This window comes from Sorex araneus, chromosome X, assembly GCF_027595985.1.
Source record: "Sorex araneus isolate mSorAra2 chromosome X, mSorAra2.pri, whole genome shotgun sequence".
Lineage (NCBI taxonomy): Eukaryota > Metazoa > Chordata > Mammalia > Eulipotyphla > Soricidae > Sorex > Sorex araneus.
In genome coordinates, this window is record NC_073313.1 from 58,612,551 (window position 1) to 58,749,028 (window position 136,478).

The following is a 136,478-nucleotide window of genomic DNA, read 5'->3' on the forward strand; positions in this document are numbered from 1 at the left end:
CATCATCCGAGTGGCCCCCAAATGATGTGAGTGCCACACTGTGCCATTTACATCTGCATTTCCTTGCACACTTGTCACTGTGAACCTCTCCAGGCTGCAGTGCCACCTCTTCATCCCCCACAGAAAGTCCGAAAACAGTGACACCCCCACCACACCGGGGCACCAGCTCACTGTTGCTCTCACTTGTCTGCTCAGGTGCTGCTGTTTCCAGAGCTTTCCCGCCCAGTGGCGCCCAGTGACTTTGACTGAGGAGGGTCACCCGCAGCACTCTCCCATCCCCAGGATGCAAAGCACCCATCCAGCTAGCCACCAGGCACTTGGAGGAGTTGTACAAAAGCAAGGGGTTTTAGAGGGCAAGAGAGATAGGACAGTGGGGAGGGCGAAGGCTTTGCATGCGATAGACCCAGATGTGACCCAGAGGGTCCCTGAGCCTGCCAAGAGTGATCCTTGAGTGCTTAGCATCACCAGATGTGGCCCCCAAACAAACAAAAAAACAAGCGGGCTTTAGAGACAGAAGTGTGTGTGTGTGGGGGGGGGTGTATTTCAGGCCTCAGAGGCAGGCAGGGGCGCTTGTCTTATAGACTACTTCGCTAGGGCTGACCAGGACACCCCAGAACCCCAGACTGTAATAGCAGTTAGGCCAACAGCCTGGGTGGGCCTTGGCGTTACCAGCCCACTGGGGTAGGGTTTTGCAGGGGAGGCATCCAAGCAGTCCTCAGGGGGCCGGGAGGCCCCTCCCAGGGATTCTCAGCCAGTGAACCATGATCCCTGAAGGATGCAGCCAACCAGCTGCCTTGAAAGCTGGTGCCTTCACCTCGCTCTAATCTTGCCAGCCCCGGACTCTTGCGAATTCCTTCTTGCCACCCTCTTCTTTCTTTTCTCAAGCTCCTTCATTTCTTGGCAGGGAGTAGCTTCAGGAAGCTTTGGGAGGGGCACGTTCTACGGCACTTCTGACTTCAACTCCTCCAGCATCCAAGGACCAACACAAGAATGTGTGTTCAAGGGCGGTGGCGGGGGGCGGAAAAAAGAATGTGTGTTCAGGAAGAGAGCTGGAGCAAAAATGCTGGGGTTCTTAACAGCTTTGTTCAAATATTCTCACAAACCATTAGGCTTACTTGTTTGAAGTGGTTCAGTGGGTTCACATGTATTTAGGGTTGGGCAACCATCATTAGAACCCATGTGTGTTTGTGTGTATGCGTGTGTATGTGTGTGTTGCTAGAGATGTAACACATGCTCTCAGGCCTGCCAGGCATGTGCTCGATCCCTGAGCCTTTTCCCTGGATCAACCAGAACCTTCTTTTTTCAGTTTTGGGGTCACGCAGCATTGCACAGTACTTGCTCCTTGCTCAGGGATCACTCCTGGTGGGGCTTGGGGGACCCTATGGGGTGCTGAGGATCGAACCCTGGTCAACTGTGAGCTAAGCAAGCTGTACTATCACTCCAGCCCCAGAAGCTTCTTTATAGTGTTTTCATTGCCAAAAGAAATGAGGAGGACTCAGGGGCTCAAATCACCAGGTAGGAGCGAAGCCACAGGTTCAATTCCTGGATTTGAGCCCCAGGACTGCCAAGCGTGACCCCCAAGCCCAGAGTGATGGTCGAAAGGACACAAGAGCATCTCCTGAGACTGGGCCGAGGCCTGTTCTCTAGGCTGGAGCAGGAGGGGTTGGGGCCTCACGGACCTGGGGGCTCGCTGCCTGTCATGCACTCCCAGCAGTGGCCAGTGGGTGGATCCCTGCACCTGGATTATCCTGCTCTGCAGAGATTCCCTCTATGACAGTCCTCTTTGTCCAGGGCTGTGGACTCGGATGTGTTTCTTTGGGGGGTTGGTGTCCTAAGAGACCCCTCTCGACTTGGGCTCCTCAGCATGTGTGCGTGCACACTGCTGCTGGCCACATCCTGTCCCCAGCTTTTTCTGGTCACGTTCTTTTCTTTGCAGTGCTAGGGTTTGAACCTGGGTCTCAGGCATGCACCTGAGCCCTAGCCGCATCCCGGGCGCCTGCCTTTGTTCTTAATAATTCCATTGTTGCTTCTAGAACTCCAGGTGACATTTTCTCTTTTTTCTGTCAATTCTGGAAAATTCCTAGCCCGTATCTATTCCTATTCTGCATCCATGCTTTCTCTTCTGGTGGGGATGAGCTCCAGAGGACTTTCATGGCCACTGCTCCCACTATCCTGACCTCCAGTCATGCCATTATACGGACTTGGCACCACCTTCCAATAGAGCCTCACAAATGTACATTGGGGGGCCAGGGAGAGACTTCCAGAGCCGGGGACCAGGTTCCCTTGAGCACCACCATGAGTGACCCCTGAGCAACATACCAGAAATAGCTCCTGAACAATTCCAGGTGTGCCCCCAAAATGAAAATTTTAAAGTGCATGGGGAGAGGGAGTACAGCCAGCGGGGAAGGCAGTTCATTTGCACACGACTATTTCAGCCCCGGCACCACATACGCCACCCCCCTGAGGCCCTGGCCCACCAGGAGTGCCCCCTGAATGCAGAGGCAGGGTTTGGGTCTGAGGCAGAAGCCAAGACCAGAGGTCAGGGACAAGAGTGTAGGGAGGAGGCCTTGCATTCCCCCAAAAAATACATTTTGATCAACTTGTGCAGCTGCTTCCATCGAGTTGGGCTGATAAAAAGCAGTCAAGGTCAGAGACTTTCAAGAGCTGTTTGTACTCTTTGCAGGCGGGCGGCACCCGCTGTGCGCACCGTGCTTGTCTTGTCTTCGGAAGGGCCCGTTTGTTCCTTGAGCTGCCGTCATCGCTGCCATCTCTGCGCCCACGCCCTGGCCCTTGGGCCTCTTCTCGGTGGGTGACTGCAGCCCTGGTCCCACAGGGGGGTGGTGTCGTGCCCTCCCTGCAGCTCCAGCACCGGAGCTCTGGGCTAAAGGGCAGAGAAGACCCAGGTGGTCTCAGGCCTGCCAGGATGACGTCACACATACACACACATGCCCCCGCTGTAGCCTGTGAGGAGTGGGGGGCAGCTGGGCAGTTGTTTGCTTCGGAGACTTCCCGGCTAGTCTCCGAGCCAGCATCAGGCTACAGGGTACTGAGTGAGCCCGCGGAGAGCTGGCACCGGGGCCCCCCACAACTGGAGGCTGCAGATGAGCAGAAAGGGAGGGGCCCGGGAGCAGCCTCGGGAGAAGCCTCGGGAGAAGGCAGACGTGGGGGGGTTCTCTTAGCACCCACCCAGCTCATTCTCCCCCCAGAGTCCGGCCGTGACCTGGAAACACTCCCTCCCTCTTCGTTCAGCTGAGAGAATGAAAGTCAGGAAGAACAGAGCAAACGGGGAGCGGCCTCCCCTCAGCTTTTGTGCTGAGTCACTGCTCATGGCTCCCGTTCCTAAGGCAACGAGGCGGCCCGGGCGCCCGGCCAGTGGGGCTCAGGCCGGAGGCCCATTCCCGCCCACCATGTGCCCCCACAATGCTCACACAGGCCGTTTCTGAAACAGCAACAACAACAACCAAGTTCTCCTTTCAAAACTACCGGCCCGTCACCAAGAAAACCAAACAGCCCACGCTGAGCAGGCAGGCGAGGCCACAGGTGACAATGGAGCCTCGGGCTCGGTCCCCCAGGGGTTGTTGGTGGCCTGCAGTGCCTGACCCTCCCGGCATTGCCTGGGGCTGCGCGCCCTCAGCCTCTGACACGCGCCTTCCTGTGGCTCCCTGCCTCTCGCCTGTGCTCCAGAGCGCCCCTCTGCCGCGACTGGGGAGGGAGCTTGGGCAAAACGTCAACGAAGGCACAGACAAGTGTGGCCCCAGCAGCAGGCTACACACAGGAACTTTCAGAAAATACTATCATTTTGCGAGCCACACACAAAATGTCAGTCCATTCCAAGGAGTGGGGCTCAAACTCTCACTGGCCGCAAGCGCAAAACTCTGGCGGAACCAGGAGTAGGCCCAGCCTCCTCCTTGCAAAAGCTCCAACTGGAAATTCAAATTCACCCACGAAATAAATCTTGGGATAAAGAGGAAATTCAGATAAAAACAATACTAAATATACCCATGCCCATCGTTGAAAATCGAGATCAAATGAATGACTCTTTGAAAATGGAAATCTCCAAAATGATTTCCAGAAACAGATCAGTGGGGCCTGGAGATAGCTCCAAGGGCTAGGGCTCAGGCTTTGTGTGAGGAAGACCTGGGATGGGTCTCCAGCACTGTCCGGGGTGACTCAAACCCGGCATCCAAAGTGAAACAAATAGAAGGGCAACCCCGTGCTGACCGGAGTAGCGGCTCTGGCGCTCTGGCTCACGGGTGCTGCTTCCCACATCTCCTGGAAGTATTCACTGACAAGGGCATCAAGCATAAGAACAGAGCTGTTTCCGCATTGTGGCAGCACGAGGGGTTCCATGATATTCAGGGCCTGTCCCCTGCCCCATGTGCCTGTTTGGGGTCACACCCAGCAGTGCTCAGGGGAGCAGGGTTTGAACTTGGGGTTCCTGCTTGTAAGGCATATGCTTGGCCCATTGGGCATCTTCTCAGCCCCCCAGTGTGACTGCTAGGCCTTGTACACTCGTTAACTAGGACCCTGATATGCCCTCTCCTCCATCCAGTTGAAGACACTCTGCTTAAGGGACTGGCCTTGCGCGTGACAGACTCAGGTGGGAGTCCCCAGCATCACACACACCCTCTGAGCACCGTCAGGTCACTTCTGAGCACCGTCAAGTCACTTCTAAGCAAGAGACGGGAATAGCCCTAGCACCCCTGGGTGTGGCCCCAAAACCAAAAGTAACTCAAGTTGGGGGGCTGAGCAATATAGCAGGTAGGGCCTTGCACATGGCCAGCCCCGGATTGATCCTCGGCACCTCAGAGGGTTCCCCAAGATCTGCCAGGGATGGCCCAAAAGCAAAAAACACAAAGCCAAGAAACTCAACATAACCTACCCTGAAGATGTGCATGGTCCCTTTCTTCAGAGCAGCCAAAGAGGGATTCCCGCCCCCATTTTCCCACCACTGTAGCCATTGACTGTGGACTCCCCCGATGTAGCCTCCAGAAAAATCAGGCACAGCCCAGCTTACTGGTGTCACGGTAGGACAACCACCTACAGAGCCACGGGTAGGCATGCACAGGCCCTCGGGGTAGGACTGATGGATTTGGTTTCATTTTATTTGGGATTTTTTGGTGGGGAAGGGGCGTTGAGCCACACAGGGGCTGCTCAGGGGTTACTCCTGGTTCTGTGCTCTGCTGTGACTACTGGCAGGGACTCTGTGGTGCCAGGGAAGGAGCTGGGGTCCAGTGCCCCTAAGGCAAGAGCGTTACTCCTGGCATGCTCTTCTCTCCAAACCCGTGTTGTGGGGCTGGAGTGATAGCACAGCGGGTAGGGCGTTTGCCTTGCACGCAGCCAACCCAGGTTTGATTCCCAGCATCCCATATAGTCCCCTGAGCACCGCCAGGGGTAATTCCTGAGTACAGAGCCAGGAGTGACCCCTGTGCATTGCCAGGTGTGACCCAAAAAGAAAAACAAAAACCGTGTTGTCCCTCAAACACATATCTCGCTTGCTTGTCTCAATGTATCTTTGCTGACTTATTTCCACTCTGAAGGAGCTCCTGTTTTCTCGTGATCATGCCCTCCTCCTTCTCTCCCCGCACATCTTTCTATATAAGTTTTAATAAAAACTAATTTGTTTCACCATTTAGCCTCCTCCCTTTCTGAGAAAGATAGGAAAGCCAGGGGCCTGGAATGCCTGTGTCAAGGTTAGCACAGACTTTGCCAGTCCTGACCCACGCCTAGTGTTTCCCAGCCACTGATGGATGGGATGGGTCGATCACAAAGGTGGGAGCACTTTTCCCGAGTGTGCATCCTTCAACCCCCTCTTTACCAAGACACCGGCAACAATATTATGTGCTCATTTGTATTCTGAGTTCCTCGTTTTTCTACATGGGTTATGAGTGGGTCAATATATATTTTATTTTTGCTTTTTAGGTCACACCCGGCGATGCACAGGGGTCACTCCTGGCTCTGCACTCAGGAATTACCCCTGGCAGTGCTCAGGGGACTATATGGGATGCTGGGAATCAAACCTGGGTTGGCTGCGTGGAAGGCAAACGCCCTATTCGCTGTGCTATCGCTTCAGCCCTGAGTGGGTCAATATTTTTGGTGGTGTTAGCCAACAGACAGAACCAGAAAGATCAGAAAAGAAGAAGCATTGGGGGGGGCAGGGGGAGTGTTAGTCCTTTTACTACTTCTCAGGATCTGATGGGTCGGATTGGTGGACACAGCCCGGGGTTGGGTCTTAGGCTGAGTCGATTGAATGGGATTGGAGGGTACATTGCATAGGTAGACAGAGGCAAGGATGATGGTTTGATTTTTTCCTAGTGTTTTATTTTTTCAGGGGGGAAGGGGATGAGTTTGGGTTAAAGCAGGATGCGCTCTGGGAGTATTCTGAGTTCTGTGCTTGGGCATACCTTCGGAGGTGGGGCCCGGTACTCTGTGGTACCAGGAGCCAGCAGTGGTGAGCAGCACAAGGCCAGAACCTTAATCCCTGGGCTGTCTCTCGGGCCAAGCACTGATTCGGATTGGCGGAGCCGGGCCAGCAGCAGAGTTTCGGCGGGCTGGCCTGGGGTTGGCAGGCATGGCAGAGGCGGCGAGGAGGCAGCAGTAATGGATTTGCATGGTGACCACAATCGGTCGGAAGCAGTGCTGATGGAGCAACTGCGACATTTTCTGTTCTTTCTTTGCGAGTAGAAGGATCTCTTGAGGAGTACTGGTTGAAGCAAGTCTGGCTACTGGCTTTTCAGGAAGCCCCTGAAGGGAACAGTAGAGCGATTTGCAGCTTCCCCTTTCCAGCCAGGAATTTCCTCCAATTGCACAGACCAGGAGGTGATTATCACTGGTTCCGGTGTTCACCTGAGCACCTTACATTTGGGGATCAAAAACAGTGAAACCCGTCTCTCCTCAACTGTGCCATTGAGTAGGACTTCACAACTCTAGCGTCCAGGTGGTGAGGTGTGCCAGTAGGCTAAGATTGAGAGGGGCATGTGAAGAACTTGCTCTCTGCAGAGCTCCGGGAGCCGTGCCCAGGCCAGTCCTGCACTGGGGGACTTGAACCATCCCCATGTAACCTGGAGTTGGTACAGTTCCAGCGGGCGCGAGGTACGCGCAGAGGGAGGGCCTGGCCTGGTGCAGGTTACTCAGGCAGGTGCGGGTGGGTTCTGAGCGGGCTGTCTTGCTGGCCCCTGGCCGTGAGCACTTTTACCGAGGGTCAGCAAGGACTGTGGGGAGGCGGGGCTGAGGGCCCAGGATGGCCGGACTCCTGAGCTGGGCAGCGCCTGGAGCAACACGGAGAACAAAGGCCAGTGGGTTTAGGAAGGAGCGTCAGCCCATCTGAAAACGGACTTGAAGTCAGTGCCTGAGGGGGTTGTTTTTCTGCTTTGTTTCTCACTCAGGCCACATCCTGGAAAAGGGGCTGGGAGTTTGCTTATGCGCTCTCAGTCTTTTAACCGTGTCCCTGGCTCTGGAAGTCTGTTTTGCGGGGCATTTGGTACCAGCTGATGGAGGGAGGGTAGGCGCTCTGCCATGCTGGGTCCCTCCACCTCCTGCTCCTCACGGCCTCTTGGGCATGTGTCCCCCTATCTGCTCTGCCTGATGGGCTCGGGCTGGGCCCAGTTGCCAAGGTAGCCACTGCAGGTGGTGCTCCTGCTGCGGGCTGGCAGCTTCCTCCCCCCACCCCCATTGAGGGAGCAGAGGGCCAGAGGCAGTGCTGGAGGGCCAGCGTGGGCAGTTTCCCTCGCCTTTGTGCTCCAATCACCTTGTTGCCCCTGGGCCTCAGCTCTTCATTCAAGGCTGACTGGTGAGATGACCTCAGGGCAAAGCCACCTGGGTCCGGTTTTCTCCCAGGAAGTGCGGGGTGGCCTGACCTGTTGCTCTGAAGGCTGCAAAGCAAATGGCTGAACCAGCTCCGGGATGCGGGATGGGTGGGCCGGCGAGCGCGCTTGCTTGGCTTCCCGAACTCTTCCGCTCCTCCAATAAGAGGGACGGGCACGGTGTGTGTGGAGTCTGGCCACAAGGACACTTATGATGTTGAGGGCAAGGCCCCCCACTTTGGAGCCTGGCCTCATGCAGTGAGGAGGCTTCCAGAGTCAGTGGGCTCCCACCTCCCTCCCGGCCGGGAGACCCGGCCCCAATCCCCATGTCATCAGAACACATGCTTGCTTTGCTCCCTTTGCCACTGCTGTATAAGCAACCGCAGCTCTGTCACTGTGATGCTTTTGTCTTTTGTCTGGGGGCCACACGCAGAGTGCTCAGGGGGCCATGTGGAACACACAACCTGCACACCATCTCCAAGCCCCCACAATACTTTCTTTTTTTGCTTTTTGGTTCATAACTGGCGATGCACAGAGGTTATTCCTGGCTCTGAACTCAGGAATTACTCCTGGCAGTGCTCAGGGGACCATATGGGATGCCGGGAATCGAACCCAGGTCAGCCATGTGCAAGGCAAATGCCCTACCCGCTGTGCTATCGCTCCAGCCCCCCACCCCAATGGTACTTTTGAAGAGCACCCTCAAGTGGCAATCAGGTACCATCTTCCCTCGGCAGCCATGTGCATTCGTTGGTCCTCTGACCCAGCTAACAGTGTGTGTGTACACCCTCACGCCCTGCTCTTTCCTACAGCCCACAGCCCTGAGGAACTTAATTTTCCACGGGCTTCCTGCATAAAACCTGCCAAGGTCTCCCCTGACATGCTGGCTTCGGGGCGCATTCCTGTTGCGATCCTGTCAGAAGCCACCCCTCCAATTGCTGCCGTGGAACCGCCCTTGCGCCCCTTGTGCTCGGCGTGACCAGTTGGAAGGGCAACGCTTCTCTCAGTGATCAGTTATGCGATCAGTTCCGGCCTCTGCTTCCCAGCCTTTCGGGCAAACCCCCCAGGAGCAATTGTTTCCAAGAACCTGGGTGGGAGGCACTCCAAGGGGGTTCAGGGGGCCACGTGGTACTGGGAACTGAGCCCAGCACCTCACACGTGTGAAGCCTGTGCTCTACCACGGGAGCCACCTCCATTTTGCCCGCTGAAACCTGATGCCAGATGCAATCTCTCTGATAGCATCAGAAATGCTTTAATCATTTGGAACCCAAGGGCAGGTCCTCATCTTGCCACTGCATTATCACCGTCACTTAATTCTTCCTCAAGTCCGCTGTGCTCTCGTGGCTTCATGGGATTACGGTGTGCTCATCTGTTCAGCTGTCCTTGGCCCCGCGGGCCAATCGCCTGCTTCGCTAGTTATGCCTGCAACTTATCGCGCCTTCCATCTGTACTTGCCGAGGCGCCTGTGTGGGCGCTGCTGATTTTGTTACGTCTTCCAGCAGGTTGCTGGCTTAGGTGTGCCCAACTGCCCACATGACATGTCAGAGAGGGAACTAGGACTCTACCCAGGACAGTGTCTGCCGGGGCGGGGTCTCCAGCAAGAAGCTTCTCCTATTTCCAGAAAACACCTCAACTCTCCCCGGTACACACAATCCCCTCTGAGTAAGCAAGGACAGTGGATTTGGAGGGCCTTGAGGTTTTTTCTACTCACTGGTGATTTCTTTGGGGATCAAATTCCCAACTTCCCTGGCTTCACCTGGCTTCACCCTCCCCCTCACATGGCAGTGAACATGTGCCTCAAAGACCCCAGAGAGCCACCTGTCTGGGGGGCTCCCAAGTCCAAAGCCAGGCACCCTCCTCTCAACGCCAGATGGCCCCTCACTTCCAGTGGCCCCAGAGTGAGAGGCCACACTCAAGAGATTCCCTGCTGATGACATTTTATTTTTTGTTGTTTATTTTTTCTTTTTGGGTCACACCCAGCGATGCTCAGGGGTTACTCCTGGCTTTGCACTCAGGAATTACTCCTGGCAGTGCTTGGAGGACCATATGGGATGCCGGGGATCGAACCCGGGTTGGCCGAGTGCAAGGCAAATGCCCTACCCGCTGTGCTATCGCTCCGCCCCTGATGATGACATTTTAAAATGGCTTCCCTACTTCTCTTTGCAGCGGCTCCCCTTTCTGACCCCTCCCTCTCCTCCTATGCACCTCCTCCGTGTCTTGCCCCCTGAACTCTGACTCCTGCTGTCCCCACGATGACAGAAATGCTGACGGCTCAGGAGCGAGGCTGCCAGGGCACTGTGGACAAACATGCAGGAGCTGCTTCCCCAGCCCAGCTGAGTGGGGCCTGTGTACAGCCTTTTCCGAGAGACCTGGTGAAAAGACCGCTGGCACACGCAGACATGTGGCCCATGTGCAACACAGGAACAAAGGAGACAGGCAGTGTGTGGTGGGAACTGAGAGCCTGACTGTGGAAGCTTGCCCCGAACGCTTCTAACGCTGCCATCCGCTTTCATCTCCCCCTCGTTTTAGTTCGAGGCCGTTTTTCTGAATATCAGTTTTCAGTTCTCACTAGGATTTCTCCGGGCCACTCCCAGCACAGCGTCAGTGTGTTTCAGGCCTCTGAGCCAATCTGGTGGTGCTCAGGGCTTACTCCAGCGTCAGCACTTAGGGATCACTCCTGGAGGGAATTTTGCGGACCCTATGTGGTGCCCAGGGTTGAATCCAGGTCACCTGCTTGCAAGGCGAGCATGCGTGCCCACCGTGCTAGCGTCTCCAGCCCTCATCACGATTGTTGATTTGATTTCTCTGTTTTGAGTTTGGGTTTGGGGGCCACACCCAGCGGGGCTGGGGGCTTACCCCTTCTTGGCTCTGCACGTAGGAGGCATGAAGGACCGTGTGGGGTGCTGGGGATGGGTAGAACCCAGCTTAGCCATGTTCCAGGCAAGTACCCTCCCCGCTGGGTGTCTCTTCAGCCCCTGATTTTGTTTTTCTCAGCCACCATGGGCTGCGCTCAGTGCTTCCTCCTGACTGTGCTCAGGGATTACTCCTGTCTGTCTGGTTTCTGGGCACCTTCATCGCTGCCAGGGCTGGAACCCAGGCAGGCTCCATACAAGGCAAGTGCCTTCCCCTGTCCTATCTCTCAGGCCCCTTCTTAAAAAAATTTGGGTCACACCCGGTGATGCACAGGGGTCACTCCTGGCTCTGCACTCAGGAATTACCTTTGGCAGTGCTCAGGGGACCGTATGGGATGCTGGGAATCGAACCTGGGTCGGCCGTGTGCAAGGCAAACACCCTACCCACTGTGCTATCGCTCCAGCCCCTCTCAGGCCATTTTAACTGCTTCTGGCAGTGCTCAGGAGTGAGTCCTGGTGGGGCTTCCATATGCAGAGACTGGGGTTCAAGCTGGGGTGGAGGTGGCGGTCATTTGCAAGACAGGGCAAGTACCTTCCTTCCCATAAGATGTCTCTGTCCCCCTTTAGCAACTGCTGCTATGGGGGCTGGGGACACCACATCTGGCGATGCTCGGGGTTTACTGCTGGCTCTGCCCTCAGGAATTACACCTGGCAGTGCCTGGGGCACCCTATGTGATGCCGCAGATTGAACCCCAGTGAGCTGCGTGCAAGCCAAGTGCCCTCCCTGCTGTCCTATCGCTCCTTTGCTATCCATTTGCTGTCCTATCCATCTTTGCTGCTTCTTGATGTGTGAAGAAGGTGCTGACTGTGTAGGAAGAGCACATGACGGTGCGGGTGTCGGGGATCCTCCGGCTGGGAGGGTGACTGGCTGGGAGTGGATGCCGACCCCCGGGCACCAGTGGGAACTAATCTGAACTGTTCTCCATTCCTTGCTGCCATGCTGCCCGCTGCTTCCTACGGCACTGCAGTGCGACAGAGCTCTGCCGTTCTCACATGGGTCACATGTGTCACGGGTGTGTATGCCTTAACCAAAGCCCCCATGTGAAGAATCATCTGGAAAAGAAAAGCCCATCTGTGTGGCAAAGAGGAAAAGATTTGAAGGGCCAAGATTTCCAAATGGCTCACCCGGACTGTGCCCCTCGGAGACTTGGAGACAGATGTGCAGTGTTCTTTGGCTGCCCTTCGATGCCCCTGGAGACACCAACTTGCCCCCCACCAGAGATCTCAGGGATCACTAGCGAAGACAGTGGGAAGGCAGAGGGAGCCCAACCCTCAGTGCCCAGGGGGTGTGAGGCCCTGGGAGGGCATGCACTGCATTTCTGCAAACACAGGCAGGAGCCAGGGGCGCAAACAGCCTCACACGTGGCCGACCCTGCTCCAGCTCTGTACCCCGGGGTTTCTTGAGCCCCACCGGGCACCACATCCTCGGACCCTGGTATGGAACCACCACCCAGGAGCCTCCAAAAGTTAGGAAAAAGGAGCTGAGGCCTGGAGAGACGGAACAGCAGGCAGGGAGCTGGCCTTGCCGACGGCTGGCCTGGGTTGGACCCTCAGGACGCCGTGTGTTTCCCCAAGCCGAGCCAGGAGTGATCCCTGAGCACAGAGCCAGGGGTAAGGCCTGAACCTGCCAGCGTGACCCTAAAAGCCAAACGAATCAATCCGGAAGCAAAAGGTGGAAAGAAACCCAGGCTCTAGGAGCCGAGCTCAGCACCGGGGAGCGTGCGGGGCTCAGGGATGCAGCACGGTGCAGCCTGAGAAGCTGCCGTGGGTGCCTCGGCCAAGACAGCCCAGCAGCAGGAGAGGGAAAGCAGATGGGTTGGGGTGGGCGAGCGCAGCCGCTCACTGTCAGGGTCTTTGGGGGGTGACGATACTTTCCTGGAGGGGTGGCAATTCCCATGTGTTAAAGGGCTGCAGCCAGGGAGATCTGGGCCACGCTGCCCCTCCCCCCAATCCCCCCCAATTCCCCCCCCCCCCCCCCCGGGCAACCACCACCACAAAGGCAGGGGGACAAAGATATGGAACTGATTGCCAATAACATTTGGATACAAAAGCGCAGCAGAAGCGAAGAGCAGCCCTAGGGCAGCTCTGACCTTGGCCACCTCCTCCTCACCGCCTGAGCCCCAAGGCCACTGAGCTGCTCTCCAGTTCCTCCTGGGCCTTGGCAGCTGCCTTCTGTCCTCAGACTCCTGCCCAGTTTGCAATCCTGGTCCCTCCTCCACGCTCACAGCCACCAGCTGCATCAAAGCTCCTCTGAGAGGGAGGAAACTGAGGCAGTGCACGCTCAGCAAACTCCAAGGCCACCAGCTAGTTAGTGACCTACAGAGTTCAATGTCAATTTGTTTGGTTTGCTTGGGGTTTGGAGGCCACACCTGGCAGTGACCAGGGTCTACTTCAAGCTCTATGTTCAGGGGGGGTCATTCTAGTGGTGCTTGGGGGACTCAGCAGAACTGGGGATCAACCCGGGGTCTACTGCATGCAAGGCTCAGGCCTTAGTCTCCCTCCACCCTCAGTACTGATTTTCCAAATATCCTTGGCGGTGTTTGGGCCTTCTTCCTATCTCTCTTTACTCCTGGCTCAGGGACCGGTATGTGGTCCTGGGGTGATGGAACCAGGATGGGCTCCACACGTGGCAAGTACCTTCACCCAGTACTCCCTGGCTAGCCCCACAAATAACTATTTGAAGCATCCCGAAGGGTACGGCTCTGGGAAAGTAAGAACATTCAGTTCCCGCTTGTCTGTTTGGGGTCACTTCTAGCAGTGCTCAGGATTGATCCCTGGTAGTGCCTGGGGGCCATATGTGGTGGTGAGGGTTTGAAACAGGGTCATCCGCACCAAGGCAAGCACTGACCTCCTGTTCTAGCTCTTCGGCCCCAAGAGGAGTCAAATGCTGTCATCCGGCCTCGCCATCTTTCTATGAGGACTGGACAAGTCTCAAGCGCCCTGACCACAAACACTGGATCCCAAACTGAGCCCTGTGCCCGCTCCTAACACTCGTTCCTCCTTCTGCTCCCGTGGCCCTTGGCCCCCTCTGCCGACCCCCTCAAGGAGGCATGGTGACAGCTGCCCTCACACATGTCATTGCCCTCACCATAGGCGGGTTGGTGGTGGAACTCCCTTCTTTTCTAGAAGGCGGATGTCAGTTGGGGGTTGGGGGGGCCAGGCACATGGTGTTTCTCCAGTTAGCTGCTAATCCCTCTTAGGCCCGTGAATTGTGCTGTGATGAACACAGGGTGCTAGTGTCCCTGAGACCCCACTTACATACAGCTGGCGTGGAACAGGAATTCAGTTTTTTTTTTCTTTTTGGGTCACACCCAGCGATGCTCAGGGGTTACTCCTGGCTCATGCACTCAGGAATCACTACTGGTGGTGCTCGGGGAACCCTATGGGATGCTGGGAATCGAACCCAGGTCGACTGCATGCAAGGCAAACCCCTTCCCGCTGTGCTGTCGCTCCAGCCCCAGGAATTCAGTTTTATTGTTTCAGGCAGCTCCCTTTTACAGAAGAAGCTGAAATTCCAGGCCACACCATCTTCTTCCTTCAGTCCCGGGTGCTGGGGACCAGGGAGCGACAGTGACAGTGGCACAGTAGAGCCAGTCATCTCGAGTGGAAGTGAAGCTGCATCGGAAGTCACCGCACTTGTCTGTGCCTACAGCCTGTGGGAGGGAGCAAGGGTGCACGGCTGCACCCAGACCCCATGCCTGTGCCACTGGCAGCGGGTATCCACTAGCTTCCCATTCTCCGTGAGGCTGCTCCAAGGTCCCAGGAGCAGGGTAGTGGCCGGAAGGGGCAGGAAGGCTCGACAACATTATTAAGTCTAGGGAGGAAGCCACTTGGCCCAGCGAGGCAGAGCTACCCCCATGCCCAGGTGCCCATGAGCCTGGTTTCTCTGCATGGACAACCTGCTTCAAGGGCCAACACAGAAACTCCACCCCAGTGCCCCGGGGGTGCTCCTGCCCCACACGTGGCCGCCTAGAAGGCCCTTCCGCCAGTCAGGCAGGCCTGTTCCCACCATACATCAGACCCTTCACACAAGATACAGTGCTTCAGGCTTCCCAGTTTGTCATCAAAAGGCTCTATGGTGGCCAAGAGGGTTGACAACAGCAGGGGATCAGCACGTGGCACTAGGCAACCAGTTCAGTGTGTTGTTAGTGAGTCGTTGACTTGGGGCATCATCTGTGGTCCTTGGAGGACCAAGTAATGCAGAGATTGAACCCCGACTTTCTGAATGCAAAGCCTGTGCTGCAGCCCCAGAAAGATGTTCTGTGAAACACCAACACCCCCAGCACTGCAAAGCAAAGACTATACCCACAGGCCAAGGCAAGACCCCAAGAAGCTGTGTGGCCACGGTGCTGGAGCAATAGCACAGCGGGGAGGGTGTTTGCCTGTCACGCGGCCGACCCAGGTTCGATTCCCAGCATCTTATATGGTCCCCCGAGCACCTCCAGGGGTGATTCCTGAGTGCAGAGCCAGGAGTAACCCCCCTGCATCGTTGGGTGTGACCCAAAAAGAAAAAAATAAAAAAAGAAGCTGTGGGGGCTGGAGTGATAGCACAGTGGGTAGGGCGTTTGCCTTGCACGTGGCCGACCCGGGTTCGATTCCCAGCATCCCATATGGTCCCCCGAGCACCGCCAGGAGTGATTCCTGAGTGCAGAGCCAGGAGTAACCCCTGAGCATCGCTGGGTGTAACCCAAAAAGCCAAAAAAAAAAAGCTGTGTGGCCACACATGGACCTCTCAGCTGATTGGGCAGGACCGGCGGGCGAAAGCCAAGCGAACAGGAGCAGGAGACGGCTCAGTAGGAGCCTGACTGGCAAGCGTGAGGCCATGAATTCAGTGTCTAGTGCCATGGCGCGTGCTGAGTATGGACCTCACGGCTCTGCAGCCCAGGATCCCTGGTGCTGCCGGCCAGCCCGCAGCCACGTTGCATGAGCCCTGCAGCACAGACAGGCAGTCCCAGTAAGGGAGCCCTGCACCCCCCGCCAGCAGCACACCCGCAGGGCATTTAAGCCCAGTGAGAGGAGGGCACCCCCAGTCAGTCTCCAGCCAGCCCCTTCATCACGCAGCTCTCAGTGCAAAATCAACTGAACAGAGAGGAGGGGGAAGAGTCGAGGGCAGAGGACAGACAAGCAACTGACAAATCAAATCATGTGTGCATGGTACACGAGGCATGAGTTAAACTCACAGGTTCACGGGCTGACCTTGGGGGGTGGAGAGGGCAACCCCAAGGCCGAACCTGCATCACCCCCTGCTGTTACCCGAGTCCGGGTGTTGACCCATGACACCGCATGGCTGCAACACTCCAAGCCTATCAGCGGGCTGGAGAGAGAGAGAGAGAGCGCGCGCAGCGGCAGCACCAGGCAACCCGAGTTCAATCCCGGGCACTGCAGACAGTCCCCCGAGCCTCACCAGGAGTGATCCCTGAGTGCAGAGCCAAGAACAAGTCCTGAGAATCCCAGTGTGTCGAGCAAATGAAACGAAAACAAATCCCATCAGGTCCACAGCAAGGGGAAACAGACAGGCAGGCAGCCCCCACCCCCAGCCCTGCCCACTGCCAGCAAGAATCTCTGGAAGCAGTAATGAAAGGAAGAAGTGACCTAGTGACCTAGAGAAGTTACTCGCACCGGTTCTTACACAAAACGGGGGCAGCAAAAAGTCAAAGCCTCTCCCCCATAGTGCCCTGGCCACAGATTCTTCTCTGCAAAGAAAGTCCCACATGGTTTGGGAAAAACCTATAAAACCAAAGTCACAAAGGCAAATGGGGTGCAGGCCCCCCTTGGGGTGTCAGCGTCTCAGCTGGGGGTATGTGATGGCACTTTTCCACCATGGGCAACCCTCGGCTCTCTCCCTGCAAAGAGAACAATTTCATGCCTGGAACTCTTTGGGTTATTTATTTATTTATTTTTGGCTCACACCCGGTGGCACTCAGGTCTTACTCCTGGCACTGAGCTTAGAGATCACTCCTGGGAGGGTCAGAATTAGGGGTGCTGGAGAAAGACCCTAGATCAGCCACGTGCAAGATAAATGTCCTGCCCGCTGGCCCCTCCACCTGAAATTGTTTTTGGCAGGAGTCCAAACTACCTGGGGACCCACAAGGGGTCAGAGCCATCTCAGTGCCACCCCGCACTCAGGCTGCTCACAGCTCTGTGAGCTCTGGGGTTGGGGAGAGACTCCCACCCATGCAGACCAAGTGGACCTGGGGGACAGCGGCACTTCTGGATCGAGGCGACCATCTTCCCGGCTGCCCCGCTTCTCCCAGCTTCATTTAGGGAAAGCACCCAGGAGACTGAAGATGATGGAACACACCCCCCGCCCCCACATCTGCACGAGGAACAGGCTCAGGGCTTGAATGGGACATTGGATCGGTCCATGTTCTCTTTTGGGGAGTAGGGGGATACTTGGCAATGCTGAAGGGTTACTCCTGGCTCTGCACTCAGGAATTATACCTGGCCGTGCTCTGGGGGAACATGGAATGCCAGAGATTGAACCTGGGTCAGCCACGTGCAAGGCTAACGCCCTACCCACTCTACTATTATTGCTCTGGCCCTAATATTTCCATTTTGTTTGGGGGCCAGTCCTAGAGGTGCCTAGGGCTCACCCTATGGGGTGACGCACTATACGGTCTCCGGCCCCTCAGCCCATGTTCTCATCCTTTTGGGTCACACCCAGCCCTCCAGCAACTCGCGTCCTGGACCGGAGGGTGCATTCCCTCGCAGCTTCTTGACCAGGGCAGCTGAGGGTGCGGGAGCTGTGAGGCCTGCCTGAGCCCAGCCACCTCTAGTCCAGGGTCAGTTCTGGGAAGAGCCACTGTCTGGCCTGAGGCTACTTTGCCCAGCAGCCCGCAGTCCACTCGGGTCCCTTGAAGAAACAGACAGCCATGAGCTGGGTGGAGGTCCCCATGTTTTATTAGGAAAATTTCCCGTTACAGAAAAGTCTCAAGGAGAACACACACAGGTTGTGCCTCCAAGCTGAGAGCAGAGGCTCTCAGTCCCTAATACTGAGAGGGGCGTGGGGGGGTGGTGAACACTGTGACGGCAGAATGGCTGGCCCACTTCAGCGAGCCTTCCCGTCTCGTGTTGGCTTCCGGAGAGGGCCCAGGTGGGTCAGGAACAAGAAAGCAAAGTGGAACTGCAGCACGTCGCAGACCTTGGACCAAAAGTGGCCTGTGAGCCGCTGGAAGAGGGGCCAGTGTGCGAGCTGATGGTCACACAGCTTGAGCCCGACGAAGCCCAGGCAGGAGAGCACAGCCAGAGCCAGATAGGTGGCGGAGGCGGCGCTGCCACGGCGCCCCTGAGAGCGCAGGGCCTGGCCCACGGCGGCTGCAATGTGCCCGGCCAGCGCCAGCTCGAAGCCTTGGGGGTGCAGCAGGGCCAGGCCATAGCTGCACAGGGACAGACACTCGAGGCCAAGAAAGCACCAAGGCTGCCAGCCCCTGTCCAGGTAAAGGCACCAGGCTACTGGCCACGCAAATATCGGCAAGGTGACCCACTGGTCGAGCAGGGCGGCCGTGCGTGCCTGGGTCCCAATGCGCAGCCACTGCACTGGGCCGTACAGCAGGGCCATGGACGCGAAGACGTGTTGCAGGTACCGTGTCCCGTGTGCCGCGGGGTACCCGGGGTCGCTGGACCCCCTCTGCAGCCAGTACCAGCCCAGCAGCATGTAGGCCACATTGATGAGGGAATTGAAGGGCATAGCCAGGAAGGCAGGCAGGCTGGCCACAGGTGGCTCGGCATAGTGCTCGAAGCCCACGTCGACAGAAACCCCCTCGAAGACGCCCGTGCAGATGATGGCTGCGCATAGGCTGGTGGTCAGGGCCACATGCGCTAGGGCTGGGCCCCACTCAGGCTTCATCGTGGCCCACGGAGCTCCAAGGGGCAGCTGCTCATTCAGAGAAACGCTGTTGGCCAAACCTCGCTGGTCTCCAGGCTGAGCCAGCAGGAAGAGGGCCCCGTGACTTCCGATGCGCACTGGCTCGACCTGCGGGAAGAAGGCAGGCACACAGCTGATTGGCTGGTGCGGCAGCCGGCTGCCCGTTTCCTGTGTGGTTAGAGAAAAACCCACCGGAAAAGAGCCTTGGGCTCCCGGGCCCTCCCCTCAGGGCCCGTCCGTCAGTTTCTAGCACAAGAAACAGAAATCCAGGCATGCCCTCTAGAAGCTTCTCTGGCCTGAGCATTTTGTGTCTGCCTCCCCTCATTCCCGTGGCTGGAGCCCACGAGAGCAGGTGCTGATGCACACGCGGCCCCTGACCACAGCAGTGCTCAGCCATGGCCGATTGTCCTTCCTGTTCGTTCTGGGGCCTCCACGCACCCAAGTTGTGCTGCACTGCTGAGCTACCTCCTTGGCCCCCAGCGCTGTGCCCAGGTGAAGCGGCCAGCTGTCAGACATGGAGGAAGGGGGGAGAGGAGAGCAGAGGAGGAAGGGCGGGAAGGCCTTATCAGGGACCAGCACCTGTCTGTGCCAGTGAGGGGAGCATGGGTGGGGGTTAAAGGGACCAGGTCCCCAAAGGCCTCAGAAGTAAGCAGGAGGGGCGGACCTTGCCTTCCAGCGGTGCCACTCTGGCCTCCTGCTTTGGGTTCTTGCACCCTCACTTCTCACTCCTAGGTCCCAGCAGCCAGCACCCCCCAAGGAGCCCTCTGCGTGTGGCCCCCGCACACCCCAACAGTCACTTCCTCTGGCCACTTCCCGGGCAGCAGCTCAGCAGAGGGTTCCAGAAGGAGAGCCTCCGCAGAGCCTTGGCCCTGGGGTACGGGTGCCTGACGCCCGAGCAACTCTGGTTGGGGACACTCTCAGTGCTCCCAGTGTCCCCAGTGCTTGGGCCTTCAGGGCCTCAGCACCAAGCCCTGCCACGAGCCTGAGGCACGTGTGAAGGGGGTACCACCTGCTGTCGAGGGCGCTGTGGTTTCCCTCTTCCTGCCTTTTTATAGATAAGGGCATCAGCGCCCAGGGGCCCAGCAGGTGAGCCCAGACACCTGGAACTCTAAGGCCTGGGGCAACAGCGGTGAGCACGAACCCTGGATAGAAATTTCCTGTGTGCCACCAGGCCCATGGCAAGGAGTCGAGGGACTGGGGCCAGCTCAGTGCGGTGCAACAGCAAGGTCATTCAGGACATTTTGATAGCCTGCCACAGTGGCCCCACCCCAGCCCGTTGGCATTGCTCACATGAACGCTTCCAAAGGTACCCCCTGAGACCCCCAGAGCTACAAGAGAAAGGGACCGAGTGGCAAGCGGTTGAGCAAGGCTTAAGCTTGTAGGGCGGGTGTGAAGGTTTGTTCCCTCTGTATCCGTGAACGGCCTTGCCAGTGTTCGCACGGTTCTGGCTAGCAGGAGGCCTGATTCGGTGAAGTTAATTGCGGGGCAGTGACAAGGAAGGCTGGATGCTCGGAGAGGCCGTTATTCGTTCGCGTGACGCAGGTGGCCAACTACCGCGGGTCGGGGCACACTGCTTCCCGCCGCTGCCACTGCTGGCCAGGCCGGACGGAGGGCGGAAAGATGAAAGAAACGTGAAACAAGACGAGAGACGGTGGATCAACTATCGGTCGTCGCTGCCAGATACCCGCCACAGCTCAGGAAAGCTCCACCACGGCGTGCCAGTGCCTGACGGCGCAGGGCCAGGCCAGGCCGCCCCGGCAAAGCGGCGGGTGCGGGGCCGAGGCCGGGGCCCACCTCCCCAGGTGGTGGCGAGAACTTACAGTATTGGCGCGAAAAGGCCAGCGATCACCATCCGGGGATTTGGCCTCTCGGGCAGGACTGGGGGAAATTCAAATCTCAAAAAAAGGGCGGACCCGAGAGACCGGTGTGCGCCTGCGCGCGGGGCGGGGCGCGGGGCGCTGGGAAGCGGGGTGACGCGGGGCTCTCCCGCGGCCGCCCGGCCCGCTCCGGCGCCGCTCGCCTCAGCTGCCCTCCCCGCCAGTGCAGCGCGGGGGCCGGCCGGGCGCGCGGCGGCCTGGGGCGCGTTGGGGGGCGCGGGGACCGGCCGGGGGCGGCGGGGCGGGGCCTGCGGCCTGGGAGCCTGGGAGCAGCGCCGGCTCCGCCCCCTGCGCGTGCGCCCGACCGCGTCACCGCCCGCCGTCGTCCCGCCTCCCGCCCGCCTCCCGCCGTCCTGTGGCGGGACCCCGCCGCCTCTCCCGTCGCGCCCGAGGTGCGGAGCCGGCCCGCGGCGGCCCTGGTAGCCCCTGCCCTGTGGCCCCTGTCCCGGTCCCCGCTGTCAGCCGAAGGGAGTCCACAGCTCGGCGGCGCGAGGCGCTTTCCCAGCCCAGGGGGGCGGGGCCCAGCTCGTGGGAGACATTTTCATCCGGGCATTCCCCAGATGCCCCAGCCGCCGCCGCCATCTTTGTTTTGTGCTGAAAGTTGCTATTGACGCCCGCGGACGGCCGGGCGTGGGGAAGTGGCAAGATGGCGGCTCCCAGGGCGGAGGCGTGGAAGCGCGCCGAGGGGGTCCTCGGGGCTGGGCGCGCGTGCGCCTGACCCGAGCACGGCCTGCGCTTCGGTCGAAAGCCCCGCGGCGCCGGCTCCTAGCCTAGACGGCTCGCCCAACCCCCACCCCTCAGGGACACTTCAGAGGCCCCGGCTCGGCGGGGGGGCGGAAGAGTGCGAGGGCGGGAGAGAGGGCGAGAACAGTGACGTCACCTGACACCGCCCCCTCGCCCGACCGTCGCCATGTTTAGTTGTTACTTCTTTGCACAAGATGGCGGCTCCCAGGGAGGAGGCATGAGCGCCCTGCCGTTACCGCTCCTCCTGCCGTACAGTTGCCACTTCGGGGCCTGACTCTGGCACTTGGGGGCAGCTCCTGTGGGACCGAGTTATCAGGAGGAAAGTAAGGACCGGACGCTGTCTCGCCTTGGGTCTGCAGTGGAAGAACTGATCCAGGAGGAAGAGAATAGGGGGGACGGAGGTGCTAGTCTCAAGATGGCGGCTCCCTGAGCGGCAGAGGCGGACTGAGGGGAGCGGTTGGACAACTCAGAGGCCGTACGGCGTGAGCCCCACAGCCGACCCTCACCCTCGAACACCGGAGCTCGTTCCGCGGGTGACCGGCGCGCCCCTCTACCTCCCGCATGTCGAGCCTGTTTTGGGAGCGGCACGGTCTCAAGATGGCGGCTCCCACAATTGTGGTCTGAGCGCCGGCGGGGCTGAGCCGAGCGCGGCGCTGGTGGCTCCTCTCCACCCTCCCCGGAAGCCGGCCAGAGCCGGAGACTCACGGCGGGGGGGGGAGTGTGTGTGTGTGGGAACCGGGCCGGGGCTCCGCCATTTCCGGCGGGGGAGGGCTACGACTGAGGAAGGGAGGAGAGAGAGGCGGCTCAAGATGGCGGCTCCCAGGGCCGCCCGCCTCGGCGTGTGAGCGGGAGCGTCCGAGCGGGAAGTCAGAGCGCCGGCGTGCGGCCGCCCGTGCCCACCTGCGCCTCGACGCTCGGCGTTTCGACGAGACTCGGCGGGGCCGGGCCGAGCGAGGAGCGGGGGAAGAGGCGTCGGGGCGGAGGGTAGTTAAGATGGCGGCCTCCATGGGCCGGTCAGCCGCGGTGTGAGGAAGCGCTTCTGCGGGAGAGCTGCCTCAGACCCGAGGGGGTGTGTGTGAGGACTAGTGTGTGTGGGGGGGCTCCCGTCTCGCCTCGGGACTCTTTCCCGCCGCGCCTTGCTGAGGAGCCATGGCGTCGGCCTTGTCGCCCGCCAACTCTCCGGCGGTGCTGCTGCAGCCGCGCTGGAAGCGGGTGGTGGGCTGGTCGGGCCCCGTGCCCCGACCCCGCCACGGTCACCGCGCCGTGGCCATCAAGGAGCTCATCGTAGTGTTCGGCGGCGGCAACGAGGGCATCGTGGACGAGCTTCACGTGTACAACACGGGTGAGTCGGGGGCCGGCGAGGGGGCGCGCCCCGGCGGGCACCTGTTGCGGCGGCCCCGGCCGGCGGCGGGGCTGTGCCCCCCCACCCCTGGGCCGCCGCGCTCCGTTAGCTCCCGCGGCGCGGGCGGGAAACGGGCGCCGGGCACCCCCGCACTTCGGGGCGAGCTGGGGCTGCGCCGTCCGCACGCCCGGCTTTTCCCGGCGCTGAGCGGGAAGCGTTCGCCGCTACCGAGATGGAGGGCGCGGGGCCCTGGGGAGGGGGCGCGGGTGGACACAAACGGGGGTGTGACCCGGCCTTCGGGGGCCGGGGAGCGGCCGTCCTTGGCCGCGGGGAGTTTTCCTTGCCGGCAAAGCCGATTACCCCGCGGGGAGCCGAGCCCAGCGGCGGTGGCTGTGAACCGGGCGCGTTGGCGGGGCCGGAGCTCTCCACGCTTCTCTGCGGCTCTGCGCGCGGGCGCCGATTCTGCTCGGGGCAGAGGCGGGCATCGGGGTTCCAACCTGTTCCTCCCTATGACACCCGTGCCTCGCGCGGCTCGGAAAATGCCGGCCTCCCGTTAGCGTCCCGTCTCGGGCTGCGCGGCGCGGGCTTCCAGGGGAGAATCGGCTTGCCACCCAGGAAGTGGCCCGGCGGAAGCTGCAGCTGCTGGAGCCTGTCGGGTTGCACCCCGCAGCTCGAGTGGTGACGCACTAGAGGTTGACAGGACAGCGGCAACCGCAGGCCGAATTTTGGGGGGGGGTGTGCGGCGGTACAAGCCCAGGTCCCGGGCCTCGGTCTGGCGGAGAGAAGGTGGGACCTGTCGTCTCTCCGTAGGGGAGCACAGACTGTTTGCCCCAAACTTGCTTCCCCGGTGAGAGCAGCGGTTCGCCCGGGGCCCCTCGGGGCCCCTCGGGGCCCCGCGCAGGCCGCGCCTGGCTGTGGGGCGCCCCTCTAGCGGAGCCGGAGAGAACAGGACTCAGGGCGTCTCCCTCCCTCCTGCTTTTGGCTGGAACTTGGCTGACTCTCTGAGGCAGCCGGGCGGCCAACCCACCCCATCTGCAGGGGGTTCGCCTCTGCATTTCCTGGGTTGTCTATGCACCGGGAGTGCGGGGCAGAGCACCATGTGCATGTGCCCGGTGCGGCGGGGGGCTCCTCCAGAAGGAACTGGCAGGCGAGGATCTGCTGGGCCACTCACAGCCCCAGTGACTCAGCTAACAGCCCCCCACCCCCCGCCCCAGCTCTCATAGATCTGGGCAGTGGGGCCTGGGGGAAGCCCAGCTGCCCGAGGAGGGACACTGGTACTTGGAGGGCAGGTTGCTCTCCCCTGCAGGATGCCAGCCCAGCATGTCTGAGTTACCTAGCACCCACAATCACTCAGGCCAAAGCGGCCGCGACCAACTGGGGGCTGCCTTCACCGCAGCTTTTTGCTTCCCATCTGTTTGCTTGGGTTGCACCAGAACCCGCTTAACGTGACTGGGCCTTGGTTCAGTGGGAGTTTTGGGGAGTGTGGTGTGCATTCTGGAGAGCACCCCTTAAAAGCACTTACATGGGAGATGGTACAGAATGTATACCTTGTCTGTGACCGACTCTGATTCAATTCCTGGCACACAAGGGCCTCTGACCACTATCAGGAGTGACCCTGAGCGCAGAGCTGGCGGTAGCCCAGAAGCACCCCAGTTCAACATGTCCATGTACATGCATGTATGTATTTTCCCTTGAGGGGCACAGGCTGAACTGCAGATATGGGGCTGTGGGGCTACACCAGGCTGTGTGCAGGCAGCGGTTGGTAATGGACCTGGGGAACCTCACATTCCTGCCCTGTGGGCCTGCTGCTCAGTGTTCCGGGCTGGAAGGAGGGAGCGACCCTGTGGTTCTTCACTGTGGAGACCTTAGAGATGGTATCTCCGCCCCCCTCCAGCCAGTGAAGGGAGGGGCAGTGCCCGGGGGAGCAGTAGAGAGTGAACCCGATGGCATCATTCCCACTTGGCTGCCAGACCTGAAGGGGGGCCACACTTACAGGTCATTTCCCAGGTGGCGTTTGGGGTCAGGCCAGGGAGATAGCTCAGAGGGAGGAGTGACCTAGGCAGCCATGGAGCTCTGGCTTTAGGGGCTCCTGACGTGTGACTCGCACTTCCTTTGGTCCTCAGCCACCAACCAGTGGTTCATCCCAGCTGTGCGTGGGGACATCCCGCCAGGGTGCGCGGCCTATGGCTTCGTGTGCGATGGAACACGCTTGCTGGTGTTCGGAGGCATGGTGGAGTATGGGAAGTATAGCAACGACTTGTATGAGCTCCAGGTAAGCACTTTGGCTGGGCTTGCCCCCGCCGACCCCAGGCTGCATTCCACCACGCCCCTCCCCACTTACTCTGAGCCTTGGTTTTGCAGGCCAGTCGATGGGAGTGGAAGAGACTCAAGGCCAAGACACCCAAAAATGGACCCCCTCCATGCCCGCGTCTTGGACACAGCTTCTCCCTCGTGGGCAACAAATGCTACCTTTTTGGGGGTCTGGCCAACGACAGTGAGGACCCCAAGAATAACATTCCGAGGTAAGGCATTGTACGCAGATGTCTGGGTTGTTTGTCAGGGGTACGCCAGGAAGGCAGAGTGAGCACCCCTCTCCCCACAGGTACCTGAATGATCTGTATATCCTGGAGCTGCGGCCGGGTTCCGGCGTGGTCGCCTGGGACATCCCCATCACCTATGGGGTCCTGCCTCCACCCCGTGAATCCCACACGGCCGTGGTCTACACCGAGAAGGACAACAAGAAGTCCAAGCTGGTAATCTACGGGGGGATGAGCGGCTGCAGGCTCGGAGACCTCTGGACCCTGGATATCGGTAAGAAGGATTTTTGGGGGTGGGAGGCACTGGGGAAGACGGGACCTTCTGGGCTGCCCCCGTGCCCGGACTGTGTGGTCCCGCTTTCAAAGAAGAGGGTGTGGCTCTGCTAGAGGCAGAGGTCCTTCCTGAGCGGAGCCCTCTGGGTTCTGCAGCCACTTGGGTGTTTGGGTGTGCAGGAGCGATGCCTGCTTCTCGGGTGACCAAATGATGCTGGCACCCCTGGGAGCAGCCTGGGCTGGTAAGTGGGTGCCCTGCCAGATGTTGGGAGAACGTTTCACCCCAAGAAAGCTGAGGGTGTGCTGGCAGCAGCTCTTAGTGGTCCCCTTGTCTTGCAGGGCTGGGTGGCACTCCAGAGAGAACACAGCCGTGGGGAGTGGGATTTGGTATGAGGATGGTGCCCTGGCTGGGCCCGAGGGAGCCCGGGTGTGGGGCTCCACAGGGCTCCTAGGTGCTCTATCCTCACGGGTGTGACCCTCCTCCCTTCCTCTGCAGAGACCCTGACTTGGAACAAGCCCAGCCTCAGCGGTGTGGCACCTCTGCCTCGGAGCCTTCACTCAGCCACGACTATCGGAAACAAGTGAGTACTGGTGCCTGTGGCTGGGCTAGGGCCCCCAGCCCCATCATTGTGCCTCGACCCTGGGGGGCCGGGGGAGCAGCCCGGGTAGGGGGGTGCAGCCTGCTGTGGCCTGCAGGGCTGAGACACTGGAATTAGCAGAAACTTTGGGAGAAGCCCCCCCGTGGCCAGGGGGCCTCCAGGGGCCCCTCTCCAACCCTCTCCTGCCCTTCCCTCCCTTGTCCCAGAATGTATGTCTTTGGTGGCTGGGTTCCACTCGTCATGGATGACGTCAAAGTGGCCACACATGAGAAGGAGTGGAAGTGCACCAACACGCTGGCTTGTCTCAACCTGGGTATGGCCTCCTTGGCCCTGAGCGCTGTGGGGTGTCCCTGTGCCTCTGGAGCCTGCTGGAAGCAGCTGCGGGTGGGACTCCAGGGTCGAGCGGGCACAAGAGCACGGCTGCACCATGCCTGGCCCCTAGTGTGCTTTTCCGAGGGGCCCGTGCGTGGGTGTCCTGACCACAGCTGCGTGGGGAAGGTGGGGGCTGCTTTGTACTGCAGTTGCCTGGCAGCCACTATAGCCCCAGCCAGGCTTATCCCCTCAACTCGTCTCTGGGAACACCCCGCACCCTACCCCAGGGACAGGGAGCGCCTCATTCGTGGGCATCTCCCTGGCATTGATACTGCCCCCTGAGTATCCTTGCACCATTCTGACTGGGTGCAAAGGGAGTTGCAGGGCAGATTCCTGGCGGTGGGATGCTGCCAGGGCCGTTTGTGTTCCGCCTGGGACACTTGGCTCTGCCCTCAGTGGACATATCCCCACCGCCGGGCTGCGGAGGCGTCCGTGCAGGGCTGTGTCTTATCTCTGCTGCGGGGGCAGGGGCGGCATGTGCCGGCTAAGTCACTCGGCTGTGCCTTTTTCATTTGTCCCTTGAGGGGCTCTCTTGTCTTTTTTCTGGCTCTGTCACCGTGTGGATTGTCGTTTTTACCTGTCCTCTAGAGACTCCTGGTTTGAGTTCCAATTCCAGCAGACCCAGGGACCCTTGGAGCTGGGGTTGCGTGTGTTCCACTAGGTGCACTGACCTGCCTTCTGCCTCCCACTCAGATTCTATGGCCTGGGAGACCATCCTCATGGACACGCTGGAGGACAACATTCCCCGCGCCCGGGCCGGCCACTGTGCCGTCGCCATCAATACCCGCCTGTACATTTGGAGCGGGCGTGATGGCTACCGCAAGGCCTGGAACAACCAGGTGTGCTGTAAAGACCTCTGGTACCTGGAAACAGGTAAGATGCCACACCCCACCCTGCCCCCACGCCACACCACAGGGGACTGAGGTGGCTGGATGCGCCTGGGCCTCACCATGCCGCACTGTCTTCCAGAAAAGCCGCCGCCCCCTGCAAGGGTGCAGCTAGTAAGAGCCAACACCAACTCCCTGGAGGTGAGCTGGGGGGCGGTGGCCACAGCCGACAGTTACCTTCTGCAACTCCAGAAATACGACATTCCTGCCACGGCTGCGACTGCCACCTCCCCCACACCCAATCCTGTCCCGTCTGTGCCTGCCAACCCCCCTAAGAGCCCAGCCCCAGCCGCTGCAGCACCTGCCGTGCAGCCCCTGACCCAAGTAGGCATAACGCTCCTGCCCCAGGCGGCTGCCGCTCCCCCTACAACCACCACCATCCAGGTCTTGCCGACAGTGCCTGGCGGCTCCATTTCCGTGCCTGCCGCAGCCAGAAGTCAAGGTGAGCCGGTGTCGGGCAGGACCTCCCGTGTAGATGGTTCTGGTGCTCGGTTCTGCTCACGCTTGGCCCCTCTGTCCCAGGGGTCCCTGCTGTTCTCAAAGTGACCGGTCCACAAGCGACGACAGGAACTCCTTTGGTCACCATGCGACCTGCTAGCCAGGCGGGAAAAGCCCCCGTCACCGTGACCTCCCTTCCTGCGGGTGTGCGAATGGTCGTGCCCACGCAGAGTGCCCAAGGGACGGTGAGGAACCTGTGATGCACGGGGCAGGAGGGCGCGACCCTGACCGGGTTCCAGTTGGTCCTTGCTTCTAGCACGTTCCCCCATAAGTTTGGGCGCTTACTCAGTTGAATTTTCCCGGGCCTTCCTGTTCCCGCGAGTCCGTCTTGGGAACTCACTGCCCAGCAGCAGCCAAAGGCAGTGTTCCTATAAGCCGACTCGGGCTCCTGGGTCTTGAAGACCCAGAGCATCAAGCAAACTCCCTGGTGCGGGCACTGTGCAGGTGCAGGTGTTGGGCAGAGCGGGCAGGTATGGGTGCCCGGGCCCTGTGGCCTCAAGCTCCCTGTGCCTGTCATAGGTGATTGGCAGCAACCCACAGATGAGTGGGATGGCTGCCCTGGCGGCTGCTGCTGCGGCCACCCAGAAGATCCCTCCGTCCTCGGCTCCCACAGTGCTGAGCGTCCCGGCAGGCACCACGATCGTTAAGACTGTAGCCGTGACGCCTGGCACCACTACCCTCCCCGCCACGGTGAAGGTGGCCTCCTCACCTGTCATGGTGAGCAGCCATGGGTTGGGACTGTGCGTAGCCTGAGTAGCCAGTAAGGGCCAGGGGTCAGGAGCTGAGCGCCCCTCGAACTCCTGCCCGCCCTCCTGCCCTAGGTGAGCAACCCGGCCACACGCATGCTGAAGACTGCCGCCGCCCAGGTGGGGACCTCTGTCTCCTCGGCCGCCAACACATCCACGCGCCCTATCATCACGGTGCACAAGTCCGGGACCGTAACCGTAGCCCAGCAAGCCCAGGTCGTGACCACAGTGGTGGGTGGAGTCACCAAGACCATCACCCTGGTGAAGAGTCCCATCTCTGTCCCCGGAGGCAGTGCTTTGGTGAGTGACAGGTGCCACCATGCCCAGGGCAACTTGCTGGCTGGGGCCTTCACCCACGGTTGCCCACATCACTCTCGGCTCCACCCTTCACTTTGCAGATTTCTAATCTCGGCAAGGTGATGTCTGTGGTCCAGACCAAACCTGTTCAGACATCCGCAGTCACGGGCCAGGCATCCACAGGCCCAGTGACCCAGATCATTCAGGTGAGCTGTGCCACGAGCACAAGGTGGTGCCTTGCTCGAGCAGGTCCTAGAGCAGAGGGGTTGGGAGGCACAGGAAGTTCTGCTCACTCCCAACCCCTGGGGCCTAGGGAGCTAGTTCAGGGCTAGAGCACGGGCCTAGGCCGGCTTACCACCCCCTACCTGTCTGCCCCTTACAGACCAAAGGGCCCCTGCCGGCTGGAACCATTCTGAAGCTAGTGACCTCGGCTGATGGCAAGCCCACCACCATCATCACTACCACACAGGCCAGTGGGGCCGGGACTAAACCTACCATCCTGGGCATCAGCAGTGTGTCCCCCAGCACCACCAAGCCTGGCACGACCACCATCATCAAGACCATTCCCATGTCCGCCATCATCACGCAGGCTGGTGCCACGGGTAGGGGCTCCCCCACTTTCCTCCTTGCTGGGGCTTGAGCTCTGTAGGGTGGAGGCAGGGTCCAGCTAGGATGAGGTGCCTGGCCTTTGGTCTGGGCCGGAAGGGTTGCCCCTTGGAGGGGGTGCTCCAGGGCTGAGGCCCAGCTGCCGCCTCTGTCCCAGCAGGTGTGACCAGCACTCCCGGCATCAAGTCCCCAATCACCATCATCACCACCAAGGTCATGACTTCTGGCACTGGAACGCCTGCCAAGATCATCACCGCTGTCCCCAAGATTGCCACCGGCCACGGGCAGCAAGGCGTGACCCAGGTGAAGTGCCCACTGCTTAGCCCCGCGTCCCTTCCCCCACCCCCTGCCGCTAACCTGTGTGACCCTGGCGGTGCTTGCTTCTGGTGTTCCAGGTGGTGCTAAAGGGAGCCCCTGGACAGCCAGGCACCATCCTGCGCACAGTGCCCATGGGGGGTGTCCGCCTGGTGACCCCCGTCACCGTTTCTGCCGTCAAGCCAGCTGTGACCACGCTGGTTGTGAAGGGCACTACAGGTATGTAGCTACCAGTTGGGCGGGGGGGGGAGGTGGTGCTATCGGATGCTGCCCGTTCCCACAGGACTGTCGGCTTTATTCTACCCCACTTCTGTCTAGGTGTTACCACCTTGGGCACAGTGACCGGCACCGTTTCCACCAGCCTGGCCGGAGCAGGGGGCCACAGCACCAGTGCCTCCCTGGCCACGCCCATCACCACCCTGGGCACCATTGCCACTCTCTCAAGCCAGGTGATCAACCCCACGGCCATCACCGTGTCGGCCGCGCAGACCACGCTCACGGCGGCCGGCGCTCTCACCACCCCCACCATTACCATGCAGGTAGGGGCCAGGGCCTGCCTCCAGGTTCCCGCCGCTGCCTCTGGCCTTTGCTTGCAGCATCCCATCTGGAGGATGGCCTCCCAGGCTTTTGACGCCTGGGTCATTGGTGCCCCGTCCAGAGGGTGCCGTGCTCTGCCTCTGCGTGTAGCTTCCCTTCTCCTGTGCCTTGTGACCAAGTTCCCTGGTGGCCTTGGGGCCTGGGGGCCTGGCTTTGCGGGAGCCACATGGGGCACAGGTGACAGGAATGGAGCTGCATGCTCACCGTCCCACTCTCCTCTCCCCAGCCCGTGGCCCAGCCTACCCAGGTGACTCTGATCACGGCCCCCAGCGGTGTGGAAGCCCAGCCCGTGCATGACCTCCCGGTGTCCATACTGGCCTCGCCCACGACCGAGCAGCCCACAGCCACCGTCACCATCGCCGACTCAGGCCAGGGCGACGTGCAGCCTGGCACAGTAACGCTGGTTTGCTCCAACCCTCCGTGTGAGACCCACGAGACGGGCACCACCAACACGGCCACCACCACGGTCGTGGCCAACCTCGGGGGGCACCCCCAGGCCCCCCAGGTGCAGTTTGTCTGTGACCGACAGGAAACGGCGGCTTCTCTGGTGACGTCGGCAGTGGCCCAGCAGAACGGCAGCGTGGTGCGTGTGTGCTCCAACCCTCCGTGTGAGACCCACGAGACAGGCACCACCAACACGGCCACCACCGCCACGTCCAACATGGCTGGCCAGCTTGGCTGCTCCAACCCACCGTGCGAGACCCACGAGACGGGCACCACCAGCACCGCCACCACTGCCGTGGCCAGCATGGGTGCCGGGCACCTTCCCTGCACAGCTGCCCCCGCCCCCACTGTGGTTCGGGTCAGCGTGGCTGCCGGTGTGCTGAAAGGGGCCCAGGCTGCCACTGCTGCCTCGTGCCAAACTCGCCAGACCAGTGCCACCAGCAGCACCATGACTATGATGGTTCCTGGAACCTCGCTGCTGGGGCCCAGCCTGGCCCTGGAGGTGGGGGGCCACCGGCCCTATGGCCCCGCAACAGGCCTGAGCCAGCTGGTGTCGGTGGGGCACCCGGTCGAGGTCCCTCACATTCCCACCACCTCCACCTTGGGGGCTGGGGAGACTGGCGACAGCACTGGGACTGTCACCACCCTGGAAGCTCTGCTGTGCCCCGTGACTCAAGTCTGCTCCAACCCACCATGTGAGACCCACGAGACGGGCACCACCAACACTGCCACTACCTCGAATGCAGGCGGCGCCCAGCGGGTCTGCTCCAACCCGCCATGCGAGACCCACGAGACGGGCACCACCCACACGCCCACCACGGCCACCTCCAGTGGGAATGCTGGCCAGCCCGAGGGCGCTCAGCAGCCTGCCGCCAGCCGCCCCTGCGAGACGCACCAGACCACTTCCACTGGTACCACCATGTCGGTCAGCGTTGGGGCCCTGCTCCCTGATGCCGGCCCCTCTCACAGGACCCTGGACCCGGGCGCCGAGGTGGGGGCCTCTGCCTCCATGACCCCCACGGTGGGTGCGGCCCTGCTGGCCCCCTTCCCCACACAGCGGGTCTGTTCCAACCCGCCGTGTGAGACCCACGAGACGGGCACCACGCACACGGCCACCACTGTCACCTCCAACATGAGCTCCAGCCAAGGTGAGAGAGCACCCGGCTGGCCTCGGTGCTCCGCGGGCAGTGCTAGCACCCTTCACCCCACCCTCTGCCTGCCCTCACAGATCCGCCCACGACGGCCAGTGATCAGGGAGAGGTGGAGAGCACCCAGAGTGACATGGCAAATGTCACCAGCTCCAGTGTCATTACCACCACTGTGTCCTCCGCGCTGACAAGGGCTGTGACCACTGTGACCCAGTCCACACCCGTCCCGGGCCCCTCAGTGCCGGTAAGAGCCCTGATGGGGGTGGGGGGGAGGTCCAGTCAGGCTGCCTGGCCAGCCCTGGCGCTGCTGGTGCAGTTCCAGAGCCGGCCACCAGGTGACAGCCTTGCACCAGGCCTGGGCGGCCCTCCACTGTGTGCAGCCCTGGGGGTTTATTTCCATAGGGTGTCGCTGGGCCAGCCCCTCTGCAGTAGCACCTGAGAGTGACGTGGCAGGGGTGGGGCACCACTCGGCCTCCCCGTCTCAGGGGCTTGGCCAGGCCTGCAGGGAGAGCCGCAGGCTCCCTGGGCCTGGCCCTCCTCCCCTTGCCTCTGACAGGGGCTTTTCTCCCTTTCTAGAAGATCTCATCCGTGACTGAGACTGTCCCAGGGGCTCTGGCCCCCGAAGTCTCCATCCCGGCCACGATAACAGTGACCATAGCCAACACCGAAACTTCTGACATGCCCTTCTCTGCTGTTGACATCCTGCAGCCCCCAGAGGAGCTTCAGGCCTCCCCCGGGCCACGCCAGCAGCTGCCACCGCGGCAACTCCTGCAGTCCGCCTCTACGCCCCTGATGGGGGAGTCCACCGAGGTCCTGTCCGCCTCCCGGCCCCCCGAGCTCCAGGGTGCCATGGACCTCAGCAGCACAGGGGACCCGCCTTCAGGCCAGGAGCCAGCCAGCTCGGCCGTGGTGGCCACTGTGGTGGTCCAGCCACCTGCCCCCACCCAGTCCGAAGTGGAGCAGTTGGCACTGCCCCAGGAGCTGATGGCCGAGGCCCAGGCGGGCACCACCACCCTCATGGTCACGGGGCTCACCCCTGAGGAGCTGGCGGTGACGGCGGCTGCTGAAGCGGCCGCCCAGGCTGCTGCCACGGAGGAGGCCCAGGCACTGGCCATCCAGGCTGTGCTCCAGGCTGCGCAGCAGGCTGTCATGGGTAGGTGGGGGGGTGGAGGCAGGGGCGGGCATGGGCAGGGCTAGGGGGCACTCTTCTAAGGAGTCTCTCCTCCCCCATGGAGCAGGCACCGGGGAACCCATGGACACGTCGGACGCGGCAGCTGCTGTGACACAGGCGGAGCTGGGGCACCTAGCAGGCGAGGGCCAGGAGGGCCAGGCCACCACCATCCCCATCGTGCTCACACAGCAGGAGCTGGCCGCCCTGGTGCAGCAGCAGCAGCTGCAGGAGGCGCAGGCACAGCACCACCTCCCTACGGAGGCCCTGGCCCCGGCCGATAGCCTCAACGACCCCACCATCGAGAGCAATTGCCTCAATGAGCTGGCCGGAGCGGTACCCAGCACTGTGGCCCTGCTCCCACCCACGGCCACCGAGAGTAAGCCTGTCCCCCCACCCCAGGGGCCCCACTGGCCCGCGCCGGCTGCCCTGCCCACTGACACTGCTTTCTCCCCAGGCCTGGCCCCATCCAACACCTTTGTGGCCCCCCAGCCGGTCGTGGTGGCCAGCCCTGCCAAGCTGCAGGCTGCGGCTACCCTGACGGAAGTGGCCAACGGCATCGAGTCCTTGGGTGTGGTGAGTCACTGGGCAGGCGGGCTGTTGGGGCACTGCGTCTGGGGCCTGAGCGCTCAGGGGCTCCTGGTCTCCTGTCCCTCAGAAGCAGGACCTGCCGCCGCCACCCAAAGCCCCTGTGAAGAAGGAGAACCAGTGGTTTGACGTGGGGGTCATCAAGGGCACCAACGTCATGGTGACGCACTACTTCCTGCCCCCTGATGATGCAGCTCCCTGTGATGTGAGTGTCCCTGGAAGCTTGGGTTGCGGGGGGCCGGGCATGGGGGTTCCCCCCAGCAGCACAGTCGCGTCCTTTTCCTCTCTCCCTCAGGATGACTCCGGCGCAGTCCCAGACTATACCCAGCTGAAGAAGCAGGAACTACAGCCGGGCACGGCCTACAAGTTCCGTGTGGCGGGGATCAATGCCTGTGGACGGGGACCCTTCAGCGAGATCTCCGCCTTTAAGACATGTCTGCCCGGTTTCCCCGGGGCTCCGTGTGCCATAAAAATCAGCAAAGTGAGTCTGCGCTCGAGCCATGTGGGCCGGCGACTGGGCTCGTCTCCCTCCCCGCAGCATCCCCTTCCTCCCTGTTGCTGCCTGCTCGGTGTCGGGTCACTGGCCTTATCTCCTTACTCCAACTAGGTTGCCTTCCAGATGTGCACATGAGGTCATCTTGTTTAGAAACAGCTGGGGGTGGGGCTGGGGAGGCAGGACTGGCAGATCTGTGGCGTCACTTTGGGAGTCAGAGGCCTGGGCAGCCGGGCCTGACCTTTCCCCCTGGTTTCCAGAGCCCAGACGGTGCGCACCTCACCTGGGAGCCGCCGTCAGTGACGTCCGGCAAGATCATCGAGTACTCGGTGTACCTGGCCATCCAGAGCTCCCAGGCCAGCGGGGAGCCCAAGAGCTCCACCCCGGCGCAGCTGGCCTTCATGCGGGTGTACTGCGGGCCCAGCCCCTCCTGCCTCGTGCAGTCCTCCAGCCTGTCCAACGCGCACATCGACTACACCACCAAGCCCGCCATCATCTTCCGCATTGCCGCCCGCAACGAGAAGGGCTATGGCCCTGCCACCCAAGTCAGGTGGCTGCAAGGTACGTCGTGCTTGCGGAGCAGAGGCGAGCTCGAGGGGTTGGGCCTGCTCTGCCCTCATACCACCTCCCTGTCTCGCAGAAACCAACAAGGACAGCTCTGGCACCAAGCCGGCCAGCAAGCGGCCCATGGCCTCGCCAGAAATGTGAGCACGCACCTTGGGCAGCGGGGGGTGCATTTGGCGGGAACAGCGGGTCTGGGCCGTCACTGGCCGGTGCCACACAGTCCCTAAGTTAGCTCCCCAGAAGAGGGTGGGGGCTTTCCTGGGGGTCTTGTAATTGTGGAGACCTGGCCAAGGTGGCACCCGGTCAACCTGTTGTCCTCTCCCCCTTCCCAGGAAATCTGCTCCAAAGAAATCCAAGGCCGACGGGCAGTGAGAGGCCACGCCGGCACCAGCCCCTTCTCCAGCCCCCTCTGCTTCAGGACACCCCCATCTGTGCCGAGTCGCTGGCCGCCACCCCTTCGCCCTTTGCGCTGTTTGAGACGCCTGTACAGAAAGCACAGTTTCCGGGGCTGCGCCGCCCAAAGGAGCCCTGCCCGGCACACCTGGTGCCGCTCGGCGGGCAGGACAAAGGGGGCTGAGTCACAGCAGAAGGAACAGGAGCCTTTGGGGATCAGCAGCCAGGGGCTGGCCGGCGGGGGGTGGGGGTGGGGCACAGGAGCCAAGGCAAAGTGCCCCCTCCCCAATTTTCCTCCCACCTCCGCGCGGAGAGGCTTGATGGCCCCCTCCCCTCCCCCCCGTACAGGGCGTCCTGTTCCTCTTGTACTTTGTTCCCGTGGCATTCGCAGCTTACCCGACCCCAGCTCTGCCCACGCTCCCACGGCCGCTCCCCCATTTTCTTAGAGGCCTTCGTATTACAACCCCTCCCCCCAGTTTCCATAAGAAGCGAGCAAGCAAGCGCCTGGAGCCGCCCCCAGGCTCCCCAAGCAGTGTTCCGTGGCCTCCCCACTCCCCCACGAGCCTGGCTGCGGCCCCGGGGTGGGGCCAGGGAGCGCGGCACAGCTGCTGCAGTCGATGGAGTTTTTCCGTTGGAATTGATGGAGCTCACATTTTTATTGTCATTTTAGCCTTAGTGTGTGGGGTTTTGTCCCTTTTTTGTTGTTAGCCGTGTACAGGATGTGTAGCTTCTTTTTCTTTTGGCTTTTTTTTTTTCCTTTATGCCCTTGGCTAAGCCTTGGCAGGGATCTTTCTAGAGTTGGACTAGCTGGGGGCAGCCGGGCCAAGAAGGGGGTGGGGGGACGTGCCTCAGGCCTCCTCCCGGGGAATGATGGAAGGCCCCACCGGGTGAGCTGTGGGGGCTGCTCCCTCAGAGGGCTTCACCTGCAGTGCCCACCAGCCCCAGGCGGAGCCGTGGAGTGGAGGCAGGCTGGGCGAGAGCGGGCCAGCCGCCAGGTTGGAGTTGGCAGGGTCGTGCCAGGCTAGCCTTGGGACTCGGGGCATCATTTGGACTAGCCGGTGAGGCTTTGTGTGCCACGCCCACACTTGAGGCACTCGGAAGGATCTAGAAGGAGCACCCCTCATCTCTTCCTGGAGACCATCATGGTTGGGGGGCTCCCTGACTGTGGCCTCTGGCCCCTGGTTGGTTGTATTATATTTCGCCGTGGAACCGTCGCGTTTAGTCACCTTGGAGCCCAGTCGCCTGGTCCCGTTGTCTCCCTGTCCCTTCTGCCCAGCACCCCTGGATCTCTGTTTCTGAGAACAGTACCCCCTCATCTATTGTAGAGTACTTCCGTGACTCAATATTACCATAGTGCGATGTCGTTTTGTGCTATTTTGAACAATAAAAGACTTTTTTTGAAATAAAAATCTGCTGTCTTCACTGGCCAGGGATCCTGGTTGGCTCCATGTTTCCCACCCACCTCTCTGCTTAGGTCAGGCCCTATCTATCCACAGAAGAAGAGCTCGGGTTTGGGGGCCTCCAAGGGCCTCTGCCAATAGGATGTCTCCGTGCCCACTATCAGCACCAGGGAGCCTGCAGGGGCTGGGTTCAGTGGGTTGTGCAGGACTGCGGGCCAGGTGGGATAGACGAAGGGACCTATGGGAGGCCACCGCCAAGTGGCCATTTTCCACGTCCCAGGCTCATCCTTGGGCAGGACGATGGTGAGGGCCGGGGGTGGGCCCCGGCCGTGACGCTGCCCCCAGCCAGGAGCTAAGGCGGAGGCCCCCCAGGAGCCTTTCTGATGCCCTGTGGAGGGTGCCCCCTGTTCCCAACTGATGCAGGGGGAATTTGCAGCCTGCAGCCAGGCTGGAACGGGTGTTTCCGGCAAGACTTTAGCTGCTGCATGGAGAGGAGCCTTCCCCAGGGCAGATCCTGAACCCCAAATCCAAGCATGCTGCTAGTCCAGGGCACTGAGGCCCCCTGCCCCCTTGGGCCACGTCCTCCGTGGGAGTCCACCACTGGCCGGGGACGTCCGGGACAGTTCAGCCTCTCGGAGCACCCCCTCGCTGCTAATCAGACATGGGTGCTGGAGAGCCTGGGGGCGCCTATGGTGGAAGGGCAGGAGTGCAGTGGGGCTAACGGTCCATCTTTGGGTCCATTCTTTGGGCTCCGTGCCCTTACAGGGCCCATGACGTCATTGCCTTGCCCTGGCCCTGGCCCCAGGGGATCGCTCCCCCAGAAGGCCCTGGCAGCCCACCTGAATTCCCCATCTGGAGTATCCCAAGGCCACGTGGGGGCCGGCCCAGCCCTGCCAGGGGCCTGCGGCGGGCCAGACTGTAGCACCCGGCCATACAGCCAAGCCCCGCCCTCAGGGGGGTCCGCCCCCACGGGTCCGCCCTCACGGGCCCGCCCCCACGGGGCCCGCCCCCAGGGCCCTGAAGAAGCCCCGGAGGGGGTGGGTGGGGCACAGCTAGATCAGCTGAGTGCCCGTCGGTCACAGGACTGCGAGCAGAGCGGCTCCGTCTGGTTTCCTGGAGAGGACAGCAGCATGAGCGGCGGATTCAGCTCCTGGCAGGCCGGTGGAGGGCCCAGCGGGCAGAGGGTGGAGGAGGGGGCCTTGAGAGCGGGGGCCCAGGGCCTGGAGAACGTGGAGGGGCCTCGGGTGGTGTCTGTGAGTCCCGTGTTCAGCTGGAGCTTGGAGCAGGAGCGGGAGACCCTCATGGCCTGGAAGGAGTGCGTGGGGCGCGAGCTGGACCGTGTGATGGCTTTCTGGACCCAGTTCTCGCACGACAAGGAGCACGGGTACGAGCCCGCGACGTGGTGGGGGGAGGCGGCCCACCCTCCCAGGCTGACGCTCTCCCCCACAGGGGCTTCTTCTCATGTCTCGGCCGCACCGGGCAAGTGTATGACGACATCAAGTACGTGTGGCTGCAGGGCCGCCAGGTAAGAACTGGAATGGTGCCGGCCTGGGTGGCAGCCGGACCCCGAACTGGCTCCAGACCTTAGCCTACTCCGTCCCCAGGTGTGGACGTACTGTCGCCTGTACCGCACACTCGAGCGCTTCCATCACCCAGAGCTCCTGGAGGCGGCGAGAGCAGGTGAGGCCACAGAGGGCCGGGCGGCGGGGAGGTGGGTATGCGCGGTGCCCAGCAAGGCCTCTGTCCACCTCCAGGCGGCGAGTTCCTGATGCGCTGCGCGCGGGTGGCATTCCCTGGAAGGAAGTGCGCGTTCACGCTCACCCGCACTGGCCAGCCCATCAAGGTCCAGAGAACCATCTTCAGCGAGTGTTTCTACACGGTGGCCATGAACGAGCTGTGGCGGGCCACTGGGGAGACTCGCTACCAGGTGTGACCCCGCTGGGCTGCCATCTTGGTGGCCGCGTCCCTTCCTGGGAGCCTTCTTATCTTCTAGCTGCCCTGGGACCGAGGGAGTGAGTGTGTGGGGGAGGCTTCTCCGTCCTCCAGGGCCTCTTTGTTCCTCCGGGACCCACCCACTACCTAGCCAGGGGCCCAGGGGCAGAGGCAAAGTGCTGTGCCAGCACTTTTTGTGCAGCTGGAGGGGCCCCAACTGTGGCCCAGAGCTGGGTGCTGGGAGCCCAGGACTTGGCTGCTTGGGGTGGCCCAGTGGGTGGGGGGACAAGGCACTCCCGTGGGCCCAGCCTCAGCCAGGGCTGCCCCCGGCCCACCCGCCTCCTTCTACAGGGTGAGGCGACGTCCATGATGGAGCAGATCGTGCACTGGGTGCGGGAGGACCCAGCGGACCTGGGCCGGCCCCAGCTTCCAGGCACCCCGGCCGCAGAGTCCATGGCTGTGCCCATGATGGTGCTCTGGCTGGTGCTGCAGCTCGGGGAGGCAGATGAGGAACTGGCGGACCAGTATGCGGAGCTGGGGGACTGGTGTGCTGCCAGGGTGCTGCAGCACGTCCAGGTGGGGGCACGAAGTGGGCCCCGCTCTAGGCACCCACAGGGCAGCCCCCGACCCTCCCCCACTGCACCTCCTCTGCCCACCCCCAACCCTACCCCAAGCTGCGACCTTGCGGCCTCTATTACGGTGCAGACAGGGAACAGGTGGACGGGGATGAGGGGGTGGGCAACGGACTAGAAAAGTGGGGGCCCTCAGGAAGGGCAGGGAGCCTGGCTGCTGGGCTCCCCCAGTGTCAGTTCCCCTCTGGGGCTTTGGAAGCGGGTGTCCCGCCAAAGCCTGGTGCTGCGGCAGGGGGAGGGGCCTGTCAGCCGCGCAGCTGACAGCAGCCCCGTGCTCGGCTGCAGAGGGATGGCCAAGCCGTGCTGGAGACCGTGTCGGAGGATGGCCAGGAGCTTCCGGGCTGCTTGGGGAGGCAGCAGAACCCAGGTGAGGGCAAGGCGTGCGGAGCAGGCTATGGGCAGCCGCCCTCTGCCACCCCTTCCACCTGCTCCAGCAGCAGGGGCATCAGCGGGAGCTGCCCTTACCTCCCCGCCACCCCCACCCCGCAGGCCATGCGCTGGAGGCTGGCTGGTTTCTGCTGGAGTATGCCCGGCGGAAAGGTGATGCTGCACTGCGAGCCCGCGTCATCGAGAAGTTCCTGTGGTTGCCCTTCTGCTCCGGCTGGGACTCTGAGCACGGGGGCCTCTTCTACTTCCAGGATGCGGATGGCCTCTGCCCCACTCAGGTGGGTGGCACGCCCCGGCCTTGGGCACGAGCCTGCAGGAAGGCGGTTGGCCACAAGAGGGCGCGCATGAGCCATTGCTCTGGCCCCAGCGGGCTGCTTGGGCTGAGCGGGCTGGGATACTCGCTGACCAGCTGCCTGTGCCCGCAGCTCGAGTGGGCCATGAAGCTGTGGTGGCCGCACAACGAGGCCATGGTTGCCTTTCTCATGGGCTACAGTGACAGCGGGGACCCTGCCTTGCTGCACTGCTTCTACCAAGTGGCTGAGTACACATTCCGACGGGTGAGTGTGGACCCAGAGGCAGAGCATACACCCCAAACTGGCTGGCGGGGTGAGGGGCCTAGACTGGGGCGTGTCCTATGCTCTTTACCCACTTCTGACCCTCAAGAATTCCCAAAGTGGGGCAGGAGTGATAGTACAGGGGGTAGGGTGTTTGCCTTGCACACGGCCGACCCGGGTTCGATTCCCAACATCCCATATGGTCCCCCGAGCACCACCAGGAGTGATTCCTAAGTGCAGAGCCAGGAGTAACCCCTGTGCATTGCCGGGTGTGACCCAAAAGCAAAAAAAAAACAAACAAAAAACAAAAACAAAGACAACAACAAGGGTTCAATCCCCGGGATCCCATACTGCCAGGAGTAACCCCTCAGTATCGCCAGGTATGACCCAAAAGAGCCCCCCCTCCGAAAAAGAAATCTCAAAGTTTGTCACCAACAGGTGACACGTATGCACTAACCCATCAATCACACCGACACGAAAAACAAAGATTCAAGCATCCAAGAAAAAGCTGCAGGGAAAAACGGTTAAAGTTTTTATCTGGCTGTGTAAGATCAAGGTGGGAAAACCAAGGGGAGACATAAACAGTCACTAGAAAGAGAATGCTCCGGCCCCCACGTAGAAGAAAGGATACACCCACTCAGAAGTTAGGCGTTTTGTTCTGGGGCTGCTCTTGGTGGTGCTGGAGAATGAGGGGCTTTTGACACAACATGGCCAGTTCAATCTCCTGTGCCTCCAGAACCCCCAGCAGCATCGGTAGTGAGCCAGAACACTGCTGCCAGGGATGTCCCCCAAATCAAAAATTAAAAACAAATTACATGCTCCAGTCACGTGGAGAGCTGGGGACAGGAGGGAATGTATCTTCTAGGACAGGTTGGACCTGGGAAGGCTGGAAGTGGAAGGCCCCCCTCCCCCGCCAAGGGACAAACTTGTGAGCTGAGGCCCCACCACCACTGCCAGGAGTAACCTCTGAGCATTGCCCGGCTGTGACCCAAAAAGTCCAAACAAAAGACAAAGCAATCACAGCTGATGGGGCAGTGCCCTGCGCCCTTGGTTTCACTGAGATACATCCACTGAGATACATCGGGTACAACTTGTAGCGACATCGCAAGCTGCGTAAAATCTCCCTCAACAAACTTGCCATTTACCCCTGAAGATAAGAGCGGCCTCTCATTCCTAGCTTCCGAGGGCTCCTCTCGGGGTTCCAGGGCCCCTGCCCCCAACGGGTCATGCAGTAGCCACTGCGAGAAGGGCAAGGGGCAGCGGGGCCCGAGTCTTGGGGCTGCCACGGTGCCCTTCTTGTTCCAGTTCCGCGATCCTGAGTTCGGGGAGTGGTTTGGCTACTTGACCCAGGAGGGGAAAGTCGCCCTCACCATCAAGGGGGGTCCCTATAAAGGTGAGTGGGGGACGGCACGCCGCCGCCCGGACCCGCGGCCTCGGAGCGGCCCCGCCACTGTGCGCGTCTCCGCAGGCTGCTTCCACGTCCCGCGGAGCCTGGTCATGTGCGAGGAGATGCTGGACGCCCTGCTGAAGCGCCTGGGCCCGGCGCCGGTGCGCAGCGCCGTGGTGGCGCCCTACCCCGGCCCCTCCCGCGCGGTCGCGGAATAAAGCCGAGCCTGATCACCGCGTGTGCGCGTGTCTGTGGGGCGCCGGGGACTCGGGGCGCGGGCGCGCCCATTGGCCTACCGGGATGGGGAGGCGGGTGCAGCTGGCCCGCGCTTCCGGCCGCTGACGGCCAGGCGCGCGCCGCCTCTTCCGTCGTTCCCCCGCCGGCGAGGCCGGACCCCGCTCCCGGTGCAGCCCCAGCGCCTGGCCTCGCGGCGCTCGCCGGTGGCAGGGAGCCGCCCGCACCGCCGCCGCAATGAATATCCGCAACGCGAGGGTGAGGGGCGGGCGGGGGCCGCGGGCGCGCTTGGGGGGCGGGCTCGGGGCCGCGTGCGCATGCTCCCGCTCCGGGGTGGCCGCCGGCCCGCGTGGAGACGGGCTCCCCGGGGGCGTGATGGCTGGGTGCACCCGCAGCAAGCGGTGTCCCCGCATCCGCGCCGTGCGCCCACCCGGCCCCGGGCCGAGACGCGCGCGCGGGTGCCGGTGGCCAGGTCGGCGCGGGGCCGCAGCACGCGCCCAGCCTGACCGCCCCGTGCTGCTGGCCACAGCCCGAGGACCTGATGAACATGCAGCACTGCAACCTGCTGTGTCTGCCCGAGAACTACCAGATGAAGTACTACTTCTACCACGGCCTCTCCTGGCCCCAGGTGGGGCCCCTAACCGCACGGGGCGCCGGGGGTGGGGGTGGGGGTGGGACGGGGGGCCGGGGCCCTTGGCCGCTGACCACCTCTGCCTCCCCAGCTCTCCTACATCGCCGAGGATGAGAACGGCAAGATCGTGGGCTACGTGCTGGCCAAAATGTGAGTCACGGAGCCTCGGGTGGGGGTGGGGGGTTCGGGAGCCACACCCGACGCGGCCTGCTGGGGATCCAATCCAAGCCAGAGCATGTGCTCCGGCCCTTGGTGCTGGGGACCGAGCATGCTGGCCTGTCTTGAGTGTCTTCCGTGGCGGGACCCCAGGCGCCCCTGGCCCAGGTCAGTTAGAGGTTGACAGAAGAGTAGGGTCGCAGGTGGAGCGGGGCCCTCTGGGAGGCCGAATGTGGGCCAGGACAGGACCTACTCAAGGTGGCTCTGAGGGAGGGGACACAGCACTTGGGACAAGACCCGGCACCAGACTGCGGAGGGGGCCCCAAGGAGCCGGAAACGGGGCTGGGCAGTGCCAGGGCCAGCTCGTCCCTCCTAGCTGATGGGGTGGCACATTCACAAACTGGCCCGCACGTGCCCATGTCCCCAACTGCCCCTGCTGTCCCTGGTGCTCCAGCAGTGCATGCACAACCCCCAACCCAGCCCTCTGTGGCACTGCCCTCAGGGCTGTGGCATGGAATCCTGAGCCCTCCGCCTGGCCACCCACACTGTTACTTTGTATTCTATGGACTCTGCCTGTGTTTCTTGGCTTGTGGCGTGGTTTGGGTGCCACACTCAGCAGTACTTAGGGCTTACTCCTGGCCCCGTGCTCACTCCGGCAGGCTCGGGGGTGCTGGGGCAAACACCTTACCCACTCTACTGTTGCTCCAGCCCCTTCGCAGGGGCTTTTGAGGGTCGCGTCTCCCCAGCCCTTGCAGTCAATCTTTTCTTCTGGCTCTAGGGAAGAGGACCCGGATGACGTGCCTCACGGACACATCACCTCCCTGGTATGCAGCGCCCAGCCTGGTCAGCAGCGACACTGGGCTGGGGGCAGCCCTTCAAGTCCCTCCTTGCCTGCCCTCTCCCCTCCCAGGCCGTGAAGCGTTCCCACCGGCGCCTTGGCCTGGCCCAGAAGCTGATGGACCAGGCCTCACGGGCCATGATAGAGAACTTCAACGCCAAATATGTGTCTCTGCACGTCAGGAAGAGGTGGAGGCCGGGTCCAAGGGGGGAGCTGCTACCCTGAAGGGGGTCCTGGGGTGTGCCTTGCCTTTTGGAGAAACTCCAGGAAGTGGGCTGGGTGGGGACGAGGGTCTAGGAGGAGGGCGAGACCCGCCTGCATCTGTCAGCTCAGCGCTGCCTTATTTCTCTGCAGCAACCGGGCCGCCCTGCACCTCTATTCCAACACCCTCAATTTCCAGTAAGTAGTTCTAGATCCTTCTGGTGGAGGAGGCGTGGCTCTAGGCCGCAGAGTGCAAGCGCAGCCACTGTCCTGGAGGTGCAGTCTGGGTGGGGGCATGCCGAAGGGCTCACAAGCTTTCCGCGAAGGTTCTGGAGAGAGATGGGGCCCAGACATGAGCAGAAGCTGGGCAGCAGGACTGAGAGTGAATGGGTACGTTAGGCACACCTCAGGGAGGCTGATCGGAAGGGCGCATCGCTGCTTGCCGGAAGGAGGTGGGGGGGCTGTGCATGCGCCTGGCAGGGAGCTGTTGTGCCCAGGAGGTAGCAGGAGCCGGGTTGGAGCCCGCTTTGCATGTGAGGACCCCAGTTCCATTCTCTGCTGGGCATTCTCCCCCAGCACCACCAAGCCATGAGTAGCCCTTGAGGTGTGGCTCTCAAACGGTCTGAAGAAAGACAGAAGCCCCTACGGGTGCAGTGCTCTGGGCCCTGCTGAGCGGGGAAGGGGGAGGGAAGAAAAGCGGCTCCCACTGGGCTTTCCGAGAGGCACCTGTGACGCAGCCTCACCAAGCCTCAGCTGGGACCAAGTCCAGCGCCCCTTCTGGTGGCCAGGCTGGCAGTGTGTTCGGGACCAGAAGCAGGACGGGGAGGGAAGGGGCGTTTGGCTGGACTCGGGGAAGGCCACTTAGGGACTGGCATGGCGGTGGGCACTGCTGGTTGCTGGGGAGCAGGGGCCACGCAAGATCTCTCCAAGGGCCCCGCCAGGGGGACATGCCCCCCTGCCACATGAGCAGATGGCGCCTGTGTTTGGGCTTCTCCCTTCTCAGCACCCCCTGCCCGCAGGATCAGCGAGGTGGAGCCTAAGTACTACGCCGATGGGGAAGATGCGTATGCCATGAAGCGGGACCTCACTCAGATGGCTGATGAGGTGAGGGGCAGGTGGGGGGCTTGCTTGCTCCCTGATGCACAACTGAGCCTAGGGGATGGGCTGGGGGTGCGAGAGCTCAGCTAAGACAAAGTACAATTTAAAAAAAGAGAAAGTTTTAGGGGCCACAGTGATAGCTGACAATTTTTAATTCATTTTATTTGTTTTTGGGTCACACCCATCAATGTCCAGGGGTTCCTTCTGGCTCTGCACTGAGGAATCCTTCCTGGCAGTGCTCGGGAGACCACCCAGGGTGCCGGGGATCTAACCCGGGTCAGCCGCGTGCAGGGCAAACGCTCTCCTTGGTGCACTGTCCTCCTGGCCCCTCTAGTCAAAGTGGGATTCTGCGGGGCCCAGACGTTGAGAGGGTTTGCAACTCCGCATGGAGAAGGAAATGAGCACCAGGGCCAGGATGCAGCTCTGTCCAGCTGGGGGGTGAAGTAGGGGCGGGCGTGGGGACGTCTTAGCACGCCCTTCTCCCTGGCAGCTAAGGCGGCACCTGGAGCTGAAGGAGAAGGGCAGGCATGTGATGCTGAGCTCCATTGAGAACAAGGTGGAAGGCAAGGCCATCTTGCTTCCGGGCGCTGGAGAGGCCTCTCGTGAGGAAAAGGGCCTGACTGCAGAGGAGATCGGGGGTGACAGCAAAGACCTCAGCGAGGTCAGCGAGACCACAGAGAGCACGGATGTCAAGGATAGCTCAGAGGCCTCCGACTTGGCCTCCTAGAGCCGCCTCACCCAGCGCCCACTGCACCCCTTTCTGTCCTCGCCCCTCATCCTGGTCCCCTCCTGCCTTGCCCCAGGAGCTTTCCAATAAACGCCATTCAGTGGTGGGAGTTCGTGTATACTGAGCACTTGGGGGCCTCCCAGCCCCAGAGGAAGGGAAGCCAGGTCAGCTGTGGGGGTGGCTGTCACTCACTGGGCTTTGTGCTGACAGACACCCTCTCTGGGTAATGGTCCTAGCCAGCAGGCTCGACCGATTCTCACCCACCATAGTGTCTGCACACTCTTTTGGGCCATCTGCGGCAGTGCACAAGACTTACTCCTGGCGAAGTTCAGGGGTCACGTGGGGTATCGGGATTGAATCTGTGCCTGCTCTGCAGTGTCACCCCTGGTGCAGGTAGGTGCTTCTTAAACGTTCATTTGAAAATAATGAGCAGGCTTTATTTGTTGCACAGGTTTGGCTTTACAGATCGCAGAGCCCAGGGAGTCCCTCAGTTCCCCATTAGTAAATAAAGCTGTCCTTAAAAAAATTTAATGTTGTTTTGGCTTTCAGGGTACACGCAGCCGTGCTCAGGGTGCTCCGTGTGGTGTGGGGATCGAACACGGGCCTCCTGCACAAGAAGCCTGGGCCCGTTCAGCCCTTTCTGTGCCCTGCATTTGTTTCAGTCGAGCCATATACTGGTGATTGTTGTTAACTACAGCCCGGGGTTTACTATTTCCCTCTTCGTGCTGACAGATGCAAAGTGACATCGCGGTTTCCTGCAGACTGCAGATCCCCCCAAGAAAGTGGCTCCTGTCACCTTCCCCTGGCTCCCTGCTCCCCACGCCTCCCGGGGGAGTGCAGTAACCCCATACCGCCGCTTGTGGGGGGGGGCGGGGAAGCGCGGTTGGCTGGCAGTACCTACCACGTGACCTGCCCGCGGGCGGGGCCCAGCAGCGGATGAGGGCGCGCCTGCGCGAATCCGGCCGGCGAGCTGGCCCGTGTTTTGATTGGCTCAGGTCGGGTAAGGGGTTGGGCCGGGAGCGTCGCCCCGCCCTCCGCCTGTAGCGTCAGCCTCTTCCGGTTCGGAACGGCTGACTTCGTTCCCAGGCTCTGATTGGCCTGACGCGTGTGGTGGGCGGGTGCGTGTGCGCAGCGCCTCGGCCGCTCCCGGGCGCCAGTGGAAAGGAAGCCGCGGCAGCTCCTGCGGCTGTCCGCCCCGTGCCCTACGTGCCCCGGGCTCCAGGGGCGCTGTTGGCGCTCGGTGGCCGGGTTTCCTGGGCGGAGGTGCGGTGGCGGCAGGGCGGGGAGCGGGCCCCGCACTTCCCCGCCTCCGCGCCAACCGCTCCTTTAAGAGCTGCCGCTGGAAAGCCGAGAGTGGGGGCGTGGGCAGCCTCGCTCTGGAGCCCCCGATCTTAAGCGTCGGGAAGGGGCCTCGCTGCCCCCAGTTCATGGTCCCACCCGTTGCTTTGACACGGACTTGCGTCCCAGCTGCGCCCCGCAGCAGCGGCCCTTCCCGGGTTCGGCGCCGTCTCGCACACTCTGCGTGCAGCTTCTCCCGCTTTTGCAGTCCGAGGGGGCTCTCGGGGGTTAGAGGGCCCGGAGCCGCAGGGGCAGGCTTTCTGGAGTCAGACGAAAGTTATGCCGTGGGGGCTTTAGGGGGTTCTTTTAGGCCTTGCCAAAGGGTAGGGGCGAGATGCGTCGGGGTGAGCCCCTGACTTGGGAACAGGCTGCGGGGGGGGGGAGGGGGCTCCCTCGCCATTCTGGAGGCCTGGGCGGTGTGCCACAGCTCGGACTGGCTGCTGAGAAGTCAGGCCTGGCCCGTGGGAGCCCCGGAGGCTCCCAGACCTTCAGCCCAGGCCCCCTCATGGCTTTTTACCAAAGGACCTTGGGGGTGGGGGTGGGGGCGCAGGGGCCGGAAGCTGAGGGGATATGGTCTGTTATCTCTGAGCAAGAGAAGTGCTCAAGAGTTGAAAGGCAGGAAGTGCGTGCTGAGCCTCCCGCTCCAGGGCTGTAGGTTACGTGGGCCCAACTCTGCCAGGGCCTGGCCCAGCCACACCCCTCCCCCCCAACATACACGGGCGCCTACGCCTTGTAGCACCCCGGCCCATGCCCACAGGCCTGCCTCTAGTGGTAAACCTTGCGTCCCTATCTGGATCACACGGCTTTCCTTCACTGTACTGAAGGCAGCTGTCACCTGTCACCTGTCACCCGTCTTTCCCATTTCCCGAGAAAAGCTGCTGCCCTCCCGCTTGGAGTCGGGGAGGAGGCGGCTCAAGGCTGCCCCCCCTCTGCCCCGCCACCGATCTCGGGTGCACAACGGAGCAGGTGCAGGCTGCAAGCAAGGGGGGGGGGGCAAGAGTTCCGGCTGCAGGAAGTGGTAAGGGCTTATGGGGAAATGGGGAGATCTGTCCCTCCCATAGGGCCCCGCCGTAAGGGGAACCAGCAGCCCTCCCCGCCCCCAGAGGCCTGGCCAAAACATGGGCTGAGGTTCTGGTCTCTGGTGTTAACTGTCCCCTCTTATCTCGGGGCTTGTCTGGGGAAGTCCAGGCCCAATCTGGAGGGCGCGGACCCAGATGTTCTGGCGTCACTGGCCACTCATCTCTGGCTAACAGCCAGACTTGAAGGGGGCTGCCTGGCATGGAAGAGTCACAGCCCTTCCCTCCAGGGCAGGGGGTGCCAGCTTGCTGAGCACCGTGGGGCAGCCCCGCCTTGGGCGTGAGAGGCAGCTCAGGTGTGTACCCCATGCCCAGCGCGAGGGGGCGGTAAGACCCAACACAGGGGACCCCCCAACCGTGCAGCTGAGGCCGCCCCGGCAGCTCCGCCCCGGCCTGGGATCCTCGCTGGGGGCGGGGCGGGGCGGGGCGGGGCCGGGTGCAAGCGGCGGCGCCCAGGGACTGGGCGTCCGACTGGCTGTGGGCCGCGTGGGAGCAGCGGGGCTCGACGGCAGGGCCGTCTGGCCACCATGGCCGCGCACGGAAAGCTGCGTCGGGAGCGGGGGCCTCAGGCTGAGTATGAGACGCAAATCAAAGGTGAGGGGGTGCCGGGGAAGCTCGGAGGCCTGGGGGAAGCCAGATAGGCCCCTCGGCTAGCCCACAGCTCACCTTCTCGGGTGCCCCTTCCAGCCTCCCTGCCTCCCTGGGCTCACGCGATGCCATCAGATGGGACTGCCGGGAGGTGGGTGGGGTGAGGGAGCCCGAAGCCCTCTATGGAGGGACCGTGATGGCTTCCCCAAACCTCCAGCAGACCCGAGTCCAGTCGTTTCGCGTCCCCTGCACTCTCTGGACAACCCTGAGTCCCCTTTGCCACCTTCTCGCTCCACTTCTGGGGCTTTAGCATCAGCACTCAGTGGGCACCTACAGGCACTGTCCTCAGGATGTGGGAACTGGACAGGAGGTAAAGGGGTCACAGGCTTCCCAGGACTTTCAGATATGGGCCCTCTCTGACCAGTGCCGGGACCTTTGACACTCTTGTCCCACCCCAGATGCAGTCAGTGTCCTCAACCAGTGACTGGGTCAGTTCCCTAGGTCTTGCCTTTGTCACTTGTCACATGAAGCTAGCGACCTCCTTCTTTCCCCACAATGGCCCCGAGGCTAAAGGACTTTAGCTGTGACTCCTGCTGCTGCCGCCAGCCAGTAGGTTTATGGGCACGGAAAGACAGGGTGGGAGCATCTTTACACCGGTCCTTGCCTGCAGGCTGCAGCCATAGGACAGTGGCCTGCAGCTGACCCGGTTCTGCCCTGGGCATCCCCTAGGGTCCCCAAAGCCTACCAGGAGTGATCCCTGAGCACGACCAGGTGTGGCCCCCGAAACAAAACAAAACAAAAGCTGTTCCTTGCCTGTACTGGAGTTTAGCTTGTATTCTCTCCCCTGCCCCACCCCAGGAAACATCACACGATGCTAGAAAACAGGACTGTGCCCTTGACACCCCCATTCTGAAAGGTCAGCACGGTGGTGGTTTGGAGGCCATGTTCTCTTCTGTGTCAGCAGAAGCCGGCTGCAGCCTTGGACTCTGGCCTCCTCACAGGAAGTGCTGGGGGCCGTCCTAGCTCTGCTTTCAAGGGGCGTATTGCGGCAGTGCCTTCCGCCCTGCCCGCAGGTCCCGGAGCACCAGAATGAATCCCCTGACCCCACACAGCTGCCAGGTCTAGTGGGGCAGACAAAGGAAGCCAGTCATGGCATGACTCCTTTCGGCTGGTGGGGAAGAGGGGAGCAAGAGGGACGCACTGAGTCTAGGTGAGGTCAGGGAAGAGATTTGTGTGTGTGCCTCTGGGCTCTAGGCAATTCCCAACTGTCCATTCCACATGTGCAGGACCGTCCCTTGGGGGGTATGCTTCACGGCAGCTTTCATGGGGAATGGACTTCTTTTGTCTTTTGTTTTGGGTCACACACACAGGTGTTACTCCTGGCTCTACACTCAGGTCCTGGTGGTGCTCCAGAGACCGTATAGGATGCTGGGGATTGAACCCGCGTCATTTGCATGCAAGGCACGTGCCCTTCCTGCTGTGCTCTCTCCATCCCCAATGGCATTGACTGTGGTTCACAGCACTTTGCCCCGATTTGGATCGGGGACATAGCTTCATGGTGCGTTACTGCCTTGCCACACTGTGGCCCTGGATTAGAGTCCCAGCACTACACCGTCCCCTGAGCGCTGCCGGGTGTAACCCCCAAACAACAGTGAACCCTTTCACTGGACTTGCCCCACTGGAGTCTGTGTGGTGCCACCCTACCTGGCCTCATGCGGGCTAAGGAGACTCTTGGCATCGTGGACTCTCGCTCTGTGGCTTCACTGCCACACTCTGCTCCCATCAGCACAGCCTGAGCTCAGGAACACAGGGCTAGGGGCCTGGATTCGAGACATCCAGGGGCTGAGTGAGGAGAGCTTGTTGTCCGAAAGCAGATGGGAAGAGGTGGGGGTGCCGGGCAGGCAGGCCCCACAGCCCCTAGGAAGATGGCTCCTTGTTGCCCGCTACCCCCCAGCTCGGTGGGCACAGCGGCTCACTCGCCTCCTTTGCCACTGCATCATTGGGTCTGACACCAAGCAGGCAGCATTCCAAAGACCAGTCCTGTCCTCCCTGGGCACAGGCAGGCCACAGGAGCCAAGGCAGTGCCTCATTAACTGGGGCCCACAGCGCCTGCGGACACTGGGGGCAGTGATGGGTTTTCAGCGGGTGGTTGGGTTGCTCAAGCACATCATCCCGGCCCGTTGCTTTGGGCCCATGTGAGGAAAGCAGTGTTGCCCAATCAAACCCGTTTCTGATAAGGTGTCCAAAGCTCGGGTGTGGCTCTCTGCTGGAAGGTGCCAGTGGGGGTGACTGGGGACTGGGTGTGTGAGAGGGAGGCCAGCTCTTGCTGCGGCTCCAGCCAGTGTGGTGCTGCTTGTCCCCAGGCACCGAGGCCAGGGACCTGGCCTTGCCCATAGCACAGCTTGGTGGGAGCAGCCGGCGGCCTGGTCCCTGGCAGTGGTGCCTCTCTGCCTGCCCCGGGAACTTGCCCTGCCCAGCCTCCTGGCCCAAGAGGCAGGAAGTGGCAGGGGAAGCAAGTTGGGGGCTTTCCAGGAAGCAGGGCTCTATGCCCCCTGCCCCCGGCATCAGCCTCGCCCCAGAATGCTCTGCCGTTCCTCTTCTACCGCTTGGGCCTGACTGGTTCCCTTCAGCATCAGCTCCACAGGGCCAGTTCTGAGCCCCACCTGCTGGGGTGGCGGCCCTGCCCACCTTTTGCCATGCCCCTGCAGAGATGCGCTCCCAGCTGAGCGAGCAGCTGCGCTGCCTGGAGGTGCAGGGGGAGCTGCGGCGGGAACTGCTGCAGGAGCTGGCCGAGTTCATGCGGCGGCGTGCCGACGTGGAGCTCGAGTACTCCCGGGGCCTGGAGCGCCTGGCTGAGCGCTTCTCCAGCCGCAGTGGCCGCCTGGGCAGCAGCAGTCGGGAGCACCAGAGCTTCCGGTAGGTAGCAAGCAGCTGGTCGGGCGCTGGGCCGCGTGACCACCCACCTCCCCGTACTGAAAGCCCCTGTGTCCAGGAAGGAACCGTTGCTCCTGTCGCCGTTGCACTGCTGGGCCGTGCTATTGCAGCAGACGCGAGAGCAGAGCCGTGAGAGTGCGGCCCTGAGTGAGGTGCTGGCTGGGCCCCTGACTCAGCGCCTGAGTCACATCGCGGAGGACATGGGCCGCATCGTCCGGAAGGTGAAGCCTCAGGACCCAGGGCCCCGGCGTGGGCAGGAGTGGGGAGTGGGGAGGGGGCGGGCTGAAGCTCTCTCCTCCCTCCACAGAGCAAGGATCTGGAGCAGCAGCTACAGGAGGAACTCCTGGAGGTGGTGTCGGAGCTGCAGACGGTGAGAGGGGCATGCTGGGGTAACCGTTCCAGTGCGTGTGGAGGGGCATGAGTGAGTGTACAGGGGGGAGCACCAGCACCGTCCCCTTGCCTGGCTCTGGGCTCAGTCTTCCTACTGTGGCCGGAACCTTCAACACATCACCAGCCTGGGGCCTCCCTGCAGGCCAAGAAGACGTACCACGCGTATCACACCGAGAGCCTGAATGCTGAGGCCAAGCTCCGCGAAGCCGAACGGCAGGAGGAGAAGCGGGCAGGCCGGACCGTGGCCACCGCCACCACTGAGGCAGGGCCTCTCCGAAAGGGCTCTGTCAAGAAGGGCGGGCGGCTGGTGGAGAAGGTGATGTGAACTGTCCGTCTCATCCTGTCAGTGCCTCCTATCCTCCTGGGTGTTTGTCCTCCACCCCCGCCTCACAGAACGAGGGGCCCTTTCTGAGGAGCCAGACGGGTGCTGTGCTAGGAGAGCTTTGAGGGGGCCTTGCAGAGAGAGCGCCATTCTTGGGGTGCCAAGTCTGTGCCCCGAGGGGACCCTCAGGAGGCAGGGGGAGGTGGTGCGTTCTGTCGAGGCTGAGCTAGTGACCCCGTGCACTTGTATGGTGGGTGCAGCGTCAGGCCAAGTTCTTGGAACACAAGCTCAAGTGCACGAAGGCGCGGAACGAATACCTGCTGAGCCTGGCGAGCGTCAACGCTGCTGTCAGCAACTACTACTTGTGTGACGCCATGGACCTCATGGATGTGAGTGCCGGCCGGGAGGGCGGGCACTAGGCCCGGGGCCTGCCCGAGCCCTGTCTTTGCCTCCTTGCAGTGCTGCGACACGGGCTTCCACTTGGCCCTGGGCCAGGCGCTGAGGAGCTACGTGGCTGCTGAGAGCCGCACACAGGCCTCCCAGATGCAGGGTCTGGGCAGCTTGGAAGAGGCCGTGGAGGCCCTGGACCCACCAGGCGACAGGGCCAAGGTGCTGGAGGTGCACGCGGGGGCCTTCTGCCTTCCACCACGCTTCGATTACCACCCCCATGAGGGGGACGAGGTGAGGGTCACTCCCAGCCCTGCATGGCCCAGCCCATCCGCTCTGCCTGACTGGTTGGCATATGCTGGCCGTGTTGTCACAGAGGAGAAACAACTGCTGGCGACGAGAATCTTCCACAGCTCTGTCAGCAAACACTCCCCCTGCACAGGCAAATGCAGCCCAAACGATGCCAGTGTGGGGTGTGGGGAGGGGGGCTCTGTGTTTTGGGGAGTACGGAGTGGGGGGCCCCAACCAGTGAAAGGATCGCCTGGGTCCCCCTCCTGGCCCCTGGGCTGTGTTTGCTTGGTGTTTCGATTTGGATTTGGAGGCCACGCCCAGCAGTGCTCAGAGGTTACTTCACAGTAATTCTCTTTCTTTTATTTGCTTTTTGGGTCACACCCGGTGATGCTCAGGGGTTACTCCTGGCTCTGCACTCAGGAACTACCCCTGGTGGTGCTCGGGGGACCATATGGGATGCTGGAATTTGAACTCAGATTGGCCGCGTGCAAGGCAAACACCCTACCCACTGTGCTATCACCCCAGCCCCACTTCACAGTAATTTTTAGCGCAATACTTCAGCCTCACTCCCTGCGGCTCTCAGGTGACCATGTCTTACTAGGGCTGGAACTTGGGGTCCCACACGCAGAGCCTGCACCGTCGCTGCGCCACCTTTCCCTTTACAAGGGTGTATCGTGCAGAGATGGACGGCACAGACTCGCGGCTACTTAGTAACTGCAACACCCAGGCATTCGCTCCCCACTCCCCGTCTCCTGGTTGCTTCTTCTGGTGCTTTCCAGTCCTCGGCGAGCAGCCTGCTGTGGGCTGTTGGAGAGCACCGGGGCCCAGCGCTATTGCCGCCTCTGGGGCTACCCCTCTCGCCCAGCTGTCCGAAGTGCCAGCAGATTTCCCTCATATCCCAGGAGCCCTGTGTCTCAGTTCTTGGTGTGCTGAGATCTTTGTGTCTTCATGTGCCTGAAAATGTTCATTCCAGCTTTGCAACCGATCGGCACTTGTGCTAGAATCACATTGACCCTCGAATTGCTCTCGCCCTTTTGAATATCTGAGGCGCCACTGCAGGCTTGCCAGCCTTGGGTATTGCAGGTGACAAGTCCATTGTGAACTGGACACTTTCTCCCTGAAGCTGTTAAGGTAGTTTTGCCCTCTTCCCCTTGTTGTGTTTATAGTGACATGCCAAGCTGGAGCGCTAGCACAGCGGCATGGCATTCGCCTTGCATGCAGCCAACCCGTGTTCGATTCCTCTGCCCCTCTTGGAGAGCCCGGCAAGCTACCTAGAGCATCCCGCCCGTACGACAGAGCCTGGCAAGCTACCCGTGGTGTATTCGATATGCCAAAAACAGTAACAATAAGTCTCACAATGAGAGACGTTACTGGTGCCCGCTCGAGCAAATCGATGACAGTCACAGTGACAGTGACATACCTGCCTTGGCAATCCTTTTCCTTCACAGTGCTGGGCAGCCAGGGGACCCTGTCAGTATGCAGAGTTGTAGAGTCTGAGGCTTGTAGGATGCTGTTTTGTGTGTTTTTGTTTTGGGGCCACACCCTACAGTGCTCAGGAATTACTCCTGGCTTTGCACTCAGGAATTACTATTGGCAGTGCTCAGGGGACCATAAGTGATGCTGGGGATTGAGCCACGTTGGCTGCATGCAAGGCAAGTGCTTTACTTGCTGTTATTTCTCCAACCCTCCCTGTCACCTGCCTTTTTAGTAAAGCACAATATTTTTTATTGAACAAAATATACTTTGAAAGACTTGATGGGGGAGAAAGAGAGTAAGTCCGTGTTCAAAGGAGCACACAGGATTTTCCAGAGTGAAGCAAGCAAGCCAGCAAGATACGTACGTGTCCAGGGAAGAACACGGGTTTGGAGAGCGAGCCAAGGCTTGTCTGAGTCTTTGGATGAGTTTCCCCCCTGATTTTCTTTTTTTCTCACTTTTAAGAATTCTTGGGCTGGAGAGATAGCTCCGAGGGCTGAAGGATGTACAGGCGGCCTAGGTCGGATCCTCAGCACTGCCAGGAGAAGCCCTGAGCACGGTGCCAGGCGTAGCCTCTGAGCCTTGCTGGGTCTGACTCCAAAAGAGAATACTTCAAGTGCATGTTGGCCCTCAGAGGTTCTTCTCAGAGTTTCACAGCTTCTCTCTTTCCTGTTTCCCATCTCTGTACCTCTTCTTGTTGGTTGTGGGAATCACAGTACTCGGGAAGTGCTACACAGGCCCCAGAGTTGGAGCTATCTCCATGCCTTGCTTGCTAGCTCGAGACCCCAGCTCTTTCTCTCTGTGCTTCTGGAGAATTCACATTCTTTCAAGCATTCTTCCAACCCTAGTTGAATTTTACAAACCTTTCATATTTTATGCTTCTTGGAGTTCTGTTTATTCGTCACATTTTTATTTAAAATAACTCTTGTGGGGGCCTGGGGAGATAGTACAGCAGGTAAGGCTTTTGCCCTGAACACAGATGACCTGAGTTTGATCCCCTGTACTTCATTTAGTTCCTCATAAAATAGCCCTTCGGGGGGTCAGATAAATGGCTGAATTCTTCATATACAGATTCCCAGCATGGCCCCCTGAACACTGTACTGACCGAGCATAGGCTGGAAATGAGTAGCCCTGCTAGTGGGCCCCAAACCAGTTAATTCCCTCAAACCCAACCCAAGGGGCTGGATTCATAGGACAGTGGGTAGGCCGCTTGCATTGCACGCTGTTGACTCAGGTTTGGTCCCCAGCATCCCAGAGCCTGAGCCTGCTGGGAGTGATCCCTGAGTGAAGAGCTAGGAGTAAGCCCTGAGCATCATCGGGTGTGGCCTTACCCCCCCAAAGAAACCCCAAGCAAACAACCTCAGCCCAAAAGTAAATAACGTGACCCTTTGGAGCTGCTGCATAGTCTGCGTGCAGGAATTTAGAGTTTGATCCCTGGAACCTAAAGCTTTGCCAAGAGTGACCCCTGAGGGCTGGGGCAATAGCACAGCGGGTAGGGCGTTTGCCTTGCACCCGGCCGACCCGGGTTCGAATCCCAGCATCCCATATGGTCCCCTGAGCACCGCCAGGGGTAATTCCTGAGTGCAAAGCCAGGAGTAACCCCTGTGCATCGCCAGGCGTGACCCAAAAAAAGCAAAAAAGAAAAAAGAGTGACCCCTGAGCACTGTGAGGTGTGGCCCCCAAACAACAACAACAAAGATAATAGCCTTTTGGTGCCATTGGAGATGCAGTTCCGGCTGCAATGTCCTTTTTGCTTTGCCTCTGCAGGCCTGGCTCAGTGTCACTTGAGGCGCTGTTGCTCCTCCCCTGCCCCCCGGCTGGCACTAGGACTTAGCTTAGCCCCTTGAGGACTCCCCAAAGGAGTGAGGGGGCAGCGTCAGCAAGGGGAGGAGGGTCAGCTAGTTTGGATGATGGCTTCCTGGAGGGGACCCGCTGGGAGGCTGTGGCATGCTATGTCCCCAGCCGAGCAGCTGGTGGCGCCTCTGCCGCACCTCAGAAGAAGGTGCCGCGTCCCCACCCTGTGATTCTGCCGCCTGGCTTCCCTTTGCTTTCTGGGCTCCTGGGGTGTGGCTTTTAGGGGGATCTGCCAGCTCAGCCCTCCCTGGGGCTTACTAGCCTTTGTTGTGGCCACGGCTGTAGACAACAGATGGGGCGGGCCGTTTCGCTGCTTGCCAGCCTTGTTGGGGTCCTCAGACCTGCCCAGATCCTGGCAGTCACCGCGGCCCCTCCCTCACCCTGCTCTGTCTTTTGATGGAGCCTCTGATGACCCCGGGAGTGCCAGGGTCTGATCTAGCCTCACTCCCTGCCCTGGGTTATGTTCTGGGGCCCACACTCAGCTGCTGGTTGCTGACCCCCCACAGGTGGCTGAGATCCAGGTAGATGTGGAGCTGCGGGAGGAGATTCTGCCCAGGGCCCAGAATATTCAGAGCCGCCTGGACCGCCAGACCATCGAGACGGAGGAGGTGGGAGGCTGCCTGGGCTGTGGTCAGGGCACCGACGGTCTCTAGCTTGCCCTCTGACTGGGCTGCCCTGCCCTCCCCAGGTGAACAAGACCCTGAAGGCCACCCGGCAGGCCTTGCTGGAGGTGGTGGCCCCAGACGATGGGGACACACTTGATTCCCTCCAGGCCTGTCCCTCTACCGAGTCCCTCAAACCGACCAGTTCAGAGCCAGGTGCCCGGCAGGCCAGCCGGCGGCGGGGCCAGCAGCAGGACACGGAGACCTTCTACCTGACGGTGGGGCCCGGGGGACCGGGAGGGCAGGCCAGTGCGCCGATGCAGGGCTGAGCGTCGCTGCTGTGGGCCCACAGAAGCTGCAGCAGTACCTGAGCGGGAGGAGCATCCTCGCCAAGCTGCAGGCCAAGCATGAGCAGCTACAGGCCGCCATTCAGCGAGGTGGGCCTGGCTCTGCCCCGTGCCTCCTGGGTCCCACTAGGATGGAGCCCCTGCCTTGAGCGCTCTCACTTTCTCTCTGCAGGTGACAAGGCGGAGCAGGAGGCGACTTCGTGAGTCCTTGCTAAGCCTCATTCTAGATGGCTCTGAAGGGGCCCAGCTCACCTCTGTGCTTTCCTTCGTGTGGCCTCAGTTTCCCCTGTGCCAACACTAACTCCTAGCTCTGGGGCCCTCCTAGCAGGGGTGGGTGGGGTAGGGATTTGCTTCATATAGTTCCCGTTCCAGGCTGCACTACACGCAGAAAAGATTCCTGAAAAGCCGCCACCCCCGCCCCAGCTCCCAGTATAACCAGAAACTCTTTGGGGGAGACATGGAGAAGTTTATCCAGGTACTTGCTAGCTTCATGCTGTCACTGAGTGCAGGCCTGGGCAACAGGTGATGGGGAAGGAAGGGGACAGAAAACATGCCATTGTGCGCAATGCCGCCACTTGAATGGACCATTGCAATGACCCAGTGGCAGCGAGACTCGTTCATGGTTCGTGAGCAGGCACAACTGTATTTTCACTGGTCAGCCATGACCAGTTAGTGACTTAAAGCAACCCCTAATGGCCTGGGAAGAGTGGGTGCTGAGGCTGCCCGACATAGCCACAGCCAGGCCTCGAATGGAATGCCAGAATGGAGCACAGTGCATATGCTGCCCGAGCCCATGTGCTGCTTGTGCCCACATGCCCGAGCACATGTGGTGCCTGAGCACATGTGTCACCCGCATCTCCCTTCTTGAGATGTGTACTTTCATGCTTTTGTGTCTAATGCTAGGATTTGTGTAGGGGCTCTCTCTGTCCCTGAAGCCTATGTTCTCTCTTGAGTGCATTTCTCTCTCTCTCTCTCTCTCTCTCTCTCTCTCTCTCTCTCTCTCCCCTTCCACACCTTAAAAATCCTCCAAATAAAATCTATTTATTCACTGTTAAAAAAAAACAAAATAGGGGCTGGAGCGATAGCACAGCGGGTAAGGTGTTTGCCTTGCATGCAGCCAACCCGGGTTCGAATCCCAGCATCCCATATGGTCCCCTGAGCACGGCCAGTGGTAATTCCTGAGTGCAGAGCCAGGAGTAACCCCTGTGCATCGCCAGTTGTGATCCAAAAAGCAAAAACAAAAAAACCCAAAAAAAAACCAAAAAAAATAGGATGGAGCACAGTGGGAGAGCATCGGCTTTGGTGGAGAGAAGGGCATCCTTAACCCCCAAAACCCCAGGCCCGAGAGCACATGCATCCATGGGGACCAACCGCCTTGTGTGTTTGCAGAGCTCGGGCCAGCCCGTGCCCCTGGTGGTGGAGAGCTGCATCCGCTTCATCAACCTCCACGGTGAGTGGCCCCTCTGCTGGCTGGGCAGCGTGCCGGGTGGGGCTGGGTGGGGCCAGGTGTGACTCGGTTCATGGCTCTCGGTTCTCCCCAGGCCTGCAGCACGAGGGTATCTTTCGGGTATCGGGTGCCCAGCCCCGGGTCTCTGAGCTGCGTGAAGCCTTCGAGAGAGGTGGGTGGCGGGGGAGCGTGTGGCATGGCGGGGTGCATGGACAGCGGGGGGGGGGCTGACCGTCCTGGTCTGGGGGGCACTCAGGGGAGGACCCGCTGGTGGAGGGCCGCACGTCATACGATCTGGACTCGGTGGCCGGGACGCTGAAACTCTACTTCCGGAGCCTGGAGACCCCGCTCTTTTCCCCGGAGCTCTTCACGGAGTTGCTGGCTTCTGCGGGTGAGGCTGGGTTTGGGGGTGGGGGTGAGAGTGGGGGGCTGGGGAGCCCCATTCCACAGGTGCTGTGGCTCACATGCTTCCCCTGGTGGCGCAGAGCTGGAGGCCTCAGCGGAGCGTGTGGAGCGCGTGTGCTGCCTGCTGGGCCGGCTGCCCAGCGCCGTGCTGGTGGTCCTGCGCTACCTCTTCAGCTTCCTTAACCAGTGAGTGCCCCCGGGGGAGGCAGGCGACAGCAGGGTGCTGGGGACATGGGCTGGGGAGATCCTTGAGTGTGACCTTGTGTGTCCCAGTCTGACCCAGTACAGCGATGAGAACATGATGGACCCCTACAACTTGGCCGTGTGCTTTGGGCCCACGTTACTGCCCGTGCCGGCAGGCCAGGACCCGGTGGCTTTGCAGGGCCGTGTGAACCAGCTGGTGCAGACCCTCATCCTCCAGCCCGCGCGGGTCTTCCCAGCCCCTGCCCTGCTGCCAGGGCCTGTCTATGAGAAGTGCATGGCACCCCCTGCTAGTTGCCTGGGGTAGGTGCTGGGCTACTGTGTGAGGTGGGGTGGAGGTGGGGCCTGCCACCGCTCCTCATCCTGGTGCTGCCTGCTCCTCAGGGACTCTGCGCTGGAGACCCTGGCAGGGGACAGCGAGCTGGAGCTGGAAGCTGGAGCTGCATCCCAGGAGCACGGTGAGTGGGTAGATAGGAACATTTCCACCCTCAGCCTTTCCCCAGCCTGGATGCCCATTCAGTCCCTTCCGGGCCTTCCTCTCTGCAGACGTGGAGGGCGTCGTGGAGGCAGTGGCCTGCTTTGCCTACACGGGTCGCACGGCCCAGGAGCTGTCCTTTCAGCGTGGCGATGTCCTGCGGCTATACCACCGCGCCTCGGATGACTGGTGGCGGGGCGAGCACTCAGGCACTCGGGGCCTCATTCCGCACAAGTACATCACGCTGCCTGCTGGGTGCGTGAACCCTCCTCTGCCTCTCACCCCACATATCCATGGCCAGGTTCTGTGGGTGCGGAAACTGCACCTTCACTGAAACTGCCTTCCCCCCACCCCCCAGGGTGGAGAGGCAAGAAGCCGGGCTGCAGGGTACAGGGGAGCTGCTGGCCAGCCCAGACGGCGCCCTGGCCATGGAATCTACCCATCGGTGAGCTCAGAGACTGCACTGCCTCCCTGCTGGCCGCCTCCACCCAGGGGGCTGGGGGCGGAGGGGAGCATGGCCGGGCTGGGGGTGCTGCCTATTGACCCGGGCTACTGTGTGTGCTGTGCAGGCCAGAGCCATGCACCCCACCGGAAGCTGGAGGCTCTTCTAGGCCCAGGTGGCAGAGTTTGGCGCCCCTCTCTCCTGAACGCTACACTGAGATAGACAAGGTGAGAGCTGGCAGTGCCACCCTCCTTACCCAAGCTTGGCTCTCGAGTGGCAAGTGGCAGGTGGGGTCCAGGCTGTCGGCGGAGGGGCTCGGGGGCTCTGAGGCCCACATCTTGAGCCAGCCACACTGGCAGGTGGCAGCTTCGTGGGGGCTGTCTGGGCCAGATGGGAGAGAGGCTGGAGGGGAGCGGGGAGTGGATATGGCCCCAGCAGGGGGTGCCCCCTGGGAGAGCTAGCTCCCTGCTCTGGGACAGTGGGAGCCCGAGGGGAAAGAGCAGTAGAGCACGGTGTCCCCAAGCAAGCCGGGGCCAGGCCTGGGCGGAGCTGGGGGGTTGGGGTGAGCTGGCCGCCAAGGAAGGCGGGGTGCAGGCGGACGGGAGCAGGAGTCCTGAGAGGGGCTGTGAGGTCCAGCAGAGAGGCCAAGGAGCCGGGGGGCGGTGAGGAGAGGGAGGTGTTCCGGTGGGCCTAGCCCGTGCTGGGTGGGAAAGCCTCTCCCCAGACATCCCTCTCTCTGCTCCCTGCCAGGCCGTGGCCCAGACCATGGGCTCCGTGTTCAAGGAGCTCTTGGGGAAGACCGCCCGCCAGGGTCTTGGGCCCAGCGATGCTCCTGGCACCGGGCCCCGCAGCCCAAAGCTTCCGGTGTGTACCCGACAGATGAAGACCACAGGCTTTTCTCGGGGTGTGGAGTTGCACCCCCAAGGCCTGGACCCCACACTGAAGCCACACTGAGGCCCCTTTGTTGCTCTGACACCCTGTCTGCTGTGCAGGGCCAACCCTGCGGAGGCTCCAGGGGCTGGTGGCTGTGGGCTGGGCCTTCATAAAGACCCATGATTTTGCCCCATGCTGGCTCTCTGTCTTGGGGGGCTGGGCACTCAGCAGAGATGGGGGCTTGGTGGGCTGGAAGGAGCTTCTGCCAGGTGTGGACGTGACTCAGAACACCCCCACTCACTCTAGCCCTGCGCCGGTAGAGAACCTGACTCACTTGGGATGGTGCTGGGACTTTTATTAGGGAGAGTGAGAGGGGACCAGAGTGGGAGGGGAAGAATGAGAGGGAGCCTACCCCACCCCTTTTCCTTAAGCCCTCACGGTACCCCCAAACCCCATCTCCTTCTCCATACCCCAAACATGATGCCAGCCTCTGGGTTCTCTCCTTGTCAGGGGGAAACATCTTTGGCCAGGAAGGAGCTGGCAGTGGCACAGGACTCCTCCTGGGGGCCCAGGCTAGGCAGGGCGCGCCTCGGGCCACAGCACAGCAGTCGCCGGAGCTCGGCCGAGACGCTGCTGCTGAAGAGAGTGTAGATCCAGGGGTTGGTGCAGCTGTTGAGGCTGGCCAGCAGCATGAGCAGCACGAAGGGCGGTCCTGTGGGGCCAAGGAGTCTGAGCTGGGGCGTTTGTGGCAAGCAGATGTCTGTGGCCAAGCCACGGTCATGCCTGCGCCCAACCCAGCACAAGTGCCTCTGCACTCACCTTCCCGTGGGGCGTCGGGGTCCCATGCCGCCCACAGCTGCACAAGGAAGAAGGGTGCCCAGCACAGGACATAGACGATGACGATCACCAGCGTCATCCTCACGGTCTTGGCCACAGCCGCCGACACCCGCGTCCCCTCCTGGCCAGTGGCCTGCCCGCTCCCTCGGCAGCGCGCCCCCGTCCCTTGGGCTGGCCCTGGCAGCAGGCTGGCATGGATCTCCCGGAAGATGAGCACCTGGCAGATGGCGATGCCCAGCGCAGGGGCCAGGAACACCATCAGGGCGATCCAGGTGACATAGGCACGGAGCCCCCAGGGCTCAACAAAGCGGGCCCAGCAGTCAAAGACGCCACTGCCATCGCCCACGTCACGCTGTGCAAAGATGAAGAGTTGTGGGATGCTGAGCAGCAGCGAGAAGGCCCAGGCCAGGAGCACTGGCCGGTTCCAGTGGGCGCCACCACCCTGGCGGTAGGCCAGCATGGGCCGGCAGATGGCGCGGTGGCGGTCCACGGTCATGGCCAGGATCATGTAGGACGAAGCGTACATGCCCACCATCTGCAGGTACTTGATGGCCCTGCACAGGGCATCAGGCCCCAGAAAGCGGTCGGTGGCGTCCCAGGCAAGCTGAGGCAGCACTTGGAACAGGGCCACGACCAGGTCAGCCAGGCACAGGTGGCAGATGAAGACGTGCATGGGTGCCCAGCGGCCCCGCCGGCCCCGCCGCACCAGGGCCCCCAGCACCAGGCCGTTGCTCAGAGCCACCACCACAAAGACCGTGGCGAGCAGGGCCACCTCCGCCCGGGCGAGCAGCGGGTCCCTCTCATCCAGCAGCTCCTCACTGCGGTTGCCGGGCACACTCAGAGAGAGGGGTCCTGGCACAGCTGGGCAGGGGTGTGGGAGAAGCCTGAGTTAGACTGCGTGCTCTCCCTCCCCGGCACCCCAAGCCCGCTGTCTCTCATCCCCGTGTGGGAGCCGTTGCGTGGGAACCGTGGGGCAGCCCTTACCGGAGGTGGTGGACGCCATGGGCACGGAGCGGCTGGGCCAGTGTCCCGAGCGAGTGGCTGCGGGAGACAGGGTGAGCTCAGTCTGCAGCCCGAAGTGCGCACGTGCGCGGGGCCAGCCGTGCGTGCAGCCTGTGTGTGGGCTGGCTGAAGGGGGCTGGGGGTGTACCCTAGCCTGACCAAGCTTGGATCAGAGCCACGGCCAGGCACCTTGGGTCACCTACTCTGCCCCCAGGGCTGTGTGAGACCAAGCACACGTACGGCCATCTGGCAACTGCATGCCCCCCCCCTCCCGCACTGCCCCGCACTTCTCGACCCCCTGCGCTGAGAGGCCCAGAGAGGTGGCTGAGGACTGGACCACAGTGGGCCCTCCAGGCGGTCCCTTACCTGGCGGGGCAGCAGGCAGCGGCGTTCTCCATCCCGCCCCAGCCGGCCTCCGGGAGTGACCTGCCGAGGGACTTCCTCCCCCTCCCGCCTGTGGCATGGGGAAGTGGCCGCAGGTTCCTGCCGCCTTTCCTGGCTGGCCTCCCACACCGCTGCCCTGGCCCTCCCCTGAACCTCACGGGGCTCTGAGACAAACGGGGATCCCCTAGCTCAGCAGCTGCATTACAGCATGGGGAAACTGAGGCCAGGGCTGGACGGGGTGGGGGGGCCAAGGGAGGAGGAGGCCCAGCTCCTCCCACTTTCGCTTGGGGTGACCGGAGATGAGGGCCAGGAAGGGAGGTGGTGGGGTCGGGCTGGCCAGGACCGAGCCCCCGGGAGAGGCAGTTTCCTCCCTCGGGTCTAGGGGGACTGGGGCACCTCCACCCTCTTCCTCCATCACGCAGCTCTCTCTCGCTGTGGGGGCTCTGGTGTGTGGGGCTTGGGGGCCCAGCTTCTTGCCATGTCCCCAGCCTTTCCCCATCTCAGCCCCTGCCTCCACACCCTCCTGGCACAGCTGGGGCCCACAGCCCAGGGGCCTGTGCCCTGCCAGGGCCGTGCTCTGGTCCAGAATGGCCTTTTCTTCCTGTTTGTCCGTCCTCTGCGCTGACCCGCCAGGCAAGAGACCAAAACAGCCTCCCACTGACCAGGCCCCGGGTTGGCCAAGGCCAAGGCCTTGCCTGTCCGGCCCCTCTGACTGCCAGCACCCTTGGCCTCCCCGTGCCTTCCCGACCTGTTGCAGAACAGCAGCTGGGGCTGGGGGCCCGTGTCCCACACCCGCATTCATCCTCCAGGGGACAAATTGACTCTGCAGACAAATCCCAGCAGTCCAGTGTGCCCTGTGCTTCTTCCGTGGCCCCCTCAGCTTCGGGCTTTTAGGGGAGATAAGGGTCCAGCCTGAACAGTGAGCTGAGGTAGGGGGCAAGCTGCAGGATGAAGCTTCTTGCCAGAGATGGTGACCCTCCCCGGCACCCAGCTTTCCTCCCAAGAAGAAGGGGGTTTAGCTTTCCAGTTGAGAGGCAGCAGTCTTATTTTCTGCTTTTCTTTGTGGAGGGGTTGTAGGGGAAGATTCTCTAGTGCTCAGGGGACCTCACAGAGTGGGGCTCGAACTCAGGACCTCCTCATGTCAGCACGCGCTCTAGTCCTTTGTGCCAGGTGTGTCCAAGGAGAGCTCGTCCTGTCCCCTTCCTGTTGCCATGGCGCTCGTCCTCGCCTACTGGGTGCTGTTCTACAGGACCATTCTCAACTTTGCAGTTGCTGCCATTTAAACATTTCTGGGCATAAAATCTCTCTTTTATTGGTGCAGGAGAGGACAATGCTGTCAGGGCTATGGCGTTTCAGTGAGTTCCTTTCATGGTACCTTACTGGTTATTTTTTAGTTAATTTATTTTCTGGAGGGACAGCCAAGATGCTCAGAGGCTGTTCCTGGCTGTGTGACCAGGAGGAATCCCTGGGTTGACAGCATTGCAAGGCAAGTGTCTTAACCCTGTACTATCTCTGCAGCCCCTTTATTAAGGGTTTATTTTTGCATTTTCATTGTGTGCTGATGGTATCAGAAACAAAGGCCCATTAATTTTTTTTTTTAAAAAGAGATGAGGCTGGAGCGATAGTACAGCGGGTAGGGCATTTGCCTTGCGCGCGGCCGACCCAGGTTCGATTCCCAGCATCCCATATGGTCCTCTGAGCACTGCCAGGGGTAATTCCTGAGTGCAGAGCCAGGAGTGACCCCTGTGCATCATCGGGTGTGACCCAAAAAGCAAAAAAAAAAAAAAACTTTTTTAAAATGAATCACCGTGAGATACAGTTACAGATTTACAAACATTTGTGATTACATTTCAGTTATAGAATGATCGAGTATCCATCCCTCCTCCAGTGCCCATTCTCCACCATCAATATTCCCAGTATCCCTCCTGCCACCCCTTATCCACCTCTGTGGCAGGCACATTTCCTTTAATTTTCTCCTTTTGGGTGTTATGGTTTGCAATACGGGTACTAAGTGGCCATCATATTCGGTCCATAGTCTACTTTTAGCACACATCTCCCATCCTGAGCGAGCCCTCCAAGCATCATTTACTTGGTGGTCCCTTCTCTGTCTCAGCTGCCTTTCTCCCCAGCATGTGAGGCTGGCTTCCAATCCATGGAGCAATCCTCCTGGCCCTTATCTCTACTATCCTTGGGTGTTAGTCTCCCATTATGTTACTTTATATTCCATAGATGAGTTCAGTCATTCTGTCTGTCCTTCTCTCTCTGACTCAATTCACTTAGCATGATACTCTCCATGTTGATCCACTTATATGCAAATTTCTTTTATTATTATTATTTTTGCTTTTTGGGTCACACCCGGTGATGCACAGGGGTTCCTCCTGGCTCTGCACTCAGGAATTACTCCTGGCGGTGCTCAGGGGACCATATGGGATGCTGGGAATCGAACCCGGGTCGACCGCGTGCAAGACAAATGCCCTACCTGCTGTGTTATTGCTCCAGCCCCCATGTGTAAATTTCATGACTTCATCTTTTTTTTTTTTTGCTTTTTGGGTCACACCCAGCGATGCTCAGGGGTTACTCCTGGCTTTGCACTCAGGAATTACTCCTGGCGGTGCTTGGGGGACCATATGGGATGCCGGGGATCGAACCCGGGTCGGCCGAGTGCAAGGCAAACGCCCTACCCGCTGTGCTATCGCTCCAGCCCTCATAACTTCATCTTTCTAACAGCCGTATAATATTCCATTGTATAGATGTACCAGAGTTTCTTTAACCAATCATTTGTTCTCGGGCACTCGGGTTTTTTCCAGATTCTGGCTAAATAATGCTGCAATAAACATACAAGTGCAGAGGTCATTTATACTGTACTTTTTTGCATCTCTGGGATATATTCCAAGAAATGGTATTGCTGGTTCAAATGGGAGCTCAATTTCTAATTTTTTGAGAAACATCCATATTGTTTTCCAAAAGGGCTGAACCAGTTGGCATTCCCACCAGCAGTGAAGGAGAGTCCCTTTCTCCCCACATCCATGCCAACACTGGTTGCTTTTGTTCTTTTGGATGTGGGCCAGTCTCTGTGGTGTGAGATGATATCTCATTGTTGTTTTGATCTGCATCTCCCTGATGAATAGTGATGAAGAGCATTTTTTCACGTGCCTTTTGTCCATTCGGATTTCTTCTTTGAGAAAGTTTCTGTTCATTTCATCACCCCATTTTCCAGTGAGATTGGAAGTTTACTTCTAGTAGAGTTCAACCAGTACCTTTGATATTAACCCCTTATCAGATGGGTATTGGGTGAATATCCTTTCCCATTGTGTAGACTGTCTTGTATTCTGGTCATTTTCTTTTAACGTGCAGAAGCTTCTTAGTTTAAGATAGTCCCATTTGTTTATCTCTGCTTCCACTTGCTTGGTCAGTGACGTATTATCTTTGAAGATACCTTTAGCTTCAATGTCTTGGAGGGTTTTGCCGACCTTTTATTCAATGTACCTTATGGATTCTGGTCTGATATTGAGGTCTTTAATCCATTTTGATCTGACTTGTCAAAGCCCATTTATTTTATTTTATTTATTTATTTTTTATTTTTTGTGTGGTTTTTTGTTTGTTTTTTATTTTTTTTTTCAATTGAGTCACTATGAGAACAGATTCTAAGACAGGGCTCTTAGAATCAAGTCTCAGTCATACAATAATCAAACACCCATCCCTTCACCAGTGCACATGTTCCACCACCAAGAACCCCAGCATACGCCCCTCCCACTCCCCCTCTGCCTATGTGGCAGATGATTTTCACTTACTCTCTCCTTACTTTGATTACATTCAATTTTCGACAGAAAACTCACTATCATTATTTGGAGTTTTTCCCCCAACAGTCAGACCTGTTGGAATGGCATCATTAGATCGTATGTTTTCTATTGTCGGTAACAAAGAACATATGATGTTGCACGGTTGCGAAAGTGGCCATCCAGTTTTGGGATTCTGGTATTTCTCCAGAGGTATTTCTGCCAGCATCCGCTGCATTCCAAGATTGGTTTGTGTGCCTCTGGGATCATGGCTGTTCAGGAGCGGAGGAGCTGTTCGTGGGTGGCAAAGGCCCATTTTGGCACATCGACTTTCATGCACTTAGTACCCAATTGTACATGTTCTTTTCTTTTTTTAATTAAATAACTATGATTTATAAAGTTACTGATAGTTGAGTTTTAGGCATAATATTTCAACACCAATCGTATAGCCAGTGCCCACCTCCCTCCACCAGTGTTCCCGGGTTCCCTCCCCTGCCCTCCCCAGCGCCCCATCCCCGCCTGTCACCATGACACATTACAGAGTTCCAGTGGTTGCAACTTAGGTCTCATGTTCTCAGCGTTGCTATGTCTGTTTCAGGCATACGGCTCAACCCCTCACCAGACCACCCAGTATTTGCCGTTCTCTTCTGCCCCCCTTGATTTCTTTCATTCTCTGTCCTTCTCTCTAAACACTGAGGCCAAAGGTGAGCTTGGCCCCCCTTTACCCTATGTCCTCCCAGGGTTCTACAGGCCACGGAGAAGTGTGATCATCCTTTGCAGTGGCATAATGAAGGACATACATAGTCCCAACTTGTCTTCACTTTAAAGAGCTTTGCCAATTAGTCACTTGTAGAGTTCTGCATTTTAATATATTTCGAGTACAAGTTCTTGCACATATATAGTTTTTGGCTTTGGGCTCACACCCAACAGTGCCATGTGCGGGGCTACTTCTGGCTTCTTGCTTAGGGCTGCCCCAGGTTTGAGGAACCATGTAGTTCTGAGAGTTGAGTCCAGGCCTCCTACATGCACAGCACATGAGCAGGCTGCTGAAGTTGCTCCCCAGCCCTCACAGATACGTTTTGGGGGGTCACACCCCGCTGTGCTCAGGGATCACTCCTGGCAGTGCTCAGGGACCCTATGGGGTCCCAGGGATCAAACCCTGGTTGACGGCATGCAAGCAAGAGCATTCCTCACAGTACTGTCTCTGCCCCCACAGGTACCTTTACAAATATGTTCTCCTAAGCTGTGGATTTCTTTTTCTTTTTACTAACACTGTCTTTCAGAGAGCCAGAGTTTTCAGTGTTGATGAAATTGAATTTATTCCATTTTTTCTTCCCTGACGTGTGTATGTGCGCGTATGCGAGTGCACGGGAATGCGTTGGGGTCCGTGTCTACAAAAAGCCTTTGCCAAATCCACTCACAAAGTTATTCTATTCTTTTCTCCCCAAAGATCCAAATTTCCTTCCTCCCTTTCTTTGTTTCTTCCTTCCCACACCCTGTGGTGCTCAGCAGCTACTCCTGGCTCAGTGTTTGGGAGCACTTTCAGCAATGCCTGAGGATGGTTGTGGTGCCAGGACTCCCAGAATCTAGGAGGCAAAGCCTGGGCCCGACCCATGAGCCACCTCTCCGGTCTCACACATTTTATTGTTGTGCTTGCTAGGGTAGCCATCAGGTCAGGCTTTTGAGATCTGTTTGGTTTTTGTTTCATTTTGGTTCTACCCAGCTGTACTCAGGACTGACTTCTGGCTCTGTGCTCAGGGGTCACTCCTAGCAGTGCTTAAGCAACTGTATGTGGTGCTGGGATCAAACTGTTGTGTGCAAGGCAACCACTTTACCTGCTGTACTCCAGCCCGCAAAGACAGAATTTTAAAGTCCAGCTTTATTGATCTCCCATGGGTTAAAATACGCCAGAATTCTGGCCCTACAGACTCTCGACTCCCACCGCCAGAGATTCAGGGCCACCCCCAAAGGCCCCCCTGGTTGCTCCCCCTACCTTTCTTCCCCTGCAGAGCCACACGCCTCATGGAGTTTCTGACCCAGCGTGCCTGCTGGCCGCTTCACTTCTTTTTATTTTTCATTTTATTATTTTAATTTTATTATTTTATTATTTTTTCTTTTTGGGTAATACCTGGCGATGCACAGGGGTTACTCCTGGCTCATGCACTCAGGAATCACTCCTGGTGGTGCTCAGGGGACCATATGGGATGCTGGGAATTGAACCCGGGTTGGTGGTGTGTAAGGCAAACGCCTTACCTGCTGTGCTATCGCTCCAGCCCCATATTTTTAATTCTTTTAAATTTTATTATTATTATTATTTTATTGAATCACCATGAGATAGTTACAAGCTTTCATGTTTGGGTTTCAATCTCACAATGATCAAACATCCATCCCTCCACCAGTGCACATTCCCCACCACCGATATCAGGGGTATACCCCCCCTTTCCCACCCTCCCCCTGCTTCTATGGCAGACAATATTCCCCATACTCTCTCTCTACTTTTGGGCATTATAGCTTACAACACGGACACTGAGAAGTCTACTTCTCTACTTCTTCCTAGTCTGGTTCCGAGCGAAGCCATACCAGTGGCTTTGTCCTTTGCATACTTTGTCCTCGTTCCCTCGTTAGCTATGGCCGTGCATTTACCTTGCTCTGCTCTTGCTCTGAGCTTAGCGTCTTCTTCTAGCCAGAATTCCACTTTGGGCCTCTGTGTGTCTTTCTGCTCCACGGGGCTGCCTGGGAGTCCTGCAGCTTCTTGGGCCACCAGTGTCTGGCCATTGACGGGTGCACGGCAGATTGTGTTTGCTGAAGGTAGCCCCAACAAGCTCTCCCGTCCCACATGCTCCTCTGGAGCCATGCCACTCTCCCATCAAGAGGCGGACTTGCACCTTCCCCCTCAGAATCTGGGCAGGCTGGGAGCCGGGCCTCTGTGCTGCTGCTGAGCGCTCATGCTGCACTGTCTTGGGAAGAGCCCCTGGCGGGACCAGCAGCAACTAATGCACCCTGACCCATGGGGTCCCGCTGTGGCTCAGCCTGCCCACCTCAGCCCTGTGTTTTGGGAAAGGGGGTGTTTGGACCACCCCTGGCAGTGCTCAGGAGAGACTCCCAGTTTGGTGCTTGGGGGTCCCTCTTGTAGCTCTGGGGATCAAACCCAGGCTTGCAAGGCCTCACCACAACCCATGGAGGCGTCTCCCTAACCCCTTCCCACAGTCTTGTGAGAGAGCAGATAGCGATGCTGGAGCGGTGGGGCGCTCAGGGAGTCAAGGCCTTCGTGGGAGGGGCCCATGACCCAGGGCACAGAGCCGGGAGTAGCCACTGGACACCACCAGGTGTGGCCCCGAAACCAAACCCAAACGAAGAAAACCAACCATTTATTTATTTATTTATTTATTTATTTGCTTTTGGGCCACACTGCCACACTGAACAGGGGACCCTATGGGGTGCTGGAGATCAAACTCCAGTTGACTGTGTGCAAAGCAAGCAACTTATCCACTGTCCTATTGCTCCATCCCCACAATCCAATATTTTCAACACACTGTACCAGTGCTATTGTGGGCAACATGAAGGCAGGAGATCCAGAAAGTACTAGAATGGTGGCTAAGGCAAATTTTGAGAAAGGAATCATTTGGAAGAGGTGATAAAATGGTACATGATGGATATCATGTCTGACACCTGAAGTGTGTGTGTTTGTGTGTGTGTGATATGCATATGTCTATAAAGATAAAATGACATTACTAGCATTACAGCGCTTTTTAAAATTTTTAATTTAATTTTGTTGGGGCTGGACTGAGCTACCAGGGCGAGCCCATGTGTACTGTACTGTATTACGGACAGGAACATAGGGACCCATGAAAATGGGCGAGATTTCTCATGTGTCCTGACTGGTTTGGATGAAGCTGAACATTTTCCCCCTTCAAGCTGCCTTCAGAAAAATAATTTCAGTCTACTGAAAAGAGCAGTTTTCCTTCTCTCCCAGAAGCCTGGCTGGTCTTTGACATGCAGATGGTGTTAGTCAGGCCTGACCTTTGAGATTGTAAATTGTAGGCTCTGACCCAGCCTAGTCTTTGGGATATAGATTTCAGGTGCAGGGCCCAGTTTTGTCTTTGGGATGTAAATCCAAGTGCTTTTAGTCCAAGGAAGGTTTCAGTTTTGGTTTTGCATCTTCTTTCTGGAGGCCTAGATTACTGGCCTGCAGATACAAGGAAATAAAGTTGCCTCAATGTTCTTCCTGTAACATCTTTTGATGCCTTTGGTGATGTCATTATATTGCGCCCTTTAGAGCTAGCATGATCAATAAAAGGAGGTCCACGAGGCCCTCTGCCTTAGCTAAGAGCCAGAGAGAGCCTTAGTCCTCCAATCAAGACATTTCTTCCTCGTGCCTTATCTCAGCGCCTCCTACTGCATGAACGTTCATGCAACATAATTTTATTTTTTAAAATTTTTTATTAGTGAATCACTGTGGGGTGCAGTTACAGATTTACAAATTTTTGTGCTTGCGTTTCATTCATACAATGATCGAGTACCCATCCCTCCACCAGTGCCCATTCTCCATCACCAAGGATCCCAGTATCCCTCCCAGAAACCCCACTCCCTCCCCACCACCCTGCTTCTGTGGCAGGGCATTCCCTTTTGTTCTCTCTTTCCTTTTGGGTGTCATAGTTTGCACTAGAGGCATTGAGTGGCCATTGTGTTTGATCTATAGTCTACATTTGGTTCGCATCTCCCAACCGGAACAGGTCCTCCAAATACCCTTTACTTGGTGTTCCCTTCTCTATATGAGCTGCCTTTTCCCCCAGCATTTGAGGCCAGCTTCCAAGTCATGAAGTAAACCTCCTGGTCCTTATCTCTAATATTCTTGGATGTTAGTCTCCTATTCTGTTACTCTATATTCCACAGATGAGTGCAATCTTTCTATGTATCTCCCACTCTTTCTGACTCATTTCATTTAACATACTTTCCATGTTGATCCATTTATATGCAAATTTCATGACTTCATCTTTTCTAATAGCTGCATAGCATCCCATTGACTACAGCGCTTTTGATGGACCAATGACATTCTAGTTTTGGGGGGTCCTCCTAAACGGTGCTCAGAGACTGGTTCAGCTGACCAGGCTGGAAGGATCAGTGATGCTGGGGAGTTTGTCCATGCAGTTCTGGAATTGACCTTCAGCCCTTGTGCCCTCCCAACCCTGGTCACAGCCAGCATTCAGTCTAACCCCCCCTCCCCACCTGCCCAGCTGCACGTTCCTGCCTCCTCTTTCCAGAACATCCCTGTCCCTCTCAGGGGGAGATGGGCACAGCTGGCATTGCTCATCGCTTGGGACTCACTGCATGCGAAGCCTGTGCTCAGCCCATGGCTGAATCTCTGTCCCCTCCCTCATTTTCTGTGGTCGACTTGTCTTTCTTTTATTTATTTTTGTTTTTGGGTCGCACCTAGCAGTGCTCAGGGGTTATTACTGGTTCTGTGCTCTGGGACACTTTCAGGGGACAATGGGAAGCCGGGGATTGAACCTGGGTCAGCCACCAGCCACGTGCCAGGCAAGCGCCCTACCCACTGTACTATCACTCCAACCCCTTTTAAAAATTAAATTAAAAGCATTAGGGGGCCACACCCAGCAGCGTTCAGTGGGCACTCCTGGTGCTGCTCAAGAAACGATGTGTGAGGCTGGAGAGATAGCACAGCAGGCAGGGCTTTTGCCTTGCACGTGGCCGACCTGTGTTCTATTCCCAGCATCCCGTATGGTCCCCCGAGCACCGCCAGGAGTAATTCCTGAGTGCAGAGCCAGGAGTAACCCCTGTTTGGGGTCACATCGCTGGGTGTGACCCAAAAAGCAAAATAAATAAATAAATAAATAAAAAGGAACCGATGTGTGGTGCTGGGAAGGGCCCCGGGTCAGTTGCATGTCAGGCCAACGCCCTGCTCACTGTACTCTCAGTCTGGCCTCATCCTGACTTATATTTGTTAATTAATTTGGTTTGGAGTCAAACTTGGCAGTTTCAGGGCTTACTCCTGGTGGTGTTCAGGGCACCGTCTGTGGTGTGGGGGATCGAACTAGGGCCATCCAGTTTCAGGCGAGTGCCTACCCCTCTGCTAGCTCCATATTCTTTTCCAAAAAGAACAAAAGGAAGCTCAGAACTCTTGCTTGCAGGTGTTAGCATTGTGGCCACTCTGTTCTTGGGTTTCTTCCTCATAGCGCACAGCTGCTCGAAATCCACCCGAACTTGCCCTGAACTTGCTTTGTCTCCAAGTCCCAAAGCCCCTGGTGCCCACAGCTCCTTGTAGGCCTCCTTCAGCAGCCCCTGGCTCCGCATGCGTCGCCAGTGCCCACTGTTTGTACTTATGTTTTCACATTCTGCAGATTGTTTTATTCTCTGAGGAATGTCTTTTCTACAACTTGAGAGTCACAAGAACCACAAGCAAGGAGGTGATTTTAGGGGCTGGAGCCCTAGTACGATGGGGAGGGCACTTGCCTTGCACAGGCCAACATATATTCCATTCCCGGCTGCCCATTGTGTCCCCAAGCTCGCCAGGAGTGAGCCCCGAACACCGCCTAGTGTGGACTTCACCTCCCGCCAAACAAATTGGTTTTACTTGTTTCATAGCATCACAGCAACGGTAAGCAGGCCAGCATTGCCGTCCACTCAGACCACTTCTATTTAGTGCAATTGTCAAGGCTACATCTCAGTGTTGGACTTTATTTGCTTCTGTTCCATATTTTGTTTTGTTTTGATCCTTTTGCCTTTAACGGAGAACAAACGGAATTTTTCTATTGACTTTTTTGTTTGTTTGGGGGTCACACACGTCACACACGGCTGTGCTCAGGGCTTCCTCCTGGCACTCTGCACTCGGAGATCACTCCTGGTTATGCTCAGAGGACCCTATGGGGTGCTGGGGATTGAACTTGGGTCATCCACGTGCAAAACTATTGCTCCGGCCCTTCACTTTTCAGTTATAACTGTTGGTTTGGGGCTATGCCCAGTGGTTCCCAGGGCTTCCTCCTAGCTCTGCATTCAGGGATGACTCCTGGCAGCCCCAGGTCCTGGAGATCAAATCCGGATCAGCCAGGGGCAGGGCAAGTGCCTTACTTGCTGTGCTATCTCTCTGGAAAAGTTTATTTTTGTTTGTTTGTTTGGGGCCACACCCAGCAGTGCTCAGATACTACTTATTGTTCAGAGCTTGCGGGTCATTCGTGGAGGTGTCTTGGAGACCATAAAGGACTGGAGATTGAACCTGGGCCTCCTGCATACAAGCATTGCACTCAGGCCCTGAGCTATATCTATACCTCCAAAAGTTTTGTGGCACTTTTTTTTATAGCATTGATATTCCCCATCTCCTCACATTCCTTTTTGCAGTAGGCTAGCTAGCATACTTTGCATAGCATTCATAGTTCTTTTCAGTCTCTGTCTTTTCTTATTAGGCATATAAACCATCAAATATGAAGAAGCCTTCAGACTGACCACTTCTCAGGCCAGAGTGATAATATAGCAGGTAGGGTGCTTTCCTACCATGTGGCTGACTCAGGTTTCATTCCTGGCACCCCATATGGTCCCCGGACACCCACCAGGAATAGCAAGCCCTAAGCATCACCAGGTATGACCCCCCCAAAATTACCCACACAACTCCAAAACCAGATTGACCTCTTTTAAGACACACCCAGGGCCTGGCCACTGTGCCAGGCTCGAACCGAGTCTCTGAAGTGTCACAGAGTTCCCTGACTGCCTCACTGCTCTAGGCTGGAACCTGGCTGCCTTCACCCCCGCTGCATGGCATTCTAAGAACCAGGCAGGGCTGAGCCCAAGACATCCATCGTACGGGATGTCAGGCACCGTGGCCCTGCTTCCAATCACCCCGTACCACTTACACTCCTTGCACACTGCCCAGGGTCACTGTTGAGCACAGAGCCAGGACTAGCCCCTGAGAATCAGGCGGAGATGCTGGTGAATGCTCCTGCCCTCTGGGCACCTCTGCTTCTGGCCGTTTCTCCTCTGTCCCTGCTTCCACTCTTTGCGGTGCTAGGGATCAGACTTGGTGTTTGGTGCGTGCCGGTGCACATTCAGCAATGCAGGTGGGGGGCCCCAGTATGGTCTCCCCCTCCTGGTGATGAGCCACTTTTCTGTGCATTTAGACAAGTATTCGGGCGCTTGGAGAGCAGGCACTGTGTGACAGAACAGTCGGGAGGGCCCCTGAAGAACATGCCTCTTTGTGCGTGTGTGTGTGTTGGAGGGGGGCTGTGAGTCCATCTGTTCCACAATTTGGCTATGTCTGGGCTTTCTTTGAGCTGGAGGCTGACTGACGTTACTTTCAGGGAGGACCAGAACCTTCTGTACTGGGTCTCCCCCCCCCCCCCCGTTTAGACTTCAGTGTTCCTCCAACAACAGCTGCCTCAGGGCCTCCGTCTTCTGCCTCAACTCCAGCCCCAGCTGGCTTCTCGGAGCACCAGAAAGTTCTGGCAGCTGCCTGCCCTGCTGGCTTTCTCCTTCAGCAGCTCTCCAGCCCCTGCCTTGCCTGAGAATGAGCTTGTGAAGACTCCCTGGGCACTGGTGGCGCCTAGGTCCCTGCTCTCAGCAGACCGAGGCCTTTTGGAACTTGTTCAGGGACCAGGGATGTGGCTCAAGAGGGTTCATCTCTGGGCGCCACATGGCTGCCCAACACCCCCGCCCCGTGTGCCTCCCCGTTTTCGTCTGCCTTGCGTCTCTGCAGCCTCCTGCCGTGGCTAGTGTGCCAAGGCACAATGCGGTGGCTCTGGCATGTTTCAGTTGGGGTTGGCAATTCCAAGGCTGGGCGAGGCTCCCAGGAAACTCCTTGGCGTGGGAGTAACATTGTCTTGCGGCTTTCTGGAGCTTACCAGCAAGCTGCTCATCTACGCACTGTTGGGGCTGGACTGAGCTACCAGGGCGAGCCCGTGTATACTGTACCGTACTATGGATAGGAACATAGGGACCCATGAAAATGGGCGAGATTTCTCATGTGTCCTGACTGGTTTGGATGAAGCTGAACATTTTCCCCCTTCAAGCTGCCTTCAGAAAAATAATTTCAGTCTACTGAAAAGAGCAGTTTTCCTTCTCTCCCAGAAGCCTGGCTGGTCTTTGACATGTAGATGGTGTTAGCCAGGCCTGACCTTTGATATTGCAAATTGTAGGCTCTGGCCCAGCCTAGTCTTTGGGATATAGATTTCAGGTGCAGGGCCCAGTTTTGTCTTTGGGATGTAAATCCAAGTGCTTTTAGCCCAAGGAGGGTTTCAGTTTTGGTTTTGCATCTTCTTTCTGGAGGCCTAGATTACTGGCCTGAGGATACAAGGAAATAAAGTTGCCTCAATGTTCTTCCTGTAACATCTTTTGATGCCTTTGGTGATGTCATTATATTGCGCCCTTTAGAGCTAGCATGATCAATAAAAGGAGGTCCACAAGGCCCTCTGCCTTAGCTAAGAGCCAGAGAGAGCCTTAGTCCTCCAATCAAGACATTTCTTCCGCGTGCCTTATCTCAGCGCCTCTGACCGCACGAACGTTCACGCAACATCTGGCGCCCAAGTTTGGGGCCCGAAGGTAAGGACCGGTACGGGAGAAACCGAGAGGGATCACGTTGCACCGAGCTTGCATAGCCTCTCGGAGATTGGAGAAAAGGGGTGATGGGCAATGGGCAAGTAGTGCGACGCCTCCTTGAGAGGGTACGTAAGTATTTAGAACTGTGGAAAAGAGGAGGAAAAGAAATGTCTCATGCCCATCAGAAAGGGGACTTGATCCCCGCAGAGGAATTGGACGCCTATGGTGTAATCACCATGGCCCTGATTTCTTTCCAGTCCAACACCAAGTCGGAAGAGGCTCCTCAGAGTGAGCCTGACCCTTTGGTCCCTGAGTGGATGGTGAGTGTGAATGCAAAATGCACGGCCCGCTGGAGGGTAGCTGGTCAGGGAGTGTGGGAGACGTCCCCACTGCCCCCGGGACACTCAGGAACGGGGCACTGTTTGGTAGGACATCGTGGCCTGGCAGGAGTTAGCTGAACTCCTAGTTTTTAACCGGCCTAGTTTAAAACAAGAACTTTTATAAAACAGTGCAGAGATAAAATTTGTTTGGGTGTTTTCTTATGCTGCTATTTAAAACTTTAGTGAGTGCCAATGACTTGTGTGTATGTATCTGAAAATTTGTGGTTTTTTTTCCTTTTTGGGTCACACCCAGCGATGCTCAGGGGTTAGTCCTGGCTCTGCAGGAATTACTCCTGGAGGTGCTTGGAGGACCATATGGGATGCCGGGGATCGAACCCGGGTTGGCCGAGTGCAAGGCAAACACCCTACCCACTGTGCTATCGCTCCGGCCCCAATTAAGAACTTTTTGAAGTCAAAATAAAAGAGTTGGCCAAGATTTTGCCACCTTAGGTTTACAATAACTCATAATTTATTTTGCCGGCTTTATAGTAACAAAAGCGCTTTTTTGACCCAATTTTAACAAGCAGGAAACTGGCCGGTCAGGCAGGGAAATGAGGAGCAATGTTCCCAATCTGCCGACAGGGCTTATTTTGCCCTGGGGACTGCCCTTCCTTTCTCAGTCTATCAGGTTTTTTTTCCCCCTGCCATTCTTGAAGGGTCAGATTGATCGATCAAGTATATATTTGTGCACATGCATGTGTGATGTTTGTTGTCTTTCTGTCTGTCTGTGTTGAGTACTCAAGTATTAGAGTCAGGTTAAAATCAGAAGTAGAATTCCTTAAACCATCCAGCAATTAAAAAGGTTTAGGTGTTTTGGGAACTTGTTAGGCAAAGGTTTAAACAAAGATTAATAATCAGAATGTGCGCCTACAGAGAAATTGAAACTTTCTATCTAAAAATCTCTTATTGGAGAAGTGTTTTCAGCATGTGTGTATTGTACTATTGTTAGTTAAAGTATCTGGTGTACAAAACTCATGATTTGAAATAACTAAGGCATAAGGACTATTGAAATTGAGCCAAAAGAGGTTTTCCTCATGCTTCGTAAAAATTGGTTCCAAGTTATTCTTATGTTATGTCTATATGTATTTTGTTTATTTATTTACATCTGCATTGCATTAGATTGTTAAAATGAGAGTTGAAATAATTGTGTTATCTAAAAACAGGTTCAAAAGTTACTGATTTGGTTCAAAACATAAGTTTCTAGGTTATAAAATTGGTTGCAAAAATTATTCTACCAGTGCTTTATTTGATCTGAGGTTTTTGGTAGCTAAAATTTCTAATTAGCAAATAGTCAAATTGGATTAATCTCAGATATCAGCCTGATAATCTGAAGCTGCTGAGAACCGCCCTTTTTGTGCTTTAGTCATCTTACAGGGGAAGAGAGGAAGTTGCCTCCTCCCACCTTTTTTTTTCTTTTGTCCCCCTAACTTTTCTCAGCCTTCTGATTTCAGCTTTGAAGTTAGAAAGTTAATATCTAAAGTGTTAAAAAGTTTTGAATGCCTTTCAAATTGGGTATATCCAAAAAAGAAAATATGCATTTGTGGTAAAAGAGAATTCAAATTTTAAAAGGTTCATCTCAAATTATGAAAAGAAATAGGAAATAAAACAGGAAATTAGAAGGACTATTTGGCTTTCATACTAAGATAGGCATAAACAATTGAAAACTTTGCTCCCTTTTTCAATATAATGTGATTTTTCAAGGATTGTTTAAAATACAAGCCTAAAGTGCATAAATGATATTTGCACTCTATTGGGAGAGAATAAAAAATTGAGGTTAGGGTCATTGGATATAATAAAACATAAAATGCAGTCCACTGGAGGTGATGGAGTGGGCAAAGATTGGAGGAGCATGTAGGTGGATGAAATATAATAATTTTGTGAGCATTTTAACCCTCTTATCTGTTCTCCTACAGTCTGGAATTCTATATCATAAGATCTTTGATTATGAGCATTGTAATCTTTTGAAGATATAAAGGATAGACGTAATGCTTTTGAAAGAGTACTGCAGAGTACAACTTAGTCTTGGAAAATGAGAATGATTAGCAATCTTAAGAGCTCTAAATTATATCTGCAGATTTGTTTTAGTATCTGGAGTCCTATTATAGTGCGCCCAGATAATTGAAAATCAAGGTTTAGTTAGACATAATGTTAAACTGTATATTCTGTTTTTTTTTCTTTTTGGGTCATACCCAGCGATGCACAGGGGTTACTCCTGGCTCATGCACTCAGCCCCTAAACTGTATATTCTATCTCTACAAAACTTAATGCTTCTGTTGATTTGACTAGGACCCATAGCAAATGGGTATTGGTTGCATTTTCAAAAGGGTTTGCTGCTGGAAAACTAGCCCTCCCAATAGTCTGGAAACAACTAAAGCCTGTTTGGGTCAAGCGGTGGCCCTTGACAAAAGAAAATCTTTGCATGAATTGGTTACAGAGCAGCTTGATTTGGGATATATCATTACTAGCTCTAGTCCTTGGAATTTACCCGTATTTGCTATTAAGAAAAGAACTGGTAAATGGAGAATGTTAACTGATTTAAGAAAAGTCAATATCCAGGGGCCGGAGCGATAGCACAGTGGGTAGGGCGTTCGCCTTGCACGCGGCCGACCCGGGTTCGATCCCCGGCATCCCATATGGTCCCCCAAGCACCACCAGGAGCAATTCCTGAGTGCAAAGCCAGGAGTAATCCCTGAGCATCGCTGAGTGTGACCCAAAAAGCCAAAAAAAAAAAAGAAAAGTCAAAATCCATATCAAATTAATAAACTCTTTACAGCCAGGCCTGCCTAATTTAGCTATAATTCTAAAGCAGTGGAATATTATAATTGATTTAAAAGATTGTTTCTATAACATCGCTTTAAGGGAAGAGGATAGAGAGAAATTTACTTTTACTGTCTCTTCTTTAAATAATGAGCATCCTACTAAAAGATGTCAGTGAACTGTTTTGCCACAAGGGGTGATCAACAGATCGACAATGTGCCAATATTGGATATAATAAGGATATAGTATCCTGAGATTAAAATTATCCATTATATGGATGATATTCTAATTACTGCTGCACCTCAGACAAATTTGCAGAAGGTTTATGAAACTGTAATTTATGAATTAGAGTCATGGGTTTAAAAATTGCACAGGATAAAATTCAACTTCAGGTTCCTTGGGAATTTTTAGGACAAATAATATGGGAGAATAAAATTACACCTCAAAAGGTCCAAATTTGGAAAGATGAGTTAAAAAACCTTAAATGATTTTCAGAAACTATTGGCACATATAAATTGGCTACGTCCTTCTAGGCATTTCAACCTATGCCTTACAAAACTTGTTCCATACATTGGAAAATGATTCTTTTAAGAGTCTGAAGCAACTCAGCCTTGCAGCTGAATGTGAATTGGAATTAATTGAGGAAATTGTAAATAAGGCCCAACTAGATAGAATTGATTCTTTAGAAAATTTAAATGTTGCACACTTCACATTCTCCCACTGGGATTCTGGTACAAGGAACTAATATTGTGGAGTGCAATCTTTTTTTAAACATAATAAGCCTACTAAAAAATTGGCCACTTATCTGTATAAAATATTTCATACAATTCTTGAAGAAAAAGAACTAGACAATTAATAGGGAGTGATCTGCTGAAAGTATGTCATTGACCAATGAACAAATCCAAGCACTATGGGAACTTGATCAGGATTAGCAAATTGCCTGCACTGATGATTTGGGAAAAATTCATAACAGCCTTCCAAAGCAAAAGATGTTTCAATTTCTTAAAGTTACTGATTGTATTTGGCCTAGCATTATAAAAGCTGAACCTATTGAATCAGTGGTTACGTTTTTCAGATGCTAGGGAAGAAGGAAAGGCTACTTATACTGATGCAAAATGATAAGTTTTTTTTCTCCATATAATTACAGGAATTACTTATAATAGTACACAACAAGCTATTATTGACAGAGCAAATCGCTCACTTGAAAGAAATGTTGCTTAGGGGCTGGAGTGATAGCACAGCGGGTAGGGCGTTTGCCTTGCACGCGGCCGACCCGGGTTCAAATCCCAGCATGCCATATGGTCCCCTGAGCACCGCCAGGGGTGATTCCTGAGTGCATGAGCCAGGAGTGACCCCTGTGCATTGCTGGGTGTGACTCAAAAAGCAAAAAAAATGTTGCTTAAACAAAAAGGGGAAATATATACGGATTCTCCCAGACAGCAGTTATCCAGAGCACAGTTTTCTTTAAATTTTTTTAATTGCTCTGATAACATAACACCTGCAGAAAAACATAGGGAAGTTCAAAATAGCTTGAAAGAAGCAAGTTTTAATGCAAACAGAAATAACTCTGATAAAACTATTCAGAAATGTAAAATTCTTTATAGGGACCCAGTCTCAGAAAATTGGATACTAGGCCGGGCAGAAAGATGGGGGCGAGGTTTCGTTTTTATTTCCACAGAAAAAGAACGTTTCTGGTGTTCCACAAAAAGGCTTAACTTTGTCCATCAATCTGATCAAGAAGAAACAGATGAATTGGCTATGAAAAAAGATGAAAAAACTCAGGATCAGTGATCTGAGTCTGGGTCGGAATGCACTCACTCAACTTAAGAGGCCTTCCAACAACACAGCAAGAGGGGATTCCAACATGGGAAGATATTAAGGCCCTGACTAACAATGCTGAGAAGGTATTGTATGACACTAACACAAAGAAAACTCCTGAAGATTTCTTGTTACTGATCATATCTCTAATGAAATAATAAGTAAGTGCCTCTACTCAAAATCTAACCTATTGGGTTTGCCTTCCTAGTTTAACTTTATTGAGGGGTGTGTCTTGATAAGACAAAGTGTTAACTATTTAAATAAGGAAATATTTTGGCTGCAAATATATCTATCTGGAGAGTATAGAAAAATTTATGTTATTGGATTTTTTGGAAAAATTGTAGAGGATTAGTTGCAAAAATTTATATTGTGATTCTGTTAAAATTATTGATTGGAATCCTGAAAGTTATGTTCATACAGACAAAAGAGTAGAAATAAGCCTGGTATGGCAATTTAAAGATAATCAGTATATGGATGCAATGTCCTATGTCTTCACTTACTGAGAGAATGAGGAATTTTTTCTTACTGGATCATTTTAATTTGGATTTTTAAGGTAAATTTACTGATGTAAAATTGGCCTTTCTCTGTATAGTATGCCTTATGGCAGGGAAGCCAAACTAAAAATACTATTAACCTGATGTATTTTAACTCTTCCTGTTTTAGCTTGTGCGCCCTTTCTTTATGTGATATGAAGGAATGATTTCCTGTAGACAGTGTTCCATGTATACTTGTATTAATCAATCTATGAGATTCCTTGAGGAAGGAAGCTTTTATTTTTCGGAGCCTGAGTAGGTGTTTGAATGCTGGTGACTTTTCATCGACCATGGGAGAAGAATCCAACGACTGAAGCGTGTTGTCAACTGATCATCTATCTTCTCTGATGGATCAAGAGATTTCTTAGCCTGCTCATTGCTGCTATCATGGGGATCATCACAGCGACAACAACAATAGCTGTGGCAGACATAGCTCTGAAGCAAGGGACATAGACTGTGGTATTCGGCCAGAAATGGCGTGAGAATTCTGAAAAATTATGGACTGTTCAAAGATAAATGGACTCTGAACTCCAGTCTGAATTGGCTGATGTTCCTTGAACTGTTACTTTGCTTGGTGCAAAGTCAGTGGTCGCTGTAATATGTGACTAAAATACTGCTTTACTTTGTATAACACCTGTGCTGTATAATGTGACTAAATTTTCAAGGGATAAGGTTTAAAATTATTTGTTAGCGCATAAAATACATATGAACAACTAAGATAATGGATTTGTAAACTCATGGTACCTGTAATAACTACCCTTCTGGTATTAGATTTTCAGAAAATATTATAAAGCATTTTTTGATAAGTTAAATTCTTTTAATTTAAGAAACTGCTGGGAAGATCTGTGAGAATAGGTGTTCTTCTCTTGTTATTGGCCATTTTGTGCCTAGCATTTTAAGGTTAAGGGAAATGAAAGGCTGCTTGAATTGTTATGATGGCTAAAATCCATCATAAACAAAAAGGGGGAGATGTTGGGGTTGGACTGAGCTAGCAGGGCGAGCCCGTGTATACTGTACTGTACTACGGACAGGAACATAGGGACCCATGAAAATGGGCGAGATTTCTCATGTGTCCTGACTGGTTTGGATGAAGCTGAACGGTTTCCCCCTTCAAGCTGCCTTCAGAAAAATAATTTCAGTCTACTGAAAAGAGCAATTTTCCTTCTCTCCCAGAAGCCTGGCTGGTCTTTGACATGCAGATGGTGTTAGCCAGGCCTGACCTTTGAGATTGTAAATTGTAGGCTCTGGCCCAGCCTGGTCTTTGGGATATAGATTTCAGGTGCAGGTCCCACTTTTGTCTTTGGGATGTAAATCCAAGTGCTTTTAGCCCAAGGAAGGTTTCAGTTTTGGTTTTGCATCTTCTTTCTGGAGGCCTAGATTACTGGCCTACAGATACAAGGAAATAATGTTGCCTCAATGTTCTTCCTGTAACATCTTTTGATGCCTTTGGTGACGTCACTGTATTGCACCCTTTAGAGCTACCATGATCAATAAAAGGAGGTCCATGAGGCCCTCTGCCTTTGCTAAGAGCCAGAGAGAGCCTTAGACCTCCAATTTCTTCTGCGTGCCTTATCTCAGCGCCTCTGACCGCACAAACGTTCACGCAACAACGCACTTTGATTTTTGTCTTGCTTTTTACTTCATCTGTGTTTGTTGTCACACCAGGGATCATATTTATGGCTGTACTGGGGTTCCCAGTTGGTGATGGGGGTACTGGGGATCGAAGCCCCATCTTATGATCTTGAAGTTAGCTTTTAAAAAAATATTTTGGTTTCTGGGCCACACCCAGTGATGCTCAGGACTTCTTCCAGGCTCTGCACGCAGGAATTACTCCTGTGGGGACTCGAGGGACCATAGGGGAATGGCGCGGACCGAGTTTAGGTTGGCCACATGCAGGCTAGCTGGACTATCACTCTGGCTCCCATCTACATCCCACTATTTTCCAGAGTGGATGAAGGAGTTCTGAAGAAAGTATTTACTTTTTTCCAATTTAAAGAAACATCTGTTACTACTTTGGGGGTGTGGTGAGGGGTTGCTGGGGGGGGGAGGTGGGGGATGACCATGTGGTATTGGGTCCCAGCCCGGGCCTCCCACACTCAGTTCTTTGTGCTGGTTGGATAACTGGGACATGGTTGTCACCTTGCCAGCCAGGCAGCTTCACGGGGACCCCAGCGTCCACTCCGGCTCCTTCTTTTTTTTTTTTTTTTTTTTGCTTTTTGGGTCACACCTGGCAATGCACAGGGGTTACTCCTGGCTCTGCACTCAGGAATTACCCCTGGCCATGCTCAGGGGACCATATGGGATGCTGGGATTTGAACCCGGGTCGGCCGAGTGCAAGGCAAACGCCCTACCCGCTGTGCTATCTCTCCAGCCCCCACTCCGGCTCCTTCTTCCTGCGCACTGCCCAGACTAATGGAGCACTTCTGGCCTTCACTCTTCCTGTCTGTGTTCATTGTGGTGCCAGGGGTCCCCAGGGCACAGACTTGCTTCAACATCTCCAAAGAGCATCCTTGCTTCCTGTGGGGCTGAAGACAGAAGCCAAGCCCCACCCTCTCCTCCTGATTCAGGCCATCATGCTGCTTCTTCAGAGGGAGGCCAGGCCTTGACTCCTTACACTTATAGAGTGCCTCCAAGTACTGAGGTATGAGTAGCTTTGAGTGCCAGGTGTGGCCCAAACAAATGGCAGAGAACAAAAAGAACAGAGGACCATGGGGCTGGAGCAATAGCACAGCGGGTAGGGCGTTTGCCTTGCACGCGGCCGACCCGGGTTCGATTCCCAGCATCCCATATGGTCCCCTGAGCACCGCCAGGAGTAATTCCTGAGTGCAGAGCCAGGAGTAACCCCTGTGCATCGCCAGGTGTGACCCAAAAAGCAAAAAAAAAAAAAAAAAAAAAAAAAAAAAAGAACAGAGGACCATGAATCAACACCAGGGTCCAGAGAGAGGACAGCAGGGAGGGCGCTTGTCTTGCTCATGGCCCACCTGGATTCAATCCACAGTACCCCATATGGTCCCGAGTCTGTCAGGAGGGATCCCTGAGCACAGAGTCAGGAGGAAGCCCTGAGGTCTTCCAGGTGTGGACTCCAAATGACAATAACAAAACCCCACCATAAGGTCCTTCCCTGGGCGAGGGCTGTGAGTCTGGTAGTCGCCGCCTTGCAGGCATGAGCCCAAGAGTTCCAGCCCCGGGTGCCAACTGAGTGAGGAGTAAAAATTACTTAAGAAACCAGATTAGAAGTCCAGAGGGCTGAGCATAAACTTGGCATGCAGGAGTTTGGGTTGAATCCCGGGAACCACTTGCTTCACTGAGCACCTCTAGTAGTGACCTTTGAGCAGAGTTGAGAGTAGTCCTGGAGCACTGCAAGGAGTGGACCCCAAACTTAAAACAGGATTGAATTTAATCAAAAATATTTTGGCAGTGTTGGGGTTGGAGCGATAGCACAGCAGGTAGGGTGTTTGCCTTGCACGCGGCCACCCGGGTTGGATTCCCAGCATCCCATATGGTCCCCTTAGCACCACCAGGAGTGATTCCTGAGCATGGCCTCGTGTGACCCGAAATGCAAAAAAAATATTTTAGCAGTGGTAAATTTTATTTTTTGCCTTTTTTTGTGTCACGCCCGGCGATGCACAGGGGTTACTCCTGGCTCTTCACTTAGGAATTACTACTGGCGGTGCTCAGGGGACCACATGGGATGCTGGGAATTGAACCCGGGTCAGCCGCGTGCAAGGCAAACACCCTACCTGCTGTTCTATGGCTCCAGCCCCAGCAGTGGTAAATTCTTACTCAGGGTTTCTCCTTGGAAAAAGGAAATCCTTCTATTTATTTATTTAGGTTTCCGGCCTACACCTGGCAGTGCTCAGTTCTTACTCCTGTCTCTGTACTGAGGAATCATTCCTGGTGAGGTTTGGGGCACTATATGTGGTGGCGGTAATTGGCCTCTTGTCAACTGCATGCAAGGCAAGTGCCCTACCAGCTGTACTCTCCAGCCTCAAGAAAAAGAAAACTCTTGCTGGGCTAGGGAGATTATTCAATAGTGGGCACCATTCAGATGTGATCCCCAAACAGAACAACTCTTTCATATTTGGGTCCAGGCAGATCCCGGTCCATCTCCTGTATGACATGGTCCTCACTGAGAGTGAGCCCTGAGCACAGAGCCCCTGGGTACCACTAGATGTGGCCCTGAAACTAAAAACAACTTTTTAAGAGTCATTTTATGGGGCTGGAGCGATAGCACAGCGGGTAGGGCGTTTGCCTTGCACGCAGCCGACCCAGGTTTGATTCCCAGCATCCCATATTGTCCCCTGAGCACCACCAGGGTTAATTCCTGAGTGTAGAGCCAGGAGTAACCCCTGTGCACCGCCGAGTGTGACCCAAAAAGAAAAAATTGAGTGTCACTCACAACTAGAAGATTCCTACCTCAGAGACCCCAAATATAAAAATGATCAAAGACTGGAAATGTGGAAATTTCCAAATGTCTGATAAAACAAAAGGACTTTGTTCCTCTCTAACACACTTTAAATGTAAATTTGCCCTTTACTGCAGCTACAGTTTGTCAAAAAATTAGATGAACCTGATATCTGTACTAAGTTAAGAAGATACAGGGTCACGCTGTGTATCTGGCCCGAAGCTCTGAAATCATTCAAGTTGTGGCTTCCTTTTTTTTTGCTGCCATTTCTCGTCACGCCCAGGGCTGTGGTTGGGGGTTTGCTTCCAGTGGTGCTCAGTGACCATGGTGCTCAGCCTTCACTTTCTGATGGAATCTGGGGCTCCTGTCTGCCAGGCTCTCCAGTTCTCAGACTCATCTCTCCTGCCTGTCCAAGGTTATTTTTTTCCTCCAGCGTGTGGAAAAAATGGATTTCCGCAGCCATGTGTGTGAGTGCAGAGTCAGGTGGCATCGCAGGGCCCCATTTCAGTGTGTTTCCCAGGAAAGGCAATTGGTGCGGGGCACATTCGCTTCCAAGCCTGTGCAAGCGGCTGGATGAGCTGCTGCACGGACAGAGACGATGCCGAGCACTCCGAGTGGCCCTGCCAGAGTGGGTCAAAACACAGGCGTTTCGTTCTTGAGCTGGGGTGAACAGTTCCCACTGAGCTCTGGCCACTGTGGTTTTAGGGCAAGGTCGTCTCTCTTAGGGAAGGGGGTTTCTCCCCACAATGCTCAGGGGGTCAGGACCATGTTTAGAGACCATCGGTCTGCCAGGCAGAATGATTTTGCCTTGGGGACCTGTGGTACTTGGGGCCACTGGGGTGGCCTCCAGTGCTGCTGGGGAAGGAGCACACTGGGGTCCTGTGGCCACCACCCGTTTCCCTCGTTGGCCCCGGGAAAGTACTTGTGGGAGGACAGGGTGCTCTGGGACGCTCCTCCAGCCTCAGCCTTCATTTTCTGACCTGCCCCTCTCCGAACACTGCCTCAGTGGCTAGTGGGCTTCAGTCCCGGGGACAGGACACCCAAGAGTCCATTATTAGCACATGGAGGAGGGGTCTAGATGACTGACAGGCATATTCTGTGAGCACTGCAGGTGGAGCCGGTAACACCAACCAAGGGGTCCCGAGAGCGCCCAAGGAGTATGGTGCTTGCCTGGCCCTGCCACATGTGACTCATCGGCACAACCAGGTGTAGCCAACACCCCCCACCCCAACAAACAAGTGAATGGAGTACAGTACCCCACGGTTGCCACAGAAACCAGAGAAAATAGCCATCACAGCTCATATGGGGGGTGCTCAGTGCCAAGGGGAGCTTCCCAGAGTTCAGGGAGGGGACAAGTAGAAACAAGGAGACCAGTATAAAGCACCAGAGAGGGCGGGAGGATGCTGAGCCTAGAGGACTTTCGGAGCACCATTCTACCCCTGCTAGTCAAGGAACATCGGGGTCCCAGTGGCACTGATGGGAGCGCGGGGCAAGGACACAGCCAACAGGGCCTCCTTGGCTCCTGGCAGGCATGTGCTGAGGTGTGGACCGCTTTTGTGTTTCACAGAATTCAGTTTGGCACAGGAACTCACTGAGTCTAGAATCAGGAGCTGTTCAAGTCCCCCCTTCCCCCACCCGGCCTGGACTGGGAGAATCTATCCCTTGCTGTGGCCCTTCCTTCCGGTTTCAGGTGCCCTACAGTCTGACAGGCTTGTGGTTCAGAACCAAAGGAATCCCCAGTATGGCCCCAGCACACTTGTTCTCCTGCCTAACTTGGAGGGCGCAAGCATAAAGGAATCACAGAGGTGCAATTTGGTGCCTGTACCTGCTGCATCAGAAAGAGATGCAGAACTGGTGAGGCCCAGCACAGGTGCAGCAGCTGTCCCAGGCCGCAGCTTCTCAAGGCATCTGGGCTGTGAGGACATCAGTTGCCAGAGTTCAGCCCAGCAAGACTTTGGTGCCATAACAGTTATATGACAAGACTCACAAATCCCCTGTCCCACAGGCCCCCATACAATCTTACATCTCAGAAATCTTCACAAGGCGGCAGTGGCTGCCAGAAATCAGCAGATGCACGGGCACTAGCCTAGTACTAGGGACGGGATCTGGACCTACCCTAGCTCCTGCCAAGCACGCTGGGAAAAATGAAGCAGCTTAGTTGCATCAATGGGTGGGGACAGAAGCTCAGGAAAGTCCTCAAATATAGCCTTTCCACACAGCCGGGGAAGTCTCCAGAGTAGCACTCCTCTTCGGTTCACTCAACTAAGGACATTATTGAGAGACTCAATGAACTCAAAGAGCTACTGATGGAAAAACATGAAATGACTCATTCAAATAGAATTGAAGGAGCTAAAGAATATAGTATAAGGACCCAAGCTCACGGGATCAGAGTGACAGTACAGCAGGTAAGGCGCTTTCCTCGCATTTTGTGGACCCAGGGTCAACCCCTGGCACATGATACAATCTCCCAAGTATTTACGGAGTGATTCCTGAATACAGAGCCAGGAGTAAGCACTAGGCATTGCCAGGTGTGGTCCAAAAATCAAGAAAGAAGGAAAGGAAAGGAAGGGAGGGACGAAGGAAGGAAGGAAGGAAGGAAGGAGCAAGCTGAAAATAGAACAGTGACCTCAAAGGAAAGGCATATAACACCAATAAAGAGGAAATAGAAAAGAGAAATTTTGAAAGTTTATTCAAACATTGTGATTTACGAAGTTGTTCACAATACAGTTGTTTCAGGTATTCAATGTTCCAACACCAATCCTACCACCAGTATGACATTCCCTCCAGCAATGTCCCCCCTTTCTCACCCATCCCCTCAATAGGCAGAAAAAAATTTCCTTTATATTACTTGTTACAACATATCTCATAATGGTGTCACTAAAGTCATTGTCTGACAAATTACTGAGCTGAGATCTTAGGTGTTAGCTGAACCTTTTTTTTTTTGGTCTTTGGTTTTGGGCCACACCCAGCAATGCTCAGGAGTTGCTCCTGGGTCTGCACTCAGGGATCACTCCTGGTGGATTCAGAAGACCATTTGGGGTGCAGAGGATAGAACTTGGATCGGCTGGATAAAAGGCAAACACCCTGTCCTCTGTACTATCTCCATCCTTCCAATGGTATTTTAAGATGTGTTTTATTTTTGTTTTCTTTTTTGGTCACATACAGTGATACTCAGGGTTTACTACTGGCTCTGTGTTCAGGGATCATTCCTGGCAGGGCTCAGGGGGATCATATGTGGAGCCGGTGATCAAACCCAGGTCAGCTGCCTGAAGGCAAATTCCCTGCCCACTGTACCCTGAAATGATATAGTTAAAGTACTGAGTGAAAAGAACTTCCAAGCAAGAATCTTCTACCGCACAAGGTTAGCACTTTGATTTGGGCAAGTGAAAAAAAAACATTCTCAAACAACAGCTCAAGACATCTAAAAGAGCACCGAATGGCCTATGAAAACATCAAATGGTAAATATGACCAAAATCTTCACAGAAAAATGGCAACAAATTTCCTCATATTAATAATTTCTCTAAGTGTCAATGTACTGAACTCTCCTGTCAAAAGGCACCAAGTGGCTGGATCAGGAAACAAAATCCAACCTTCTACTGCTAACAAGAGACACACCAAACTCTCCTGATGAACGGAGTGAAAATGAAAGCTTGGTAAAGTGTTGTATAGGCTACCAGTGGATTTAAAAAAAGCAGGGGCAGCCATACTTATATCAGACTAAATAACACTAACTAAAGAAAATAACAAATGATAGGGGTGAGCAATACATTTTGATTGAGGGATCAATAGATCAAAAGGACTTATATAATTTTTTGTTTTAAGGCCACACCTGGTGATGCTCAAGGCTTACTCCTGGGTCTGTGTTCAGGGATCACTCCTGGTGGGGCTCCAGAAACCATATGGAATGCTGGGAGCAAGCGTGGGTCAGCTGTGTGCAAGGCAAATGCCCTTACCTATTGTACCGTCTCTCCAGGTCCAAGAGGATTTAACTTTTTCAACATGGATGCACTAAACCAAGGGGCAGGAAAGTGTCCAAAGCAACTGCTAATTAGATCAGACTGGATCCATCAACGGTGACAGGAGAGCAGTGGAGCATCCATCAGGCAAATGCACAGTTTATATGGATCATGCTGCAAGGTAGATTACATACTGGGGGTACAGCATGAGTGTCTATAAGGTCACAAAAGAGAAGGCATGCCAAATATCTTTTCAGGTCACAGTACCCTGAGGGTAGAAAATAATCATAAAAAGAAAGTTGGGGAAAGTTATGCTTTTGGAAACCTAACAATGTTGTGCCCGAGTTTCAGATCTCCAGTTGCAGAGAGACTAAGTCCACACACGATAATGCAAAAGCAAAGGAACTTTATTCCTAACCCAAGCCAGCGCTAGCCCGAGCTAGGGTCCAAGTCTCATCCAACACAGTGGAGTCTTGACAAGGACCCTAGGTCAGGCTAGCTCTGGCTCGGGCTAGTAATAAAGTTCCTTTGCTTTTGCATTATTGTGTGTGGACTTGGTGTCTCTGCAATTGGGGATCTGAAACTCAGGCACAACATCTGGTGCATTGACCTGGAACCCTGACGGTTGAGATCCCTCCACATACTATATAGGAGTTTTATTCAGGTTTTGCTGGTTTAGAAAAACTGTACTGTGCTGGCTCTTTCTTGCGTAGAAAACCAGCCTGGCAGGATGCTAGCAGGGGCATTAGAGGAAGGATCCGATCTGGAAGACCAGCAGAGGAGCTAGGCAGACACACCGCAGGGTCACTGGTCAGGTAGTGTGGGAAATGTCCCCACTACAACTGGGACATTCTGAGAACGATGCCATTCTGTAAGGAAACTTTTGGGGTGTCATAATCTGGTTCAGGAGTGCGCGTTGTTGGAACATCGCCGTTGTATGTCTGTTGTCTCAGTGTTATATTCATGTTCTGTCATTTGTCCTGTTTCTAGTGAGTCTTTTTGTCCTTGGCCCCCTAGTTCACCATCTTGTCAGTTGTATCACTTGTATCACTTGTCTTCCCGTTGATCTTCGATTTGCTCGAGTGGGCACCAGTAATGTCTCCATTTATCCCTGTTGCGTGCTAGTGTAGCTCAATGATATCTGCTCACTCCAGGAACAGGAAGAGCCTCAAAACATTCATTAGGGTTTTAATGAAGAAGTCTGAACATCTTGTTGGTGGGAGGCCACTCGGTCTTTTGACATCCCGTGGAATGCAGTCGGTAACAGCTCTAGTCCAACAGACATCTCTGAATCGCATTACATGTCCGGCCCATCTGATTTTTGATGTCTTGGCAAACGAGACACTGTCCCTGATTCTTGATCGTTCATGGAGGTCAGAACTCCGAATTCCTTCTCTCACTTGAGTGAGACGTAATACTCCTAGCATAGCTCTTTCGATTCCTCTTTGGGATACCTGAATAGTGTTCTCATCCTGTTTGCGTAGGGCCCAGGTCTCTGAGGCATACGTTAGCACAGGAAGAACGGTGGAATTGAAAAGATATGCCTGGAATTGGAGGTTCTTTGTCCTCTTAACCACTTTTTCGACACTCTTTAAGGCATTCCACGCTGCTCTCTTCCTCCTGCACAGTTCTGGCACCAAGTCGTTCCTCATGTTGAGTTCTCGACCCAGGTACACATAGCTGCTGCATTTGGAGATGTTCGTTCCAATGAGAGCAAATGGAGCATCAGGGACTAGTTCATTTTTCATGAGCATCTTGTTGAGGTTCAGCTGCAGTCCGACCTTTCCACACTCATGGTCGAAGTCGGCCAGCATTTGTGCCGCTTGGCTAATGTTTACGTTATGAAAACGATGTCATCAGCGAAGCGGAGGTGGTGTAGTTGCCGACCGTCTATCTTCAGTCCCATTCTTTCCCATTCCAGTCATTGCATGACATTCTCGAGGGTGGCACTGAAGAGTTTCGGTGAAATGGTATCGCCCTGCCAAACCCCTCTCTTTATGTCAATGATCACTTCCTTGTAGGATGGTGAGATCCTGGTGGTGAATCCAAAATACAGCTTGCAGAAGATCTTGATGTACTGAGTTTGAATGCCCTGTTTGGCTAGGGCTTCCATCACCGCTTCAGTCTCAACAGAATCAAAGGCCTGCTTTAAGTCGATGAACGTTAGACAGAGTGGCATCTTGAACTCTCTTGAAACTTCTTTTTTTTTGCGTTTTGGGTCACACCCAGCAATGCACAGGGGTCACTCCTGGCTCATGCACTCAGGAATCACCCCTGGCGGTGCTCAGGGGACCATATGGGATGCTGGGATTTGAACCCGGGTCAGCCGTGTGCAAGGCAAACGCCCTACCCGCTGTGCTATCACTCCAGCCCCTCTCGCGAAACTTCAATGAGTTTGGTCACTGTGTGGATATGGTCGATTGTGCTGAATCCTTTTTGGAACCCAGCTTGCTCACATGATTGTCCTTCATCTAGTGTTCTGCCTATTCTATTCAGGATGACACGAGTGGACAACTTGTAGACGACAGACAGCAGGCAGGTTGGGCAATAGTTGCCGATGTCATGGTTGTCTCCCTTCTTGTAGAACAGAACGGTCCTGCTGGTTTCCCACTGGGACAGAACCTTGCATTCAGACAGGTATCGTGTGAAGAGCCGAGCCAATGTATTGATGAGTACTGGCGGCAGATTCTTCAGGTGTTCGGGTCTGACCTTATCCGGACCGGGTGCTGTATGTGTCTTTACCAACGAAATGGCGTGTTGGATTTCGGAAGGGAAAACATTGGGAAGGACATATCCATCCTGCGGGATTTGGTATGTGGCCAGGTGGACATGGCTGTCAAAGAGATCCGAGTAGAAGTCGTGAATAATCCTCTCCATTGCCTTTCTGGAGGATGTGATAGATCTATGGGAACGTCAGAGGGCAGTCATCTTGGTCTTGTAGTTGGCGAAGGACAGGTGAGCATTGCGAATACTTTTCCTGGCTTCTGCCGCATCGGCCAATACTGATGCTCTTCTCTTTGAGGTCTTCCTTTATCGCTTCTCTGCACAGATTTGCGAGCTTGGACATTAACTTGTGGTTGCCTGAGTCTCGCGCCAAACCATGTTGATGAATGAGCTCGAGAGTTTCCAAAGACAGGCATCTGTTTGTGGCTTTCTAGTCATGGGTTAGAATCGGTCAACCCCACTTTCCCTTGTGACTGACCATTTTGGTGATTTTAGGTCCAGGGGCAGTAACCTCTCGGTAGAGGTATCTAAAGGGAAGTTGAAAATTACTGACACCTGGAGTAATGCAGTGAAATAGTGAAAGGAATGAACAGGGCAATAAGAAGGAAGTAACTCAGAACTGTGCTTCTTCTTCTTTTTTTTTTTTTTTGCTTTTTGGGTCACACCCAGCTCAGGGCTTACTCCTGGCTTTGCACTCAGGAATTACTCCTGGCGGTGCTTGGGGGACCATATGGGATGCCGGGGATTGAACCCAGGTCGGCCGCGTGCAAGGCGAACGCCCTACCCACTGTGCTATCGTTCCGGCCCCAGAACTGTGCTTCTTATGCCATTAGCATTTGAGCATTTGTCATTTGTTTTTCCGCCTTGAAGGTCTGGTCATTTCAAAGTAGCATTCCTTGGTCTAACTAATCTGATCATTCAAATTCATTATCTGGGGCTTATTAAAAACTAAGGTAGCCTGAGATTTCATCCCTTGTGCAGGCAGGGCCAGCGTCCCTGTGTCAGCAAGAAGCAGCTCCAGAAGATGGAACTTTGACCGTTTTCCCTCTAAGGATTTAAGGTGGTGAAATCTCTAAGGGAATATGATGTAAGTAGATAGATTAAGGAAACCTACCTGAAAATTCTGGTTGTCCTGTTTTGAGTGCGAACCCCCTTTACAGAGGAACTCTCTTCCCTTTGAAATTCTTTAGGGTCAACTGCCACTATTTCAATTTATCCTTGAAAAGGAAGTTAGGCCAGAATGTACGATCTCTTGCTTGTCAAGTCATTACTGGTCTTTACAGGTATCAAGGCCTAGCTCCATGCAGGGCTTGGAGCACACTGCCAGAGTGAACTCCTCATCTGTACGCAGTGGGAGATCTGGTCTGAATCAGGTGACATAAGACTGTCACCCGTGAGCCTTAGTGGAGAGGTCCTTGAACTGTCATCCACACCAACTGCTCTAAAGAAGGACAGAATCAAAAAGCTGCCTCCCCCACTGGAGACAGAACAATAGCAACTAGTGGTGTGTCTGTTCAATGGGAGATGACTCCCTTCAAGATAAGACTGAAGAAAGTGACTTAAGGGAATCACGGGAGGGGCATGGGTAATTCTGTTTCTGTATGCTCATAGTGACAGCTGAGGAGCAAGCTCCTTACCTGCCCCATTTTGGGCACTGGGTACTTTCTGATACTGTGGCAGGTAGAATTAACCTTGATTTGTAACAGTTATGACCCATGCTGGGACGTGTGTTTGTTCAGGGACCTACCAATTCTATTGTAATTAACTATAGAGTGGCCTCCCAGCAATTATACCACAGGTCAGCTAGAAGAGCCCCTATACCGGGGATCTAACAATACTTGGCTTGCTGGAACGTAACCCCTTGCTTCCTCCCCTCCTACCTTGCCAATTCCAGTACTCCTGGATTGTGTTTAATGGTAAAGATTGTTCTACAGGTATATTTTTATAGAAAGAAAACTGGGAAAGTCAACCTGTCACCCTGATCCCATTCCACCTGGGACCCCTAGTGCTCCTGCTTTTGCTCCTGACCATGGGCCCTTGCACCCTGAACATGATAATGGTTTTTGTTAAGAGCAGAATAAATACAGTACATATTGTGGTTTTGAGACAGTAATACCAATACACTAATGACCCTGTGGCTGAGGAAGATTCCTCAGTTTAGCTTAGAGAAAAGGGGGGAATGTGAGGGCGAAACTGATGCCATGACAAGCTGCAGCTAACATTAAGTCTCAACTAGGCCTCCATTTCTGTTTCCCTGGAGCAGGATTTTCAGTTTCTGGTAGACTCCCAGATGACTAACATGCTGAGATAAGAAATTGGGCAGAGGTCAGATCATGCTAAGTGAAATGAGTCAGAAAGAGAGGGACAGACATAGAGGGACTGCACTCATTTGTGGAGTATAAAATAACATGACATGAGGCTGACACCCAAGGACAGTAGATACAAGGACCAGGAGGATTTCCCCATAGCTGGAAGACTGCTTCATGAGCAGAGGGGAGAAGGCAGATGGAATAGAGAAGGGATCACTAAGAAAATGATGGCTGGAGGAATCAGTTGGGATGGGAGATGCGTGCCGAAAGTAGATAATGGACCAAACATGATGACCTCTCAGTGTCTGTGTTTCAAGCCATAATGCCCCCAAATAGAGAGAGAGTATGGGGAATATTGTCTGCCATAGAGGTAGGGGGAGGGTGGGAAAAGGGGGATATACCTGGGATATTGGTGGTGGGCAATGTGCACTGGAAGAGGGATGGGTGTTTGATCATTGTGAGATTATAACCCAAACATGAAAGCTTGTAACTATCTCATGGTGATTCAATAAAATTTTAAAAATTTTAAAAAAAAGAAATTGGGCAGTTGGGTCTGGCTGGTCATGAAGGGTCACTGTGCCCTCCTTAGAAACTGTTGCTAACCGTTGCCTAATTGCTCACCACCATTGTGATAAGGCCAATGCTAAAAATAGACCAGTATATAAATTGCTTCTAACGCTGAACCCTATATAAACAGCTTGTGATTGGGAGTCAGGGTCCTTGTCAAGACTCCACTGCGTTGGATGAGACTTGGAACCTAGCTCAAGCTAGCAATGACTCAGGTTAGTAATCAAGTTCCTTTGCTTTTGCATTATTGTGTGTGGACTTGGTCTCTCCGTAATTTGGGATCTGAAACTTGGGCACAACATCTGGTGCATTGGCCGGGTCCTGATCCCACACTAGGTTGTCTTCACTAGAACAACTCGGAGGGAGGCTGACTGAGTTTCTTTCTCTGCCCCAGCAGAATTCCAGCAGCCAAAAAGCGGAGCCATGCTCAAGGCTACTCTCCACGGGCTCAGATGAGCCTCACCCATGAGAGAACCTGAAGAAAAACCCAGGTACACAGGACCCAGGATTGAGATCTCCAAGCTCACTCAGAGCGGAACTGGGTCTCCACCCCATAGCTTCCAAATTTTCCAGTAGCTTGGGAGTCACACCCACAAACTGCTGCCAGCACCATATAACCTCATCAACGGCCAAGAAGAGAGCGACATAGGCCTTAACCAGGAATGAATCTGCTTTATAATCATATTCTAAATTTCAGATTTCCTGGAGCACACAACCTCTCATACTCTAGCCCACTGATGTATCAAAAGTAGCACACATTTGTTTGGGTTTAACATACATACTTGTAATCTCTTATACAAGGGCATAAATGGCTCCAGGATGAAATACAACAATCTTTACACACTTTCCTCTAACGTTGGTGGGACGGTGCATGGTAGTAGGATTGGTGTTTGAATATTAAATGTAATAAATTATTGTGAACAACTTTATAAAAATAAAATTAAAAATATATCTCCCCAAGAACCCAATGTCAGGTCCAGATGGGTGGAGTAGTAAGTTCTGCCAAACCTGGAGTTCTTCTGAAATATGGAAGAAACAGGAACGTTTTCTTCCCAACAGTTTACAGGATGCCCACGTGATGCCTATACCCAAAGCACACAGAGATATTACGCAAAAAGAAAACTCAGGGGCCCAAGCAGGTAGGACACTTGCCTTGTGATGTGGCTGACCCAGGTTCTATCCCCAGCACCCCATGTGGTCTCCAAAGCATAGCCAAGAATCATCCTTGACCACATCAGTTGTGGTGTAAAAAAATTGCAAATGAGTATCCCTTATGAACATTGATGCAAAGATCCTCAATAAAATCGTAGTAAACTGAATCTAACAATATATCAAATGATCACATACCATAATCAAATGGGATTCACTTCAGGGATGCAAGAACAGTTTGATATATACAAATCAATGTGACTACCATATCAATTAAAGATAAAAATTATATGACCATATCAATAGAGGCAGAAAGCTTTTGACAAAATTCAATGCTAATTCATGATAAACAAAGCCCTTAACATGGGGTCAGAGAGATAGTACAGGATTCAAGGTGTTTGCCTTGCATGCAGCTGACGCTGAGTACAGCCCCAGCACCACATATGGTCCCTTGAAAACTGTAGGAGTAATTCCTGAGCACAGAGCCAGGCATAACACTGTTTGTGCCTCTAAGCTAGCAAACACACAAAACCTCAAGAAAATGGGGGTGGGGCTTGGGGAGGGAAACGGGTCATTTGTGGTGGGAAATGTACACTGGTGGAGGGGTGGGTGTCGGAGCATGGTATCACTGAATCTCAATCATGAAAGCTTTGTAACTGTATATCTCCCTGCAACTCAATTAAAACAAAACCTCAAAAAATAGAACTAGGAGGTATGTAATGGTCTTTTTCAACAAATGCTGAGAGTCTTCCCTGAAACCAGGCACAGGCAAGAGTATCCATTCTTTCCACTGTTGTTCAGAATAGTTTTGGAAGATATTGCCACAGAAGTCAGGCAAGAAAAAGAAATGAAAGTGACCTAAATTGGAAAAAGAAATTAGATTATCACTTTTTGCAGATGATGTGGTACCTAACATTCACGTTCATTAAGAAAAAAAAACTAAAGACTCCATCAAGAACTCAGAGAAACGATAAGTCAATACAGCAAAATACAGGTTACAAAATAAATACACAAAACCTGCTGCATTTATATGTGTAAATAACAAGCTAGAAGATAAAGAGAACAAAAAAGACCAACCCATTAAAAATACTGTCCCAAAGCACCACGTACCTAGGAATCAACTTAGCAAAGAGTGAGACTTATTTACTGAAAGTCATGTTATTCAAGAATGAAATAGAAGACGACATCAGGAAATGGAAAAAAATTCCATGCTCATAGATTAGAAGAATTAACATTGTTAGAATGACCACCTTACCCAGACATCATACAGATTCAATGCAATTTCCATCCATATTCCAGTGACTCTCTTCAAGGATTTAGAACAAATTAACACACAACTTTTGTGGAATTATAAAGCTTCACGAATAAGTAAGGCAGTCTGAGAGGTATTGCATTTCCTGATTTAATCCATACTATAAAGTTACAGTCATCAAAATAGTGTGGTACTGAAATCAGGATAGACTCTCACACCATCAGAACAAAACTGGCTGACTGAGAGGAACGTCAGTCTCCTGTTGGAAACCTGAGCTCATAAGCAGCCTCCGCTGCCCTCAGTTCACTGTGTCCATGTTGGAGTGTCTCCCGTGCCAGTGTTTCAGGGACCACTTCCTCAAATATGTCTCACCTCATTGTTTTCTCTGTAGAACCTCAGACAATGCAACTGTTTTCCTCTTTCCTACCCCAATCCCTGCTTACTGGGGAAAGGAACATGTAGAAGAGACACACAGTATCTCAGACTATGGCAGGGACAGGTCAAATGGCAGCTGGTAGACTGAGGGCAGTCTCCAACTGGAAGTCACAGTTGGGGGCTGGTTTGTGGACGGTGAGAGCTTGCCTTGTTGGGAAGAAAGACAGGAAGATAGGTAGGCAGACAGAAAGAGAGAAAGGATGTAAAAAGAGAAAGAAAGAAAGAAAGAAAGAAAGAAAGAAAGAAAGAAAGAAAGAAAGAAAGAAAGAAAGAAAGAAAGAAAGAAAGAAAGAAAGAAAGAAAGGAAGGAAGGAAGGAAGGAAAGAAAGAAAGAGAGAGAGAAAGAGAGAAAGAGAGAAAGGAAAGAAGGAAGGAAGGAAGGAAGGAAGGAAGGAAGGAAGAAAAGAAAGAAGGAAGGAAGAAAATAAAGGAGAAGGAAAGGGAAAAGAGGTCAAAGCAATAGTATAGCAGATAGGGTGATAGCTTTGTATAAAACTGGCCTAGGTTTGATCACCAGCACCCTTATGGCCCCCTGAGCCTGCAGAAGTGATCCCTGAGTGTAGAGCCAGGAGTTAGCTCTGAGTACTGCATGATGTGCCCTCCCATCCAATAAAAGAAAACGAGAGGAAGAAAGAAAGGAAAGAAAAAACTGGAAATCTCTGTGAGATGTAAATGCTGGGTTTCTGGAAGAGGGGATTTTGCTTTTTTTTTGGGGGGTCACACCCGGCGATGCACAAGGGTTACTTCTGGCTCATGCACTCAGGAATTACCCTTAGTGGTGCTCAGGGGACCATATGGGATGCTGGGAATCAAACCCGGGTTGGCTGCGTGCAAGGCAAATGCCCTACCTGCTGTGCCACCTGGAAGGGGGGATTTTGGAGAATGGGAAGGAATGCAGGAAGGCAAGTATGGGGAGCTAGCATTTGGAATAATGTATTAGTACAATTCTGTGAAAAATGATGAGCTCCATAAAACACAACTGTGACCAGATTGGCAAAGGTGAGGTCAAGAAGGTGTTCGGACATAAACAAATGGGACTACATTAAACTAATAAGCTTCTGCACCTCAAAAGAAACAGTGACCAAAATACAGAGAGAGCCCATGGGATGGGAAAGAATATTTACCCAATACTCACCTGATAAGGGGTTAACATCCAGTATATACAATACACTAGTAGAACTATACAAGAAAAAATCCCCCAAACCCATCAAAAAATGGGGAGAAGAAATGGATAGAAGCTTCCTCAAAAACAAAATACAAATGGCCAAAAGATACATGAAAAAAATGCTCTACATCGCTAATCATCAGGGAGATGGAAATCAAATCAACAATGAGATATCATCTCATACTGCACACATCAAAAAGAACAAGAACAGCCAGTGTTGGCATGGATGTGGGGAGAGAGAAAGGGACTCTCATTGTTGGTGGGAATGCCGACTGGTCTAGCCTTTTTAAAAAAATAATATGGGCAGGGGCTGGAGGGATAGCACAGCAGATAGGGCGTTTGCATTGCACGCGGCCGACCCCGGTTCGATTCCCAGCATCCCATATGGTACCCTGAGCACCGCCAGGGGTGATTCCTGAGTGCAGAGCCAGGAGTGACCCCTGTGCATCGCCAGGTGTGACCCAAAAAGCAAAAAACTAAATAAATAAATAATTTGGGCATTCCTTCAAAAACTAGAAATTGAGCTTCCATATCACCATGCAGTACCACTTCTGGGAATATATCCTGAGGGTGGAAAAGAGCAAAGTAAAAATGACACCTGTACCTGTATCTTCATTGCAGCACTGTTCACAATAGCCAGAATCTGGAACAACTCAAGTGCCCAAGAACAGACGACTGGTTAAAGAAAATTTGGTATATCTACACAATGGAATACTATGCAGCAGTTAGGAAAGATGAAGTCATGAAATTTGCTAATAAGTGGATAGTCATGGAGAGTATCATGCTAAGTGAAATGAGTCAGAAAGAGTGGGACAGACATAGAAGGATGACACTCATTTGTGGAATATAAAATAACATAATATGAGGGCTGGAGCACAGCAGGTAGGGCGTTTGCCTTGCACGCGGCCGACCCGGGTTCGACCCCCAGCACCCCATATGGTCCCCTGAGCACCGCCAGGAGTAATTCCTGAGTGAATGATCCAGGAGTAACCCCTGTGCATCACCGGGTGTGACCCAAAAAGCAAAAAAAAAAAAACATACATAATATGAGACACCCAAAGACAGTAGAGACAAGGGTCAGGACTATTGTTCCATAGTTCAAAGCCTGCCTCATGATTTGGGGGAGAAGGCAGCTGGAATAGAGAAGGGATCACTAGGTCAATGATGGTTGGAGGAATTGTTCGGGATGGGAGATGTGTGCTGAAAGTAGATAAAGTACCAAACCTGATAAACTCTCAGTATCTGTATTGCAAACCAAAATGTCCAAAGGGAGAGAGAGAATATGGGGGAAATTGTCTGCCATGGAGGCAGGGGGAGGTGAGATGAGGGGGGATACTGGGGACATTGGTGGTGGAAAATGTACTCTAGTGGAGGGATGGGTGTTCGATCATTGTATGACTGAAACTTAAACATGAAAGCTTTTTAACCATATCTCATGTGATTCAATAAAAGGAAGGTTTTCAGAGGTAAGAAGGTCTAGGGCTGGGCCCAGAGAGATGGTAGAGGAGTAAAGGGGCTTGCCTTGCAAGCAGCCAGCCCGAGTTCAATCCCTAGCACCCCACATGGTCCCCTTGCACCACTAGGAGTGAGTGATCCCTGACTGCAGAGCCAGGAGTCAGCCCTGAGCACAACTGGGTATGGCCCTCACCTCAAGGAAGTTTCAGAACCAGCGTGTTCGGGATGCGACATGGCGAGAAATGTCAGGAGGCTCTGGTGAAGGGTGATGGCGGGTCGAAGACTCCAGCAATGGCAGGCAGCAATCCATGGGTCTCTTCGAACTCCTGTTCATCAGAAAGTTCTCAACATTCCGTGCAGACACAAGAAAAGGAAGCAGCATGCACCTTGAAGGGAGGCACAGACCCAAATGGGTGGCCATAGGTTAAAGGCACCAGAACAGAGATATTGATTGACTTTAGACCTTGTTAGGAACACATGTTCAAAGGGTAGAGTAGCTATTAAAAAATTCATAGAGTCCTCAAACAACCAGACGGGAAGATGAAGCCAGAAAACAAATGGAATGCATATTAAAGATGGGCAGGAATGAAGGGTAGGCTTGGGCAGCCAGTGGCTCAGCATCTGCACCCCGTCCTCCACCCAGTTAGGAACACCCACAGAAGAGGTGGACGAAAGGGCTGTCTCTCTGCTGCCAGCCAACTGCAGGGAGCTATGGGGCCTTTCAGTGCACCTGGAACTTTTATTTTTTTATTTTTTTATTTATTTTTTTTTTCTTTTTGGGTCACACCCGGCGATGCACAGGGGTTACTCCTGGCTCTGCACTCAGGAATCACCCCTGGCGGTGCTCAGGGGACCATATGGGATGCTGGGATTTGAACCTGGGTCGGCCGCGTGCAAGGCAAACGCCCTACCCGCTGTGCTATTGCTCCAGCCCCGCACCTGGAACTTTTAGCCCAGCCTGTTGACCAGGGGCACATGCAAACTCAGTAGTTCTCTTGGGCCCTGCCCAGCCCCCACTTTGGGACTGTCAGGAACACATGCCTCTGTTTCCTGCAATGGTGTGAACATTTCTGGTTCCCTGTGCAAAATCTCTTTCTGTGCCAAAGGTCTGGAGTGAGTTCTGCTCCCTGCCCAGAACCTTCACTCAGAGAAAATGGCAGCAGGGAAGAAAAATGTGCAAAGCAAGAATGAACCCAAACAGAATTTGCCATGTGATCCAGCAATTCCCTTCCTGGGATGAAAGCACACGTCACCCCAAACCCATCTGATATGGTCCAAAGCAGCCAGAGGCATCACAACCAAACATGGAAAGAAGCCTGAGGTCCTAGGGTAAGTGTGTGCCCAAGCAAACTACAACCTATCAAAACCACAGCATGAGAACAGGTTGCAGCTAACAAGCGAATCTCTGGGCTGGAGGCAAATCCTAGGGGACTGCACTTGTCATCAGCTTTGGAAAGACGGAAGCAGATCGGTGCAGGCAGGGGTCCAGGGCAGCAGTGAAAGAAGAACTTCACTGGTAAGATCCATGAGGACATTGCGGGAGGTGATGGACATGTTCTTATCCTTGATGTTAGTTACAAACCATTTATCAAAAGCCATCAAACTGCGTGCCCTGATTTTCATTATGTAAATGACGTTCTGGAAAAGCTTTATTTATGTGGTGTGTGTGGGTCTCTAAGGGGTGCTTTGGGAGCCAGGGGCCACTTCCTTGTTATTCTGGGCCAACTGAGTCAGTGGGTGCCTGCGGGTCTTGAGGATGTGTTACTGCCCTGGGTCTGTATTACTGAGGACTACCTGAGCCATCCCAGTGGTGCTTGGGCATTTCCAGGGCCATACTCAGGTGTGCTTCATGGTGTACATGGTGCCAGGGAGAGTAAAGGGGTTTTTAACTAGCCTCTAATTTCATTTATTTATTTATCTTTATTGAAACACTGTGGTTTATAAGATTGTCCTAATACAGTTTCTCAGGCATTCAATGCTCCAACACCAATCCCACCATCAACATGAACTTTCCTCCACCAAAGTCCCCAGTTTCCCACCTACCCCCAAGTGTGCCCCCATAGAAGGCACAAACAAAATTTTGTTTTGGCTTTTAGGTCACACCCAATGATGCTCAGGTCTTACTCCTGGCTTACTCCTGGCTCTGTGCTCAGGGATCTCTCCTGGTGGGCTTGGGGAACCTTACGAGGTGCTGAGGATCAAACCCAGGTCAGACACACACAAAGCAAATGCCCTCTCCTCTCTCTATACTATCTCTCTTGCCCCTGGCACAAACAAATTTCATTCATATTCCTTGTTACACCAAAATAGCATGTGTAATTATAAATTAAGATGTCAATAAAAGAATTTGTGATAACTTGTATGTCACAGTGGCGTTTCTGAAGTCATGTGGGGTTACTGCAATGGTTGGTGCTAGTTGAGCCTTCTGTGTTACCGTTTTCACTTGCTGAGCTTAGTGGGCTTCTACAACACCTCCCTCAACTTTTCAGCACTCCTAATGTGCTGTCAGTTCTGTGAAAGATAGACGTGTCACACGGTCATGACACAGGTGCCTGCTCCAGGAGTTGTGGCGCTGGAACGATTGGGTGGCTTGACGGCTTGATTAGTTTCAGTTGTGCAGCTGGGCTACTTCTATGCTGGAGGCTGTGGGGCCTTCAGCCAGAGAGGGGAACCTGCCACCCCTATTCCAAGACTTCTCAGTCAGGACCCAAGTATCTGGGACAATTCAGTGGCTTGGCGTTCTTTTGAGAGTAAAGCCTTTTTTTTGCTTTTTGGGTCACACCCAGTGATGCTCAGGGGTTCCTCCTGGCTCTGCACTCAGGAATTACTCCTGGCAGTGCTGGGGGAACATATAGGATGCCGGGGATAGAACCTGGGTCCACCGTATGCAAGGCAAACGCTCTACCTGCTGTGCTATCACTCCAGCCCCTTGAGAGTAAAGCGTTTTGAAAGGATTGTCAGACTTGATCAAATTAAACCAAAAACACAATATTCTGCTCTTTCAAGAGACACCAACTGAAAGAAGTTTCCAGAAAGATATGCCAAGCTCAGGGGCATGCCTGCTGGTCCTTTCCCGACCCCTAGCTGCTGAGGTTTCTGATCTTTTCTGTGGCCCCTGTTGGGGGTTGAGGTGCTCTGTGATCTGCCTTTCTCCAGTTGGGTGGCTTGTGAGGAGCTGGGAGGAGCACCTGGCCGTCTGTTCTTCCCTGGGGTGCATGTGGCAGCAGGGGGGCAGCTCACCTCTTATTTAAGAGCACTCCTTTGGGCTTCCCTGGGAAAGCTCTGGGGCTCCCACTACCCCCCTCATCTCAGTATCAGGCTTCCTGGTCCAATCCCAAACCTCCCATTTTTCTACTGGATCATACTGACCAGTCCAAACCTCGGTTTCCTCATCTGCAAAATGGGAGCAATAATATGTGGTTTCTTTCAGAGTGATGTGCCTCTGGCCTTGTAACTGCTTCCATTGTGTGTGTGTTTGGTAGTGGTGCTGGGAATGGAATCCAGGGTGGAAGACATGCCAGACTTCATGTGATTGCCTCCTGACCTTGGGTTAGCATGCTCCGAAGACGTGCAGCCCGAGCAGTCCCTCTAAACTGAAGCTCCATCACAAGCATTGTCAATAGGATGCATGTGTGGGTGAGGGATGGCGGGAGCGCACACTTTGCACACAGGAAGCCCGGGTTCAGTCAAGGCCCCCACTAACCTGGCTGGGAGCAGCCCCGCATAGCCCGAAGCCAAACCAAAGACAGACAAAATAAGTTCCTTCCCATCTCGCTCTACTTACTCGGCCATTGTGGAAGGGGAGGCGGGATTTCAAAGGGCGAGTGGACTGGCGTGACTGACAACCCCCCCAGCGGAACGTTCATGGGAAATAGCCCGAAACGTACCCAGGCCTCTCACTGGGGCTCCCGCAGGACCCCAGGCTATGCGGCCGGCACCTTAAACGGTGGCGGTGGGCAGCGCCCAAGCCCCTGGCGCCCTCATCTCAGCTCCTTCCAAGCCTCCTTGAAACACCCATTCGGACTCTCCTTGAAGGCAGGTGTGGCCCCAAATGGGCACAAAGGTGCAATGGGCATTCCAGGGCAGGATGCCGGTGGGAGGGGCTCAGGAGCCCGAGCCCAGGGCTCCCGGAATGCTTCGCTGGGCAACAGGCATGCCCATAAAAATACCGTGAGCGCGGCTCCAGTCAGCCATCAGAGCCCCGGGCCTTCCTGCCCCTGCGGCCGGCCCCCTCGGCTCAGCGCCTTCAGCCTCTCCCGGGAGGTCGCGGGGCGGGGGGGCTGGGGGCGCACTGGGGAGCTGCTCCTCCCGGCTTCCAGTGCGGGCCTCAGAAAGGTCAGGATGGGGCCAATCCCCAGGACAAAGAAATCCGAGTGGGGCCTGGGCAGCCCCCGGAGGGAACAGTCGCCCCGGGGAATCGCGCCCCTCCCAGAGCCAGAGCGGAGGATGGGGGGTGGGGGAGTCCGGGGAGAGTCGAGGACTGCTCGCCCTTGGAGAGAGTGGGGGCTGCGTGTGGGGGCTCCCTCCCGACTCCTCCCTCCGCGGCCAGCCGGTGGGTACCGGGCGGCGCGGGCAGGGCTCCCCGTTGGGGCGGGAGGTGAGCTCAGCGCCCCTCCTCCTCCCCGCACCCCTCCCCCGGCCCTGCGCGCAGCGCGCCCCGCCCCGCCCGCCGCCGCGGCATCGCAGACGCTCGGGCGGCAGGTCCGAGGCCGGCGTGCGCGGAGCCTGAGCGGCGGCCGCAGCGCAGGTAAGACCCGCAGCCCCGCCAGCTCGGCCGGCCGCGGCGGCGACCCTTAACGCACCCCGCAGGCCTGGGGTGGGGGGTGGCGGGAGCGGCGCCCGGCGGGGCCAGCGGTCACGGGCGGGGCGGTGGGAGCCCCACCCAGCCGGGTGGCCAGAACCAGACCGGGGCAGTGGAGGGGGGCTCGGGCCGGGGGCGGGAGCTGGAGGCTGAGCCGGTGAATGGTGCCGGTGCGGTGCCCTGCAGGGATGTAGGGAGGGCCCTGCCAAGGGGGAGGTCAGGCGGGGTCCGAGCCGGGGACGCGGTGGTGGGTGCAGCTGACCTGACCCATCCGTCTGGATTATGTGAGTGGGAGACTGGAGGGACCGAGTGACTCCCCCGCCCCAACAGCCCCAACCCTGGCGGAGTGGGGTGTGGCCCTGGGCGTGGCCAGCGACTTCCTGCAAGCCCCCAGCGTTGGGGCGTCGGACAGGGTGGCCCCTGCATTGGGAGGCGCGGAGGGAGCAGGGCTGGGTGCTACGGGGCGTGGGGAGACGCTTTGTTCTCCCCCTTCTTCCCAAGCCCCAACCTGGACTCCCTCCAGGCAAGAAGCAGAGCCACGGCTCCAGATTCCAAGCAGGGGTGCACATGCGGGAGGCGGGTCTGTGGGGAGCAAGGTGCTCAGGGGCCCTGTGCCCACCCCTCCCTCCTCGGCGTTGGTAAGGCTTTTGCTGGGCTCTGCAAAGCACCTTAGATTCTCTTGGTTTTCATTTGGAGTCACACACTGCACCGCTCAGGACTCACCCCTGACTCTGCTCAGGGATCAGTGTTTGCCGGGCTTCGTATGTGAAGGCACGTAGCCTCCTGTCCACAGCACCGCAGACGCTCATCCCACATTGAGTGTACATTTGGGGGTCTCTTGGTTTCGAGCGGCTGCAGAGGGCACCTCGTCTTCCCCTAATCACCCCTCATCAGTGTATCTGGAGCCCAGGAGCATCCCGCCTCTGCCCACCCGGAGGAGAGGGGGCCTCGCACCTCCCCACAGGACAGGGGCGTGGGCAGCCTGGTGCTGTGTGCTGACTCACATGCCCTGACTACCAGTGATGCTCAGGCAGCCTCTGCCCATCCACTTCCCGCTTCTCAGCCCCTGTGGGGTGGCAGAGAGTGGGGTGCCCAAGTGCCTGGAATGCAGGCAGTGGACAGCGCCTGGCCTCTTCCCTGACACACCTGCATGGCACCCTTGGCCATGCCTGGGACCCTCCCCTGGGCTCTGGGCTGGAGGCTGGGGCTCTGCAGCGCTTAGTCCACATGGCTGTGCGTGTCAGATCCCCAAGTCACACAGTGTCTTAGAGCAAACGCAACAGAACAAAAGAAATTAAAGCTGAGTGCCGAGCTGATCATGGGGACCCCGTCCAGCAAGCCCGGCCTCAGTCTCCCTCCACTGCTCCAGTGTGCTCCAGAGGCTCTCGGGCCATCCCTGGAGCTGAGCCCAGGCCCATGGGACTGAGCGGTCAGTGCCCAGGAGTTTGGTGGCAACTGCTCCCTGACCAGTACCTGCTTGCACCCGGCCAGGCCCCCAAGAGCGTCCCAAGCAGCGCCCTCTTTCCGTAACTCCTAGGGCATGGATCACCTTTTATTTTCTCCTTTGTGACTCTGGGGAAAAGGGACGCAGGGAGCAGGATGCCTGCGCTGTGCCCCACGCCTGGTCTGCCCCTGGTCACCACCGCCCCCCCATGTGGGGAGGCAGCCTGTGACCTAGGGACCCTTAGTTCTGCACCTTGTCTCAGCCTGCCCTGAAAGATAAGCCTCTGGGACATTCTACCGGGCTGTAAGGCCCACGGCGTAACCAGCCGGGCGCCCCGGGCCGGTGTCCAGTGCCTTTACTCCAGCTGACGGGCCACAGGACCTTCTGGCCCCCTTCTTGGGCCCAGGGTTAAAAGCTCCGAGTTGAGGAGCCTTAGCTCTGAATGAACCCGGAAGTGGGGGGCTAGTAGTCAGGGGCCGGCACTTGGCCCCAGCGTCTGCCGCAGACAATGCACTGGCTTCGCCTGAGTCTTTGAGCAGGCCGCCAGCTTTGCCCTGCCCTCTCCCAAGGTGGGCCTTTCGGCCGGCTGGCCACGCCCCCCACCCCGTCTCTGCGGCCGCTTCCCATTTTGGTCCTTCTCGCACACCCTCTGTCTCCCCCTGCCGCCCGCCCCGCCCCGCCCTGCCCCGCCCAGCCCGCAGGTGCTAGCTCCATCGCTCCCCTTTTGTCTGAGCGCCTCTTTTCTCTCCCCTGCCGGCGCCTTCATCTTGGCACCAGAGCTGGGCACGGAGCTCCGAACCCCAGCCCCCGATGAGCCCTCTGCAGCCCCACAAGCTGCCGCCATCCTTTGGGCAGGGTCCAGACAGGCCTTTCCTGATCTGGACGGGGCGCCGGGCATAGGTGAGGGTGGGGTTAGCAGGGGCAGGAAGCCTGAGCTCAGCCAGCCACTGGGCGTTCATGACTCCTGAACATTGTGGTCAGAGAGAAAGGCCTACCGATCTTTCCAGATGCTTCTTTGTCCAGTGCCCCCAACTACCTGCCCTGTTCTGCCACCAGCCGATTGCTGACTCTCCACTCTGTGTTCAGCGGGGTGCTGTGCCAGCTCACTGGAGGAGCCGAGGGGTCCATCCACCTACTGACCAGTCGATCTTGAGTTAGTCCCACGGTGGAGACCCCAGGCACCCCCATATCCCCAGCCTGCATGGACCGGGCGGCACCTCCTGTTTCATGCTGGGGTCATGTCTCTGGTGGCCATGCACACACGCAGCCTCATGACCACGTGACTACGTGGGTTCCCTCATGTGCCCCAGCAGGCCCTGTGCCAGGAAGGGGTGGGGCTGGCGGTGGTGGTCCAGGCATTTGGGAATGGGGTGCCCTCTTGCCCCTCCCCTAGCCCTCCCTTCCTGCTTTGGGAATTCATGCCTTAGGAATGCCCAGGCCCTGGGAAGGACAGAGGCCCCATTGTCAGCCCTCGGGCTTCCTGTATGCCCCCTCTGCCCTTTCACCCTTTGGGTATGGGATTCAGGCCTGGCCTTGTCTGGACTATTTCCAGGCTGCCTGTCCCCTCTCCCAGCTTCGGCCGCCCCCCTGTCTGGTCTGCTGCTTCTCCCACGCCCCTCTCAGCCCCCAGCCTGGCCCCCCAAACCTCCTCAACTCCAAGATTCATTTCACCTGCCTCAGTTTCTGCAGCTGGCACTCTGAGGTGATGAGTCCTGGCTCATGTGGAACTGGGTCTCAGTTTCCTCTTGTGCAGGAAGTCAGACTGTTCCTTGACTTGGACTGCAGAGACTGGGGTGGTAGCACATGGGGGGGGGTGCTTGAGAAAGGGGTCATGACTATTCAAGAATCTGGGGGCCCAAGAGAGCTTAGATGAGTCCTGGGCTGGCACTTCCCGCTGGGGTGTGGCAGGATGTGGGTCACTTCTCCCTCCTGGCCCCGCCCTAGCATTTGCGTGCCATCTGCCTAGCAAATAGGCCGTCCCTTGGGGGCAGGACAGCCTAGGGGGCTGGGCCTGGGCCCTGAGGCAAGTTGGCCTCCTGGGCTGGTAGCTTGGCCGTGGGGTGGAGTGGAGGTTGCCGGGAGTTGGTAGACTCAGTGCTGAGTGTGATCTGGGCTGTGGCCCCGGGTCTCCACAACTGGCTTTTAGGAAACGCAGGGCCAAGTCTTGCTCCCCTCCTGCTCTCCCACAAAGGGTTAACCGTGGTTCCGCCCCTTCCTCCTCCTTCTCCAGAACGGTCCATTACAGGTGAGCCCTGGTTGCCATGGAGACCGCAGCCTGAGGGGGTGCTGCGGGCACACTCGGGGGGGCCTTAGGGAGGGGTAAGAGGGAGCATAGGGGCCAAGCAGCAATCTTGAAGACTCCCCCCTTCCCGTACCTTTGGGGGCCCCCAACCGCGCTCTGTGTGATCCCTGTCACTCATGAGCCTCGCCCCGCCTCCCTGGCTCCGCCCTCGCCCAGCCGGGCTTCATCTCCATGGAAACCCGCCAGCCGCAGCCTGGGGGTAGGGGGGGCCCCCCGCAGGGCGAGGAGGCGCTTAAAGGAACCCGGAGCACGGGGCATAGATGCCACCCTCACGTCCATAGCCCAGCGCGGCCGGCCCGGCCTGCCCACCTGCTCAGGAGCGGCCCCGCCTTTGTTTGGCAGCAGCGAGGGCTTCCTGCTGGGGTCCTCGGGCGTGCGGACCCCCGCTCCCTTCGCTCATCTGTCATACCCCCGCCTCTTCCTTGCCCTGATCTCAGCTCCTCGGCCCCTTCTCCCTCTGCCTCTGTGAGACTGACCCTCTGGGTCCCAGAAGTGCCCTGCTCTCTCTCAGGTCCAGGTGTCCCCAATTCCCGCGCCTGGAGCCTCCCCAGCCGCTTAGGAGGGGCTAGCGGCGCTGCGCAGGCGCACACGTGCCGCCCGCACGCCCCTCACTCTTCTTGTCAGCACCTTCAGCGGCTGCCTGACCCCCTGTGTACCCCCCGCCCCCCGTTTCTCCTGTGTCTGGGGTTCTTTCTGTCTTTGTCTCAGCTCTGTGCGCTCTTTCCCCCAGCCCCTCCTGCCTCTTTCTCGCCCTGTCTGTCACCCCGCAGTCTTCCCCAGCCCCCTTGCAGACGTGGCCTTGGCTCCATCTGTACAGCAGCTTGCGGGTCTCCTTCCCTTCCCGCTAGGCCCACTACCCTTGCTCCTTGCTCTGGAATGGTGTGAGCAGTGGGGACACAGCAGAGGCCCAGCTGTGGGGGAGCCCCTCCCTGCTGTCAGGGCCTCCCTGCCTCCTGGCTCCTTCCTGTCTGCGTGCCCTGGCCAAGGGTGAGCTGGGTGGTTTCGGCAGATGCCGGGAAACCAGAAGAGCTGGGATGCAAGACTGGGCGGCATTGGTTGGGGCGGAGCCTGGAGACCAGAAGGTGGGGGTGCCCTGCACAACCTGGGGACACAGGCCAACCCTGTTCCAGGGCTTGGAGGATCTGGCAGACGGGCAGGCTCTTTCGGGGGCGCGCCCCTCCCCCTCTAAGAGCAGCTCTGCGCTCAAGGCTCTGTTTGATCCCAGGCTCTCTGATCCGAGTCTCCCGCTGCTGCTACAGGCCTTGAAGTAGAGGCTGAGGCTGACCTGACTGGGAGAGGCGGGTGCGGCCATCCACAGTGCTTCTCCAAGCCCTGCGGAGCCAGGGTAGACGCCAGCGAATGCTGCTCCGTGCCTTCTTGCCTCCACCCACCTTGAGGCAGTCCCGCTCTCCTCTCCCACACCTCCAGCTCTGAGAAGTCCCAGAGCTTTGCGGAGAATCTCACTGAGTGCCCCACTCTCCTTTTGCCCTGTGCAGTACCCCGGCAGCCCGTCCAATGCCGGGCCCCCTTGGTGACCTCACGCAAGACAAACCCAGGCTTCCCGTGGCAGCTGAGCAGGCCCTGACTGAACTAATGGTGCCTCTGGGGTCCCAGGGGAATGCCCAGTATGGCATACAGACTCCCCCTTGCCCTCCTGCCCCTTCTCACACTCCCGTGCTGGGTGCGCTGGCTCCTGTGCAGCTGCTCTTTTTCCAGCCCCTGGCACAGAGATTCCTCAGCCTGGCTCGTTGATGGTGGCACTCTGGTTGGGGCAGACCTTGTTTGACAGTGGAGCCCTGAGGCCGTGAGAAAGGCCCTGCCTGACCCTGGAGCAGCTGGAAGGGAGGGGCTGGCCACAGTCACAGGTTTGCAGCACTCCTGGGTCAGAGGAACAGCTGAGGGGGCACTCCTCTTTCCTCCGTCTTGCCCTTTTGCCCTTCCTTTTCCCGAGCCTGCTCCCCACACTCGGCTTCTCATACCCCACCACAACAGCGACCCATGGGCTGTGAAACCTACAGTCTGAGTGCCTCTCAGTCTGTGACATGATTCCTCTAAGGGGCTATGGCACTTGTCTTGCACGGGGCCACCGCAAGTTCAGACCCCAGTACCGTAGACTTCCCCAGAGTACCACATGACTGATCTCTGAGTACAGAGCCAAGATAAGCCCTGAGCACCAGTGGGTGTGGCCCAAACATTGGAGAAGGAAGGAAGGAAGCGGAGAGATAGTCCAATAGATAAGGCTGCCTTCCCTTGCACATGCTTGGCCTGGGTTCCATCCCTGGCACCCCATATGGTACCTTGAGCCCCTTCAGGAGTGTTCTCTGAGTGAGCACAGAGCCAGAAATAAGCCCTGAGCACTGCTAGGTGTGGCCCAAAAAGCCAAAAAATAAAAAAAGACTGGAAGGAAGACCACACTACATCAGTGTGCAGCATCAAACGCGAGCACTGAGCCCCAGACAGCACCGCCAGCCCTGCGTAGAGCTCTTCCAAATGGACCGTCACTTCTGAAGGCGTGGGGACCCACAGGGATGGCACGGTGGGGAGGGCACTTGCTCTGCATGAGGCCTACCCAGGTTCCATCCACGGCATCCCGTATGTTTCCCTGAGCCCTACCAGGAGTAATTCCTGAGTGCAGAGCCGGGAGCAACTTGTCTTTTTGGGTGTGGCCCCCCCAACAAAACAAAGCAAAAAAGAAAAGGAACCGGAAAGACCTAGCAAAGGGTGTCCTCTGTGGGCAGACACAAGCCCACGAGGCCTTCGCACACTCAGGCCTGCAGCAAGCAGATCTAGTCACACGCCATGGGGGGAGGGGTGGCGTGCACGGAACGGCCTGTGGCATTCCCAGAGGAGCTGATTGGGGCAACAAGTTGGTGCCGGAGAGGCAGCTGGTGGGGAAGACGCAGACAGAGGAGGGAGGGAATGAAAGGCGACCTGAGGACCCAGCTGGGACTGAGCCTCTTCCTGCTTTCTCAGTCCAGAGCCTCCAAAGTGGGGGGAGGGCCAGCCAGGGGCGGGACTAGGGGCGGGGCCAGGAGTCTGGGCTCGCCCAGATGTTAGTCACTAACGCCTATCCGTTCTCTCGTCTCCTTCCCCACCCTTCCCTCTCTTCCCTCTGCCAGTGTCCCCACCCCTGGCTCCTGCCCCAGCTTCCCGCAAGCTTGCATCTCTCCAGACCAGAGCCTGAGCTGAGCCCGGTCGGCTGTGCCGTGCCGAGACGCCCGCGCCACCAAGAAGATGGCCGTGGCGCTGCGGTACTTGTGGTCTCTCCTGCTGTGCAGCCCGTGCCTGCTCATCCAGATCCCCGAGGAATGTGAGTAGCTGGAGGAGCCGCGGCGCCTTCCGTGGCTGCCACCCTGAGTCCGCTTTACCTTCTGCCTCTCTCCTCCGAATACCGGGCTCTCTTCCCTCACTACTTTCCTGGTTAGGGAGTGGGCGGGAGAGACGCAGGGTGCTGGCTGCAATCCTTTGGGTGTGTCAGCACCACGGACAGAGGCTTGGGCGAACGCGCTCTGTTTCAGCACCGCGGACAGCGTCCTGGCGCTGGGCCCTCCTCTTCCCAGGGGTGTGGCAGAGGGGAGAGAGAATCTGCCTCGGTCCTCTGGTGGCTTCTCCCAAGACCTGGATTCAAATGTCGCCTCCTTTTTCATTTGGATAATGCCATCCCAGCCCTGTTCGGGAAACTCGACGGAAAAGGAGCCTTTGCAGAGGCCTTGAGATTTGATTGAAGTTCTTTGGTGCGGATGGAGGGGCCATGCTGGGTAGGGATCAGGGGGACCGTGAAAGGTGTAGCAGGACATCTGTGAGCAGCTGTGGCTGTTTGTGTCGGAACTGGTGGGTGGTGGGATTTATGTGTGGGTGTCTGTGTGGGGACGTGTGTGGTGGGATTTGGGCATGAGCGTGTGACGGGATTTGGACGGAGTGTGTGTGTGGTGTGGGGATTTGGGTGTGAATGTGTGTGAGGTTGAATTTGGCCATGAGTGTGACGTCTCTGGCATGTGCAGATTTCCTGTGTGGGGAAATAGGTGAGTCACTCCATCTGGGCCTTGTGGTCAGGGTGTGGAGGGCTATTGTTGCCATGTGATTGCCAATCGTGAGTTGTCTGGGAACATTACTCCGATGGTATTTTCTCCTGTAAGTGAGTAAGAGATAGAAACCCAGAGATAGTGGAGAGGGCACTTGTATCGCATGTGACCAACCTAGTTTGGATCCCTAGCATCCCATCTGGTCTTCTGAGCACCACCAGAAGTGATTCCTGAGTGCAGACCCAGGAGTAAGCCCTGAGAGTGAGAATGAGAGTGAGCGAGAGAGGGGAGAAGGGGAGAGGAAGAGAGAGAGAGAACCCCAGTCTACGGCATTCTGGGGGGTGGGGGTCATGTGAGAATTAGAACCTGCTTCTCTGCCCCAATCCTGTCCCCTTCTCCTCTTGTCCTGTTTCTGGCATTAGGCATTGGGGTCCAGCCAGGTCTTGGGGATTAGAGGAGGATTCATGCATCCAAAAGTTGGGGATGCCTCTCACCTTATTTGGCTTTAGGCCACACCCAGCAGTGTTTAAGGGCTACTCCAGTCACTGTATGCGGAGATCACTCCTGGGGTGGCTCAGAACCATAGGCAATGCCAGTGGTGGACCCCAGCCTCTTGCCCTACCCATTGAGGGTCTATTTGGCCTGGGGAGGTACGGTGGATGGGCAGCTCCGGGTTTGCGGGGATGTACACCGGGGAGATATATGCCTCTTGTTCCATGGAGGTCCAGGGAGGCTGGGTGCCCTGAAAAGACACACAGGAGTCACAGACAGGAAGCGAGGATGTCTGGCACAGCACACATTCACACTCAATTCAGATGGACGCCTTCGCTCAAACATAGGGGCACCTTTGATGCCTGATCCTGGGTGGCATCAGCAGGTGTTTCAGTGGGAGGCGCAGGAGGAATTGGGGGCCAGGAGGGAGAGCGTCAAGAGCATTGGCCCAGCATCTCCTGAGCCTCAGGAGATGCAGCAATGATCTGATACCTCTCTAAGGGCTCCCGCCCCCCCACCTCCAGTGGCCTCCCCACTTTGTCCACCTCTCTGTTCCTTGGATTTGCTTCTGTCTTGCACTTGGCCTGTGGTCTCCAGCCCAGCCCCAGCTCAGGGCTCTCTCTGCAGGGTCTCTGGGGAACCCCTCCTGTCTTCAGTGGAGACCAGACTTGCAGTTGCCCGTGGGCGCCCTGCCTGTTCTGCCTCTCCCATTTCTGCTGGGTTTTGGGATGGGAGCTGCTGGCCTGGCCTCTCCTCTTCCATCCCGGGAAGCTTGGTGGCAGGTTGGGGGAAAGGGCTGAAGGCAGGCAGGAGAATAGCTGGGCAGGGACGGCTTCCGGGGAGGAGTAGCAGTGCTGGCTAATTGAAAAAGGAGTTGTTGTGCTTAATTGGATTAGGAGGCGGGGCTTGTGGTCACCCTCTCCCCCTCTCTGCAGGGTCTGTCCAGGGTTTGGGAGTGGCCGTGTAAAGGGCCTCGACCCTCACAGCTCCTGGCCGGCCTGGGCTCCCCAGATTTCTCACTGATGCCCTGTGTCCCACCCTCCCCTTCCTGAGGTCTGCCCCTGCACCTCATTCTCTGTCTCCTTTCCTTTCGCTGCCTGGATCACAGATAAAGGGCACCATGGTAAGTTGTTGGAGGGGCATGGGGAGTGGTGCTAGGTGCTAGGCGATCTTGTTCTCTGCCCTGCTACCTTCTCCGGTACCACTTTCTGGGGTGCCCCTGGGAAGGGTATGGCCTGGCCTACTGCTCTGTGCCCACATTTGCCCCTTCTCATGTGGCACCTGCCTGCCCCCACTCCCCTCACGTCAGGTGTCAAGGGCTGGGGCCCTGGGCTGAGTGGCCAGCTTGACACCCCTCCCTGCCTTTTTGCTAGTGATGGAGCCACCTGTCATCACCGCAGAGTCCCCACGGCGCCTGGTGGTTTTCCCCACAGATGACATCAGCCTCAAGTGTGAGGCCAGAGGGAGACCCCAAGTACAGTGAGTGGCTACACCACACGCCCCAGTCCTGAGCCTCCAAGTCCCGCATACCTGGCCCACACCCTGGCCAAGCCCTGGTCCAGCACCTCCAAGTCCCTCTGTGTCCCCAGGTTCCGCTGGACTCGGGATGGTGTCCACTTCAAACCACACGAGGAAGTCGGGGTCACTGTGCACCAGGCACCCCACTCGGGCTCCTTCACCATCACAGGCAACAACAGCAATTTTGCGCAGAGGTTCCAGGGCACCTACCGCTGCTTTGCCAGCAACCAGCTGGGCACTGCCATGTCCCAGGAGACGTGGCTCATGGCTGAGGGTACGGGGTCTGGTGGGGAGCCTGCTGTGGGTATGGGCTGGGTGATTCATGTCCCGCCTCAGCCCCTACCCCCAACTTCTATCCAGCAGGCCGTCTCCCAGGGTACCTGCTGGGGCTCAGACAGTGACTTGGCGGACAGCTTGTGTCTGAGTCTCTGCTAGCCCTGGGCTTGTGTTCCTTGTCCATATCCCTCCCACCCTCGGTCATCTCTGTCCCACTCCCCCTCCCTTCTCTGCCCTGTCTGCTCCTGCCTCTGTCCTGGCTTGTCTGTGTCGCCCTGTCCCTGGGGTTTCCTGCTGCATTCCACCCTCCCTGGTGCGCTTCCCCCACCCCGCAGTTGCCTTGGGAACTGTTGCCATGGTGCCGTGTCAGGGTGATGGAAGGGTCTGACTCCGGCATCCCTCCACAGCATCCCTTCCCCCACTGCCACCCCTTGCCTCCCTGCACTGGGCCTGGCCTGGCCTGGCTGTGCTGTGGTCCTCTCTGCTCCCCCAGGACAGCCCTCCCGCCCCCCATTTCCTGGGCCCACATGGTCTTCACCAGGATTGGTCCCTTCCAGGTGCCCCCAAGTGGCCCAAGGAGACGGTGAAGCCCGTTGAGGTGGAGGAAGGGGAGTCGGTGGTTCTGCCCTGCCACCCGCCGCCCAGCGCAGAGCCACTTCGGATCTACTGGATGAATAGCAGTGGGTGGCCCACAAGGGGCAGTCCCCTGGGGTGGGCTGTTGTCCTGGAGAGGTGGAGGACCCTCACCCTGCCCTCCTGTCTTGTCCATGCAGAGATCTTGCACATCAAGCAGGATGAGCGGGTGACCATGGGCCAGAATGGCAACCTGTACTTCGCCAACGTGCTCATATCGGATAACCACTCAGACTATATCTGCCATGCGCACTTCCCAGGCACCCGCACCATCATTCAGAAGGAGCCCATTGACCTCCGGGTCAAGGCCAGTGAGTCCTGGGCTGGCACCCTAGTACAACAGGGAGGGTGTTTGCCTTGCATGTGGATGACCCAGGTTCAATCCCTGGCACCCCATATGGGTCCCCAAGCCTGCCAAAAGTGCTCCCTGAGTGCACAGCCAGGGGTGACCCAAACACAAACAAAATAGGCCTGTGAGTCTGCCCCACCCTGGCCAATCCTGCTGATCTGGGGGCCTTGAGTCTCTCCCAGCAGCACTCCCTTCCCAAAGGAGGGAATCTAGAGCCCCAGGGACTGTCGGGGGACGGAGGGCAGTCGTGTCACCTCTGTGCTCCTCCAGCCAACAGCATGATCGACAGGAAGCCCCGCCTGCTCTTCCCCACCAACTCCAGCAGCTACCTGGTGGCTTTGCAGGGACAGCCGCTGGTCCTGGAGTGCATCGCCGAGGGTTTGTGAGTGTGCGCCAGGGTGGAGGGCTGGGTGGTGGGGGCCCGGCTGGGCCGCCTGCCCGTGACCTCCTTTCTGCTCTCCCCACCCATGAATCCGGGCAGCCCCACTCCCAGCATCAAGTGGCTGCGCCTGAGCGGCTCCATGCCAACCGACCGCGTCATCTACCAGAACCACAACAAGACGCTACAGCTGCTGAATGTGAGCGAGGAGGATGACGGCAAGTACCGCTGCTTGGCTGAGAACTCGATGGGCAGCGCCCGGCACGACTACGAAGTCATCGTGGAAGGTAGGGGCCCATGGGGCTGCGGGGGGCTGTGCATGGTCCCAGGTGGGCTCTGCCGGCCTCCACTACAGGCGGGGCTCAGGCGGCACCTCACCCTGCAGCTGCCCCTTACTGGCTGCGAAAGCCAGAGAACGAGCTGTATGCACCGGGAGAGACAGCCCGCCTGGACTGCCAAGTGCAGGGCCGGCCCCAGCCGCAGGTCACCTGGAGAATCAATGGGATCCCTGTGAACGGTGAGCTGGGACTGGGACCCAGCAGGGTTTGTGGGGCACAGAGGTGCTTGCCGTGGCTCACGGTTTGGGGTTGGTTGTATGCACAGAGCTGGCCGAGGACCAGAAGTATCAGATCCAGCAAGGGCCCCTGAGCAACCTGGTTCTGAGCAACCTGAAGCCCAGTGACTCTATGGTGACCCAGTGTGAGGCCCGCAACCGGCATGGTGTCTTGTTGGCCAATGCATACATCTACGTCGTCCGTGAGTGTTACTGCCTGGCATGGTCTGGCCCTGCACTTGTGGAGGGGGGGGATGCTCCCGATGCTGAGCAAGAGTGCCCCTGTTGGGAGGAGGATTCCTCCTGATGACTCAGGGAAGCGGGGTACACCCCAGACATTGTACATATGAAGGGAGCAAATGAGATGGGTTCTTGGGGGCTGGGAGTGTCCCGTTGAGCCCCACATAGCTCCCACTCCCGCCTCTGAGTCCCTCTGTCTCATGACTGTTCAGAGCTGCCGACTAAGATCCTGACTGCAGACAATGAGACGTACCTGGCGGTGGAGGGTAGCAGCGCCTACCTGCTGTGCAAGGCCTTTGGGGCCCCTGTGCCCAGTGTTCAATGGTATGTACCCTGCGGTGCTGGGGGGCTGGGCTGGGTGGGGGCCAGTGTTGCGGGCTTTAAGCTGAGGATTCCCCTCTAGGCTGGACCAGGAGGGCAAGAGCGTACTACAGGATGAGCGCTTCTTCCCCTACACCAATGGCACCCTGGGCATCCACGAGCTGCACATCAATGACACTGGCCACTACTTCTGCCAGGCGGCCAATGACCAGAACAATGTGACCATTGTGGCTAACCTGCAGGTCAAAGGTAAGAGTGCACTCTACCAGGCCCTGCTGGTGGAAGACCCGCTGGTGGAAGACCCTGGCACCCTAGAGGCCCCAGGGTGACCATTGCCATCCCTGCCCTCAGCTGCCACGCGGATCACACAGGGACCCCGGAGTGCCATCGAGAAAAAAGGCTCAAGGGTCACATTTGCATGTCACGCTACCTTTGACCCATCCCTGCAAGCTCGCATCACCTGGCGGGGGGCCGGCCGTGACCTGCAGGAGCTCGGAGACAGTGACAAGTACAGGCCTAGGGGAAGGTGGGAGGGAAGCAGGGGCACTGGGAGCCCCAGGATGAACGTGCACTCCCCCCCCCAGGTACTTCATAGAGGACGGGCACCTGGTCATTTACAGCCTGGACTATAGCGACCAAGGCAACTACAGCTGTGTGGCCAGCACCAAACTGGACACGGTGGAGAGCCAGGCCGAGCTCCTGGTGGTAGGTGAGTATGGGGAAGAACCGAGCCAGGGGGCTCACCCTTTCAGGTGGGGGCCAGGCAGGGCAGCAACTGCACCTCTGCTGGCCCACAGGGAGCCCTGGCCCAGTGTCCCGACTTGAGGTAGTTGACCGCCACCTGCTGAAACAGAACCAGGTGCGTCTGACATGGAGCCCTGCCGACGACCACAATGCGCCCATCGAAAGTAAGAGCCCCTTTTGCAGCCCTGGCTCTGTGACTCCACAGCACTGGGGCCTCCATCTAAGTTAGGGGGCTTTAGGGAATGCCAGACTGTACCCCCCATGTCCCCTGCCTGCTCCTTTGCCCTGTGCCTTGGCAGAGTATGACATCGAATTCAAGGACAAGGAAATGGAGCCTGAGAAATGGCGCAGTCTGGGCAAGGTGACCGGAAACCAGACCTCCAGCATCCTCAAGCTGTCACCCTATGTCCACTACACCTTTCGGGTCACTGCCATCAACAGATATGGCCCCGGCGAGCCCAGTCCGGACTCTGAGACCGTGGCCACACCGGAGGCGGGTGAGCAGGCAGGCTGGACTGTTCGCAGTGCCTGGGGACCCTGGGGTTGTTAGCTCTGGCTTGGTGGGCCCAGGAGGCATGGCAGTGCCAATCTGTCCCTTTGCAGCCCCTGAAAAGAACCCCAGGGACGTGAAGGGTGAAGGGAACCAGACCGACAACATGGTCATCACGTGGCAGGTGAGCACCTGCAGCCCAGCACCCAGAGGCCAGGCGGGCCCGTCAGGGCTGCCCACCCACTTCTCTCCTGCTGCCTCTCTAGCCTCTTGAGTGGATGGACTGGAACGCGCCGCAGCTGCAGTACCGCGTGCAGTGGCGCCCACGGGGCTCCCACGGACCCTGGCAGGAGCAGACTGTGGAGCAGCCCTTCCTGGTGGTCTCCAATACGTCCACCTTCATACCTTATGAGATCAGGGTGCAGGCGGTCAACAGCCAGGGCAAGGGCCCAGAGCCTCAGGTCACCGTGGGCTACTCGGGCGAGGACTGTGAGTAACAGGCCTGGTGCAGACCCTTGCCTGGCCCATGTCTTGCATGGAAAGGCCATTCAGCCACGTGACCCGAGCTGCCTACAGTACCCCCATCTCGCTGGCTTTTCCTCCATCGCAGGCTCTGCCTGTTGATCCCCATCCCCGCGCCCACCCACCCCCTCCCTCCTGGCATGGGATTATCGACAGACCTTCAGTTTGACTCCCAGTTCAGATTTTCTTGGAGTGACCGGGGAGATGGTTCTCAGGGCTGGTGTGGCTGTTTTAGATGAGAGAGCCCCGGATTGGATCCCCCAGAGATTCCTGGGCACCGTCATCTGTCACCCCTCCCCTGCCAGATATTTTCCTGCATTCTCCTTGGGGTCTTTCCTAGTTCTTTCCTGGATCCACAAGCTGCTCCTCAGTACTGCCCCCGCCCCCGTCCAACTCCACCTGCCCCACTAATGCCCTGAACCCCGTGGCCGCTGTTTGCAGACCCCCAGGCGAAACCGCAGCTGGAAGACATTGAAATCGTGAACTCCAGCACGGTGCTGGTCAGGTGGAGGCACGTGGAGCCAGCAACAGTCAGGGGCCACCTGCGGGGCTATAACGTAAGCTCTGGGCATGGAGACTGGGCAGGGGAGAGCGTGCTCCTGGGCTCGCTGCTGGATGGGGGGTCTTGTGCACCCCTGCAGGTGACTTACTGGTGGGTGAGCAGTCAGCGGAGGCACAGTAAGAGGCACACGAGCCGAGAGCACGTGGTGGTCCCCGCCAACGCCACCAGCGCCACCCTGGGGGGCCTTCGGCCCTACAGCAACTACGAGCTGGAGCTGCGGGTCTTCAACGGCCGGGGCCTGGGGCCTGCCTCCACACAGTTCTTCCGGACACCTGAGGGAGGTAGGCTGTGCCCCTTTCTCTCCGCACCCCCCTTGCCTGTGCCCACGGGCCTGGGGAAGGTCCTGCTGCTTGTCTGTGCCTGCAGTGCCCGGCCAGCCAGAAGCGCTGCAGCTGGAGTGCCTGTCAGACACCAGCCTGCAACTTCATTGGCAGCCCCCGCTTCGCCCCAACGGGGAGCTCACTGGCTACGTGCTTTCCTACCAGCCCTGTAAGTGGGCCAGCCGAGGGATAGAGGGGGTGTTGCCCGAGGTGCCTCTGAGGCTGGGTACCCCAACCTCTTTCCTACCCCACAGTGGATGATGGGGACCAGGACGGGCTGTCCTTTGACCTGCCTAACCCTGACATGCGCACCCAGAACCTGACCAATCTCAGCCCCCAGCAGCGTTACCGCTTCCAGCTACAGGCCACCACGAAGGAGGGGCCTGGCAAAGCCATTGTGCGTGAGGGTGGCACCATGGCCTTGTCCGGTGAGTAGCGGACGATTACCACCCCAGGAGGGTGCATCTTGAGCACCTTGGGGTCTCACATCCTCATCTACCTCCCAGGGACCTTGGATTTTGGCAACATCTCAACCATCACGGGCGAGAATTACAGCGTGGTCTCCTGGGTGCCCAGGGAGAGCCAGTGCAACTTCGGGTTCAAGATCTTGTTCAAATCTCTTGGGAGTGAGCATACAAGGGGGCTCAGGGGTGATGGGGCCTAGAGGGGCTAGGAGGGGTCCCAGGTGCGGGGGGTGGAGCAGAGTCTGAAGGCAGGCTGTGGGCAGGACTGACGGGAGGGGTGTGGAGGCAGAGCATAAGTGGATGGGCAGGGCATGAGCTGAGGAGCGGGGTGTGGGGTTCAGGGGCGGGGCATGGGGCAGAGCATAGGTGAGGGGCGGGGCGTGGGCTGGGGTGGGACATGGGGGAGGAACATAGGCAGAAGGGCGGGGCAGGCTGAGGCATGGGGCGGAGCATAGGTGAAGGGACTGGGCGGGAGCTGAGAGGCGGGGCATGGAGCAGTCTCCACCTATCTGCTCTGGCCATCAGGTGAGAAGGAGAAGGTGGCCGAGCAGGATGTCAGCTATAACCAGAGGTCGTACACGCAGTGGGACCTGCAGCCAGACACTGAGTACGAGATCCGTCTGCTCAAGGAGAGCAGGGTCCTGCACAAGATATCCGTGAAGACCAATGGCACCAGTGAGGCTGAGCCCCTCTTTCCCCCTCCCAGAACCAGCCCCCCCTTATTACTCTGCACCCCGCTGCTGTGCCAGCAAGTATTTCAGCTGAGTGTTCTCTGCCTGCCCCGAAATGGCCCCCTCTAGATTCCGTGGTATTGGCCGGCATTGGGCTCCAGCTCAGGGCTCCCCGATGGCTTCAGGCCGCCCTGTTTCTGGGGGCCTGGGGTGTGTGTATGTAGCCGGCTGTGCCGACTTGGGGTGCCTGCACGTGGTTCTTCCCACAGGCCGGGTGCCACTCTCGCCTGCTGGCTTCGCCACCGAGGGCTGGTTCATCGGTTTCGTGTGCGCCATCATTCTCCTGCTCCTCATCTTGCTTATCCTCTGCTTCATCAAGCGCAGCAAGGGCGGCAAGTATTCAGGTAGCCCCGGCCCATGGGGAGGTGGGCTCGGTGTGGCAGCGTCCCCCCCCGGGAGGGACGGGAGAGAGAGCTGGCCCCTGTCCGTGTGTCTGCAGTGAAGGACAAAGAGGATACCCAGGTGGACTCCGAGGCCCGGCCCATGAAGGATGAGACGTTTGGGGAGTACAGGTGAGCCGGGCAGCAGCAGGCGCACTCCCCACCCTGCACGCGTGTACATGGGCTGATATGTGTGTCTCTCTCCCCCATGCTGCCTGGGCGGCAGGTCCCTGGAGAGGTAAGGCTCACTTGGCGCATCCCCACTGATACCTGCCGTAAAGCCCCTCCTGAAGTCCAGGCTGAGAACCTTGAGGCATGAGTTGGGTGTAACCTCCCCTCCCCCTCCCCCAATTAAAAATTCAGATTTGGACTTCAGAGTCCCAGTACTGTGAGTAGGGCGCTTGCCTTGCATGTGGCTTCCCGTTCAATCCCTGGCACCCCAGACATCCCTCGATCCCCACTAGGTGTGGTTCCTGCGCACAGAGCTGGGAGGAAGCCCTGCCGGTGTAGCCCCCAAACAAAATAAACCAAATTTGAAATTAGGAAATCGAAAATCAACATAGTATGGAAGCTCTGCCCCTGCTTCCCAAGCCCCCCGCACCCTCCCTTCCGTGCCCCAGCACCTGCCACACTCCGCCCTCCTGCCTGGCCCCTAGTGACAACGAGGAGAAAGGCTTTGGCAGCAGCCAGCCGTCGCTCAATGGGGACATCAAGCCGCTGGGCAGTGATGACAGCCTGGCCGACTATGGCGGCAGCGTGGACGTGCAGTTCAACGAGGATGGCTCGTTCATCGGCCAGTACAGCGGCAAGAAGGAGAAGGAGGCAGCAGGGGGCCATGACAGCTCGGGGGCCGCCTCCCCCGTCAACCCCTCGGGGGCTCTGGAGTAGGCCCAGCCCCCACATCCTGATGCCTCTGCCCCCACACCCTCTCCCTGCCCTCCCCCAGCCTCGGCCTGCCCTCTGCCCCCACAGTGGGAGCAGAACTCACTGCCTCGGATCCCTGCTGACTCCCCCGTCCCCACTTTGTTGCCAAAACCCAGCTGTACCCCTTCTTGGGCGCACTGCTTCGCTCCAGCTCGGGGGGGTCACCCACACATCAGGAGCCTTCAGGTGCTGCCTTGCCAGCCTTTGAGCAGAGGGAGGGGGATGTCCTCCTTGGCCAGCCAGGCTGGGACAGAACTCGGTGCCCTCATCATATCTTTCCTCTGCTCTGAGCCGGATGGCACTAGGCAGATAGGCCTGGGCTGCCCTTGTCACACGCTCTTGCTGCCCACGCAGCCCGCGGCCAGCTTTCAGGAGCTCCGTCCACATGCTGCCTTCAGTACCCACCAGACAACATCCAAGTGGCCTCCATGTCACCCCGGCCCCTCCCAGCCACACCGCCCTGCTCCCCTCAGCCTCCTGCCCCCCAGAATGTAAATACATGTGACCTTGAACGTTTGGTGTCTCCCCGTACGCCAATAGTGTGTAGGCAGATGTCTGAGTATCGCGGTGCTTTCTAGGTTTTATAGCAATTAGCTGTGACACTCCCATCCCAGGACAAACGCAGCTAGGCCGGCCCCAAAGCGTGCACGGCTTTGTTTGCGTGCTGGGTTCGAGCCCTTGACAAAAGGCAGGAGAATATATATATATGTACAGAAATAGCAGAATTCTAACAGCGAATAAAAACCTGGAAACAAGCAGTGATTGGTGGACTCCAGTCAGTGTGACGTTCTGAGCCCACCTCGTGGGAACAGCAGTCCCAGGCCCTGATGACCCTCTCTTGCCTCGCAGGGTAGCCATGGAGCCTTTTCCCTCTGCAGCATGACCCATGGAGGTGCCAAGCTCTACCCAGTCAAGAGCATTGCTTAAGTTCAAGGCTCTCCCCAATGTTGCTTGTAGCATCCTGGGCTCACTCCTGGTAATTCTTGCCAGCCTGGTACTGCTCAGGGGACCATGGCACCTGCTATGGAGCCAGGGAGCCTCTGTCTGCCAGGCATATGCCCCTCGAAAGTACTTTCAGTGACTGGAAACTTTTATGGAGCAGCAATGGCCTAGTGGAGTTCCCAGGGAGTGGACCCTGACACCCCTCCAAATGCGATCTTTAACCAGGCGGGCTTGGGGCACTTGGTGGTGCTGTGGGGTCATGTTGCTGAGTCCCCACTCTGAGTCCTCTCCTAGAGTGTTTTTTTACATTTAATTTGTTTTTGTTTCTCATGTACGTGATTGCAACACCACACCCAACATCACCAGTGTGCCCACCTCCCTCCCCCAAGGACCCCAATGCCTGTTCCTTTCAGCACCCGTGCCCCCAACACACAAACTCTGTTGTGTAGATCAGTTCTCTCACTGTGTTGCCCTTGGCCCTTTGCTGCTGCTCTCTTCCTGTGTGCTGTAGGTCCCACACAGGATGGAGGGAGGGAGGGAGAGAGAGAGAGAGAGAGAGAGAGAGAGAGAGAGAGAGAGAGAGAGAGAGATCACTCTGGCTCTGGCTCTTTCTGACTTTCTGTCTTCATTCAGCATGATCTCCTCTAGTCCCATCCATGTTGCTGAAAATTGCACAGTTGTGTTCCTTTCTTCTCTGGTTTTGGTTGTTTGGGTCACACCTGGTGATGCTCAGGGCCTTCTCCTGGCTCTGCACTCAGGCATTACCCAGGTTGACTGCGTGCAAAGCGAGAATGCCCTACCCACTGTATTATCGCTCTGGCCCCGATTGTGCTCTTTCTTAGAGCTGCAGCGTAATCTGTTGTGTCAAACTACCACAAGTCCTCGCTCCATTCCTCCCTAGTTGGGCATTTGGGCTCTTGGTCTAGCTTGTCTGTGGCACTAAGCACAATGATGGGCCCAGGTGTGGGTGTGTCCTTCGGAATGAATGATTGTGTGTTGGGGGGATCAATGCTGAGAAGTGGGATCGCCGGCTCATCTGGGAGATCTACTGCTACTTTGTAGAGGTCTTCACATTGCTTTCCAGAGAGGCTGAACCACACGACATTCCGACATTCCCACCAGCTGGGAATTAAGGTTCCTTTAGCATGACAACCCTATTCCTAGACTTTGGGATATGTGCCATTCTCATAGGCATGAGATACATTTCATTGATGTTTTGATTTACATTTCCCTAATTCTAAGTAACAAGCACTTTCTCATATGGCTCTTGGCCATCCAGATGTCTTCTTTGGGGAAGTATCAGTTCATCTCACATGCTTTATGAATGGGGTCATTGGATTTTTGTTGATAAGTTTAGTGAGTGCTTTATAGATGTGAGATATCAACCCCTTATCAGAAATGCGTGCAAGCATACCATCACATTAGTAGGGTGTAGTAGGGTACCTTTTTATTAGAGCTTGAGTTTCTTTGGCGGTGCAAAAGCTTTTGTTTATTTTTTTATTTATTGCTTTGTTTGGGGGCCACACCCAGTGATGCCCAGGAATCACTTCTGGCTCTGCATTCAGCAATCCCTCCTGGCAATGCTGAGAGGGGGCATATGGGATACCATTTCGGGATTGAACAGGTGGGCCGTGTCCAAGGCCAACAACTTCCCCACCCTCTGACCGGTTTGACTGTTGGCTGGCCTGGCACCCTGTGTCCTGTTGCTCTGGCACCAGGAAGCTTATTAATTGCATGTAATCCTATTTGTGTTTTTGTTTCTATTTCTTCACCACTATGCTCATCTCGTTGAAGATGCCTCTGTGGCTGATTTCCTGGAGAGCTCTGACCATGAGGCCCTGCCCATGATGTTTGCTGTGGTGTATTTTCTGGGCTCTGGTCTGATCTTAAGATCTTTAATCCACTCCAGTAGAGTGTCCTCTTCCTGGAGTATTTCCTTCTTAGGGAGATAGTTTGGGCCATGCCTGGCAGGTGCTCAGGGCTTAATCCTGATTCAGAGCTTCGGAATCACTCTTGGTGGTGCTCATGGAACCCTTTGCAGTACCAGGGAATTGAACCTGGCTTGGCTGCGTGCAAGGCCAGGGCCTCCCCTTGGACTATCTCACTGGCCTCTCTCCTGGAGAGTTTTGTTGGGGGCGGGGGAGCAGGGTTTGGGCCACACATGGGCTTACTCCTGGCCTGCTCTCAGGGATCAATCCTGGTGGGCCTTGTGGACCATATGGGATTCCAGGACCCAAACCCGGGTCAGCCGCATGCAAGGCAAGCACTGCCCACTGCACTGTCTCTCCAACCTGTGTCCCGGAGTCTTTTTCACTCAGAGATCACTTCTAGAGGGCTTAGGGGACCATATGGAGTGCTGGGGCTTGAACTCGCATCGGTTGCAGTGCCCGCCCCTCTGCACTATCGCTCCAGCCCTGCTCCCAGACAGAGTTCCTAAGCGGACCCCACTCCCACCTTCCTACCCAGGCCCTGTGTCGTCCTCATGCAACCCACTCAGGGGGTTCAGCTGCTCCTCACTGCTAACCCAGTGTCCTGCACTTCTCTGCTGCCAGGGGTCAGTTCACGTACAAAGTACTACTGCATTTTCAACCCATGGAAGGTGGGTACAAGGCCAACATCCACGTGGCACCTCCCTGGCACTCCATCTGCACGTGAGCCTTAGCCCGAAGTCCGGGCCTCTCTATGGGATTCAGCTACTGAGTGGGGTGGCATAGTAATGCCCACCTGGTGGGCACGTGCCGCAACTTCACAGCCCTTTAGGGCTCAGCCTGAGCAGATCAAAGCATGTAGTGCTGGCAGTGACACCTGGCATTGGAGGCTTTTTTCATCTAGAAAAGCCTAGAGTCAGCCACTGTGGCTGTGGCTCGGCGAATGGTGCCATTCCCAGGTCATGTAGTCTGTGGCACCTTTAACAGCCTTACTGGGCTTTCGGGAGGGTCATAGTGCCAAGGGGCATGGCACAGCTGGTGCTTTGCTGCTATCACATTATTATTATTATTATTATTATTATTATTATTATTATTATTATTATTATGGTTTTTGGGTCACACCCAGCGATGCTCAGGGGTTACTCCTGGTTCTGTACTCAAGGAAGCACTCCTGGTGGTGCTCAGGGGACCATATGGGATGCTGGGAATCGAACCCGGGTTGGTCGTGTGGAAGGCAAACACTTTACCTGCTGTACTATTGCTCCAGCCCCTATAAATTATTTTTTTAAGGCTTTGGGCCAAACTTGGCCATGCCCCAAGGGGCTTCTAGTTGAGTGTTCAGGGTATTCAGAGGACCATGTGATGAAAGGGATGGAACCCCAGCCTCCTGCTAGCAAAATCTGCACTTAGTCCAATGAGCTCTCTTTGAACACTTCTCCCGATATACACACAATTTTTGTTTAAAAATTGTTTTTGGTTTTGGGGGTTCCCCCAGCAGCTCTCAATGGCTACTCTAACTTTCGGGTGTTCTTTGCTCCCCAGCCCTTGGGGCTGTCCCAGATAGCCAATGATCCTGGTGTGATGTAGGGGACACACCCCAGGGTGTCCTTTCTGTGAGGACAGGTAGAGCTGAGCCCCTTAAACCATTTCGGGGGATAGAAACATAAAACACACAGAGCCTGCACTTGGCCCACTGAGCCATCTCCCAGCCCTGACATGTATACTTGGGGTCCTGCATTTCCGGACCCTCTATGTCTGAGAGAATGAATGTAGTTTAACAGCAGCTTTGTGCAGGTCAGGACTTCACATGTCCTTTCCTGAAATTTCACATTTGTATGAATCTTTGTGAACCCCAACATCCTCCATCTACATGACTTCATGCATGCAGAGGGAAACTACTTCCTACTTAAGTGGAAAATTTTCAGATGCTTCTAGAAGCCCTTCATTTTATCTTATTTTCCATTTTATTTTATTTTATTTTTATAAGGTTGTTCACAATAATTTATTACATTCAGTATTCCAACACAGTCCCACAACCATTACAACTTTCCCACCACCATTATTTCAATTTTTCCACTACCACTAAATCCTGTCCCCAAAGCAGGTCCTAAATAATTTATTTTGTATGGCTTGTTATGAATAGTCTGCTAAAAATGATCCAAAAAAGTTTCCTTAAAGGAAACTGTGGAGGAAGCTGGAGCGATAGCACAGTGGGTAGGGCATTTGTCTTGAACGCGGCCAACCTGGGTTTGATTCCCAGCATCCCATATGGTCCCCTAAGCAACGCCAGGAGTAATTCTTGAGTGCAGAGCCAGGAGTAACCTTTGTACATAATGTATGACCCAAAAAAGCAAAATAAAAAAGGAAATTATGAAGATTGTTGTATCTCACACTGGGGACATTAAGTCCTTGTTTTTTCTTTCTTTCTGGGTCACACCCAGTGATGCACAGGGATTACTCCTGGTTCTGCACCCAGGAATTACTCCTGGCGGTGCTCAGGGGACTATATGGGATGCTGGGAATCGAACCCAGGTCGGCCACGGCCGCATGCAAGGCAAACGCCCTACACTATGTGCTATCCTCCAGCCCCACCAAGCCCTTGTTAAGAGATTTACTAACATGTTGTTACAGATTGAGCCTAGCCTTGTGTGCTAATATTTTTTTTTGGATTGAGACTGATTGCCTTACACCTTATCAAATGTGGTGTGCTACTCTTGGTACATCAGTTGAATAGAGTATTTGTGGCTGTGTGCTCCAGGAATTCTAAAATTTTAAATAGGGTGATACAACTGGAGAAGACTTTGGGGTCCAGAGGGATCTCTGTAGCTTGTTGCTCTCTTCTGAGTCTCTGGATCATGGCCATTAATGAGCTTATATGGCACCAGAGGAAGTTCATGGGAGTGACTGGCAGGCTCCTGAAACAATGGGAAGATGGTAGGGGAGGTCACTCATTCCTGACTCCATGAGAGAGCCTGGAGATTTTGGTCACAAAGCTGCATACCTGAATTTTTTCAGCAGATTCTTTCTCATGGTTGAGTCTTGTCCCGAGCCTGTGGAGATTGGCCATGAGCATGGCAGCAATTAGGTTCTGGAGGTTTTAGGCTGCCGGGGCTCTGTTGGGGTGGGCAACCCTCTGGGTTGCCCCAGATGAGACTCAGCCTAAGCCCTTCATCTTAAGCAACTATACAGTGAAACATTTCGCCTAAGAGATTGGATCTTCTGCCTTCAGTTTTCTGGAATCAACATTTACTGCAAAGAACTTGTACTGATCACTGGACTAAGTTTGTCCCAGGGTTCTTGGTTATTCTTTCTGTCCTAGCTGCATTGGGATGGCATCATGCCAAGTAGGCAATATCCAGCTCTAAGGAGTGGGGCATCAGTCTCTGATGCTTTGTGGTTCAAATGATGCTCTGGTGGAGCATGTTTGCTTGTGGCCCTTGAGTAGGGCAGGAGAGAAGGGAAGACTCTGCAGGCCAGAGCCAGTACTGTCTGCCCAATGCTGCTCCTCAGGGCACTAGCGCAACAGCCCAGGCCCTGGCATGAAGCAGCTGCTCTGGCAAATACTCTCCAGATCAATTTGTGGGGAGCACCACAGAGAAATTTTTCTTTATTTGGGGGCCACTCCTGGCATTGCTCAGGTGAGCATGTATTACCAGGGATCAAGTTCAGGGCTTCTGCGTGCAGAATAGGTGTTTGAACCCACTGAGATAAGTCTGTGACCTGAGAGCACCTTCTCGTTGTTTGGAGCCCAGAACTGGTGGTGCTTAGGTTTGACTCCTGGATCTGTGCCAGGGAGTGACCTGAGGTAGTAGGGTACATGGGAAACCATAGGTGCTGTTGGGGACTGAACCTGGGTTAGGTGCATGCAGACAAATGTGTTACCCTGTGTGATCTCTCTAGCCCACTAGAGAGCATTTAAAAAAAAATTAGCCCCATTGGGGCCATAGTACAGCAGGTAGGTTGTGTGCCATGCATGAGTTGACCAGGAATTGATCTCTGGTACCCCTGATGGGCTCCTGAGAACCACCAGCTGTGATTCCTGAGCACAGAGCTAGGAGTAAGTAAGCCCAGAGCAATGTTGGGTGTGGCCCACAAACAAACAAAAATTAGCCCCTGGAGCTGGAGCTATATATAGCATAGCAGGTCGGGCATTAGCTTTGCAAGCAGCTGACCCTGGTTCAATTCCTGGCATTCCATATGGTCCCCTGAGCACCACCAGGAGTAATTCTGGGGGGAAGACTCAGAAGTAGCCCCTGAGCATTGACAGGTGTGACCTCCCCAAAAAATTAGCCCCATTTCCTTCTCTGTTGATGTTGGGATGAGCAAATCTCACACTTGCCAGATGTCCTGTTACAAGGGGTTGAGGGCATTCTGCACATGCATGCTCGGCTTCAATGCTCTCAGGGCTATGATGCTTCCAGTGGGCCATGGCGCACAGTCAGAAGGGTTTGTACCTGGACTCACTAAGGGTGGACACATACTGAGCATAGAGCAGACTCACTCAGAGAGAGAGAGTGGGCATAGAGTAGAGTGGATTCAACAAAGCAGAGAGTGGAATCGTGTGGAGAAGAGCAGAGAGTGGACTTAGAGTAAACAGTAGAATGAGTAAGTGGAAACACTGCAATCACTCAGAGCAGAGTGGCCTCGCTCAGAGCACCAAGTGGGCTCATGAGAGCAGAGAGTGGATTTATGCTGGATCTCCCTCTGGAACTGCTCCCAAGATATCTTGGTAACGCTGCCCTGTAGATTACATCCGGGCATTCTCCTTGAGGTGAGAGAGATTTGGAGACATTGCCTTGGAGGCAAAGGGCAGTGCCAAAGGGGGAGCCAGTCCCCCCATAATCTGTGACCATTGCTCCTCTATTACTAGAGGTTCAGCCTGACTTAGGTCTGTTCCCTTTGCTAGGTGGTTATATTGCGTTCCCTGCAACCCTTTTTCTCACCCATTGCAGTGCTTCTGTGGTTCATGGATGCCCCAGGGGTACTCAAAATTCCCCGGGCCTGTGTTCAACTTCTCTGTGCTGCGCTTCCCCTTGCCTTGTTTCCCAGTCTGTCACTGCCCTCCCACTCTATAGCAGTTGCTTTCTCCTATATCTGGTTTGTGGAATTGGGAATAGAGGTTGTTGGTTATTATCTGGTAATCTGTCTGCAACCCGTGCCTGGCAGGAAATTCTGTCAACCCTGAATGCACCAGCATACCCAGGGACCCCCGTCACTACGGGACAGTGACTCTGATTTAGATTGGTGCGTGAACAGGGACCCTGAAGGTGGAAGTGATGTCGTTAGACCCTGCAGGTGGCTACGTGGGGCGGGGAGGAGGAAGATGATCACTTTCTCCCAATCTGTCACTGCCACCCCGAGGCCCCACTGGGAAGCCTAGGACTGATGAAGTCTGCGATGAGTCCCTGCTTGTTATGGGCCAGAGCCCTGCCAGCCCCACCAGGCGTCCATCAAGCCACACCTGACTTCCGCTTGGTCTTCTGGGCATGGGAGTTGATCCCTACCACCAGATTTCTTGGGGAGCCACGGACTCATGCTGGGATGAAGAATTGCTCTTTGCAGGAAAGGAAAGTCAGCCCTAGGCCTTACCCAGTGTTACCGGGTTCTTGTCCTGCCTCACAGAAAAGAATTTCAGGAGTAGACGAGCGTTGAAGTAAAGCAAATTTTATTTGGAGGTTGTTTGGAAGTGAGGAGGGAAAGAAAAGGAGAGAGAGTAATGTGCTCACAAGAGAATGCGGGCTTCTCCAAGGGTGGAGAGAGCCCCTACACATATCCCAGCATTACTTAGGAAAGTCCACATCTCAAGAGGGGAGATGTGGGTGACTCATGTGCTCGGGTGCCAGTGTGCTCAACCACATGGACACAAGCAGCTCATGGGCCCAGGCAGCATATTTGCGCCCTCCCTTTGTTCAAGATGGATTTTATAGGGTTTTTATAAGCCACTCCCAGGTTGGGCTTTCTAGCTAGGTAAGAGTCCTTGCTAGGTAGTTGCTAAGTGGGTAAAGTTGGGAGTGGTCTTCCTTGAAACTCCTTTTATTTATTTATTTTTATTTTTATTTTTGAATCACCGTGAAAACAGTTACTGGGCTTTCAGGAAAAAGTCTCAGTCATACAATGATCAAACACCGATCCCATCACCAGTGCACATGTTCCACCACCAAGAACCCCAGCATAGCCCCCCACTCCCCTCCTGCCTGTGTGACAGGTGACTTTCACTTGATTCTCTCTTTACTTTGATGACATTCAATTTTCGACAGAAAACCCACTATTATTATTTGGAGTTTTCCCCCAACAATCCAACAATCTGACATGTCGAAATGAAACTCCTTTTCTTGACCTCATTCCTGCTGGATCTTCTCTCAGAGGGTGGGTCCAGGCTTCTATGCTTTGGGCTAGCTGAGGGTTAATTGAATTAAAGGGAGGAACTGAGGATTCTTGAGTAATTCCCTTCAGACCCTTTTTGTAGGGAGGGGTCCTGTCTCCTCAAGGGCTGCTGCTGGAGAAGGTCTTATCAGGTCTTGCTTTCTGGATCCACAAAGTGGGTCAGACTTAGGACTGGTGGCTTAATTACTTCCCAGAAATTCCATTGCCATGATGTGGGGGGTCCCCAATCTACCTGCCTACATCATATTCTGCCATAGAGATTTCACTGCTTAAAATCTTTTTATTTTTACTTTTTTGCTTTTTGGGGCACACCAAGTGATACTCCTAGACTAGATACTCCTACCTCCACGCCAGGCTGTCTGTCTTCACCAGGGCACCTTGGAGTGGGGCGGGTTGAGTTTCTCTCCCAGCCACAAGCAGAGCCCCGGCAGCTGGAAACCTCCAGAACCCAGCCACAACCATGCTCAAGGCCACTCTCCACACACTTAGATGAGCCTCATGCATGAACGGACCAGCAGAGTAACACAGGCGTGCGGGACCTGGGGCTGAGATCTCCAAGCTTGCTTGGATTGGGACTGGGCCTCCTCCACCCACACCCCCCATTTTTCAGTAGCTTCGCAGCCACAACTAGAAACTTCCCCCACCACCATGTAATCCCATCAACGGCCAAGATCCCAAGACTATATAAAACAAAGCTTCTGGAACTGTGTGGCCGAGAAGCATGCGGTCATGCAACCTCTTATAGTCTAGCCCACTGATGTGCCTAAAGCAGCACACGTGTTTGGTTTTAACACACTTGCTTGTATTCTCTGATATACATTCTCTGTCCCTCTTGGAGAGCCTGGCAAGCTACCGAGAATATCCTGCTCACACAAAGAACATGGCAAGCTCCCCGTGGCGTATTTGATATGCCAAATACAGTAACAATAACAGGTCTCATTCTCTTGACCCTTAAAGAGCCTCCAATCATTGGGAAAGATGAGTAAGGAGAGGCTGCTAAAATCTCAGGCCTGGGATGTCAAGAATGGAGTCATTACTGGTGCCCGCTTGACCAAATCGATGAACAACAGGATGACAGTGATACAGCGATACTCAGGGGTTACTCCTGGCTCTGTACTCTGTTCCGGCGCCTGCTTTAAATCTTTAAGGGGGAAATGGTTGAACTTCTGTCTTCTGGGGCTGTTTTCTGCTGACAATGGGCTGTAGATCCTGCCTCCACAAGGGCTGAAATCTCATGATACCTAAGTTTTAATGGGGCCCAGGCAGTGAATGAGGGTTGGGTTTTAGAAGCTATCACCATCCTAAAGAAAAAGATTAGATCAATTAGACTGAGGAATATCACTTTGAAATGATTAGACCCTGGAGGAGTAAAAGGCCCTAGTAAGAGCAGCGTGGTTTGCAGCTGTAGAAAACACTCTGTCTGGGGGGCTGGAGCAATAGCACAGCGGGTAGGGCATTTGCCTTGCATGCGGCCGACCTGGGTTCGATTCCCAGCATCCTATATGGTCCCCAGAGCACTGCCAGGGGTGATTCCTGAGTGCAGAGCCAGGAGTAACCCCTGAGCATCGCTGGGTGTGACGCAAAAAAGAAAGAAAGAAAGAAAGAAAGAAAGAAAGAAAGAAAGAAAGAAAGAAAGAAAGAAAGAAAGGAAGGAAGGAAGGAAGGAAGGAAGGAAGGAAGGAAGGAAGGAAGGAAGGAAGGAAGGAAGAAAGAAAGAAAGAAAGAAAGAAAGAAAGAAAGAAAGAAAGAAAGAAAGAAAGAAAGAAAGAAAACACTCTGTCTGGGATGGTAAGACAAGAGTTAAAGCAACAGAAACTGAAGCAACGTGATGCCACACCTATTCCTGTGATTGTAAGAAAAGGAATAATTTCTTCACCTATGACTTTTGTTGATAGGAATTGACTTACTGTGTCCGGATTTTTTTAGTGAACATAGAAACACCAAGTCACTTCTCTGACTTTCTCAGTGCAGATTGCAAAAGTGTCTGCCCATCCACTGAAGGTGTCAACAAGAACCAATAGATATTTATCCCCTGAATATTTGTGTGCAGTCAAGCTGCCAGTTTTCCCCTGGATAGGTTCCTTGATGCTGAATAAGGAAGGCTGAAGATTTCCACTAGGTTCATTATTTCCACTAGGTTCATTAATGGCACACAAAGCACAATTCTGAGTTACTTATCTTACTATCCCGTTCAGTCCCTTTGATAGGAAGACAGTTTTCATGCATGCTATTAAAGCATCTCTTCCCGGATGGGAAGCTTCATGTATTTCCTTAAACCATTCATTAATTTCCTATTTTGAAAATCTCATTCCAATGCTCATTGTTCCTTTTCTGCAGAGTGTTTTGGCTTAGCGGAAATATCCCCCTAATGGGGTATTAATCCCATGATGGACAATAATTAAGAGCTGTTAAAAATCTTTGTTCTCTCCAAATGGCTATATGTGCACATAGAACTAAGAACCAATACTTAGAACCAGTTCAGACACTTGCTCTCGGCCCTTCAGCCAATTGACAGGCTGGGGGAGAGAAATTAATTCTGTCTTTTGAGCTGAGGTTCCCCTGGTAAAGCTCTGGCTTCCACTACCTGATCAGATTAGTGATAGCATGTACACCATTAAGTTCCTTTATATACTAGGCTGCTTACCTATAGCCAGTAAACCAAGTTTTATCTGGATTTACCGGGGTTACCGTTTAAACCAATTCCATTAGAATACATTTATTCAGTCACCTTTGTAGAACTAGAATCTGATTTTTACAAAAGCAAGTTAGAGAACCATTGTTTTCTCTCCACCTCACTTTAACTCTGCCAGATGACTTAATAAATCGGACTTTTTCTTTTGCATAAACTCAAACACAGCAAGATTAGAGAACTGTCCATTTGGGGTGCCCCGTTATTTACTGAGAAGTCTTGGGGATTGGCTAAAGACAGTAGACACACCAATAGTGGCATTTATTTTTTTATCTGGCACGTCAGAATTACCCAGGCCTGGCCATAAGATGTGAAGATCAGGTCACATGATGCACTGGAGATGGCCCTGGGCCTCTGACTTTCCATGGGAGTATCCTGGCAGAAAGGAGCCCATCCCTTTCCTACTTCAGGGCTGGGAGAGATCCTGGTTTCCAGGTTTGGCTTGACACTGAGAGCAGGGCCCAGGCTGGGTCAGTCATTGCAGATCTCCAGATTCCTCATTTGGCATAGCAGAGACTATGTCCAGTCCTTCCTTGAGCCGGCCTGCCCCTAGGGTCTCCCTAAGGTGTGTAGACTACTTGTAACACCTGTTAGATACCTGCTCCCGTCATTTAGACCAATCCCTTTGACTATGTTTCCCAGGAAGAGCGTTTGGGGGTCTCGTAGATGGGCTTTGCTGTCAGCATGAGGGGTAGAACCTACTAGAAAGAGGAAAGATTTTCTATGTGAATTTAGAAAAGCAACACAGTGCCATGAAGCATCAAAATCATACTGAAGGTACAAAGATGAGAAAAAAAATACTTCACTTTATTCACAACAAGATGCAATACACCCAATTACTGTGGGTCCTAGTCAAAAGAAGCATTAAGATCTGTAAGGATAGAATATATAGTTTAACATTGTGTCTAATTCATTTAGTTCCATGTTGAAAACCTTGATTT

At 55.8% G+C, this 136,478-nt stretch overlaps 7 protein-coding genes across 12 annotated transcripts; 5 read left to right on the forward strand and 2 right to left on the reverse strand.

The window, feature by feature from the left end:
* Nucleotides 1-17,607: 17,607 nt before the first annotated feature.
* On the reverse strand, nt 17,608-20,651 carry TMEM187 (transmembrane protein 187). Its single transcript, XM_055120303.1, has 2 exons — nt 20,396-20,651; nt 17,608-18,683 (listed from the first exon to the last, which is right to left on the reverse strand). Exon 2 carries the CDS (start codon nt 18,555-18,557, stop codon nt 17,760-17,762), a length of 798 nt encoding a protein of 265 aa, XP_054976278.1. The 5' UTR covers nt 18,558-18,683; nt 20,396-20,651; the 3' UTR covers nt 17,608-17,759.
* Nucleotides 20,652-20,857: 206 nt separating this feature from the next.
* HCFC1 (host cell factor C1) lies at nt 20,858-36,472 on the forward strand. Of its 5 annotated transcripts, none has more exons than XM_055120300.1 (26): nt 20,858-22,538; nt 24,662-24,810; nt 24,900-25,060; nt 25,141-25,349; nt 25,845-25,929; nt 26,154-26,260; nt 27,013-27,192; nt 27,289-27,648; nt 27,729-27,889; nt 28,224-28,421; nt 28,526-28,750; nt 28,849-28,953; nt 29,130-29,349; nt 29,514-29,656; nt 29,749-29,887; nt 29,987-30,117; nt 30,492-31,857; nt 31,938-32,101; nt 32,434-33,010; nt 33,093-33,404; nt 33,483-33,601; nt 33,684-33,818; nt 33,909-34,094; nt 34,367-34,667; nt 34,747-34,810; nt 35,003-36,472. In XM_055120300.1, exons 1-26 carry the CDS (start codon nt 22,346-22,348, stop codon nt 35,040-35,042), a joined length of 6,030 nt encoding a protein of 2,009 aa, XP_054976275.1. In that variant the 5' UTR covers nt 20,858-22,345; the 3' UTR covers nt 35,043-36,472. The 5 variants fall into 5 exon arrangements, with proteins under 5 accessions (XP_054976275.1, XP_054976273.1, XP_054976277.1 ...); XM_055120298.1 differs by having other exon boundaries at nt 20,860-22,538; nt 29,987-30,207; XM_004606501.2 differs by having other exon boundaries at nt 20,903-22,538; nt 29,987-30,207; nt 32,566-33,010; nt 33,096-33,404.
* Nucleotides 36,473-37,577: 1,105 nt separating this feature from the next.
* RENBP (renin binding protein) lies at nt 37,578-41,582 on the forward strand. Of its 2 annotated transcripts, XM_004606600.2 has the most exons (10): nt 37,578-37,847; nt 37,913-37,988; nt 38,068-38,143; nt 38,218-38,390; nt 38,747-38,971; nt 39,313-39,394; nt 39,517-39,692; nt 39,840-39,971; nt 41,274-41,361; nt 41,437-41,582. In XM_004606600.2, the coding sequence occupies exons 1-10, from the start codon at nt 37,594-37,596 to the stop codon at nt 41,571-41,573; spliced, it is 1,419 nt and encodes a 472-aa protein (XP_004606657.1). In that variant the 5' UTR covers nt 37,578-37,593; the 3' UTR covers nt 41,574-41,582. The 2 variants fall into 2 exon arrangements, with proteins under 2 accessions (XP_004606657.1, XP_054978964.1); XM_055122989.1 differs by having other exon boundaries at nt 41,274-41,582.
* A 102-nt stretch (nt 41,583-41,684) lies between these two features.
* NAA10 (N-alpha-acetyltransferase 10, NatA catalytic subunit) lies at nt 41,685-45,349 on the forward strand. The gene is made up of 8 exons (XM_004606502.2): nt 41,685-41,847; nt 42,119-42,217; nt 42,312-42,370; nt 43,155-43,200; nt 43,287-43,402; nt 43,569-43,613; nt 44,435-44,519; nt 45,004-45,349. The coding sequence occupies exons 1-8, from the start codon at nt 41,827-41,829 to the stop codon at nt 45,238-45,240; spliced, it is 708 nt and encodes a 235-aa protein (XP_004606559.2). The 5' UTR covers nt 41,685-41,826; the 3' UTR covers nt 45,241-45,349.
* A 2,747-nt stretch (nt 45,350-48,096) lies between these two features.
* On the forward strand, nt 48,097-60,856 carry ARHGAP4 (Rho GTPase activating protein 4). The gene is made up of 22 exons (XM_004606601.2): nt 48,097-48,248; nt 50,951-51,158; nt 51,235-51,397; nt 51,484-51,546; nt 51,709-51,882; nt 52,149-52,277; nt 52,348-52,569; nt 56,400-56,501; nt 56,582-56,773; nt 56,848-56,932; nt 57,015-57,042; nt 57,215-57,317; nt 58,232-58,292; nt 58,384-58,461; nt 58,546-58,680; nt 58,775-58,880; nt 58,968-59,198; nt 59,280-59,353; nt 59,442-59,625; nt 59,729-59,815; nt 59,940-60,039; nt 60,563-60,856. The coding sequence occupies exons 1-22, from the start codon at nt 48,182-48,184 to the stop codon at nt 60,764-60,766; spliced, it is 2,796 nt and encodes a 931-aa protein (XP_004606658.1). The 5' UTR covers nt 48,097-48,181; the 3' UTR covers nt 60,767-60,856.
* Nucleotides 60,857-61,164: 308 nt separating this feature from the next.
* AVPR2 (arginine vasopressin receptor 2) lies at nt 61,165-62,926 on the reverse strand. The gene is made up of 4 exons (XM_004606602.2): nt 62,891-62,926; nt 62,507-62,563; nt 61,505-62,383; nt 61,165-61,397 (listed from the first exon to the last, which is right to left on the reverse strand). The coding sequence occupies exons 2-4, from the start codon at nt 62,523-62,525 to the stop codon at nt 61,192-61,194; spliced, it is 1,104 nt and encodes a 367-aa protein (XP_004606659.1). The 5' UTR covers nt 62,526-62,563; nt 62,891-62,926; the 3' UTR covers nt 61,165-61,191.
* Nucleotides 62,927-105,721: 42,795 nt separating this feature from the next.
* L1CAM (L1 cell adhesion molecule) lies at nt 105,722-124,352 on the forward strand. The gene is made up of 29 exons (XM_055120527.1): nt 105,722-105,874; nt 112,794-112,984; nt 115,297-115,311; nt 115,562-115,667; nt 115,778-115,980; nt 116,540-116,662; nt 116,756-116,926; nt 117,235-117,346; nt 117,446-117,630; nt 117,729-117,860; nt 117,947-118,099; nt 118,349-118,460; nt 118,540-118,706; nt 118,809-118,965; nt 119,042-119,166; nt 119,255-119,365; nt 119,501-119,698; nt 119,805-119,875; nt 119,958-120,180; nt 120,655-120,770; nt 120,855-121,056; nt 121,142-121,264; nt 121,350-121,523; nt 121,602-121,721; nt 122,085-122,234; nt 122,500-122,634; nt 122,730-122,802; nt 122,897-122,908; nt 123,327-124,352. Exons 2-29 carry the CDS (start codon nt 112,909-112,911, stop codon nt 123,556-123,558), a joined length of 3,777 nt encoding a protein of 1,258 aa, XP_054976502.1. The 5' UTR covers nt 105,722-105,874; nt 112,794-112,908; the 3' UTR covers nt 123,559-124,352.
* Nucleotides 124,353-136,478: the final 12,126 nt, after the last annotated feature.

Excerpts from the sequence above, each read along its gene's own strand:
- TMEM187 (XM_055120303.1), bottom strand. The coding sequence starts at position 18,557 with ATGAAGCCTGAGTGGGGCCCAGCCCTAGCGCATGTGGCCCTGACCACC.
- HCFC1 (XM_055120298.1), top strand. The coding sequence starts at position 22,346 with ATGGCGTCGGCCTTGTCGCCCGCCAACTCTCCGGCGGTGCTGCTGCAG. Across the intron at positions 29,350-29,513 it reads CACGCAGGCTGGTGCCACGG|GTGTGACCAGCACTCCCGGC; the intron begins GTAGGGGCTCCC and ends CTGTCCCAGCAG. Across the intron at positions 33,819-33,908 it reads ATGATGCAGCTCCCTGTGAT|GATGACTCCGGCGCAGTCCC; the intron begins GTGAGTGTCCCT and ends TCTCTCCCTCAG.
- RENBP (XM_055122989.1), top strand. The coding sequence starts at position 37,594 with ATGAGCGGCGGATTCAGCTCCTGGCAGGCCGGTGGAGGGCCCAGCGGG. Across the intron at positions 37,848-37,912 it reads TCGCACGACAAGGAGCACGG|GGGCTTCTTCTCATGTCTCG; the intron begins GTACGAGCCCGC and ends TCTCCCCCACAG. Across the intron at positions 38,144-38,217 it reads CCTGGAGGCGGCGAGAGCAG|GCGGCGAGTTCCTGATGCGC; the intron begins GTGAGGCCACAG and ends GTCCACCTCCAG.
- NAA10 (XM_004606502.2), top strand. The coding sequence starts at position 41,827 with ATGAATATCCGCAACGCGAGG. Across the intron at positions 42,371-43,154 it reads GGCTACGTGCTGGCCAAAAT|GGAAGAGGACCCGGATGACG; the intron begins GTGAGTCACGGA and ends TTCTGGCTCTAG. Across the intron at positions 43,201-43,286 it reads ACGGACACATCACCTCCCTG|GCCGTGAAGCGTTCCCACCG; the intron begins GTATGCAGCGCC and ends CTCCCCTCCCAG.
- ARHGAP4 (XM_004606601.2), top strand. The coding sequence starts at position 48,182 with ATGGCCGCGCACGGAAAGCTGCGTCGGGAGCGGGGGCCTCAGGCTGAG. Across the intron at positions 51,398-51,483 it reads TGGGCCGCATCGTCCGGAAG|AGCAAGGATCTGGAGCAGCA; the intron begins GTGAAGCCTCAG and ends CTCCCTCCACAG. Across the intron at positions 51,883-52,148 it reads GCGGGCGGCTGGTGGAGAAG|CGTCAGGCCAAGTTCTTGGA; the intron begins GTGATGTGAACT and ends TGGTGGGTGCAG.
- AVPR2 (XM_004606602.2), bottom strand. Across the intron at positions 61,398-61,504 it reads CCCCGACGCCCCACGGGAAG|GACCGCCCTTCGTGCTGCTC; the intron begins GTGAGTGCAGAG and ends TTGGCCCCACAG.
- L1CAM (XM_055120527.1), top strand. The coding sequence starts at position 112,909 with ATGGCCGTGGCGCTGCGGTACTTGTGGTCTCTCCTGCTGTGCAGCCCG. Across the intron at positions 117,347-117,445 it reads GAGTGCATCGCCGAGGGTTT|CCCCACTCCCAGCATCAAGT; the intron begins GTGAGTGTGCGC and ends GAATCCGGGCAG. Across the intron at positions 121,524-121,601 it reads TGGCACCATGGCCTTGTCCG|GGACCTTGGATTTTGGCAAC; the intron begins GTGAGTAGCGGA and ends TCTACCTCCCAG.